Source organism: Pseudopodoces humilis, chromosome 7 (assembly GCF_049639895.1).
Source record: "Pseudopodoces humilis isolate 2021_Gansu_Grassland_sample_001 chromosome 7, ASM4963989v1, whole genome shotgun sequence".
Classification (NCBI taxonomy): domain Eukaryota; kingdom Metazoa; phylum Chordata; class Aves; order Passeriformes; family Paridae; genus Pseudopodoces; species Pseudopodoces humilis.
The window spans coordinates 54,699,423-54,808,131 of record NC_142206.1 but is presented as its reverse complement, the minus strand read 5'-3'; the positions used below and the strand labels follow the sequence as shown (position 1 = coordinate 54,808,131).

Genomic DNA, 108,709 nt, shown 5'->3' with positions numbered 1-108,709 from the left:
ATGATCTAACAGGCAAGAAACTGAATCATCTGGAGTAAAACTGGCTATAGTTACAGGCAGCCTCAGTTTACAAACAAACAAACAAGAAAAAAAAGAAAAAAATTACCCCCAAAAACTTCCCCTGAAAATGTGGGACTTGGGGAAAAAGACCATGCTTTCCCCTCCAGTGGTTCATCCTCAGCTGCCTCTTGGGAACACCAGCAATTGCACACAATTTGGCTCAGAGGGTATCGCCAACTTCGTAAAAATAAAATAAAATATAATTTCATGTTGCTGGTTTCAGCATGGCAGCAAACTTTTCAGGCAAGAGAGCAGGGCATCTCCAAATGCACAAGGCTTGAGTTACCTTGAACTACAAAACCCCAGGGAATTTGTATCAGGAGGGGTATTTGGCCACTTTACAGCTGCTGTCCCCTCCAAGGGGAATGGGATCAGCCTCTGGATGGTGATATGGGAAGGAAAATATTCACATATTATACAATTTTTTTGTATAGCCTAGCGTGCATCCTTCAACATTTTGGGAGTGAATATGCTGCAGACAGAAAGTATTTTTCCATCCACATTGTATGCTCAAAAGCAGCTTTTCAGCAGGTCAGCCCAGTGAGGAGGATGGGTGAGAAGGGAAAAATTTAAGTCAAGTCCCAAGGCAAAAACTTCTCATTTAGATTTTAGGACCAACTGCAGAACAGTATTAATGGAATAAAGAGAATAAAAAATGACCAGCACCAAAGATGCAGCCAGTAATCCTCAACCCCTTTAAAATTTGGGCCAATTCATTGTCTCATCTAGGTCTATAAAACCAAAGTAAGTCTGCCTGCTCTGCAACGTGTGAACAGGTTTCTCTACACCAAAATGTATTTAAATCATAGTTCATCTCTTCAGATATTTCTCTGCAACACACAGAGCGCATTTGGGGAGTTTAATGGAAGCCAAATTTTTCTCCAGAATTTAAAAAAGGTAAAAAAAAGAAAAAAAAAAAAAAAAAGAAAAACCAAACCAACAAAACCCTGACCACAAAGCAAGTACTTCCAGTGTGAAAACTGATGCTAAATCATTGCAGAATTACTTAAGATCATTTCACATTAATAATGTAACATGGGTGCACAAGAGAAGACCTAAAGGACTGTGCTAGGAAGGGAGAGTGGCAGGGGAAGGGGGGAAATGGAGAGGTGGAAGGATTGCTTTAAAAGGCCTCTGGAGTGTATACCACCGCATCTTTTAAAGATCATATACCTGAAGTGAATATCACCAGAACAAAATAAAGGAAAGGGAGGAGAAAAACAAAATAAAAATTCAGATGCTGCCTTTTTTTTCCTGTTTTGTTTTAAAAGGGTTGGGGGGGGGGGGTTGTAGATATAAAAAAAAAAAACAAAAACAACAACAAAAAACCAAAACAAAAGTCACACATCTCAAACAACCAAGGACTTTACAAGGCCACAATGAAATTTGCGGATATGTCTGTACAAATCCCCGGACTGCGTGAAGCGTCTCTCGCACCACTTGCACCCGTGGGGTTTCTCCCTGGTGTGCACGACCGCGTGGCGGCTGAGGTTGTGGGAATACTGGAAGCTCTTCCCACACTGGCCGCAGGTGTAGGGCTTCTCCCCCGAGTGAGTCCTCTCGTGCCTCTTTAGCGTGTACATGCAGGAAAAAGTCTTTCCGCAGAGGGTGCAAGTGGGGACCGACCCGTCGGGGGACAGGCGGGTCCGGGAGCCGTCCTTGTCACGGAAGTGAGAGCTCAGGTGCAGCTGAAGGATGTGCGGGCTCGGGAACACCTTGCTACAGAGGGGACAAATGCAGATATGCCCAGGAGGCACGAGGACGCCCGACGAGATGTCCGACGAATCCATGTCGTCCTCGCTCTCGTCTCGCTCTTGATCTATATCCTCCTCTCGGGCATGAGAGCTGCCATTCCCCGCGAACATGTGTCCTAACCCTGTCACTAGGCTTTTGGCTGAATTCCCAAAATGCTGACTCTCTGGACTCCTGGCTTCGCTGTCCTCCTGATCTGACAGCAAGTCTTGTTCATCTTTAACAAGTGGCTCGGTACCCTGCTGCTGGCTGTCGGAAGCCAGCTGTCCAAAGACATAGGAGGGGTGTAAGGAATCTCTCCCCGGCACGGGCTTGAAAGACAAATCCAGCGCACAGTCCACATCACTCGAAGCCAGGGGATGGTTAACAGACCTTTGGGACAAAGGTCCTGTGGAACTATTGACATTAGCCTTTGTTTTTCCAGCTGCTGCGGCGCACGGTTCTGCCTCTGTCGGCACAGAGCTGACACTTATATGATCAGAGGACCAGGCGGGGTGACTGCTGACCTTTTCTTTGCCTGCTGCTCTCTCGTATTCTGCAACGCTGAATTTTTGTTTGTTTCCTGGGTCAAACTCGTGGACCAGGGGCACTCCGGCATCTAGAAAATGCTCCGCTTTCTCCAAACTAGCCGCCTCATCATTAATCTTCTCTTCCGAACATAATTCTTTATCTTTCAACTTGCCCTTGCAGACTTTCACAATGTCATACATGTGAAGGTAGCTCGCCGCAGCCAGCACATCTTCCACTGGGAGACTGTTGAATTCCAGCTTTCCCTCGTACATGAATTCGAGCAGCAGGCTGAAGGCAGGGGCTGTGACAATGTCACTGTTCAGATGCACAATATCCCTTTTGTCTAACTGGTCCCTGTAGAAAAGATGGAAGTACATACTGCAAGAGGCAAGAACGGCTCTGTGAGCTCTGAATTGAGCTTCTCCAACTAAAACAGTACAGTCACACAGGAAGCCCTGGTGACGCTGCTGACTCAGACACTGCAGCAACTGGCGGCTATGGTCTGGAAACTCCATTCTTCCTTCATAACCTGTTCAAAACAGGAAAAACTTGAATGCTACTGTAAACTAAAGCCTCCTAGCAGCTGTAACAAACAGATCGGCTTTTTGGTAACCCAAGCCAAAGAAACAGCCTTGGAGATAACATTTACTGTTAATTGTCTGTAATAGTTTTATTGGGGGGGGGAAGAAAAAAAAAAACACAACATCAACACAACATGCTTCTCATCCTTTCGCACCTGCTCCGAACAGGAAAAACTTGATTGTAAGTAAACAAAAGCTAGTAAAGCAGCAGCCCCTCCAACCTTTGTTTCTCCCACTAAGCACTTTAATAAAATTAAGCAGAGGAAAGCGCACACACACCCCCGAAAAGGAAAAAAAGCATCAACTCCCAGGCTGTCTTCCCAGCAACACTAACTTGGGGCATCTTTTAATAAAGCATATTCCCCGCGTCACGCACGCACACACACACATTTAAACTTTATCCTCAGTCGTTATGCACCGAATGACAACAAAACAGCGGCGGCTGGCGCTGGGGGAGCGGCGGCTCTGCGGGGGGGGGGGGACGGGGCAAGGAGGGGGGGGAGGCCCCGGCGCCCGCACACGAAAAGGGCGGGGGGGATAAAAAAGGGGAGGAAAGAAAAAGTTTCGCTCGAAGTTATTAAAAGGCAAGGAGGAAAATAAGCGGCGGAAGGCCGGCGGGACGGAGGCTGCAGCCGGCTGCGTGCCGCGGCCGGGCGCTTACCTTCCGCGGGGCGCGGCGGGGCCGGCCGCGGGCGCGGAGCCGGGCGGGCAGGAGGGAGCGCGGTGCGAGTGCGACCGAGGCGCGGCGGGAGGGAGGGAGGGGGAGAGAGAGAGAGAGAGAGAGAGGCAGGCGGGAGGGAGGAGGAGGGAGGGAAGGAGGAGTGCTCGGTTTGCTAATTACACCGCAAGCTGGAGAGTCAGCTGCTCTGACTTCACTGCGATGGAAATGCTACCTCCAGCTGTGCGCCTTTTAATGCCATATGTTACTCCAAATCTCGCTACCAGCCAACCACAGCTTGCTGCCTTTTAAAGTTCCAGCAGCCCCATTTATAGCCCGCGATTAAATCCCACAAACTTGCCCCGAGCCCGCCCCCCCTCCCCCGATACTCTCGCCACCACCAGCCCCCAGCCCGGACCCCACCTCCCGCCGCAAAGTTGCTCCCCGCAGCCCGCCGCGGTGACCTTCGCCGGTGCCCGGCTCCGCGCAGCGCTGGGAGGGCCGGCGGGGGGAAGCACCGCGGAGCCGCTTTTGGGATCTCCCCCCTCCACAGCCGCGCTCCCCAACTTTGCGGGGAGGACTTTCCCCCGCCGGGGTGTGGCGTGGCGGCGCGTTCCCGCCGCCTTTCCCCGCTCCGCGGCTCTCCCCGCGTTACTCACCGGCGGGCGGCGGCGGCGCTCGGCGTCCGCATGTGCGCGGCGGCGGCGCGGGCGCTCCGCGGGCGCGGCGCGGGGCTGTGGCGGAGCAGGTTGTTGGCCGGCCGCTCTCGCGATACTTTCGCTGCTGCGAGCCGCGGGTGCGGGCGAGGGTGCGGTAGCGAGCGGCCGTGTCCCCGCCTGGAGCACACAATGGCCCCGCCGCCCCGGCCAGCCCCGCCGCCGCCGGCCGGTGCGCGCTGCCGGCTGCGCCCTCCCCCTCGCCGCCTCCTCCTCCTCCTCCTCCTCCTCCTCCTCCCGCTGCTGCTGCTGCTGCTGCTGCCGCCCTCCCCTCCCGGCCGCTGCATTGGCAGCGCCGCCGTCCCGCTCCCAACTCCGCTGCGCCGCCGCGGACAGGGCGCGCCCGCCCGGCCGCTGCAGCCCGACGTGCCGCGGGGCCGGGGCAGCGCGGCCGCGGGAGCTCCGCGGTGCCGGCCCCGCCGCGGGGATGAGGCGAGGGGCGCGGCGCTTCCCCCCCAACACACAGACACACACATACACACACACACACACACAGACCCGGCTTTATGTGTAGTTGCGCGCCAGCTGATAAATACCAAATGCCGACGGATTTTTCAAGATGACCTTTTCGATAGTTGATTTGAATTTTAAATTTTAATTAGCTGCAATCGCATCAAAAGTGAGCGCCCTGCGAGGAGGGGGGCGCGGGGTTCCCGGCCCGGTGGGACCCGGCAGGCGCCGCTGGAACCCGCTGGGAAGCTGCGGCTGCCGGAGCCCCGCTGCCGCTCCGGCCCCGCTGGAAGCGGCCCGGGATGTCGCTGCTCCGGCTTGTCCCAGAGCCTCGGGGCAGCAGAGCGCCGGGAGGGGAGGCAGGGGGCTGTGGCGGGCCGAGGTGGATGTTGAGGTTTTTGAGGGATGGATATGAGAGTGCTGGTGGGTCAGGGAGAGTGGAGGGGTAGTGGAGCACTGGGGGCACTTCAGAGCTCCCCTGCGAACGCCCTGCGTGGTGCCAGCTGGAGCCTCCAGACTGTGCTCTAGCCTCCAACAAGTACAGCAGGGAAACTCCTTTCCCTTTCCTTCCTCTAGGCTGCCTTGCCTAGATTGTAATAGCTGCAAAATAACAACTTTTTTTTTAATTAATCCATTTTTTCCCACATTCCTGCAATGGTAGCATTAGCACCTTAAAACATCAGGTTTAATTTGGATTTAGTCTAATTTAATTTGGATCTCTGATATATGAAGGCTCTTTGTCACAGGAGGTGGGGTCTGCATCACCAACACCACTTATCTACCACGAACCTCAACTGTTTAACTCCATTGGCAGCGAATGCCAGGATATTTGGGTGGGTTTAAGCACTAATGATTACGTTGTCACAAAGCCCTTCTCAGAGTAACACTATTTGGTAATACTGTCAGCTGTAAGGTTCAAACTGGAAAACTCCAGCCCAGAATGTGGAGGTGCCCAGCTCCAGCAAAAGAGTTAAAGGTCCTGGGGTTAAATCTGCCACCATTCAGTAAAGCTGAGAGCTTTATCTATTTGTCCACCATGGCAGACAGGACTGGGGAGCTCTGTCCTTTTAAAGACGGTGTCATTCTGCAGTCACAGCCTGCACAGGCTCTACCAAAAGTGGAGCAAGTGCAATCTCTATGAAGTTACTCTCTGGATTTGCTAACTTGTGGAGTTTTGTTGTCTTTGTACATTGGAAATGTGAGGCAGAATCTTGTACTCATATGAATTAGGCTGCTTGGCAGAAATCCCTTGTTTTGTGTAAGTAATAATTCATATTACCATCTCCCCTTTAGTATATAAATTGAGAAAAAGCAAGATTAAAAAAAAACCAAGGTTTAAATTCCTATTTGGGTGCTGTAAGCTAGGTATAATTGTCTACAATCTAGCAGTGTCTTATTTTTAGAAAGCCAATTACAATTTCACAGTAAGTCTGTGGTCATTATCGAGTTTGAAGTGACAGAAAATACAACAGCATTCCCATTTCCTCTAAGGATCCTTTTGGCATGTTGCTGGCTTGCTTTTTCAGGTCTCAGAAATACTATACTCACCTTCACACTAAGGCAACGCTGGGTACAATACAGGTGTTGTACTGATTTAGCTATGGTTGTATAAAATACTGGTAGTACAACTTGCTAATGTAAACAAGCACAAAGTCATTACTGGAAGCAAAGCAACAGGAAGAACTGCCCCAGAAACTTTATTCTGAGAGCTCCTGTGTTCCTGACAGCCCTCATGAGAGCACGACAGGGTGAGCAAGCTATCTGCTTTCCTCTCCCTGGCCCCTGAGCCCTTCTCAGGCTGAGGGCTCCCCTCCCACCAAGCCCAGAGAAGGCTCTGTTTTCAGTCCTTCCCCAGTGGAGCAGAGCCAGGCAGAGCTGCTTGGCCAAGACAGAGCTTTGTGACTGGTGCCTGTGCTCGGAGGAGATCACAACCACCGTGCCACCAAACATCAGGATGGCTGAATGTGGATGGGGACTGAGGGAAGCTGTTGGGAGTGACTGTGTTTGGCATCCTTGTGCAGCTGTGTGCATTCCTGGGTCTGGCTAAAACCCTCCTGGGCTCCAACAAGCCTTTTGCTGCCTGTGGAGCTTTCCAGAGTTGAGCAGAAAGCCCAGCTTTAGGGCAGAGAGAGTAAAATTCGGTGGTGCTGGCAGGGCTTCCACTTGCCAGGCAAGGCTAGCCCTGCTCCTGGTTGTTTTTGCTGCCTGGACACCAGCCAAAGCCCACAGAAATTAGTAGAAAAACCAACTGGATCAGGTCCATAAAGCCTGAGGACTCGCTTCCATTCTTACCCCTTTGATCCAACAAGAGTAGGTATTTACTGAGTGGGGCCTCTCTAGCCCTCTTTGTTGGCCAGATGCAGAAGCGGTAGCAACAGGTTTTTCATGCAATTTAATAGTTTTCTCTCTCACCGCATTGGGCAGAAGCCTCTTTGTGTTTGTTTCTACATTATTTCAGTGCTTTTATGTTCTTTTTTTTTTATAGGACATCTTTGTGATAGTCCAGTTGCATTTCAGAGGGAGAATCAGGGCCTGAGACTGTCTAATACTTGCAGGATTGAAGCTATTTTAAGTGCATTGGTCATAGTGAGGTTTATTTGCAGAAGTTCTTCCAAACTTTTTCAAAGGCTGTTTTATCCCTTGCAGACAGCAGTGAGCATTAGAAAGGCCAAATGCTTCATTCCCTCCTGTGAAACAGGGAAGAATTTAACCCCAAAAGATGCAGAGCTGGTGGTGGTAAGACAAGGAGCTGCCCTTGGCATCCACAGGACTCCCCCAATTAGCAATCTCCTCCAGCACTTACCCTGCAGTCAAATCCAAGGTCAGCGTTTGGGGGTTGCTCACTTTGCAGTCAAGTCATAAAAGTGGGCACGACTTTCCCAAAGATGTTTTCAAGCATATCATCCAAGACTCCAGAAAGCATTAACTTGCACTGCTGCCATTCCAGACATTAATCAGAGCATATATTGCAGACAGTCTCCTCAGCAGTGTGCTTATGTGAGTCGTATTTGTTTTATGGCTGTCCTGCTGATTTCTCCCCGATAACGAGACCCTGTGTGTGCTGCAGTATTTGTGAGTATATATTGGAGCAGCCAGGGCCATTGTCAAATCATCTTACCAAATGGAGAGGCCGGTGGCAGTAAGCTGCATGTATAAATTACATATTGTTCTATTTGCCATAACGTGGCTGTCAATAAGGCTGCATCAATCTAGGAACACGTATTAAAATCAAAAAGGACTCTGCAGAGGTACCACTGGCACAGGTCACATTTGACTCTGCAGTGAGAGCTTGCAACATCCCTGTCCAAGCCAGCCAGGCATTTAACATCACACCTGTACCTTGTCTCCCCTGTCAGCATCTGAGAGGCAGCTTTCACTCAGTTATTCGTCTTCCATAGTTTCACTCAGCTTGTCTAACCCTTAACTTCTGGTTGGGTTGGTTTTAAGTCTGCTGTGTTCTGTTTTTCTAGAAATGGTAAATGAAGGTTCCTTTTCCGCCTTTATAAAGCCATTGCTTTTTCAGTAAAGAGAGCATGCTTCTTGCTTTGCAGTGGTGAAGGAAATTTGCATGGCATTGACAAAGCACACTCTTCTTTCAGAGTTGTTGTTTTTTTTTTCTCTCTTTCACTCTTGTTCATCACCCTGGCAGCTGTATTTTACCATTGCTTTGGGATTTCTTTGCCAATTAATTTAAAAATTCAGATACAATTAAGCATGTTCCTTCCTTTTTAATTTTTGTTTTATTTATTTTTCAATGCCCAGGAAGGAACCTGAGAACCCACATTATAAAATAACAGGTGTATAGAAGTTCATAGCAGGATGTATAGAGTAGGACAGTGAAAGGCTATAAGTACCAGTGGACAGCAAGAGACAAAATTGGTGTCTGCTTTGGGACCAGACAAAGCAATATAATAATAAATAATAATATAATAATAACAATAAAATTTATCAGACCAGACAAAAATCTTTACATCAAAAGCTGCTGTATCCTCAATAAGGGTCCAATGTAGAGTTACTAATTTCTTATTAAAGGAGAGAATTTAATTGGCATTGCTCTATTTGTAAGCAAATAATGCATCATATTAACAATGTACTTTATTTTGGTAACTCCCAGGAGAGAACTTAATACTGCAGAAGTATTTTGCTAGATTAGGACGGGGAAATCTGTGGATGAAAATACTTGCTGAGCAAAAAATATAACCTAGAATAAAGGGCTTCATTCTAAAGATGTTCTCATACAAATTTTGCAGCAGTTCCTCAGAAAATATTTCATCCCAGGACAAATCAGTATTACTTCCAGCTACTGCTCTGAGCTTTCTAAGGCAGAGATCTGGCATTTTTATCCCACTACCTGAAAAAGGACTCTTAAGCAGGATCCATTTCTCTCCTGGGACTCGTGGGGTTGGCTGAACGTGTTCTCAGAACAAGTGTTGGGCTCCTCATTAGATATATCAGCAATCTCAGGGCATAAAAGACTGTCTTTTCTCACATGTGAGGTATATAATATCAGTCTTGTCTGTTGCTTTTCCACGAGGCTTCCAAATCAACCTAGCCTGAGTACAAACACAAATATCCCAGATGTTAAAACAAGAAAATCCTAAACATCTCACTTTTCTCCACTGCCCATACTAAACCCTCCCTGTGTTACACAGTTCAGACTCATTGTTACCACATCTGTTGGTGTCCTCGGTGATACCCACTCCTGCCCTCCCATACACATCCCCACAGCTGCAGCAATCACCTCTGCTACTCCTTTATGCTTTTGTCAGGTACCGAATCAAAACCAAGCTGCCTGTTCCCACCTCCAAGACCCTCTGGAACTTGGAGTGCTCACACTGGCATCATCTTCTAACCCTATTCCTTACCCTCCTAGGATGTTTTCCTCTTCCCTCACCCTCGTATCCTTTTTTGTGCTGGCCCCTTCAGCAAAGGTGAGTCTTGCTCTTTGCCATGCCTCAACCTTGCCTTGATGTTGCTCACAATGTAGTCGGAGGAGCTGGGATGAATATTTTGGTGACATTGGATAGGAAGGATTTTGGGGTGACTCAGGGAGCTCCCTGTAGGGAGAAGCTGGGCTCAGTGGGCTGTCTCTGCTTGACTCCTTTGGGAGCCTGAATTCCAAACCCATGCCTCTTAGAGCAGCCCAGCCCCAGGTATGGAGACAGAAATGGGAGGCTGGGGATGAGGAGACCATTTTTCTAGTCAAAATGAGCTGCCTTTGTCTCAGGGCTGTACAGTAGCCATCACACTGGTTACTCCACTTCCCTCTGATGTATTCCAGGTGGAGGGGAAGTCCAGAGAATGTCATGTAAGAAATGCAAATAAAAATGTCTTTCTAGACTTCCTTCTCTTACGTACTGTCTGCCAGAACCTTCACTCCCCTCTTTTACTGTTTTGCCTATGGATGCATTTTATGCTTTTATGTTGCTCTTCTGGTAAAAGAAGAATTACTTGCTGTGAGTTTACATAACTTGCCTTTTACTGCTCTGGAAATGAATGTGGGACTTCAGTCTTAATTAGACTTTCAGTGTAAGTCCTGCTTTAATGAATCACTGAAAGATGGGAATAACATTAAGCTTCAGAATGTGGCTGCAGAGTTGGATTCCTGAAGCTGGTCACCCAACAGGGTCTGTGGGAGTACGAGCACTTAGTTCTGAGGTGAAGGTGCAGTGAGGGGGAGCAGACTCCCTGAAACCTGAGTAAGTTTGAATTTAGCTGCAGGTAAATCCAGAGACCCCTGTCTCTGGAAGAGTTTTGATTTCAGAGCCCATACTCATGTACTCAACACTTTGCTACTGCATCATGGCTTCACAACAAAGCAACAGACTTCACTGCATCAGGAAGTTCAGGCTGCAGTCTGAGATCCAGGCTATCACCTTACTGAGTTCCTCTTGGAACACAGTGACCAGCCTGGGCTCCACCTGCCCCCAGGGAGGTGAAGGATTTCAGTAGTTTGCTCTTGGAAATAAAGTGGGATGGTAGAGATGTCAAAAAAATGTACAAAGTCTTGGGAAAAAAATTAAGATGTACTCATTAAGATGTACTCCCAATGCTTTTGTAAAGTGTCAGTCTCATCTGGTGAACCTGGTGACACTTGCTAAAGAGCAAAAGACACCCAGCAGCAGGCTTAACCTGGAGGCTAGCCCGTAACAGTTAATAAGTGAAAGGAACAACCTGGAATGGTGATCACCTGCCAGGGACCTGTGGGTGTCGCTGGAAGGATGTCACCTGGCCACAGCAGAGTGGGATGAATGGAGCACTGTCATGGAGATAGTGCTGCTGACCATTTGTAGACAAAGGGGTTTTGTAGAAGCTGGCACAACAGCTCCTTTGCAGAAGACAAAGAAGGGAACAAACTAAAAGTAAAACTATAAATGGACTGGGAGAGTTGCAGAAGAAGTGGCAGTGGGCCAAAACCCCTGTGGTTTTTATATCTCCCCTTTTTGTATGATCTTCGTGACCCAGATTTGATGATGTACCTAGGGGGTGTGTTGGGCTGGGGTGACTGGAGGATCCAAGGTTTTTGTAGCCAGCAGTGTACATGGTGTGTTGTGCTGCTGCTCATGCCTGCCTTTAATTCCATAGTCCAAAAGGCTAAGTACTTCTTTTCAGCCGAGTGAAGCAGAGATAGCCTCCAGCTCTAGTCCAGAGCAACGTTCAAACTACACCTTAGTAATCAGGATACTCTCAGGCTCTCTGCTGCATCATAGTGATGAATATGGGAGAGGATTTGTGACTACATGCATTTAGACCAGACTCCTAAGATGATAGGGACAGAAAAGGAAAGCAGAGGTCCTTTTAAGATCAGCTCTAACAAAAATTTAGTTAAAGAGGAGGGTTTTTTTATTTGGTTATTGAGAGATACCTGAATTCCCACAGCTCTTCCAGCACTGCATTTGACATGGAGTCAATACTGAGAAGATCAACTCTGATGCAGAAGCTGAAATCCAAACAATTTCTCTCTCTTAATTTGGAGTTCAGATTGCCCATTTGATTCATGTATACAGGTAAGGTGGGAAAAAGTAGCAAAATTTATATACAGCAGAGATGGGAGAGAAAGGAATTGCAAGGTAAATGATGTTTGGAATCATAGGGAACTCTGGGGAAATAAGCAAACACCAAGGAACAGTGAAAGGATAAAAATGGCAAAAAAGTACATTTTATTTATTGGAAAAATAAGATGGGTAAAGGCTAAATCCCACAATCCTTTACTCATGCAAGGATTCCTGTTGACTTAAATACTTGTGTAAAAGTATTTCTCTGGGTAAAGGATTTGTTGGACTGTGTCCAAAGCTGGGTTAAGGTTGATGTTTCCACAGAGGCGGCACTCTTTCGTATGCCACCCTGGGTAGTAAATGACAATCATGGGACACATCTTACAGGACACACCAAACAAATGAACAAACAAAAAAAGCAACCTCTGCCGAAGTGCCTGGGAGGTTCAGGGTGGCGGGGGGCTGGCAGGAAGGTGACTCAGTGACCTGGGAGGAAGGGTCGGTGGTGTCGGCTCCGTGCAGTGGCTGAGCGCGGACCCTCGGCCGGAGGACACGGCTGCCAGCACAAACTCACACAAGTTGTTCTGGCACCTGGCCTAGAACAACACGGGGCTGTTTTTTCCCTTTTGTGCTCAATTCTGTTGCACTGGGACAATGTGAGATTTTTAATTTTATATGCAGAAGGAAGAAAGAATTCGACCTTTTCCTTTTTTTTTTTTTTAACTTTTCTGTTTCTCCACTGTACTTATCTTTATGTGTGGCGGTGTTACATGGCCAGGTCAGCAAATACTTTATTCCAGCGACAAGTTTTTGTGCAAAGGTCACAAGGGGTGGCCATGAGTGATCAGGGCACTTGTTAACAGTCACAGACAGATGTGCTACTCCCACCTTTAATTTTCTGCTTCTTCTCTGGGCTGCCAGGTCCAGCTGATGAAGAAAGAGGGAGAGAACAATGAGCAGAGCAGTAGAAGGGAGGAGTGTGGTGCTTAAAGCCTGACAGACAAATGAGATAAAAAGTCCTGTGTCCCCTGTGCCGTGCTCTTGGCACCGGTGACTCAGGGAGCCGTGTTGCAAACCTCACACTTGTGCAGAGGTGCCTCGATGGAGATGCAGAACTCTGGGCAGCCACAGCTCTTCCCACATCTTCAGCAGAGCCATCAGAGTGAGCCTGCTTGTACCTGCCCAGCAGCACCAGGAAGGGCTCTACTCTGCCAATGTGAGCCCAGTCTGAGGAAGAACATCTCATCACCCTTATTCTCCTCCAGGACTTTGTATTAGGTGCCATGAACAGCCCCGGTGTCACTGAGGCTTAACTCTAGGCAGGTGTTCCCTGGATCAGGACCTAAATGGTTAAATTTCAAGTGGCTTCTTAGAGCAGATGTTCCCATGTGCATCCCCTCCTTCCTTCTTCTGACACATTTCCTACACAAACAGCAGATTGCATTGCTGCTGTCCTTTTGATCTGCTGGAGGGGGAGGAAAATCCCACACAAATGATATTAATTCTCTTTTCAGGCAGGCTGGTGATGGTGGGTATGGGCATGTGCCTCCCTCCCACCTCTCCCTGCCCAGATGCTTTTTCTGGAACTTTCTTCTTTATCCCCTGCCCACTTCTGGAGCTGCTTTTAAGGTTGCTTACCTTAAAGTCTGGAAAGAAAGAGGAGGTAAGGTTGGGCAAGTTGTGGAAAAATTGTGGTTGCAAAACATTGCTGTCTGTCTAAACATATCCAGAGGCTAGGGCACTCTCTGCTCCATCTACTGCCATGCTGCTGGCTCTCATGCTTGACACTTGGGTACCTGCACTCCTTGTGGGCGCTGATGAATTAAGCCACACTGCCTGGGTAAGGCTTAAGTTCTTACCAATCAGGAAATTCGCTCTGAGCTTATGTCTAGATCATTCCCAATCCCAAACTTACTGTCCAGCACAATGGACATGCCCATGTAGTCTCAGGCTGGTTGCAGTCTTAGTGAGAGGTGACTCAGGGTGGGGTGACAGGACACTGCAGGATCATATCATTTTGGGGAGATCAGGGAGATCCTCTTTCTTCCAGGATAACAACCAGGAACAGCAGACAAACTGGGCAAGCTTGTGGGTTCAGGATGAATTAAAGGAGGTAATTCTCTATGGGATTGTAGTTAAGGTGTGCACCTCCTTGATGCAGCATCTCCAGAGTGTCAAGACTTGCAGAGGTTTGGAGCACCATGAGAAAATTTCATGCTTAATGAATTCATCAAAAGGTGTTAAACGCAATGCACAGATTTGGGCTTATAATGCCACACAGTGCTGACAGCATGAAGAATATTCAATGATTGCTTACCCTGCTCTTACATTCATCTGACCACATCTCTGCTGTTCTTTTTTGGAGAGAAGACGCTAGACTTGATTTACCTCTAGTCTGTCACAGGATGACCTTTCTACATTATTATCCTGAGACAGAGAAGAAAGCTTTCTGTCATTCTGCTATGGGTGGCAGCTGCAAAAGCCCTCTAGATGTGTGATGGATATGATGGAGGTAAAGTGTGATGGAATTGTTGGAGTCAAGGTGTGGTGGCCACTAATTTTTCTAGCATCACCCCCCTGTGACTTGATTGGGGTGAAAAAGACAAACAGTTCTGCCTGAGCTCCTTCCAAGAAAGACCAGACATTGTTGTTCAGGAAGAGTCTTTGGGATGTCTGGGAGGCTTAACACAGCCAGTGTCCCTGGCCTTGCCACAGCAGCAATGTGGGTGCACTGACATAGGGCAGGATGCACATGTGCAGTACCCTAGCACTGAGCTGGCTGCTGCTGAGACATCTAAAATTAGCCAGTGGTGTTTCGGAAATCAGATACTTTTCTTTATTCGTCTTTTTTCCCTTCTTTAGCATTATCCTAATTTCTAACCCTCAGCAGTGGGCTTATAGCATCAGTGCTCTCTCCTGTTGTCTTTGGAGGCTCCCATAACAAACACCTGATTATTATGAGGATGATGTTTCTTGAGGCAGAGGATGGGAAGGCTCAAACGTGACACTGTGACCAGCCAAAGCAGCAAGGCAGGGAGTGACTGATTGAAATGCTCTAAATAACAAATTCTTTTAAACCAAAACCAATTCCAAAGAGACTCAGCATATTTGCAGATGTTATTCATATAGAAGGAGAATCAAATATCATCAAATAACCCACTAAGCCTGACTTGCTCACTGGCTTAGATAGGCTACGCCAAGCTTTGCATGTTACTTCACTTGATTTCTTGAGCTTGTAACCAGAACCAGGCAGTTTGCAGCAGTCAGCCTGCATGTTCAATTCAGCTCCTTCTTCTGCAGCTAAATTTATTAAAATTGCCCAAGAGTGTGCACTGAAGCCATCTCCATGTGGCACCTCACCAGCATTTCTGCAGAGACGTCAGGCACGCGAGGATCCTGGGAGGGTTGTGTGTGTTGGGGGGAGGCTGTGTGCAGCGAGGTGGGCTGGCCCGGGCACTGCCAGCACCTCTGCTTTCCTGGAACATCTGGGAACACACCAGAGCATCTGCCCCTGGCACAGGCCACTGGCATCAAGCTGTGCTGCTCCTGCAACTGCTCTCACAGCAACAGGCAGCAGTGGGGAAAGGGAAGAACAGGCTCACTACACTCCAGCAAGGAAAAGTGCAGGTTGCTTTTCAGTCATGGTGTTTCCCATGCAGAGACTTCTACAGTTGAGTTTGGGATGTTTCCTAGATGGTGATTTATGGATCTCTTTGGATTTCACAAAGGTCTGAATTTTATTGTTTCACCTTGTCTGCGGGGGAAAAAAATAACCTGCCCAGTTCTTTGTTTTACTCATTTACATTTTTTCATTATTCTTCCATTGCAACCCTTGAGCTCTCATTTTAAAAAGTATGGGGGTAGAAAAGCTACAGTTTGCTGTATTTTCATTTCCCTGAAACTTTTTTGGAAGTTCATTAAATGATGAGAAGTTAGAGACTGCAAAGAAAAAGCAGCCAGAAAAGTGGGGACAAGTGAATCTCTCCCACTCGTCACCCTGGCATCACCCCAACATCTTTCATTTCATCTTGTTCAGCAATAACAATAATAGGAAGCAGACTTTTTTATCAAGTTATCAAGTGTCCTTTGTAAATACTCAAAAAGGTAATTGTTTTTTTAGTTTATTACCATAAGAATTTGGCTTCGTTGCTCAACACTTGGAAATGGAAAAATTAAAAAGAAAAGCAGTAGGAGGCACAGTCCCAGTCACCAGGAGCTCAGACTGAGAATGGGAGACAAGGATTCCCCCACAAGCATCGGAACCCTGAGGTCTCCATGGACCATAAGGATACCACTGCTCCTAGATTTTTTGTCCATCAAACCATATTGGCTCTGCAATATCAGTAAAAGTTGAAAGGAATTTCTTTGTGCCTTTTCCAAAGTTGCCAGCATCCCTCAGTCCCACCCAGCATCTGTCCCGTGGTAAAGCTCTCCTTCCCTGATGCTTTCACAGGTCATCCCAAGAGTGTTACCAGAGCTCAGGGCTTAGGTGGTTGCCCTTTACATCAGGAGACTGTATGATGCATTTCAGCACTTAAAAATATAAATTTACCAGTTTCATTGCGTTGTGTGCAATATATATTTATGACAAATGTGTCCATACAATTTCTACCACCAAATTTTCAACCCTGTGGCAGCCCTTAGTAGCCTTAGATGCAGCAAGAATCAAATTCTTTCCCTTTAACATCAAATTGTTCATTATTGTGTGATTTATTCAAAGGCTGCAGCGTGGAAAGTAAGAAATGCCCTTTGTTGCCAATAATATAATCACATGTGGGGCTTAATCCTGTAAACATGCACAAGAAAAGTTACTTACATATCTAAGTCTTTGGTGCAAGCAGCCATTTGAATAAACTCCTCAGCCTGAACATGCATCTGTACAGTATTTAGCATGTAGGGTTTGAGCCAGCCTGGGGTCTTTGTGCTAAATATATAATAATTATTATAATGAGGGTATTAATGATTTGTTTGTGTGCTGTTCTTACATCTAGTGCCAAATATTATACAGAATGTGAATCTGGGAAGAATTTAGCCCTTCACATTTTGTATCTGTAATAATCCATGACTGAATTTCTGGATTCCATCTCATTTGTATATGCCATATTTTTTTCCAGAACATCTGTTTAAACCCACACTGGATAGCTGCCAGATTAGTGGAAAGGATATGGTATAAAGAAGACTTTTGTTTCCTCCAAGCAAGGAGAAAAAATAAGTTACAAGTTGGTGCATATTTGCCGAGAAGAAGCAACTTTTTCTCTCCAGAAGCAGATGTCCTGTAGTGTTTGAAAATGAAATGTTTTTGTGTCTTGCAGGCAAAGGTTCTGTGCTTCAACAATATTGATTGTCAGTTAGTGCAGGCTGTCAGCCTGCCGTAGTTAACCTACCAGTTGTTGGAGAGACAATCACGAGCAATTAAGAATCACATTTCGCAGTTTCAAATGCATCCATATTGCCACTTTATTCAAAATCCTTTTTTTTTCGTGTTGGAAAGTACATTGGTGAGAGAGAGAGAAAGAGTTTTCTTCTTTCCTCCTGCCAACTGTATTTTCATTGCTGGCCAAATTAAGAGAGATATATAATGCTCATAAAGTTGCTTCAGTTTCTTGATTAAAATCTTACATCCAGCACTTCTTTCAACATCAATCTATATTAATAATGAGGGAGCACGTTGCATTGCATGTCTCTGTGTTGTGCCTTAGACACAAAGCACTAGGGAAGCATCAGGGAAAGACTCAGCTGCAGAACAAGCAGTAGCACAAAGAGGAAAGGACTGTTCTTCGTGAGGATGTACCTTTGTGATTTGAAACAGGAAAATGGATAGGAAGATTAAAAAAAGAAGAGCCAAGGGCCTAGCAGCTGAAATTACAGCAGTGCTGGCTATGCAGCAGTTATGGGAATGGCTGGTAGAGTCAAGGTAGCAAAGTGCTGAAAGCCTGATACACCAAGAAAAACAGCCCATGTGAGATGAAAAATGGAGTACTGCACTCTCCCAAAATCAGCAGTGCCTGGAAAGCCTGTGGCTCTGGCCACCCCTCTGCCAAGCATCCTTCAAAGCTTTGGTAGCTGGTGGCCCTTTAAAGAGAAATATCAGAGACAGGGTCTGGGCACTCTCTTATCATAACTCAGTTTGTCACAAAGCCTGTGCCAGGCTCTATGCACATTATGTTGTGACAAACTGTGCATACTGTCACCTTAGTTGGTGGTTTCAATCCAAACACCTGGGAACCATCTCAACATCATAAACCAGCATGACTAAGAAGGACTTTAGGCAAAGACAAATCCTTCCTCCTTTTCAAGAACTTCTCCATACAAAATCATTTCCTAAAAATCAGCAAAAAGTCCGTCAGCTCTTCCAAGACAGCACACCACTCTCAGCCTCAAAAGACGTTTCTGTCCATAAGATGATTCTCACCTTGGGGTTTCTCCACACCCCAAACCTCAGAAGATCTTCCTATGCCTCTGTAACACACCTCTCATGAAATCCATGTGTTGTCTGGGTCTATAATGCTCAGGGGAATGGGACTGGAAGCAGCACTTGGAGGTTTTGATGGTTAGAATATGACCCTTGCAGACACATGGGGGTCTACCTTATACAAGGGGTGGGGGGAAGGAAATGTCAAGCCCTAAGCAAAACTGTAGACATTGTTCAGAGATTGTCAAGAGCAGCCAGTAGAAAATGTCAGCACATGCTTCACAGCTCAGAGGATTAGAAAAACAAGTTGCCTTTGACCCTCTCCTTGGGAAAAGTTTTTTTCCCACCTTGCACTCCCTTCCATCAGCATTACAAGCCCCACCAAAGACAGAGCAGCATCAAAACAGACTAAACCAGCAATGGACTTGAGCTGAGTCCCAAAGAGTAGCTGTGGCATTGCAGCACTGATGGATTAATCAAGTGAAATCTTCATGATTTAGGATCTCAGCAGAAATATTTCAGAAATGATTGGCAATTTGGGTCAGCAGTTCTGCAAATGAAAGATGTTCAAACTGAGGAATCCAAAGAAAAAAGGGAAATTATGTAGCTGAATAATATTGAGAAATCATCTCCTACATGCAAATGTACACAGGTTCTGATACCAAGGCTGATATGAGTATAAAAGTGAAGAGTTTCATCTTTAGTAGGACTTTGTCAATTCAGAACTTAGATTAAAGGGATTTCTGTGCAGTAGCTCTCTGACCATCTTCACCTCTTCTCTGTACAAAACACAAGGTTGTGGTTTTACAATCACATTTTCCTATTTTTAAAACATGTTTTCTCTGCTGTCTTGCTCTGTGAGAAAGACATTGAAACTGCAAGAGAAACCTTCTCAACAGAGGAAACTGAAATGGTTTCTTGCATGACATGTGAACAAGGGAACAAAGTAAACACTGACAAAAATAGAAAGCAATGCTTTATTTTCTCACTGATCATTCATTTTTAGGGGATATTTGTGATTACAGAGTACTTCCAACATTTCAGGCAAATGGGAAATTTTTTAACAACTGATGTAATAGAGAGTTTAGGTGTTAGCATGCGATGAAACAATATCTTATTCTTACTGACAGCAGGATACAAAGACTGTTTGTATTTAGGACTCTTCCTGAACCAAGCAAGAGCAATGGATAAATAGCTTTAAATGGACCGCAGATCTTCACAGCACACTCTATAACTCTGATAGCTCTGATTCTTCTGATATCTTTGATTCTTCTAGAGTTAAGCATTCAAGAAAACCAAACATGATTTTTTCCCCCTTCTCCTGTATCTGTCTTTGAGCTGAGGAAGAGTTTTCTATCAAGCAATTCAAGCTGTGGAAAAGTACCCTGAACACCTCACTGTTGTTTATGATCCCCAAAACCTTGCCCCTGGTACCAGAGATGAGAAACTTGGATGCACATTGAGAAAATCACTTGGTCTTATGCTAATTGTGATCAAACTGTTGACACTGACATTGAGCAAACATACTGGGGTGTAATTACATTTCACACTGATCTATGAAATATTCATGTGATAATAATGAATACATACATGCAATCATACAATATCATCATCATAAACTGTGGTCAAATACCTATGATATTTGCAATGCTTATACCTTGTTCATATAAATAAATATTCATTAGAACTGAAACTAATTACTGCATGGTTGATGACAGCTGAGAATATTAAGCACCACTGAAATATGCCTTCAAAGGCAATGAAATGACATTCATTTTTAAGTTGGGTCAGTTTATTTGTCCAGCTACGATAATATTTTTTTCCAATGGAAAGAATAATGTTTATACTAATTGTCATGAGAATGTCTAAGCATTTTCTGTGACTAGTAATCAAATTAAAGAGCTGCAAGTGTCTGTAACTACAATGTTAGTCTATTTTCATATTTAAAATTGGCCTTTCCCACAGCTCATTCAAGTTTATGTTCTAGCCACATGTCCCACAGATAAATAAACAGATGCTCTATATAAAGAGTTAGATCATATTCTGAATGAGTGAGGAACATATGTCATCATTAAGGGAAGCTTCAGTGCCAATGCTGGCATTAAGGTAGAGGAAAGAAAACAAGGAAGAACTTGAAATAGAGCAACATAATCCCAAGGAAGTTGTCAAAACCAGAAGAGAGGTTATTTGTGCTAGAGTTGGCAAGAAAATATTGTTCGGCAGTTTTTACTGAAAAACAAAAGAATAGCTAGAGGAAATTTTGATTTTTAATTAAAAAACATCCTCTGTTGTTGGTAGTTCTGGCCTGAAATGAAAGAGTAGGTTTTTTTACCTTAACATGCCAAATCCCTATGTTTTGTTTGCACTGAACTTTTTGTGTGGTGTTTGAGGTGCCCAGTTTTCCAATGAAAACAAGAAAACAAGTAACACTGAAATTTCCCAAGAATATTTATCTTTGTTGGAAATCTAATTTTTTTTCTCAAGTGAGAAATTTTCATGTAAGTTTTTTTTACATGCTGCTGATGAAAGGAGGATATCCAGATATAGCTGATGATAGATCTTTGCTGTCTGAATGCAACCAGATGACACTGCTTTTATTGTTACTGTAGTGTTGTGTGCTTCATAAATAGAGACTGGAAAGACAGTTCATGCCCAAGAGATCATTGTAATCTAAATATAAATCTAGAGGCTTTATTTATAAAATGTACAGAATCAGGGTTTTTTAATTGCATGCAGAAATATTGTTCAGAGAAAAGTACCATGCACACATATTAAGAATTTTAGTTCTGAAGTTTTGAGAAAATTGTAAGTGAAAACTCATGCTGTAAGTGGCAACAACAACAACGAAAAAGAGAAAAAGTTGTCTGCAAGTGCCTTAAGGATTTATCTGCAATTCAATCATAGCAAATGAACAGAGGACTGACATAGAAAACCTGGAAAAGACCAAAGATCTCCCTGAAGAACCAAAAGAGGGAGGTGAAGTCTGTGATGGGCAGAGATCACTGATGCAATCAGAGGGTTTATGCAGGATATTGATCCAGGTGATGGTTGATTTCCCTAAATAACAATCTTTCTAGGGTACATCCAAAGGTGTGGTGAATAATAATGCACAAAGCATTGGAAGGACAGAGCTGCTGCTACTCCAATTTTTATCGCTAAATTCCTTTAAAAAGGGTTAATTTTTTGTAAGGAATTCACAAGAGTTGGGGTATCCAAGGGTGGCAAGGGAGAGACTGTCTAGAGGAAAAGGAAAGACCCAGTTCACCGCTATTAGCATGGGGGGATGAGGATGAGGAAACTGGGGCCAGGCTGAGGAGCCTCTGGCTGATGGTACATGGAGAGGAGGGACGTTCTGCATCTGCACATCGTGCACCACCTCCGGAGGAGGCTGCTGCATTTAGCAGCCACTTTTGGCTGCCAGTTGCATCGGTCAGCGGCAGCGTGTAAAGGTTTGGCAGTACACAGCCGGATCTGTGTGAGACTTGGCTGCCTGCAGAATCTTTTTATGCACTTAATTTGAGAAATGAGTTCACGACAGAAATTTCTCATGGCCTGACAAGACAGAAAACATCCAGTGCTTTGTAAGCTGAAAACCTCCCATAAAGCCCCAGATCCAGGAAACACCCACCTGGCACTCTGGATTCGGAAAAGAAACTTTACAGGAGAGTTGTTGAAAGGCTGCTTGGAGCAGGATCATTCATACCAACAAGCTTTATGCTATTTCTTGATCATGGTTGTGCAACTGCCCTTCTATCCAGGTCTCCAGCATTGCCACTAAATGAGTCTAAACCAATCTACCCCTGCCAACCAGTCCTGAACTCCTGAAAAGAGAGTGGGGGAAAGGGCAGGGTGGCCACTGTAATTGTCTGCTCACAATTGTTGTGGCCATCACCACCTGCTCTGGGTCCCTTGGCTGGGCCAGTCTTCTGAGGCTGACTGGAAGAAGAGCAGAGCCATATGTTGCCAAACACAGTCGGCAGGCACTGGCAGGCAGGTGGCAATCAGGTGTGTTCCTACCTTGTTCCAGCTTTTTCATTTATGTGACCGTTTGGGGGAAACATCTGGCAAAACATCTGACTGACACATATCCAGCTACAGAAAGCTGATAAAAACCAAAGCAGCCATCAGGGATAACAAAATGCATGTCTGTGCATCTTAAGCCTCCTTCTCTCAGCCACCAAATGTGAGGCAGGAGTAACTCAGCTGAGATCAGTGAAGGACAGGCTAAGGATGATACAAGTTTTAAATGTTTAAAATGTTAAATGTTAAAATGTTCCTGCCTGATGAGACATTCTTTTAACCAAGCCATCCAAATTTTCCCACTTGCACCATCATTGATTTTGTGTAGGACCTGGGATAGTAATTTTTCTTTCCCTCACCTCAGCTTCTCTCTCTAAATGAAGGAATCAAAAGGCTGCTTTGGTCACACAGGTTGCTATCTGCCTGTGCATTCTAGAAGAGTTAAACATAATTACAGCCTTTCTGGCTCCATTGATGATTGTACATAACTTCTGGTGAACATCGAACAACCAAAGATATAACATGATTAGGAGCTGGAAAGTGAAACACTTTCAGTTCAGCCTGACTGTGTAAAGCATGTTTTCAGGACAAATGATGAGCCACAGCAACAGCTTCCCAGCAACCATGGTGGATTCTCCATGCAGAGTATTTGCAGGCTGCCTTGCTTTTTTTTCCTGACATTAAAGTTAGAGGATCTAGAGGACTAGAAATGTGTTTTAACATTTAGCTTTCCTGTATCCAAGAGCTGTTGTCCTCACTATTTTAAATTAAAGGCAATACTATGATGTGAGGGAAGCCCAGGTCTCTGTGGGGCTCAGATGCACAATGCAGCCACCACGAGCGAACAAGCCACCTCATGTCAGCTGAGATGTGGTAACTCTGTGGGTGCTTGCTCCTACAAACAATAACAATAGCTCCCTAGAACACCTGTAGTGTTTTTCCCCACAAGCAAGTGCCATTCCACTGCCTTTATGGGAGGGAAAGTGGGCCCATGGTTACAACAATCACCCCACCTGGCTGAGCTGACAAACAAGCTTGTGAGATGGCAGGATTGAGACCTTTCCAGAGATGTGGTCATTATTCAGACATCTTAAAAGTGGATTGTGGCTGTGCAGTGGAAAAGTTCAACCAGGAAGCCCACAATCTTCTCCCCATGTCTACGTGAAGTTCTACAGATTCGCAAGGAATTACTGCTGCTGCCATCCAAAGTAAATGCTTAAAATACTTTCTGCTGTTGGAATACACCAGAACAGCCCTCCTCCCACATCCAGCCCCCATATGGAACGATCTAAATGCAAAAGAAATGACTAAAAGGGTGTTTTTGGAAATAATTAGGTCAATTAGAATGTAACAAGGAGAGTGGTCTAGACATAGAGAGTATTTAAATTAGCAACAAACTGCTCCATTTGGGTTCTTCAGTTCAATCAGCTATTTAATCATCAATTCATCTATGTGAATTCTTAGCAAATTAGGGAATTTGCTAATTTAATGTACCCTCAAGGTGGTGACTAAATTATGTATCAATGTCACTGATGCCTGCTCTGTCTAAAGCATGAGAAACACAGTCAAGCTCTTTAGAGCAGGGCTTTGGTGTCACATACTCTCCAGGGATCACACAAACTGATGTGTTTTAGAAAGGTCTGTAAGGTCAAAAAAGAGACTTTGGTTCTGCATTAGCCATTCTGAATTTTGTTTAATGTTTCCTTGCTCAAACCTGAAGCCCAAGCACAAAGCTGCTAATAAATGAGAGGGAACTGAAATAAATTTGTTCCTCAGCATGTCCTGTACTCTAAAGTGGCAGGTGGCCATTTTTGAAGCCAAAGGTAATAAACAATAATCACTTTTATAACTGATACAGTATAAGCAGATCTAAAAGTGGAAGATGATATAGGAAACCATAGCATCCTCTTACATGATATGTTAAGAAACTAGTCCTGTGGCATGTACAGCATGTCTCCCAGGCAATATGAAGTGCCATCAGTCTCTCCTAGTGGAGCTAACCCTTACCTGGGTGAACCTGGCCCCTGTAGAAAGCCACACAAGAGTTATCCATCACTCAGGTCACTCCTCTAATTGTAACTGACACATTAAAAAAAATCTGTTCTGACTCTATAATTGATGCCCTGCCAGAAGCCAAAGTGTCCCTCCTCTGGGGCTCAGATGTGATCATCTCACATCCTTCTTCAGGACTGACACAGACTTTGGTGAGACTGAAATCAAGCTCTGAAGAAAACAAGTTCGTGGTGTGTCTCTGAAAGGGACCTTTGCAGAAAACATGGGTGGGGAGGAAATGAAAGATGAGAAAGTAGGGTGGAAAGGAAAACAAAACTGGAATTTTTGAAAAAATTAATTTTGTGCTGCACAAGCTGCATGTTTTACCCTCTTTGCCATCCCCTTTCATTTAGACTCAGCAATTTGAGGAAGCCCCCACTGTGTAGTCAATAACAGACTGTGGATTCAATCCTGGGTCCTGCCTAGAGCAAAATGGATGTTATTATTTGTCACACAGCAGCTCTGCTTAAACACCCCGTAGAAAAGGGCATGCTCCTGTCTGGTGAGAGCAAGCTGACAGCCTCAGAGATCCTTTCTGGATGGAGTGGTACCTCTACAGGTAAGAGGCAGCATCATTCCAGCACGAGGTGCTCTTTGTCAGACACTGTCATCTGCAGGGGTTCCTGAGAGGTTACATGGTGACGGGAAAACAGGCTGAATGTCACAGGGTTCAGATGTTTCTTGAGTGGTATTCAAATGCCTGGAGATAGAAGGATGGGTGCAGCCTTGGCAAGATCTTAAAAGCAAGATAAGGAGAAAGGAATAATTAGGCATCTGACTGGAGATGAAATTCACATCTCTCCTCAGGATTGGTGAACAGCTTTGGCTAAAATAAGATGCAATTTGAATCTCTGCCAGTTGCCTGTATTAAACTGAACCCTTCTTTTATTTTTTTTTTTTTTTCTCCTTAAGATCAGAGATTGCTTTGTTCAATGTTGGAGCATGTCAGAAATTCTTCTGTGATCCTTGGAAGTCTAAGTGGGGGGAGTGGAGAAGAAGGAGTTGCCATATTGCTGCATCTGGCACCTGGTGCAACCAAGTGAATGCTGCCTCCAGGTCTGGGTCTGGAATTCAGCAAGGATTTTGAGAAATTACAGAAGCTGCATAGATATAGTTACCCACTTTGCTACCTCTCTTTGCCTGTTTTTAGAACATTTGTCTTGGCTAAATATAAACTCTAAAGAGAGGGACCCTCTGTTCATGCTGGGGCTGGCTGTTTTCAGAGAAGTTTGCCCTTCAGCCCAGGAGCTTGCACAGAGATCAGCTTCCTTCCATAGCTATTTGCTGGCTTTAAAAGGACTTGCACCCTTCCCAGATGGGCCTGAGATGGCATCCCCAGGTCCTTGGGATTCTGAAAGCTTGCAGGCACCATCACTGAAGCCCAGAGCAGAGCCAGGAGAGGCATTTCAAGAAAAACACCCTTTGACTTCAGCAGAAAGTGAGATTATTTGGGCAATAAATGATTACAGCAAGTATAGACTAATGTGGCTAGATCTGAAATGAAAATAAAGACAAATATAGCATTCCTTTACAGTGCCTGATTGAAGAATTTGGTCACATGGCAGGAAAGAAGGTCACTGAAGAGAGCTCTTTTAACAGAAGCTCATTCGTATTTTAAACTGGTCACATGCCTTTTCATTTGTGTCTACTCTGATGTGAGTCCCCTCTTCCTTCATCTTTATTTACACCAATCTGTTTCCATCGTTTGCTTTGAATTGCAAGCAGACTTTTCTCTATCAGCCAGTTTCAAGGAGCAGCAGAGGCATCCACTCAACGCCCGCTTGCCCTGTGTCCGGAGAGGAATCACTTCTCCTAACGAAAGAGCATCATGGCAATTGCTTTGACACGATGCATTTCATGCTGACTGGTCAAGATCAATTTTAGAAACAAACTGTAGCATGCAAGTGTTTCTACTCTTCCATTTCTCTCTGCAGTCAGGCTCACATCAAACACATTCCATGTCACATCGCGGACCAGAAGGAAAGGTTTGAGGCTAAAACAATGAGGCACACAGCTAACACTATCAGAAGTGTTCCATAGCAATGGCACTATGGCAAAACACAGATTTCTATCAGAGAAACATATATCATGCTCAGAAGGACAGCAGTGTTTGTAAAAGCATGCAGTACATGATGAGGAGAATTTCACCACGCACAGCATGGAGATGTGTCGGCGGCTACAAAGCAATAGATTTAATTCATACCTGCAAATAATTTGATCGTCAATTTTCCTCCACATTACTTTCTACACCCAAACAGCTTGTACAAGCTATCAACGGGCAGAAATTGTCAAGGAGTTATGGCTTTTTAAGATCTGACTTTCTCAGCTGTTGCAAACACAAGAGCAGAATGCTGATTAGCCCTAAGATGACATGCATAAAAAAAAGGACCCCAGGAATATAATAATTCAAGGCTACTTAAAATGGAATGTGTTTTTGTAAACACTACACAAATAGTGATTTGGAGAATCTGAGCCCCGAGCTGAAAACCAGGCTGAATGCATTTCCTGGGAATATGCAGTTTGTACCTCGGCTCGGTAAGATTACAACGAGCATTTTTGACTATTGCCAACTATACATTTGAGCTGTGTGGGTCAGCATGGTGACTCAGCAATCAAAGTTACTTCATCCTGCTGCAGAGGACTGCAGTTTGGTTTCCAGCACCACATTTAGGATTTCCAGGGGGAGCAGGAGATGAGTCAGGGAATTAGAGCAACCTTGCATTACTTAACTAGTGCTTGTGGCTTGATCAATGGCACTGGGAAGGCTCTGCTGTAGGGAACCCCTGCAACAGTGTCGCAGTGTGCTCACTGCTACAGAGCGCTGTGGAGGCTGCCAGTGCACTCAGAAATGGGGGGGAATAGAGAAGACAAAAAATATACATACGGTCAGCAAATAATGTGAAAAATTACTGTAGCATCACATGGCAGGTATTATCTACCTTACTGTGCGTGAACCGATGCATACCGTATCCCATCTGCGATTGCAGGCAGACACAAAACCTAATATTGAACGGCTAAAAAATACTGCTATTTTCTAGGTATAGCCAACCCCTGGTAACTGGAATGTACACCAACGGCACAACATTCCTTAGAGCAGGAGTGTATCCTCACTGGTCAGCTGCAACATTGGACAGGTAATTAACAAATGCCTGGATAAAATGAGCAAGGTCTTGTTTATCAATCAACATTCTATTAATTAGCTCACGTGTCAATTTTAATTGAAGTGATTTGTATTAATAATGGTCGTCTGTGCAAGTTGTGTGGCATACCAGCAGGGAGCTATGCTTGTTCCTGAGCTTAAATTTTGGCAAATATTTCAGCCTAGGAAATACCTTCACAATTTCAGAACACTAATTTTTGAGAGCTAAATAGCTGTGTAACTGATGGCTATTTATTAATAGAACCTTTACATGGGAAACCATCACCTGATAACTACATCTGAAGTGAAAACAGAAAAACAGTGTTATGTAAGAAACTCTCTAGCTGAATCCATATCATAAAAAAGCTCCAATGACACACAAAAGGGGGTAACATTATTTACAAATTATAATAATGGCTTTCCACATCTGTTCTTATGAAGAGGGAAAGCTGTGTGGCTGCTGGTATTTTATTTAAGGTTTGAATCCCTCCATATTGCTTTACATTTTGCAAAAAAAACCACAAAACTATTACTCTTCTTCATTTTACCTTTTCTTATTTTGTTAAAGGCAGTGCAGTAGCTCAGGTTACTCGGAGGTTGTCATCCCAGGATCAGGTCAAGCCTCTTCTGGAACTGAATTATCCCAGGTGTGCTTTCAATTTAAAAATGACTCTATGAGGACAAATATTAGGACAATCACAGCTGCTTCTGTGCTTCTGCACATGATTGTTATTTTATCATTTATAGGCTTGCCAGAGCTCCCTGGTGCTGTCTGCTGTCCTCACACTTCACAAGAGGCAATGTCTGCCCCAAGAAACTTATAATCAAAAACCGCAGAATGGGCTGAGAGAAGGGAATTAATCAGTGATTGACTTTCTCTGCATTAAATACAGGAGTGTCTGAGGTATGGAGATTCAATGACTTGGCTAGGTTATGCAGAGAGTCTATAAAAGAATTGGGAATTGAAAGTAGCCCTCTTCCATCTAAATCCAGACATGTTGAGTCATCAGTCAATAACAAGACTGATTTCCATGGCACTAGTGTTTGGAGGCTTTAATCAGGTTTCATGTCCTATTATGCTGGCTACTGTGTAAATATAGAATAACAGATACTCTCTGCAGGCATGTCCTTAAACAGATCCCTGCTGATTTCAGTGGAACTCTACACGTCCAGAAGGATATCCTGGGGTAGATCTGATTTTCTAAATAGGGATGAGGCACAGTAGGTGAGAGTAAAACCTGCAGGATTTATGGGGAACATACCATTATAGGTAATGGGTAGCAACTTCTTTGATCCTTGTTTTATTTTGGAAGAGGGTAAATGAACGAGGGAAAATCATAAACTTTTTCAGTGACAGTCTGATACCTATATGCTTTGAAGTATCTCAGTAGTGGTGTTTTACTGAAATGAAAAGTTTTTCAGCCCAAGAATAAATAAAAAACACTTAAAACAATGTTGGCAAAGCTCTTCTCCAGTTTTTAACACAGTCTTTAGCTAGCTTTAAAGGTGGGACTGTGAAAGGTAGATAGAAAATAAAGATGCTATAATGGGAGAGCTGTGAACACGTTTGGAGGACATCTGCTAAGATGTTATCGGTGGCAAAGAAGCCCTGCCCATTCGGTGACATCATTCCCTACAACTGCCAGCCTGTCCTGGCAGGCTCCGGGGCCGCTGCGGGAACGCTGTGTGAGCGCCAGGCTGGATGCGGCAGAGGAACACAGTGGGCTTCATTCCCTCCGGGCTGGCAGGGAATAAATGGCTGAGGAGCAGTCGCTCCTCCAGCTGAATGCAGATGACAAGGCCGAGGGCACTGAAGACCACAATGCCAGTAAACAGATTGATTTTTTTCACGTTTGCCTTTATTATTTTAAAAATCAGAATGTTAGGGGAGCACCAAGAAGCTCCTGCAGTGATGGTGCTCAGCACTGGACATGGACGTGTGGAGGGGTGGGTTCTGTCCCACACAGCCCTGAGGGATAGTCCTGTCCTGACTTACACAGGCTTCTCTTGGATCCAGCTAATGCATGAGCCCTTCTGTTCAAGGCTGGGATGGGAAGCTCAGCAGACAGGCAATGTCTGATGACTCGAGGTCCAAGAAAACTGATGCAATGTGCCAAGTATATGGGTGGGGTGGGCAACCAAATAGGTAATTGTTACATCAGCACGTGTGCAGGGGTTTTGAGCTTGAATTTTGCAGTGCATGTGTCTCATTCTTACTCCTAATATCTTCTTAAACTTCTCCCTAATATCTACTTAAGTTCTGGTTTCAATGTCTTACTCTCTACTAGCATGCTTGAGTCAGGACTGTGTTGTTGAGGTAGATCACATTGATTTATTGCAGTTAGGTTTATATCACAGACCAGTCTGGGGGTGCATGAACTGAGCGCCCTTCCAGTGAACCTAAAGCAGTGTGATCCTCCAGAGCAGTTGACATGAACCCTGGCCATCACTGGGTAATCCATGGGATCCCATTAAAGCTAGCCTGAAGCACCCCCACTTCTCTGAAACACCTTTGGTTTGGAGATGGGGTCCTCAAGATCCACAGAATCACTCCAGAAAATCACACCTCCAGGGCCACTACTGCTCCCGCAGACCAAGTGCTTTGCAGCTTGTTGCTCTCAGGGAACTTCAAACTGGGGGCAGAGGAAGAGGGTTTGGGCTTGGAGAGGAGCCCAGCCCCCTCAGAGCAGCATGGACCTCATGGAACTCACTCTGGCCACAGAGCGCAGCAGCCAGGAGCCTATCTGCAGGCACAGCTAACAATACCAGTATAGAACTAGCCAAAGACTAGAAAATGCACTCAAAAGTTTTGTCACAATAAGACATCTGGCAGAAAAGGTTCTCTTAGTGATTTCACTGAAGGCAAGTAATAGCATAAGCTTAGACATCAAAGAAACACAGGAGAGAGATGCTCAAAAAACAAGAACAAAAAATAATATATAAATTATTACTGCACCTCTCCTTTCACATGACTGCTTCTTGTTTTACAAATAAAGCAGAATCTGAATATAGATGAAGATATCAGTAAGCACAATTTTATGGCTGCAGTAGCCAGAGTGTCAGACCAGAATGATGCTGAAACGATCACTTCTGCCCTTAATTTTCCAAACTATATAATTTTGAGCAGGTGATTCAAAGCATAGCAGATTGTTGTGTGCATGCAGATGCCATTAAAAACACACTGAAGAAATTACAAGCAATCCCCTCTCTTCTAGCATTATTATGCAAATAATAAAAACACTTGCCAGTCCACTGGGTAAATGTCATATGTATAAACACTTTAAAGGATATGGGAAGTCCCCATCACCATAATGCTTAAAACCTTAAAAACTTGATTGCAGCTCTTGCTCTTTAGGAAACTACAAATGTCGTGAAGAAGACTGAGCTGTTCTGTGCTGTCTGTCACCTGGAGACCTATGTGGCCAGAATCTGTACTCTAAGAACCCACTGCTGTGCCTGTGTCCTCATCCAGCAGTGTGGCTGCTGCTCCTTTCACAGAGATCTGCATGTGGGGATCTGCAGGGGTAATCAACCACTGAAACAGCCCCCAAGTTTATATGCCCATACCATGCTTAGTTCTGTAATTTTAAGTGAAGAATATAATCAGCACGGGGTGTGTGAGGGTTGGGAATGCAACAGGAACCTGAAAGATTTAACTTTTCCTTTAGTATGTGTCTATAATGTCAGTATTTCAGTCTCAGAGGATTTGCCTGTCTGACTATAGTTAAAATCGTGATGTTCTCTCACACAGATCATCAGAGTTTAGCTTTTTCAGGTTTCTCTCCTGATCTAAGAATTCATGACGTGTCACTTTACAAGGAAGGGGGAAAAGCAGAGGTTTGAAGCAGACTTCAGTCCCTTCAGATCAAAGCCCATGTCTTCTGACGTGCATCTACAGCGCCTAACGGTGCCTAGTCCAGACTGAGACTTGTGGTTATTATTGTAACAACAAAAGCAACTGTGGTGGGGTATGGCACAGAACTGATATGTTTGCTATTTTTGTATGTTTTATTTAGTGCATTTTCTATGAAAACCAATTTGGTTCCTGTTTATGTATCAAACTCCCCACAGAATGTTTGCCCCTTGTCATGGCTATCATTATTCCTGGTGCAGAGGACTGTAGTGCTCTCCCTTTGGAATTAATAGCACTGGCAGCCTGCCGTTCCAGGGCTGTCTAGTTTTAGCATCCCAGGAACAAAAGCAGGAGACCAAAGCTAGGTCTCCTGTCCAGGAGTCCTTCTAGCAAGCCATGAGGAAGAGCAGCAAGGCCTCATTCAGTGCTGCTCTTCAGCAACATTACCAGTTCAGCTGACATCAGTTTTGTAAGAAATTCACCAGAGAAGTACAAACGAACCATACATCTAGTCTCAAGATGAATTTCTAAAAAGCAAATGCACAATGTTTCAGCATGATTATATTTATTACTTTTTCCAGAGAGCCTGCTATTGTTTTGTTATGGAGAAATACATGTTCAAACATTGGATTAGTTCAGTTTTAGAAGCACCACTATATTTATTATATTTGGTGCTGTGAAAAGCACTTCTAACTTCTATTTTTACTGAGTTAGATTTTTCTCTGAGAACAAAACTGAGTTGTTTGTTTAAAAGCTATTAATGCCTAGACTGAGACACCAGCTTTGTAATTCTAATAAGATGCCATATAATTTTTTCCTCTGAGTATGTCTGAGCACAGCCCACCTTTCACAAAGGCAGGAACAAATTCACTGTTGGCCCACAGAGGTGCTGTCATTACTTTAAATCATGGAACTGAGCTTGTTCTACTGGGGGTTAACTGAGTAATTCCACTTCATCTTACCATGCTAGTCTTTCTTCTTGTACCTGACTGGATAATTTTATCCAAAGTTTCATAATTCAAACATTTAGAAATAACTTTTTTAAGTGACACTGAATTAATTGTTACCTATACATGTGTTAAAAATGGATTGGAACAGGACTGCCTGCTCTTCTGGCGTGGTATCAATACACTGTCTGGAAATCATCCATTCTTTGCCACTAACTCCCACATTCAATATTTTCGGGTAATGTAATACTAAGGCTCAGTTGATGCACCTTATCCTGAAGCACTTAATAAACTAGAGTTAACAGATGTGAAATCTGAGGAAGCGCTCAGGGAAATCTAGGGACTTCCCTGAAAATTAGGGTTTATAGACTATAATCCCACTGATGATAGCTGAGTGATAAAACCCACATTGTTTGTATTTATAACAATTCTTGAGTGATTTCATTGTTCCCAAAGAAAAAAAAAAAGCTGCTTTTGTGCATTGTTGATACAAAGTCACTCTTGTTGTTGCAGACCAGGCACTTCCTACTTTACCTGGGTATTTTTATCCACAGTACTTCGCTGTGTTTGAGAGATAAGCCCTTACTCCAGACTCTGAATCACACTTCCCCTTCAGATTTGGGGAATGTCAGATCCAGATCGGGATCCAAACTTTCTAGTTTGGGCCTGTCTTTCATCATGGTAAATCAACAGTCGGCAAATCTAAACAATATGTTCATGTTGAAATCTGGAGGGGTTTTTTTAATTGTACTTCCTTTCTAGCAAACAACGGACGTTTATTTTCTTCTCTTCAGGACAGAAAATTGTTTACTCTATGATCTTATTTTTTTAAACTGCTGCTTCATTTGCAGGGGGAAGTCCAAATGACCTTGCACACCATGCGGCCTGGGAGCTTATCAATCAGGAGAGGGCTTGTCAGGAAGGTGAGAAAGCTCTCCTGAAACCAGATCTATTACCAGAGATCCCCCTGCCAGGACAGAAGTGTCTCACAGCCAGTGAACTCCTATACTTACATGCACTCTTTACTTCTAGATGTAACTACAGTCTGAAGGCTCAAAATTAGTTAATAAATTATTTTTTTCCTTGTTCTTGTTAAATAAAATACATGTTGTCTGAGCTGCCTGCAAGTTTTGCACACTGATGATGAATTTGATTTTAAATATATCTTTCAGGACTACCTACATTTTAATACCACTAAGTATTTTGAAGGTAATGCATGGTAGGTCAAAATGTGGTCACAAACCCAGATTTTTCCTTCCCTTATCTTTATATCTTAGTTCTCACGGCCATTCCATTCTGCCCTGGGTAACTGGGCCAGTACCATGGGGCCTGCTTACTCTGCTAAAGTGCCTGAATAGTACATTTTTAAAGCTGTGCTGAAATACACTCCAGTAAACCTAACGGTGACACACAGAAAACCCCACACTGGTGTAGCTGCTTTGCCAGCAGGAATTTCTCTGTACATTGGTGGGAAAGAAGGCATTACTCTCTCTTTCATCACCCTCCATGAAGAAGAGTGAAGCATTTTCTCCTCTGCCTCATCATTGGCTCTTCTAGCACACTGGTGTACCCAAAATCCAGGAATCCATTTGACACTCAGGAGCCCTGATGACAGATATGATCAGTCAGACCTAGCTGATCAAAGCAGAAGAAAATGAATTTCAGTAAACATTTGCAATCATCAAAATGATGTGGTAAAAAAGCCTTTTATTATATCCAATAGGTTTGTAAAGGCAGAGCTGTATTCCCCAGCTTTACTGCTGTAAATGTGTTTTATGCACTTTTATGTTGCCAACAGCGCAGAGCTGTGGGAAGATGTACTGTTTCCTAAATTCCAGCCAGCTTCCAATTGCAGAAATGTGATCATCAGTGATCGTATGTTTCTGAAGAAATCAAATCAGTTCTTACAACCCAGTTAACGTTTATGGCACTGTCAATTTGAGAATAAGCAAAATCCCTTAATGACTGAAGAAGACAAATTTTGATAGTAGAAGGGTGGAGGAACAGTAATCTGTCATAGGTGTTTCCACAACTTTGTTTTGTAGAGCAGAATGGCTCTCAAAAACCTTACCAAAAATCCTGCCATGCTGTAAGCAATAGTTGAAGCAATTTGTGATGTTTTGAGCCATTCCTGCTGTGAGAGCAGGATGGCCTCAAGTGCAACATCTAGAATCACTACCCTGGGCCCTCCACCAGCAGTTCCTTGATGCAGCCTGTCCAATGTGGAAAAGGATATTGGAGCATCCTCCAAGGTACAGTGGTATCTTATTATTTAATCATCTGGTATTTTCATGTGGAGTGTAAGGGAAAGAAAGCTCTGAGGGCAGAGAAGCAGGACTGGCACTCCATGCTTTTGGGAGAGCCTGCTAGAAGTACCCCAAGAGGTTTAAAGGAGCTTGGCACTTCCTAGAGTCTGAAATGCTGGGGCTGCCTGGGCCTCTCACCTACATAGGATTGTCTCCCTCTTTTTTGGGGTTGCCCTTTGTCTGAGGAAGGGCAACTAATCTGGTGAAGGGTCTGGAGAACAAGTCTTACAAGGAACAGCTGAAGGAGCTGAGGGTATTTAGCCTGGAAAGAAGGAGGCTCAAGGGGGACCTTATCGTTCTTTAGAACTCCCTGAAAGGAGGGTGTAGCCAGGTGGAGCTCAGTCTCTCTTCCCAGGAAATCAGTAACAGGACCAGGGAACACAATCTTATGCTGCACCAGGAAAGGTTTAGGTTGGACATCAGCAAGAAATTCTTCACAGGAAGGGTGTTTTGACATTGGAGTGGGCTGCCCATTTCAGTGGCAGGTGGTGGAGTCACTGTGCCTGGAGCTGTTTAAGGAAAAACTGGATATGGCACTTAGTGCCGCGGTCTAGTTGATATGGTGGTGTTCGGTCATAGGCTGCTCTCGATGACCTGTCGTTTCCAACCTAATTGATTCTGTGATTCTGTGAAATTGTCCATGCTCCAGGCAGCCGGTTCATAGGCCGAGTCAAGAGGCCACATCCCTCCCGGGGCACAGCGTCCCCAGCGCTCGGGTCCAGGGCCGGGACGCTGTGCCAGGGGCAGGGGGAACACTGGGACGCCCGGGGCCAGGAAACGCCGCCCCCGGGGCCTGGGGCCGGGCCGGCGGGTGGGCGGAGGGGGCCGGGCCGGCGGGCGCTGCTCCGCCGCGCTGTGGGAGCTCGGAGGGTGGCGAGGCCACGAACCCCGTCCGGGGAGCGGCGCGGAGCGGGGCGGCCCCTCGGCACGGGCGGGAAGCGGCGGCGGGACCCAGCGGCTGCTCCGCGGAGGGTGTGAGCGAGCGCCGCGGAGACGCGTGCGGGACGAGCCCGGCCCGGGCGGCGGGAGCGCGGCCCGAGGGTGCGGGGGGAGGCGGCGGCGCAGGGAGGCGAGGGGCGGCCTCGCAGGGCGGAGCGGCGGGGAAGGCGAGCCGGCAGCCGGAGCGGGCGTGCGAACCCCACGGGCCGAGCGCCTGTGAGAGGGGGAGGAGGAGCCGCCCCGCCGCCCGGGGATGGTGAGGAGGAGGCGGCGGCTGCCGGGGGCCCAGTGAGGCCTTCACTCGGCGCCCGCCGCAGAGCCCGCCCGCCTCGCCGGCCGCCCCCCTCCCCCGCTCGCTCGCTGGCTCGCTCCCCCCTTCCCTCCCCTTCCCCTGATTCCTTCCCCGGCTCCCTTCCCCTGCCGCCGCCGCCGCCTCCTCCTCCCCGGGCTCCAGCCATGTAAGTGACCCGCTCCCCGGCTGGGAAGGGCTGGGGGAAGGAAGCGCCGGGGCCGGGGCCTGCTCGGCGCGGCCGCATTGTGCGGGGCCGGGAGGGAAAGGAAGGGACGGGAAAGGGGGCGGCCGCTCTTCTTTCGCCTTCCTCGGGCGTGGGCTTCGCCGCCGGCCTCCGGGCACGGCCGGGCGGGGTGGGGGGCGAAGAGGCCCGGGCTGCAGGCGGCCCCGGCCGGGCGGTCCGTCCTGCCGGCGGGCCCGGAGCGGACAGGAAGCTGTTGGCTCCCCGGGGATGCGGTGGGTGAGAGGGCGGCGGGGCGCGGGTCTCCCCTCGGGCCTGCCCCCGCCCCGGCCCCTGCGCGAGCATCCCCCGGGGAAACGGCGGTGTGGGCGGCTGGGGGGTGGTTTGTGATATTTCTGAAACAGCGGCAAGCAGAGTAGCCGAGGGCCCCCCATTTTCCCACCTCCCCCGCCCCCATTTTCTGCTCTTGTCTTCGGCGGCCGCGTTGTTCAGCCCAGCTCCGCTTTGCGGACCACTGAGTGTTTGCCGACGGGGGTGTGATTCTCTCCGTGGGCATTTGGCTTGTGTAGGTGGCTGTGCAGCGTTTATGGACTTGATTTTTTTTTTTTTTTTCTTAGCCGTGTTTTGCAGAGGTGTAGGGAGCTGCCTGCAGATGCACTCCCCCCACTCCCCCAGGTGAAATTCTGCAGTTGCCGAAATGTTCTTAGAGACTTGTAGGACTTGTGTCTGTTTCTTTGTAAAACGCATAATCAAGCATATAAACGTTCTGGTACTTTTAGTATATTTTACTGACAGGACGCTACTGATGCAGATACAGCTTGCATGTTATCGGTGGTGTGTGTTCCCCCCGCCCAGGCCACCCCTGTGGGAAATATTTAGCTGTTTTGCTTTGTTTTCCTACCACCTCTATCATGTAAGAAGCAAATCCATGATTTGCGCTTGTTTGTTTTATTTATACCACAGGAGGGATGTACGTTTCAAAATACAGTTATAAAAGGGAGTTACTAACACTTAATGCTGAAGAATATTTGTTTGCAGGTAAATAAATTTGACATACTGCGTGACTAGTAATTACTTTCATGTGGTAGTTAGTTTCATGGTGACAGCCACAACATTTGTCTAAGCAGATTTAAAGACTGTGGAGCTACCTTTGTTTTTTTTTTTAAATAGTAGGGTTTGTGTTGTGTGGGGTGTTTATAGAACTGTTTTTGGTGTGCAGCAGTGGTAAATCAAATTTAAAAATTGATCGGGTGTCCACAAGTCACTTACAACTCCAGAATTCACTTACAGTCTTATAAAAATGTCCTGTAAGTGATTACATTAACAATTAAATAGTTTCACAATTGTCTTGATTTCTCTGGGGACAGAGCAAAACTTCTGTTACAAATACTTTAAAATGGAATTTGATTAAATATATCTCGGGTTGGTACCGAAGTTCCAAGCAGCAGAGTTCCTATATTATATGAGCATAAGCTGTAAAAGGACTCATTCTTGTTTGGAAACATAAAGAAGATTTTGTCTGGGCTGCAGAGTGGGTTATGAAGAAGTCACTTTGCTGCCATCGCTCAGTTTTGAAATCGGTAGCTTAGTTTGTCCTATCAAACTGTTGTTGTGTTTGCAGCATGGACAGTTGGATGTCGTAACTGTGGCCCCTCACCTGAACAGCACTAACCTCCTGTCTAGGTTAATAACCTAACCTTCTGCAAAGGCAGGAGAGCGCAAATATTTCAAATTACAGTTTTGTAAACCTAGATTAGGCCAACAGATTAAAAAAAATTAAATATAGATGTGACTGTAGAGATTTTTGTTTTCCAGTTACTATCTTCCCCATAACTTAGTATCTGAGAATCCTTTGTGAACCTTGTGATAGCTGCACTTGGTGCCCTGAAATTCCAGCTTAGATGTGGTGTCATTGGACACACAGCACATAGTAGCAAATACTGGTGACCACACCTAAGTCATGGCCCACAATGCCTTCTTGTAAGGAAAGCTAAAATGGTGGAACAACCTGGTCCTTCTAAGCTTCCTTGAAAGCTGTCTGCCCAGATTTGGTAACTGGGTCATGGTGTGAAGCTGCTGCAGGCTCAGAGGGCCTTGAGCACATTGGAATCGCTGCTGCTCCCACGAAACACCCAGGGCAGGGTTTGTGTAATGCAGGAGATGTACTCCACTGGTCAAAGCCTGGTGGGAACATCTATCTGTACGCTCCACTTGAAACGTTGGCTGGAGCCCAACTTTGTTGTGTCTGTGCTGTTAGGTGCAGTTGGCTGTCAGCTGGGAGCTTGCACTGGGAAGAGATTGTAGGTTGCTCCTGGCATCCCATGTAACGGGCCCAAACACACCGCCCTGGCTCAGTCTAGTTCCTGTGTACCTCATCTGCTCTCATGACAGTGTCATGTGGCCACAGTAGGCAAACCTGGGCAGCTGGATCCTGTTTTGCCTGGTCCTGCTGCTGTGCATTATGAGAACATGTAAGGATGTGCAGCATGTTTGGGCTTAGGGTGTCCTGGGAGAATCAGCAATGTGCCACACCAGGGCAGTGGGCATCGGTAACTGCTGGTGTAACAGGGCAAAGTGTTAGCCCAGGGGAATGCTTTTTTGTAATCTGCTTTCTTATCTGGGCTAATGAGTGCAGCCCAGACACATTCTCACATGCTAGGACTGAGGCTGGTGGGCCAGAGCCTCTCTTTAGTCCCTTGCTTCCTCTCCCTCATGAAGATGAGGTGATTACCATAGGTGCTCCTGCATCCCATAAGCTTAAGCTTAAGCTTCAGCATTAAGGAAGACTTTCTTTTCTTCTGGATGTGCTGTAGGATATGAGTGGAAACAGATATAAAACTTGGCATTGGAAAGGGGACAGGAAATACAGATTAATATTTCTACTTTCTTAGAGAAAGAAAGGTGAGGATAATATATAGAAGAGAACGAGAGGAGGAGGTCTAATGTGACTCCCAAAAACAAAAGATGGTTCTGCTCCACCTTCTCTTGGTTGGTTGGTTTGACTGACTCCTTAAAGCAGTTTTCACTGCTGCAATGCCTAGGGAAGTGAGTTATCCCATTATTTATAAAGAAGTTAATAACCTTTAAGGAATTAATATGTACTCAAAACTGTTGTCACCATGATACAATGCTGATGTCATACCGTTCATGATTTACAGCACTTCAGCTGCATGAGGACTATTTCAGTGTTAAAAAAAGTATTACAGAAATGAGTATTGAAAAACAAGCAAAGAGAAGACTAAGAGAAAGACCAAGTTGTTTAGCTTTTGACAATATTCAGTCCTGTGCAGACACAGACTGGAGCAGCCAGGTCATACTTACCTCAGATGCCCTCTCTTCACTGGGAACCATTCCTAGATGGCCATAAATGAGGACTGTAATCGTTACTTTTTTTTTTTTTTTTCCCTCTAAGGATTTTATGGAAAAGGAACTTTTTCTGTTTTACACATCTTCAGTAGTACATTGACCTACAGTTAACTTGCTCTTCTATTCCGAGAAATTACTCTTGCTTGCTGCCACTGTCTTCAATAATGTCTCTTACTAAAATAGATGTATTAGGCACAGCTTGAATGTTTTAAAATACACTAGATAGAACAGGTTTGCTGCTGTTGGAGCTATGTCTATGGGCATCTTATTAGACAGTGAGAAGGGATCCTCAGCTCTTCAAATTGCAAATTAAAAATAGCTTAAGTTTCTCCATGTGAAGTAAGTGCTCTGACATGGCTGACTGAAAGACTGAGGTGGGACCTGTGCTGCAGGTTGGTGTCAGGAAGTGTTTAATGTTTTTCCACTTTGTTGTGCCATGGCTTCTTTACAAAACCCTCCACCCCCTTCACCACCCCTCTCCCCTGAAAGGAGGTGGGCAGGTAAAGACACGTCCCTGAGAACACAGCTGCAATAGCAAGTGGGAAATGTTTCTTGGGTAGAAATGGTGGAGAAAAGGCAGTCCAAGCTGTTTGGACACCACAGAGAATAGAAAAAGTAGTCCCTCTGAACTTTCTATTTCTTTGTTGATCTGCTTTTTTTGGCTCTCTTGTCATTCAAATTTGGATTATTAAATGACAGTTTAGCTGATGACCAGCAGGAAGCTGCCAAGTGGTAATCCTGGCAAGTGTTAACACAGGAAAACCTGGAGTAAGTTAGCATCAGATTGGAGAATTCTAGTCCTTCATGGTTTTTTATGGTTTACTTTTAGTAATAGTATTGTCCTTTCTGCAGCCTAGTTTGTCTGGTAGCTTCCTTTTTTATGTATGGTTGTTGGAAAGGATATTGATTGCTCAGTGCCTCTAAATGGTTGAATTGAAGATGCAGGGGTAGGATTGCACAGTCCCTGCACCCTCTATGACACAAAGTTAGAAGCGTTAACTTTCACACCTGGGTGTTGCATTTCCATACTCAAGCTGTGATAATCTTGGGGGTTTTGTTCAACACTTTGCAAATTTCTCAAGCCTCTAAGTGAGGTCTGGTCTCCTCTTGACATCAGCAAGCAAGTCTAGCTTGCATGGCTATTGTGCATGGCCATTTTGAAATGAAGCGTGCTATGTTTGTCAGGTTCTATCCTAATTGCTCTGAAGCTCAAAGAGTTTGTTCCAAGGTATCTCTGGCAGCTGTGGATTACTGGTCTCTATTCTGCAGCATATGGTGTTCTCATATTTATTTATGAAATTAGGAATTCTTACATGTCACTTGTTCCAATGTAGTTTTTTGTGTGTCTTCCCTCCCTCAGGCAAACATCTGTTTCGTGGAGTTGATAATTCTAAGTAGTGAGATCGGCAGATTTGTAATTTGGAAAAAAAACCCAAACTCACCTTGTTTCTGAAGAGAACTTCAACGTAAACTGTTAACTGGAAAAGCTGAGGAACAGTAGCAAGCAGTGTAGGTTCGTAGGCAGAGTGTCAGGGGAGTGACCTCCTTTCTCTGTCCATTTCTGCTGGCAGTGATGGAACTTGTTCAAATTTGAGCTTTGTGCTTTGAACCCCTGTTTCAAGTCACTCTGATGTGGTACAAAGCCCTCTGCCCCTGCTGCAGTTTCAGTTCTAGGTTGGATTAATTTTGACCACCTGTTTCCTTCCATCCAGTGTTGTGTCTTAGTGAGTTATGGGGAAATAGTTGCTTTTTAATCTAATTTCTGATGGATGGCTATCACCTGCATGCTCAGAGATAATTGATGCACATGTTCCAAATGCATGCAGAGATGGTATATATTTGTCAGGTGGGAATGGGATGTCTCTGTGGTGAGAGACTTCAGTAAAAGCCAGGTCTTTAGTGGCAGTTTACAAATGCTGCTGGGTTTTGTTTTATTAAACTTGTTGGTTACTGCTGGGAATTTTTCACCAATTAGATTTTTTGATCATTCAAGTAATACCAAATTGAATGGCAGCATGGACACTTCAGAGAGCACAGAAAAATTAAAGAAAAACAGGGAATATTTGTACCCCAAGCAGAAAAATAATCAGATTCAATTTAGAAAAATAATAAAAGCTAATGCATTTGGGAAGAGATTACATTCAGTGAGGGAGAGAAATGCACAGAATGTTTCTGTGGTAGTCAGCCATGAGCAAGGCACATTTTCAATAAGAAATTGTAATCGTGAGCTATTTAGAGATGGACTTTGTCTCATAAAGCAGAGGGGTAAAAATCCCAAGTTGTGCTTGAGTATATTTCATTGTGAGAATGACAGCAGCAAACTGCAGTGCGGTTAAGGAAGAGCAATAAAATTGATCATGGTGCTATATGGGCTGATTTGGGATAAAAGTGAGGTACATGAGCTTATCTATGGTTGTTTGTATACCTCTAGGAAAAGTGAAAGCTAGAAATACCAAAGGTAGGAAGATGCTTTTTGGGAAGTCAAGGAGATCTGAGTGGGATTAAGGGGATGACGCTGAAGGTCGGAAAATCTGAAGCAGGATAAGAATATTTACTGTCAGAGGTTTATCTCTAAGACGTGTTCTTTGCTGGTTAACAGACTATTATCAGGATGTAAAGAAACCTTCCAGGAGATGTTCTAGAGTTCTTCTATACAAGAAACTGATCTTTGTGATATTTTAGAATTTTTTTATTGTTGCAAAGAATGAGGTGATGTTGCAGAGATGGCGGTCTGCTAGGTAAGGTCTTGAATCCACTTTTAATTCAGATAGCACCTGGTAGAGTTGTGAGTCTGCCCAAGACCACCAGCCTACTCAGTGAAGAAGCAGGACTTTAGCAAGCCTATATTTTGGCACCTCCACCTGCCAAGATAAATTCTTGTGGAAAGCTAAGCCCTTGTTTAAGATTTATAAGAATAATAATAATAGAACAGAAAAATCCCAAACCAATAAAGCAGCAATGAAAATGGCTCTGTGTTGTATCCCTTGCTGTACATCTGCGACGTGCCTTGAGATGATGGTGTACTCTTCTTTTGATCCTTTTAGAAATAGCTGGGAAGGAGGAAAACGGAGGAAAATCCCTTGTCCCTTTTGTGGAGCTTTCTGCTGGAGTTCAAGAATTTCAGCAGAGTCATCTTCTGCCATAAACTGGTTTTTCAAGAGACATTCCTGCCATTATGAATGAAGTAGCGATAGTGAAGGAAGGCTGGCTTCACAAACGAGGTAAGTGACTCTTCCCTTCTGAACAGAAAATTGACTTCATCTCTCTCTAATCTGGTGTTTAGCAGCATGTCCTCAAATAATCCATCCTAGTGGGAAACAGCACATAGGGAGTGTGCCTGACTTTTTGCAGGCTTTAGAATATGCATATATAAGGGGTTTTCTTGTGTGTGTGTACATGTGTTCACTAAAAATTGGTTTCAGCTGCTTTGAGAATGATGATAAAGGTAGCAAGTGAAGAGATGCTACTTAGAATGTTAGAGGTTAAACTGTAGTAAATAATTTTGGTTTGTATGTAGGTCTGTAGCCTTCCTTTTTGTGCTAGAAGGGAGAATTAAGATGAATAGTTTTGAACAGTGAAAAACATGCCTGTATTTTTTGAGCAATGCTATGCTCTTGCAGAGACTTGCTAGAAAATGTGCTATTCTGTTTGTGTCTGAACTGCTCTGGGTACAGTGTCCTGGACAGGAGGAATAGCCTTGAGTTTGTGCATTTTGGTTGTACCATCAATGACATTTGATTTTTATAAAAAGTCTTTATTCTTGACAGAGTGGCAAAACTGAAAAGACAGTCATATGTATCGTTAGGCTTTTGCCTCCTTACATGTTTTCTTCCCAAAACAGTGGTTAATTTCTGGGGAGGTGTTTATTTTCAAGTACCACAGCATTGATCCTAAAAGGTATTTGACTTACCTGTTTCTTTGTGTTCTACTGTTGTTTCTTGGAAAGGAGCGAACAGTGTTAGGTACTTTCCATGATAATTGTCATTTTTTTGGACCAGAAACAGAATCTGTGTTCCAGCAGCAGGGAAGCTTACATGGTTCTGCAGACTCAGGATTTTTCTAGAGGGTTTGCAGCAACTTGCCTGAAGGTGCAAAGGTGTAGCATAATTATTTATGGAAGAAATTTCAAATGTGTTATCATAACCTTGGTAAAGGCTGGTGGTTCTTTCGCAACAATAAGAAATTTCTAGGAATTCAGAAAACATGTTGATAACGTGTATTTTAAAAGGGTGAAAGCGTATATTTCTAACAATTGGATATGCAATGTAGTTTAGCAGATTGATGCTTGATGTACTAATGTTTTGTTCAAGTTTTTTAGGGGGGTGTGTGGGGGTTTTTTTTGTTCTGGTTTGTTTCAGTTGAAAATACCTTTGCACTCATTAGCTTAAATAGCTCATTCAGTAATTCTGGTGTACCCAGGCTGCTTTGTTCTGACAAAGTATTTGAGAACTACTCTGTGTTTGTATTAAATAGAAGAAAGAAACACGGAATTATACTTCCCATTCCCATTTATGAATCTAGAAACTCTTCAAATCAGAGATTTTTTTTTAGTTTTAAGCAGTGTCCTCAGATTGAGGGTTTTTAATCATCTGTTGTTGCAATTCTTCCTGCACTTACCTGTAATTTAAAAAAACTGTTATTTTGAGGAGCACTGCACAAAAATCGGAGGGAAAAACATTTATTTTAAACAGTATAGAAAAGACATTGTCAGGATGATTCAGAGGCACATGTCTGAAACTTCTAAACAATCGTGTTTTATTTCAGGTTTGTGTGTATTTACTTTTGGGAACTGAATTTTTGTTGTTTCTAGGATTAAAATAAAGCTACTTTCAAGTAAGGAGACCTCTGGAGGAGGTCTTAGTAAAAGATGCCCAGATCGCCTCATCTGATTTTTTTTGTTGTTGTTTTAAAGTTGCCTTAGAGAAACAGATGAATATCTCTGATGGTTTGCTGATAATATTATGATGAGATTATATGCTGAACACATTCCCATTTTCAAAATGTTACTCTGCATGTTCCGCAAATTTGTGCCCAAACTCCTAAACTGTTAAACATAACTTGGCATTTCTTGAATGCCAGGTTTCCTAATCTTTTTAACCTGTTCCCCAATGCCTTTTTGCCCTCTTGGTATGTGGGGTGACACCTATTTCGTTCCACTCCATTGACTTTGCAACTGTTAAGTCGGTGTTGTCCTTGTGAGGAGATTTTTAGAAAGAAATACTCTATCTTCTCTTCAGCCTGCTGGTGTTAGCCCTGGAAATCTCTTGGTTTTTGTAGCTGTTCAGGGACAGGTTGACAAATTCAGTTCATTTGGCTCTGTCTTTGTTGGGGAGTAGCTTATCCACTCCGTGCGTGTGTGTTTTGTTAAGATTTTTTTTTTATTATTATTTTTTAATAATCTACATTTATTGCCAGACACTATCAGTTTGCTAGCTCTGCTAGATCAAGTGCTTCAACCACAGGATGTTTCCAAAACTGATGTCTGATACGGTGAGCTTCTGAAGTCAAGGCATAAACAATAATTAGTGCAGGGAGGGACTGCTAAAGGGGGGATTTCAGATATAAGAAACATACATAGTTTGTCTTTTAGATCACTTAGAAAACCAAAGGTTGCACTGCATCTATTCTTTAAAGTTCCTAAGGCTTTCCTCATGCAAATATTTTAGGTAGTGACTGGCCAAAATCCAGATTGGGCAGTGATGCTCTCTCAGCCTAACGTTCCCCATAGCTTTGGTTGGATTTGGTATGTCTTACAGTTCCTGTCCTGAGCAGTTGAACAGCATGGCTGCATGCAGTTAAACAGTTGCTACATCTCACCCCAGCAGTGGCTTAATTTTGGTGGTTTTAATGATTTGTGTATGTATAAATCAGGCTGCAAAGTGCTCTGGAGCCCTTCTGGATGGCAGGTGTAAGTAAGCATAAAGCCATCATTAGCAGGAGCAGGTGTTTCAGCCTGGCAGGGATGTAGCAGGGCTTTCTAGAACCGTGGAGTTGTTTTCTTCTGTCAGCATGCTTTACATTTACGTTTTTGTTTCCAAGATTAAAAATACAAATGGAGAAATGAAATTAAACATTGCTGCCTGACCGAGAGCTCTTGGCAGTTCTCTAAGTCAGTCACTAAAGGAAACTCTACTTCCAGTAGTGCAGATGTTTGTTTGTGCAGGGGCCAGTCATGTCCGTGACATGTCTAACCTCAACCAGGCAGAAATAGAAGAATTCCTGAATGAACTTTCCCCTCCCCATCCCTTTCCCCATTGTCAGTCCTCAGTGCTCTTACTCAAATCCCAGTAAAGATAGATTTATGTGACCGCTCTCTGTGTGACTGCGTGGCTGGACTGTTCCAACACAGGTGGAATAGGAGGTGTGAAGGAGCTCAGTCTTGGTGCACTGTGTGTGTGCATCCAGGGTGTGCAGGCCCTGGTTGTATAACACTGAAGGTTCTGTTTAGTGGAAAAGGATGGGGGAAATGGTTCGACGCAGAGGTGCTATAATTGTGATTGAATATGAGGGGAGAAGGAGAAAATTATCTGCCCAAATTGCTGCTTGTTGAGCTCCGAGATTATAGGTTTTCTGAATGTATGTCATGAGGATCCTTAATTTTGGCTGTGTGTGGGGAACTTTTTAGAGAACAGAGGTGTGCTCAAGTGTATTTTACTTGCTTTACTGATACATTTTAAAGATCTCATTGGATTTCTTGCATCTTTCTGCTCTGGTCCCTGTTTATAAAGGTCCTTCTATTGTTTCCAGTCTTCATCCTGTTTTTTTCTTTTTTTTTTTAAGTCTTTCTGCATGGCTAACAAAGAGGGGATTGTGCATTTTGATACTCTGTCATCTCTGTCCTCCCTAGTATGTCCGGTTTTCTTATTAGGGCATAAACTTGTATGAAAAAGAGGAGTCTTTCGGAGGCAGGGAAAGAGGGGGAGGGAAAAATATTCACTGACATTTGAAAAAGGAAATAGAAAAATCTCCATTTCTCAGTCTGAGAAATCTGAAGCAATTGTAAGGAGCTGGAGAGACCTGTGTATTCATCCATTAATATTTGGCAGGAAATGCAGAGCTATTTTTTTTAAATTAGTATGCTAACGTCACATAGTAATTTTAACCATGAAAACCTTAACGTGTCCTCCAAATGCCAATTTTTATGGACTTCAGGCAGGTAAAACTATTTGACTGATGGAGTCTCTGGTTTACAAGCTGATCAAAACTAACAGAGGCCCTTAAATGAGAAATAGTACATAAGATACCTACTCCACTTCTGTATATAATATTTTTTTTATTATTTTGGTTAAAGAATTATTTCTGTAATGAATGGAGCAATACAGATGACCTGATAAATAACAAGTGGCCCGTTGTGGTTCATCTTGCTATAGCTTCATTGCATAAAATGGATGCAAGATCCACGTGTAAAATACAAACCAGGAGTAAAACGCTGATTGTTGCTCTTTTAACTTTCTCTAGCGGAATAGCACAGATGGTGAACTTTAGCTTTGTTATTTTGAGCAGAGGTTCATACTTTCAGTATTCTGATAGTGTGAATCAAAAGAGGATTTTAGAAGGTATGACCAGATCCATTTTTAAGCCAGGGAGTCTCTGGTGTTGCTGTTTTTCTTCACCTCTTCTTTCTTCTCTTTTTTTATGTTCTCACCATGTTCCCTACCTCTTTTTATGTATATGTGTGCGTGTGTATTTTATTTTGGGGTGTTTTTTTGTTCTTACCTTGGCTTCTGTCTGTCCCTGGAATTTAGTGATGCACTGTCTCAGTGACCTGTGTAGTCAGAACCTTTGAGGTTCAGATTAGTTCAAGGATTGTCTGGCTTTCATGGTTTGTCAAAGAATGGCTGTGGCACTTGATGCAAAGGATCCTAGGAGCCATCTGAACTCTGAAGATGCCAGCTATAGAGGGTACAGCTGCTTCAGAGGAAAAGCTGGGGAGAATGGAAAGGTAAGAAACAAGATAGGGACTGAACAAAAAATTGAGTGGGGCTGAACAAAGAACAGAGTTGGGGAAGTTGTGACAAAGGGAAAGAAGCTGATGCTGTTTCTAGATCTGAAGGGTTGGGTTTATAGGGAAATCTGTTGCTCCTCTTGTTGGAAACAAAAGATAAGCTGTGTCAGTTTGTGGTTTTCCTTGTGCGTCTCTTTTTCAACACAAGGGGCAATAGTTTTGCAATTCTAGCTTTGGTTGCTTTCATTTTGCTTGTCCTGTTCTGGGAAAAGGGGACTGGGGAGGAACCAGGAAATTGTCGACCAATAAATCTGACCTTGGTGGTAGGCAAGATGCTAGAAGCATTAAGAAAGGATGAGATCACAAAACATCTGGAGAAATACGAGCTGATAATGGCTAGTCAGCTAGACTTTCGGAGGGTAATCTCATCTGATGGAATTATTTGTGGAGAGGTCATAGGAAACAGGCTGGATCCAGTGTACTGTAAAGTTTGCTCTGGATGACAGGGGAAGTCAGAAACTGAGAATCAACTGGTGCAGTGTAACTCTACTGTACTTCATCTTTGAAAGAGCTGGTATAGCCTAGCAATGGCTCATCTTTCACAGAGCAAACTACTTGTCTTTGAGTGTTTGTTACTTTCCAGCATCCTTTCAGAAAACTTTTTTCCAGAACACTTCTGCATGAAACCCATTCTTTAATCTACGGCTTCACATTTTTGACGTGTGACATCCAAATGTTTCTTTCTTCAGTAAAAATTACTTCCAAAAAGTCTTTATTCCAACATTTTCACAAAATACTTTCAGTTCTTTTGAGAAGTGATGCTGGGTTAGATGTTTCTCATTGATTGTAAACTGACTGGAATTTACATGCAAGTGACACGGAACACTCTCACTTTGAATGGCTAAGGAGAAGACCTGGGATGTTGATGCCCACGTTATTTATGTCAGTCCTGGAAATTTACTTTCTTATTCTGTTTTATTGCACATCAGAAGTGAAACAAACTAGGTCTCAATTTTATCTCTAAAAGTGGGGTAGCGTCATAAATTAATGTTACTTGTTATTAAAAGGGATTTGAGAATGAGGGATCTAGGACGTTGCAAGCCCTGTAAAAGCAAGCCTGGGAATGCTCGATTCAGTGGATCATGCAGAAAGTGCCTGTATTGGCTTTGATTTTCCTTGATGGCTCTTTCCTTTTCAAAAAGGGAAAGGTAGGCCTCTGAAAAAAAAAAAAGCTGTCCATGTTTTCTATTTTTTTTTCTCTCAGTAGGCATATTGAGAAGTCATCAGGTTTGGATGTAGGAAGAAAGAAGTACTGAGTGAGTATGCTATTTTGAGGTAAAGAGAGCAAGAGAATAAAGCTTGCTTCTTGTTCCTGCAGGGGTGGTTTTAGGCAAGGTGCTGTGCCATGCATTTAGAATTTGGTGTCTTGTCCTCCCTTGGAAATGTCTTCCCCTGCAGCCCCTGTGTGGATGCTAGAAGTTTCCTTCCCTTCCAGCTGGTTCTGCTGCCTCTGTGTAAGCACCATCAGTTGCACTCCTTGTCCGTGCCTGTGGCTTCCCCTGCCCAAACTTGCTCCTGGTTATCTCTCGTAGCCTGAGACTTTGGTGTCTGAAACAGCTGGTGAGGACTTCAGTGCTCTTAGAGCAGTACATGGTGACATGTGGTGTCTCTCCTTTCATAAATTTTTGATGTTTCTAATAATTCTCTTAAAAATTGGGGTAGTGCTTCGTGTCAGATTCATTTGGGAAACAGACCTTGATATCTGTTGGGGAAAAAATGGATTTGCTTAATATCTCAACATATAATTTTAATGTATTTTAAAAGAGAGAGCATTGTAAAACCCAAATACCTGTCAGCTGTGTGGGTTTTTCCCCCTTTTACATAAAAGAGTAGCTGATTTACTAAGAGAAAAATTAGTAAAGTCTTATTTAAAAGTCATCTCTCATGGGGGAAGACATAGGAGGGATTATTATTTTCAGATGCATTATGTTGTAGGTACAATGTGCTTCTTAAAGGGGGAACAAAAACCAGGAAACTATGTGAGGAAAGAGGAAGAAAAAGAATGGAGAAAGAAAAACACCATATTAGGTGTGAAGTAGTGTGTTTTTGTGAGAAATATTTACTGCAACTGAAAGGGGGAAATAATGAAGACTGACTTTGAATGCAGTTGGTAAGCATGCTACAGACCTCTGGGATTATTCTCCCACCTCTTCAAGTTGAGCCAAAAATGTGAAAAAGATAGCTGGTCAAACAACATTGTGAAATTTGTCAGTTTATTCAAAAGTGCACGGTCACTATTTGCAGACAGCCCAGGTAAACAATCATCACAGACTGTGGGCAAGTCTGTTACTGTTTTCCCCAGTCTCTTGGGTAAGTTGGGAGAGCATGTTTTGAAGTGCTGTCCAAAACCTAGGTCTTTGGTGAACTACATGTAGAAATACACTCTGGAGTCAGTGGTTCCGAGCATAGCTGCAATGGTATTCCATGCTCATATAGAGACTGAGAGCAGCATCTGAGTCATTTATGGGGCTGTCAAGTCAGTCTCCTCTGTCTGTGCTTTACTAATGGACTCCTAATGAGAGCCACAGGGTGAGCATGCCAGAGAAGTGGGCTTTGTGTTGGTGGTGAACCATGGCCTTCACAGGAGATAGCTGTTTTGGGGGCGAGCTCCAGCCTTTGAATGGTTGGGGTTGGAAGCGACCTAGTCCAACCCCTGTGTCATAGGCAGGCACACCTTGCACTAACTAGACCATGTTGCTCAAAGCCCCATCCAACCTAGCCTTGGACCAGTTCTAGGGATGTGACATCCACAACTTCACTGGGCTGCCTGTGCCTCACCACCTTCAGAGCGAAGAACTTCTTCCTTAAATATTCTGTAGTCTAAATCTACTCTCCTATATTTGAAAACCATGACCTGACACAATAGACCCTGATAAAAAGCCCCTCTCAGGCTTTCTTAAAAGCCCTCATTATGTATAAAAAAGTGAGCAGTAAGGTCTCTCCAGAGTCCCAGAGTCCAGAGCTCTTTTCAGGCTGAACAACCCCAAACTCTCTCATCCTGTCTCCGTGGGAGAGGTCTTCATGACAAGCGTTATTTGCTGATGGAGACTCAAGATGTTGATACTGGTGTGCCTTGAAGTGGACTTCAGGTGGTGATGGAGGTCAGGCTACTAAAGCAATTGCTACTAATTCTCAAATTTTAAGTGCCCTTATGTTTGTGTTGGCTTTATAAATCAGTTCCCACCTGTAGAAGTCACAAGAATTTGAAAGTTTTGACTGTTTTTCTTCCTGAAGCAGAGAAGCTTGCTAATTGTCATGATGTTGAGAAAAATAAGAAGATAGTCTAAACCATGAAGCAGGCACTCAGGTTAAGCAGAACAGAAAGAGCTGTTTAATTACTTGTCAGAAAAAAAGCTCAAAAAATAGAGGATTTGAAATAATTTGTAGTGTGTGTTTTTGTTTTTCTGGCTTCCTAGCCTTAGCAGTATTAGTACCCTGCTATTTCTGCAATTTTGTCAGAGAGTCTGGGGATGACAGAACACATCCTAATGGCACTTCAGAAAGCAGGCAATATTAAAAAATAAATTTCTGATTATCTGCAAGATGCTTGACAGATCTAATTGTTAATAGAAACATAGAAATAAAACTGTATTTGAACTATTTTTTTATTTATCAAACTCCCTTAAAATAAATCTTAAGATTTAAGAGAAAAAAGACTTAGTTAAATTTTTTGCCATGTCTTCCCATACAAGCCTTTGTATGTGCCATATTACAAATGATAACATATTGCCGCTTTGTGCAGGATGTTGTAGGTTAAACTGGTGTGGGAAATATTTGCACTTAGTAGGGTTTATCCCCAGAATTACAAGGCTACACACAGTTATGTATATTTTTGGCTTTCTGCTTCTCAGTTGGAGTATTAGTAAATAGTTACACCCTTGAACAACCTGTTACGCAGCTCCAAATCCATCGCCAGGCCTCTGCAGAATGGGAATACAGCCTTTTATTTGCTGGTTGCTTTTCAGGGGCTTGCAGGCATGGATTGTCTGCACTGGTGTTTACACATCATACATATCCCTGCACCTGTCTGTGGTCAATAAACCATCTATAAATACTAATCATTTAACTAACTGAAAGTGTTTTCTTTGTAATGTAAATTTTTTTCTTTGTCTTGTTTTATTTAATTTTTAACTTTTGATCATGTAGTCTCCTTGCCTTCCTATGCTTATTATGTAGAATGAAAACTTGGGAACACCAAGGAATAATTCAAGATTCAAATGTGTAAATGCATAGATTTAGCTATATTAAATGTTTATTCTTCTACTGGAAGCTTATGCATGGAGCAGTCTGGAATGCAGTTGTGAATATCCGTGGTGACAGTGCTGGTTGTAGGATTTGGAAGTAGTTTTATAGGTGGACTTTGATTTTTGGGCAGAGGATATGCCAGTATAGATTCACTCATCAAGTCATTCTGTGGGAAGTACTCTTCATGCTGCTGGGGCAACGTATTGAGAAGACCACTCTTTAGATCATCATGGTGTTTTTTCCATGATATTTTTTTAAAAAGAAATGCTGCCTTTTTACATGGCTGTTACAAAAAAAAATGATTTATCTGCTTTAATCATAGAATGGATTGGGTTGGAATCAACCTTAGAGATCATCTAATTCAACCCCCTGCCATGGACAGGGACACCTTCCACTAGATCAGGTTGCTTGAAGCCACATCCAAATTGGTCTTGAACACTTTTGGGGATGGGATATTCATGGTTTCTCTGGGTAGCTTGTTCTAGCACCTTACCACCCTAAACCTAAAGAATTTCTAACCTAATCTAAATCTTTTCTCTTAGTTTGAAACCATTCTTCTGTTATCCTATCACTGTCTGTGTAAGAAGTCACTCTCTCTTTAATCCCTCTTAAGGAATGAAATTGGTGACTTTAATACTGTCTTTGGTGTTATTTTTCAGACAGCGAAAGAGTAAGATATTTGACTCTTTCAATTTGAAATTTTCTTTGCATCAGGGATAGTTGTAAATCTGGTCTTCTTTTCTGAGTAGGTATGTTTTTACTATAGCAGGAACATTTGAAAGGTATATAACTTAGTTATCTCTTGATGTAGAAGTCAAAGTTGCCTTATCACTTGCATAGTAAGAAAAGCATTTATTCTAAATAAGAATTAGGGGGAAATTGCATTTTCATTTGTGGAAAACCACTGCAAACTTGCTGGCAACAACCTCCAGCTGACTTGCAGTATCGCTATAATGCCTATTGAATGCTTTTGTGACAGCTTGTTTCTGTTGTTTCTGCTGAAGTTTAGCCTGTAAAGTCAAGATATCTTGATCTGAGAGATGGGGAGATGGTTAAATTACATCATCATGGAAGAATAGCAGCATACTTAGCTTTAAAGCCATTCACGACTACATTGGCACCCCTTTGTTATACAGTGTAGCTGCAAACGAACTGCAGCAATAATGAACCAATCCATCTAAATCACAGCAGCTGAACAACTGACTGTTCCATCTCAAAATGCAAATGCTTTGTGCAGAATGGATTTAATTGTAAATGTTTGCTTAGTAGGGAATATGAGCCTTTTAGTTTGTGACAATAATTGTGAATACAAAGACCCACAGAATTTTAGGGTTTACATAGCTTGTCCCTGTTCTCATAACAATATTTCAAAGTCACTTTTTTAAAATGTACCATTTGGCTTTTTTCTAGCCAGTGAATAGAACTCTAAATGCCCAATCTCCAAGTGGTGTTTTGGAAACTGAAGGATAAATTTAGCTCTATGTACTTAGATCAGGCAGAATTTTGTGTTATATTTCCTTCAAATCTATGTTAGGGCTTTTATGTAGCTTCAGATAAGAAGAGGAAAAAAATGCTGACTTTCAGAGCTTGAATTTGTTTTGCTGTGCAGAAATGTCGAGTGTAACTTAGAGTATTAAGCATTTTCTTTGAGGTTCTAGTAAGGTGCCTCTCAAACAATTAGAAGGTTACTGTGAAGAATTTCTTTTCTAGTCAAACTAACAAGCAAAACCCCTCTGTATTAAAATCTTCATTCTTTGTTAAATTCCTGAAGCCTGACTGCTTGAGTGCAGCTCAAGAGGGTGAATCTCTCTCACTGATTTGAATGAATTAAAATAAAGGAGCATTGTCATTTTGGGAAAAGAAAAAGCTCACTGAGCTTCATCAAAAAAAGCGAGAAAGCAGGAATGCCTGCCTCCAGGCTGTTCTTAGGTATCTGTGTAAGGAAAAACAGATACAACTTGGAAAACAGACACACATGAAATGTGTGTGTTTATGCTGCTTTTGGCATTTTCCGTGTTCTTTAATAGCCTTCACATGTGGATTAGTCCTTCTGAAAAAAAAAGGCAACCAAGCCCCCTAAAGAATAGGCCTTTGTGACACTAGAGGAGTTTACTGTGCCAAAGTTATGGTAAGAATTTGTAAATTTTGGCTGCTGAACTACTTCCTTCCCCTGCTATGTTTTTATGTTGGAAGCTTGTAAATGTGGAATAGAGGGTGTTTTTTGGTTTTGGTTGTTTTTTTGGTTTTTTTTGGGGGGGGGGGTGTTGGTGGGGGGGGTTTGTTGTTGGGTTTTTTTTAATGACAATGCAAACATTCCTTTCACAAACTAAACCTCCTGTTCACATGACACTGCTGCTGTATATAAACACCCTGTTGATCTTGTTCTGCAGAAGTGTTTGTTGGGTTTCCTGAGTCATACGGAAATGCTCCACTGCTCTTCTTGGGGCTGTGCTGTGGACTTGAGCTGTATCTGCTCAGATTTAGTTTCCAAATGAATGGCCCTAAAAGACAAGTTTTTATTTTGAACAGGGCCCTCACAGTTGGGATGTTTTTCTGTGCCTCTGTGTTTAAAATTTTTCATTCTGCCATCTTAGCAGTAGGTTTTGTCTTGATTAAAGCTGAACCTGTTGGGAAGGTGTTTGGTGCTTCATAGTCGCAAACCTCTCTTCCTCTTACATATGATGTTGTTTGCAAGTTCATACAGATCTTAGTTTGTGGCAGGCAATAGCTCAGGCTGAAAGAGCTGTGCAGGGCACACAGGCCCAAGAGGACACTGGTGGCTGCACTGCCAGGTGAGCTTTCCCGGCAGCCTGGGATGCAGTGACGAGCTGTGCAACACAGGGGTTTTCTGGAGTAACCAAGGGCAGAATTAGAGTCCAAGGCTAGACTGTCATGGTGACAAAATATTTAGAAAACATTTTCTTGCTTGAAACAAAAGCTTGGATTGTGCAACGCGAAGTACTGTCCCAGTGTAATAAACGATGCTGTGTATTTTTAAAGGGTTCTGTGTGTTCCCCGTCAGCTCTTTACAGATGCAGCATGTTCAGGTAAAATGAGGATTTTTTCCTCCAGACTGTTGCTTTTACAAGCTGGGTTAATTCTCAGCCTTTATGCAGTGGGGTTGCAAAGATGTGGCAGCCAAATGTGACCTCACATTTTGAGCACAGTGGGACAGCCCTGTTAAAGACAGATGCAGTGGAGCATCTTCTCTTCAGCCATGGTGGCTCAGCTGTGTTAGGAGCAGTTGCTTAAACTTACACCTTGTAATTGGCATAGACTGATCTGATTTCTAGTGTGCTCTGTGACTAGACTTGGTGATTGCTTTTATTGGGTTAGAATGTGCTGTTCTTGCTGCAGTAGGAACTTCTTGTTCTGTAGGTGTTTCATCCTTCGTAATAACTCATGTAACTTTCTTTTTGTTAATGCCTGAGCTTTTGTGATGCCCCAGTCTTACCAATATCTACCATCTGACTTGAATGGAAGCCACGGGTCTCAAATGTATGTAGAAGATTGTTCATTGGGAATAATATAAAATGATTTTAAGATGTGCAAACCTATGAGAACAGAACAAAGACTGTTAGCCAACCATGTACCGTTCAGTTCAGCACATTGCACCATTTGGAATTAATGCATATTTTTCCCAGTCTAGTGTGTGTTTCCTGGGTAATATCAGTTGTAATTTCAGAGAAAGCATGATTTTACATGTATCCCACCTTCTCTACTTAGAGCAGCAGGTGGCCAGATTTCTTTCTGAAAAATAGTGACTCCTCTCAGCTCTACAGCAGCTCTAAGCAGATCAGCTGCAGAGGCTTTTTTAATCTTCGAAGTTGATTTTTTCAAAGTTCTTGTAGTTGTTGGACTATACTGTTATTCTTGAAAATGGAAAACAAAAGTAAAACATGGAGGGGGTTAATATACTTTGTTGAGGTTTGCATCATCTTGCATCTTTGTATGCTTGGCATGTAACCGGGCCCATTCAGAGTGCGGCTCTGAACAGGGCAGAGCTCGTTCTTTAGGCTGCTGCTTTGTGCCTGCCACTAGTTTCTCTGTTGCATTGAGCTACAAAACCAGCTGCTTTTGCTTTTCATACCTATTTTTACCATCTCTAATTTGCTATTAAGATGTTAACTTCTGCCTCCCGTTAGCATAGCATGTGTCTATACTGTGACTTCCACGTAGAGGCAAGCAGGCACTTACATGCTTTCTCTTGTGCTACCCTTTCACACTTGGGAAATGGTCCCTGTAAACAGCTGCAGTGCTGCTTTATTATCCTCTTCAAAAGCTCTGGCTCCTTGTTTTGCTTATAAAAGGCCCCAATGAACTTGTAATGTGTGTGTACTGAGACTGCTGCTCCCAGCAATGCCCAGTATCCGTCCCCCTCTTTGTGTGTGTCTGTGTCTGGCTTTCCATTGTCCCTGTCCTGTGACAGTGAACTCTGCAGAACAGGGGCTGTCTCATTGTTCCATGTGTACAGCAGGTGGCTCAGATCCAGATGTGTATCTGAAGTTGCTGTGTACTGCAGTAATACAAATCATTATGTTACAGAAAAGCTGCATCTAAAATAGGGGAAAAATTCAGATAGTAAGTTTTAAAACTGTAATAAGTTTTATGTCCTTTTAAGGGTTGGGGTTTGGGTTTGTTTTTTACTAATCCTCTGACATGTTAATGGTAGGATTATGCAAAAAAATGAATATATATGAAGTTCTCTTCACATTTTAAGAAATCTTTCCTATGGCCAGAGGAAGGCTTTCTTCTTGGGAGCTGCTCCAGGCTACAAGGAATGGGCTGCTTCACAGCAGCTCTTATTGGTTTCTTGGAGAGTTTTGTTTATTCTGGTGAATAGAGTGGGTGTGCTTATGGCAAAACCTCATGTTTCTGGAGACTTTCCTCTTTTCAGGCATTATTTTAGAAATGGAATGACACACAACAGGATGTGTGGTTGTAGATATATGTTCATGCTTCAGGGGCCATGCATACCTTTGTGACCATGTACAGTCCTGTGCTTTTTCTCTCATCATTCATGTGGTACAATAAACCATGGAGGAACAGTGGATTAATTTCTCCTTTTTTATGCTCAGAACACACAGAATGTATTGATACTCATCTTTCTGTTGACCCATAAAATTCTCAGTCCAGTTATTGGAGGTAAGGAGATAAAAATGAGGGCATATGGCCAAGCAAGCTTGAGATTTTATTCCCCAAATTTTATTTGAAAATTGCAGTTTGATAAAATTGCATTTGTTCTATTCTGAGTGGGGCCACTCAGAATGCTATAAGAGAATTCCTAACACTAATAGTGCATGTAGATAATTCAGAATTAGAAAACATACCAGGAATGGGAAACCTTGAGCAGTGCGCAGCCTCTGGAATTTGTTTTATCTGAGACAATATTGTTGTGTGAAGTCTAGAGCCAAGGTCTCCATATGAAACTACATTAGACCTGTGTTTGGATCTGTGTATGAAATGAGATAGCTGTAGTACCAAAGGGACTTCTTTTATTTCTTATTGTTATTTAACCTAAACTCTCTAGAACAGGGAGATTCTTGAAGGATGTATGTCTAATACCAGCTTCCTGTTAAACTTTCACTAATTATTTTAAAATTATACCTAGAATCTGCCATGGATGTTTTTAATTTTCTGCTTTGAAAACTTGATACGTCTTCCTTCCTTTTCCCACAATACCAGGATAGTGGTGGTTATTTTAGAAATTGTTTTCCTTGTCCAGGTTTGGACTTCTGAATGCAAACAGCCCTAATGTCTGATACCCTCTTCCATTTTTTTTGGGTTGGAAATGCTGTTGCTAAAAGGCATATCCATTACCCATTCATTGTGGCCTTGGGGAGCTTGGTAGGTCAGTCAAATTGAAGGCAGAGCATCTAGAAGCTGAAGAGGTGTCTGATGCATGAAGGTACCGTCCTGAAACTGAGAATCAAAGCCAGTCTTCCCCTGCTCTGCCACAAACTTCCTCCTTATACAATCACCTCTGACAGGGTTATTTTTCTCTCTCTGTGCCCCAGTTCCCTGTCTGTGAAGTGGTGATAACAGCACTTCCTTACCTCGTGGGGATGTTGTGAGGACAAATGCAGCTCAAGCTGTGGGGCTCTTGGATACTGTGGTAACTGGGAGCACAGATGGAAGAAGGGAGATGTTTGACATTAAAACTTTTTGTTCTTTGAGCCCAGTGGTAGATTATGGCACTGTTGTGAGTGTGGCTTCCACTGAAGTCATGGCTTGACTGGTGCTATGTCTTCCCCCCAGAGGCTTCCTTGCTCACTTCTGTGTGCCGACAGGGAAAGCCCTTAATGTCCTTATGTCCTTCTGAATGTGATTGTTTGGGTCCTTGGCTGCAGGCTCTGTGAGCCCAAGAACCTGAGTGAGTCTTGCTGTCTGTTTTCCAGCCTGGCCTGCTCACAGTTACTGAATGAAGTGTGGGCTTCTGGCACCAGCCACCCAGGGCATTTCACAGATTAACTTGCACCCTGGAAGGAGTTAAAAATACGTATGAATGGATTTTCACTTTCGAAATCCAGACTACTGTAGCAATTACTCTGAGCAAGCCCTGGACTGCAGCGTGACCAGAAGAAAGCAATTGTCCCTGACATAACTGGTTAAATTTCATAGAAACCACATCCTTTGTGTTGCCACTGACAACATAACATTCCTTAATGTTTAATTTCAAGCAAGGCTTTATTACCCAGCTGTACATGCAAGCATACTTTCTTCTAAAGAATTTCTGACCAGAGCCACCACAGTGAAGCTCTTTCCATTTTAATGTGGACTTTATAGTCTTGTTTATAAATAGTACACACAGGTAAGAGACAGAAAACCTATCTGCTTTTAATATGTACATTGTGACATCTCTGAAGGGAAGGAGGCAGTGAGTTGAGTATTTGTTCAATTGAATCTTGTTCATTCAAATGAGTTTGGTTTTGGTAGCTTTTTGGGCCAGAAGGTAGAAGTATACTTCATTTATTGCTTGTTCCTTGGAACATGGGGCTCATGTCATCTTTCTTGTTCACCTGCCTTGATAAATTCTATATTTAGTTGTCTCTGCCCATCCACTTGAACAGGCCAAAAATAACTTCAGTGTAATCCATCCTCTCTGTCCTTTCCTCTCCACCCCTTCCCCTCCCCTTTCCTTTCCTGCTGCTAGGTTTAGGGCATTCAGTTGTTTGGGAAGTGGTGTTTGTTTAGCCTTGTTTCCTTACAAGCAGGGTTGGAGGGCAGGAGAAAACATTTATATTCCGGCATAAAATTGTTGTGAAGAGTATGCAAACTGTCAGAAACACTTCCTCCTCCTTACAACATTTGCTGAGGGGTCAGAGTGTGTGCTGAATCCGTGGAGGGAGGTGGAGCAGAGAGGTTGGGAAATGACTTGCATGTGGCATACATCTGTCTGACAAAAAGCCAACCGTGCCAAGGGATAAATGGACAAACAAATAGTGTTTCTGTTCTGAACTCAGAGGTTCAGAACTTAAAGTTTGCGCAGGAGCAATTCTTCAGATAAGTTTCCAATTGGACCTTGACTTGTGTTGTGCAAACACGTAGCAGCTAGCACAGAGGAGTCTATCACCTAAAACCCTGCCTGGGAGAGGATCTGGACACAGGCTGTGCTTTGCATGGCTTCTCCTGTGTCCCACAGTGGGCATATATATATATATATATATATTTGTGTGTGTGTGTGTGCAGTCTTAACACAGATCAACACTGGCTAAAACCCCCAGAAGTATTTAAGCCTAAACGCCTTGCCTTTAGCATGAATTAAGGCGAAGCAGCATTTCTGTTAATCTGGCTGTGGACATTGGCTGGTTTTGGATAAAGAATGTCCACTGAATTAACCAAAAGGCTTGTTGTCTATGTTATCTTAAATATTATTGTCTTCCACTATTAAGCTGATAGGGATTTAAGGGAAACGGTATTGTTTTGGTGAAACTGCTTTGAAATACGCCTGCCAAGTTCTTGTATCTTGAGCTGAGTGTTGGGGATGTTGTTCCTGACAGACATGTTGTCTGGAGGTGTAGGGGGACTGATTGTTCCAACAAAAAAAATGTTACTTTGGGTAACTCAAGCATTTTTTTATTAAAGATTAGTTAAAGAGGGTGATGTGGAGCAGAAAGATTGAGGCAAAACCATTTAATTGATGCTTAATAAAATTCAAGTTGTTTTTTCATTAAATTTTTCATTTCAGTTTCTGCTTTTCAAAAGAAAGTGAGACATTTTCTTTTTTTTTTCTTATTTTTGCATTCATAGAATTGTTGCAGGACAGAAGGAAGAAAGAGTCAGTTTTGAAAATCAGTCACAATTCTAAAGATTAAAATTCTTTGTTCTTCCTCCTCTTTTGCCTGTGTGTCAATAAAAGCCTGAGCTGTGTGGCAGTGCAGCCCCATTTTGACTTGCACCCTGGACAGCTGATTGGAGGACGCTGATCATGTAGAGTTTTCTGTGGTGTGAACTGTGTTGGGCCGTACAGTGGAACCACTCACCAGACCTGGTTTGCACTCAGGAGCCAAAATCCTGGTTTGAACCTCCACGCTGTGCGTTTGTAACAGGGCTCACTCCCAGAGCCTCCCCTCTGTGCAGTGGTGTCCGATTGCCTTGGCCCCCGTGCTCAGTCCTGCTTTTAAGGCAAAGGGCATTTGAGTTTCTAGGAATGTTAATTCCTTACTTTGCAAGCACAAATATGCACTCTGGGTGTTTGGAAAGGAGTGGGCCCCGAATTTAGAGCTTACACTCCCAGGCACGGTGTAATCCTGTTAGGAGTCTGGGTTGCTGTGATGGTCCTGGGCAGGCCATGCTGCCTCGCAGGCATCTGCTTCTCTGCCAATTGAGTCAAGTCAATATCCTCAAAACTGTAATTTACACTGTAATGATGGATTACACTTGTATGGTTTACAGAATTCTGTGCTGTGTGTTTAATAAAAGAAAACACTTTCTAATGCTTATTGTTTCTGAAGTCCAACATGTCTGAACTAAAGCTCAGTGTATGCAAGGCAAACTATACTTTAATTTTACAATTGTCTGATGGGACTTTGCGATTTATTTGTTGTTACTTCCTTAATGATGTTGCAGTCAGAGGCACTGTTTTGCTAAATGTTGTGTAAAAAGTAAATTGTAGCACAGCAGATGTTGGTATTTGGATGGATGTCGGTGCAATGGGGGGACAGCAACAGTCATCTCTGTCAGCTGTCTTCAGGCTCGGCAGGCCTGCTGCGTGGTTACTTTGGTGTGTAAAAACAGCTCGTTTTGCAACTGGGAAGTTTGGCATTACATTTGGCACTGAGCCATGTAGCTGGGTTAACACAAGTGTTCATCCAGTGATTTTCTCAAAATTGGTAACTTGGAGAAAATGTTATGAAACTCAGTACGAAGAAGGGGGGAATATGGATGAACCTCTGGCTAAAAGGCATTGATGTTTATAATCCTAAATTCCATTAAAAAGAAATTCCTTTTATTTCCCTCACTCCTGTCTTTTTTGCTTTATCATCATCATCCTTTTTCTAGCTTACTGTTTACAGTTTCCTTTTTGAAGATTAAGACATGGAAGCATACCTGATGAAATGCCAGAACCCCCATTCTCTCCATCCTGCATGCTGTTATGAATTAGGTGCAAAGAATAGAAGACTGCAAACAAAGCTGTTCAATTGCTACCACCCAAAATTTGGTAGAAATTCCAACTGCAGCATGAAACGAGAACCTGCTTGTATGCATATCTGCGGAGCAGTTGATTTCTGTATGATAAATTACTGTAAATTTTACCTTTGGGTTAAGTACAACAATCTTTGCAGGCCATCAAGAATTTTTCATAGAACTTGTGTTAATATTGGATATATTTCTTTATGGAAGTAGAAATTTAGACTGCATTTGCAGTAGGGACAGGCATGTGGTAGTTTTGCAGAGCAGCAGTTTGTCAGATTTTATACGTGAAATTTGGGACCTGTTGATTTAATGTTTGTTGGGAAGCTTTATCATAAAGGATTAATTTTTTGAAACCATTTTAATATTGTACTTTATTGTAATTAAATAACTAGATGTCTCCATTGCTTAAAAAGGATTTTATTTTTTAGAAATGGGAAAATGATTAAGTTAGGAAATTTGGATTCTCTTATGAGGGGAAGAAAAGCGTATAGAAAAACATTCTCTCAAACCAGTGATAGTGATACAGTAGTGAACTTGCGCTGAATTAATCTTGTAGTTGAGCTACAATTTTACCACCAAATATAATACTAGGACAATAATTTTCATTTGGATCCTTTGTTCTCTCTCTTTTTTTCTTTTTTCATTTTTTTAGAGAAGAGGGTGTTACCTGTACTGGCCAATTTCTATAGCCAAATGTGTCTTCATTTAGAAAACCATAATTTGCAGTAAGTCTGCCCACAACCAAGGTTTAGTTAGTGTGTGGTGAATAAATGAAAATTGCAAGTGTTCAGTGACTGCTTTTTGGAAACATTTTTGTCTCTTAATCTGATACTCAGGCTGTAATCCTGAAGTTAAAAAGGTTTTCTCACAGGGGATGGGGAAATAAATGTGCAAAAGCCTTAATAGGGGAATAATATAAACCTTATAGCTTCCCCAGTCCAGAGGGTGGTACATTGAACCAGAGGGTGTGACATTGGAAGATTTTCCTGTGAATGCTGGCTGTGCCTGTGAAAGGAGCAGGGTCAGTGCAGCGATACTGTGCTCACAGCCACGTTAGCTCTGCAGGACATACCTATGTGTCTGTGTGTATCTAAAGGATATAGCTTTGATATTTCAACTTGCTGGATTTGGCTGCCTGTCAAGAACAAGGTACTAAGTGGGAAGCATACTCTTCCCACAGACTGGGCACAGCCTGTGCTTCCAGCTGCCTGTGTTGGTGCTGGGTCAGGAGCAGGAGAGGACTGGTGATGGCCACAGGCACGAGTGGTATGGCCTGGGATGGGGGTCAGGCTGCAGCCTCTCCCTGCTCTGCCTGTGCTCTCAGTCCAGTCAGCACCTTCCCTTCTGTCTGTCAGACACCCAGCTTGTCCCTTTGTCAGCACTGTTCTCTAACGCAGCTATTTGAGCCAGAGTTGTAGCCACATCTTAACTCATGTCTAGCACAGTTTTCTGCTTCCCAAAGGTGCCTCTATGCCTCGTCTTTTCTTCTCCTGGCAGCAGCAAGGTTTGCAGGGTGGCCTTGCTTGGCTTGACCCCTGGAGCAGCAGAGGAGCCCCCAGCAGCTGCCACCTGAGCTGGAAACATCAGCTCAAGGACCAGTGGCAGGAAATGCTGTAAAAAAAAAAAAAAAAAGCAGAGCATGTGCTAGGCATCCAGCAGTGCTTGCATGGAGGCTTTTCTGTACATGTGTCTGTACCTTCCTTGCTAAGAGTCCCTGAGGCATGAGCGTAGCCCCAGATGGCCTTCAGGAATGTTATCCCACGTGACCTGTAGAGCTTCCTCTCCCGGTTTTTTTTTTTTTAAATATATATATATATATATATATAAACAAGAAAAAGCAAAAAGCTGTCATATGATTTTAAAGCCTTATTTAAGCTTTATTTATGGTTTTCTGGTGTTTCCTGGAAAGCTGTTGTTGCAAGTTTTACCCCTGATGGGTAGCTGTAATGCGGTTAGGCAAGGGATGTGTTTTGGAGTTTGTTTTGCTTCTGTTCTTTGGGGACATCCTACTGGGAGTGGGAAAATGGACCTACAGAGAGTGCATTGTGCTCATTTATGGGATAGGGCTTTCAGGATTCAGGTGGATGAAGGAATGTGTGTGGTGAGGAGCAGTTGTGCGGTGTGCTGTGCTTGGAAAACCAGGTGTGGAGGAAAGGTGGGGCTGATGCAGCAGTCCCTGACCTCAGAAGATTCAGTGAGGCAAGTGCCAGATTTGATGCCCACAGAAACAGGTGTGAGTTTAGGGCAGGCTGGGGATGATGTTTGTTTTTCCACTGCTCGTAGGAGCAGTTTGAATAGAAAAGATTGGAATTTTTGCGATGTCTTTCCAAAACAAAATTAAGAGGCACCACAGACTGTAAACTAATTCAAGCTCCCATCTTCTGTGTCTGTCTGCTTTCCACTTCTGTGTGGGATATACTGTTCATTTTTTATAATGTTTTTATAATGAAAAGTGAATTTAGTGTAGCAAGATGCTGTTGGCAACAAGGAAATTAATTTATGGTACCAGTGTCAAGGTAGGTGGGTCTTTATTATGTCTTCTTTCAGGTTGGTCTTTATTTCATTTGTCCTTGTGTAAGAAACAGATCTTCATGTGACTGGAATGCACCTGTCCTGGAGCTCAGAGCTGTTACAGAGAAGTATAATGAGCTTAATATAATAGATAACTTTTGGGTTAAGAAATAGCTGTGATTATATGTGTGTGTTTTAGTTGTATTTTAGACATGTTTCTATGTCACAGGGCTAAATTGTTGTACCACTGAAACCCAGCAGGAATTTTGCTGTTTGGTTATATTAAGTCTCAACATTTTTACTGTCTATTGTAAAAATAAATGAGTTGGATAGTGTGTCTGACTGAGCTTGTGACCCTGTTAAGGCAGCAGTGTGGATTGTGCTCTGTTTTACAGTGATGACACACCTTAGTCCAAGGCACAGAAATCCTTGGCAGAGTTTCTTACGCCTGTGTTACTCGGCTAAGTTCACCAGAGCTGTGGTAGCTGTTCTGCTCTTACACTACTCAGTGGTGAAGTTGCTTTAATAAATTCTCAGCATGCAATTAAGTTACTTTGCAAAATTCCTCTGAAGTGAGGCAGCACTCCTGTTATCTGGAGGAGATTTTCATTGCTGAGTTTGGGGTAGTGACTCAGTAAAACTTATCTGTGGAATACTAAATTTGGAGGCGTAACCAGGAGGTTGCCATGATAACAAATATTAGGACTTGCTTTCTGGGAAGAGCTCCTAATTTTTCCATTGATGGCCATTAAATGCCTCAAGATAAATTAAACTTTTTATTAGAACTAACATGGTCTTCTTGTGCTCCTCCAGGATTTTGTAGACTTACTGGTGACAAAATGAAGAAGGAAAATCCAAATTAGCCCCAGCCCTATAAAGACACCCCCTCTTTTTTAATGTTGCTTATTTTTTCCATTGAAATGTTTTCTTAACTTAGCTTTCATTCATCTTTCTACAAAATATTTATCAGTTTGTATAAACATGTTTAAAATTCTACATTGATTTTATTTTCTTGGCACTCTTAAGAAATTTCCTGATGTACAGCATGATCACACAATTACTGGTAGAGCTTTTATTGTAAGTGACCGAAAACAACTCTGTGCATTTATGTTGAAAATTAGGACTCAAACCCAGAAGCTAAAGGATAACAATACAATGTGTTAATTTCTTACTCTCCATAAATTGCTTATTTATTAAAATCCATGTTCTACAGCTTAGTTTTTAGAAAGAGAGCTTTTTTTTCCCCCTCTTCAAACTGCCTCTGAAGTTTGTTCATATCTATTTTAGAAAGGATGCTGTTTCCATAAATCTCCCCTAATGTCCTTTAGCCTTTTTTTTCTCCATTTCTTTACAATCCCCTGAGGTTTTGATTCACTTTGTGAATGACACAATGATGTGGTAATGGGAGCCTAGAAGAGCAAGCCGGGGACTCAAGGAGTGGTGGATGAAAACATCCTCAATGTGGACGTTTTCTGTTTTCTTCATGGCTGTGTCCGGCTTTTTCCCTCTCCTGCTCTTGCTTTCTCATGGGCTCCCACCCCCCAGGCTACCAGGTCATCTCTCAGCCTCACCAACTTTGGGATTTTAATGAGCAACCTCTGCTGGGTACTTTCCATGTTTAATGTTCATAAAGCAAATAAATGTATCATAAAAATCATTCTTGCCCAAGTCTTTAACTCACCTAATCTTTTTTTAATGGGGCAGAATGAGGGAAGGGACCTAAAGTAATTTTTAATCAATTAATGATGCTTTTCTGAACATCCCCGATGTTTAGGTCGCTTGAGGAATACAAGTTAAAAAACTGTGATTTCAGTCTTAGTTTGTTCTGGAAGAGCTTTGGTTTGTGTTTTTTTTTTTGTCTCCTCTGACACTCTGCCAGTCTCTAGATAGGATTTACTGAAGAACAAAATTGGGTTTGCGATACTCAAATTGGGCATGTGTTCAGATAAGCACAAGAGTCATGCCTAAGGATTCTTAGGCAAAAGGTAAAATAATTGAATCAGTGTTCAGATGCTGTCTAGAAAAGCCCATCCTTGTTCAAATACACCAGGGTGTGGTGTGTTTGGTGTTTCTGGTTTAGTTTTTATTTTTCTTTGTATTTGTAGTAGACATAAAATCTCTGGAAGACTAAGTCACACTGTTTTTATAAGTACATGGGGTGTATTTAAGAGCTTGATTTGCAGAAATATTGATTGTATTCAGATGGAGCTTGTAGCTACCTCCTTCCTCTAAGGGATGATATTTAAAAACTTGCAGAAGCTTAATAGCTTAAGTGCCTTGTTAGCTGCTTGTGCTATTTTCCATCATAGTGTCAAGATAAAAATTACTTGGGGAGAAATAATTGTTGTAAGTATGCCTAATTCAGTTCAGTGGATCTGACACCTCCTCTGTCATTTTTATTTATTTATAAAAATGGGAGAGTGTTGGGCACCTCTCAAAAACAGAAATACATGATGGCACTTTCTTTTACAGAAGTGTTTTATTTTGTTAAAATTCTATAGCTGCTTGCAAGTTTATGCAGCAAAGATTTCTCTAATCGTGTTGGAGACCTCACGGTAGTTTTAAGTTCTTTTGTTCACACCATGAGGTAGTGAAGATGCAATTCCCTCTGAGATTGTTTTCAATATAGCTTAAGAAATCACTTTATATTTTCCTGTAATTTATGTAGCTATCCTTAAAACTGCTGTTTTTAATGAAATTTCATTTACATCTTCTCCCACTGGACACAGCTGTAGGTTAGGACTAGCCTGACTAAGCTGTGCCAAAGGTAGGAGTAAGGAGTTTTTTACATGCTGATTAATTCTCTTTTGCTCCTTTGGGAATATCTGGTATTGCTTAAATTGATTGCTGTAAGCAATATGGCAACATTTTTGACCTTCTAAACTGAAATTCAGCAAAAAAAAAAAAAGTATAAACCTCGATGTTTCAGTTTTACATAACTATACAGTTGAAGTATAGTAGTAAAAATACAGAGGTGTCATCTCCTGCAGTGGTGGTGTTGGCTGGAGATCTCAAACCCTTTGGTGGAGATAGAATCTGAGAACGTGGTAGTTGTCCATCCCCTGCACAGAGAAAGTATTGGGTGAGAATCTGTTTTTCTTTCTCTGTAATCTGGCTTCTCATCTCTCCCATGGCCAGTTCTGTGAATCAGAGCACCCGTTGCCTTCCTTAGGTGTTTCCCACCTGTGCTGTTGTGTAACTAAAGATGGGCAGCTTCCAGTACGTTTACTTTTCTACACAACTTTGTGGGAAGCCCTAAGCCAATGCTCTGTCCTGCTTTCTGAAGTTAATTTACAGATGTGGGGTGCCAGGTGACCAGAAGTTGTCCTCCCACAACTCCCTTTGTCGCTCAAAGGCCAGACAGCTCATCCTTCGCCCCACCTCCGGTGCCCACCTCCCTCCTCCTTCCCTCCCTCCCTATTCCCCCAAGATATGATAATGAAGCAGGTGCCCTGTATTGCAACTCTCCCAGAGCTTGAGAAACGGCAAGAGGTTTAGAAAAGCTGAAACCAAGGAGGAGGAGGCAGCACTTCTCCTGAACCTGCTGACAGTCACGTCAGTCACGGCCATGCACCCCACAGCCGTCCCACTGCCCGTGGGGGAAGAAAGTGGGGAGCCGATTTGTCGTGGCCCGAATCAGCCCATTGGGGCTGTGGGACCCCACGTTAGAGCTGTGCCAGCCACGGAGGAGCTGAGCTGTGCAGTGTTGGCCTGGCGTGGTGGCCGAGCTGTGCAGTGTTGGCCATGCACAGAGGAGCCGAGCTGTGCAGTGTTGGCCATGCACAGAGGAGCCGAGCTGTGCAGTGTTGGCCATGCACAGAGGAGCCGAGCTGTGCAGTGTTGGCCATGCACAGAGGAGCCGAGCTGTGCAGTGTTGGCCATGCACAGAGGAGCCGAGCTGTTCCAGCAGCTCTGGCCTGGCGCAGCGGCCGTGGGCTGCGGGTGACCTCCCCACCGGGGAGCAGCCCCGCCAGCAGGCCCAGCCACCTCATTGAGATTCCAGGCACAGGGAGAGCCTCTGCAGCTGTACGCTGGAGGCGGTGGCCGAGGAGGCATCCAGAGAGGGGCCCCAAAAAAATCATCAAAGAACCGGCCCCTTCGCTGCGCCTCTGAATAGGCAGACAAACTAGAGGTCCTCCTTTCTCTGCCACCGTGTTGGGAAAGACATTAACATAACCTCTTTTTTTTTCTCTTTCTTTTTGATTTTCCCAAGCTACTGAAAATTTACTGTGCTTAAATATCTTGTTCTGACAGTTTGCTAAGGGGAGCGAAGGGTGGTGCACCAGCCGGGTGGGTGTCTGTGCGACTATTTTTATAAAAAACAAAACGTTTCAGCTGAGAGTTTTCATTCGGGTCACCCTAGACTTAATTGTTTGGTGTCAGGTCGTTAAGATCCAGAATTAGCTCCCTGCACTTGGAAAGGGTTTGCTTCTGAGTGCTTTAGAAATGCAAAGGGAAGTTTTCAAACCCTGCTCTCTTTTTCCAAATCTGTTTTGATTTCAGCTGGCTTTGAAGCGAGTGGACGCTTACTCAGTTTACTCAGGCAGTAAGAACTATAACTGTAAATCCTCATCCCACTCCTCAGCAGGAGCGAGATGGCAGCTCCTGAAAGCTTCAAGTCTTTAAGGAAATTGGCATCTGTTTTCCGAGCCCTTATTAGGCCGACAGGATGTAGACCACTTCTCATGGCCATTGAGGCTCAGAAATGAGTCACTCCGCCTTTGATGGGTGGCACATTAGCGCTGCGATTGGCATAACTTTCATGTTCCCTCGGACAGGAACTGGGGCTGTACAAGCAGGGAGTGCCGTACATCATCAGAGCGTGTGGGAATGTAGAGAGGGCTTGCATAACTCAAAAGCTCTCATTTTTTGAGTGTTATGCTTAAATGCAATTAAAGGTTCTACTTTTGATGCTCAGAGCAGAGTTTAATGCATTGTTTATTGGTAGATTTGTGGTAGCCACTTGACTGCATTTCCTATAACTGAGACTCTGTTTTCAGTCAGTGCTCCTGGGCTTGTTACTTTGGGCCATAAGAAAGTTAACAGTCGGTGGGGTGCTTTTCTAAATATGAAGGGTAGCATTGGATACTGACTTGGTTAACCTAATGATTTTTTTTTTCAAACCATTGGTATGTATGAGTTGATTTAAAAAAAAAAAAAAAGCAGAGGCTTCTTAAATATAATCTGTTCTGAATTAAAGGGTGTGGTGTTGGCTTTGAATGAGCTTGATGCAGCAACAAGCATGCAGCAGTTGGTAAATAAAGATGGATTTTCTTTTGTTCTGCTGGTGCTTGCTGCTCATTATTCTCCACTTACCCCGTGAGCTTCCCAGGGAGTGGCAGCTGTTTCTGATGTTAGACACTCTATCAGTGGTAGACAGCTCCAGATTTGGTGAGATACTGTTGTGGGGAGGAGAGGAAAATAATCTAACCCTGCATTATTGTAAATCCTCAGTAGAATTAACTTTTCATGAACCAAAGGAGTTTTGTGTTTAACTTTTTCTGAAATATTCAGGCATAAGTGTGCTTTGCAGTATGTGTTACAGCGAAAAAGCTTTTCTGGCATGAGATGGATTTACTTTCTGAGTGTGTGTTAAGTATTTTAATGTGCAGTGTGTGGGGGCAGACACAAGGCAATAAAGGGAAATCAGTCTATAACAATCTTTGTGTATGTTTCCAGATATATACAGCTTGGGAATCTTTGCAATTTGGAAATTGCTTGGAGTAAACAGAATGGTACATAAAGATTTTAAATAATAAAGCTAGCAAGCTACAGAGGAGTCTGTTTGGTTCCAGGATTTTATATGTAGGATTTATAACCCATGCTTTTGCTTTCCTGTCTCTGCAGTGTTAGCATTCTGTTACTGAAAACAAAGAAGGCTCTGCCAGGGCATTACACAAGCAATGAATCACAGAGGAAAAAATGTTTTGCTTTGTAAATTGTTCACTTTTCCATGGTGGATCATTATTTTTTTTTTTAGTGTTGTCTGATAGAATTTGCCACACATGCTTGCATTTACTGTACTCGGTACGATTCTTTCTAGTGTGACTACATAACTGCTAATATTAGTGACTTCAACTAACTTCTTCTTGTGATTCTTAAAAACAAAACCGCAACAGGAACAAAGAACAGAGGGCAAAAATTGAAACAGCTCAGTTCACTCTTGAGGCATGACAGCTTGCTGAGTATATCGGAGGAAGGAAAAGGTGTTGATGTTTTTCAGACAGCTTTGTCCCAGCAGTTCCACATAATTATTTTGTCTGTATTGACAAACTCCCTTTTCTGCCTCCAGTACTCAGATTTTCTGTCACCTTTTGATGTGGTCCTTTTGGGCTGTAGACCGTTTGTAGTCTTTTAGCTAATCCTAAAAATATGAACTTGTTTCTTAAGAATATGCACTTTGTACATCTTTTTAATGACTGTTGGTGAATCTGTGTGTCCAGGCTTCTGCAGAGGAATGATAGCTTGAATGTAAAATTATGCTTGGAGATCATTTCTTTGGCAAGTCGCACACCAGGCGATGTCTTACCACTTTTTTGCAGGATGCAGAAGTACAACCTCACTGTGTTATATAATAAAATTTTGTACCACAGATGCTGCACTGTGCCTCGTACTCTCCTTGGCAAGTATAATCAATATGTTGAATTGTTATATTACAGTATTTGTTAAGAATGAATTTTCAGACATGTGGAAAAAAAATTTAAATAAAATCATATTACTTATTTGCAAATTAAAAAGGTGGATCAGGAACCATAACCAGCTAAAGCAATGCTTAAAGGAAGATCCAAGTAGAATGATCCGTGCAGAAAGACTGGTGGTAATGAAATCCTTGATTTTTCACACAAAAGCAGTGAGTGTGGAGGAGGATGCTATATATGTATGGAATGCACCATTTTAAAGACTGTGTGATTAATCCTGTTACAGGATGTGTTTCTAAAAGAGAAGCAGATCGGTGGGATAAAGCTGTAAGAAAGTATGAGAGCCAAACATAAGCATCTAATCTCAGAGAAAGTCTCCTGTGACAGTACAGTGTAATTCTGTTTAAAATTATGTATACTTCACTGCAAATAACCAGATAATAATTTTAGAATCTGCAAGAAATTAATGCCCCGTCTGTAAATGCCAGTGGAGAAGATGTGTAGCATAAATTAGGGAGTAAGGAAAGTAGAAACTCAGTAATGTCCCTGTCCAGGTATTTTTTGTCCCATCCAATCCAGATTTAGTCCTAAGTGCAGATATGATAAAGGGTAGGTGGGGGGTCATTAGGTCTTCTGGGTGTGCTTTATGCAAGAGGAGAAAATACCAACGAGTCAGGTATGTAACAGCATGTTCCAAAATCCTGATAGTCTGGGCAGCCACCTCCCCAACCTGCTTACCTGGCAATACTCTAGTCAGGAGCTGGGTTGAGTGTGCCACATATCTTCTCATCCCTGTAGTCACATCTGTGGTATAATAGTAATGAGATTGGACTAATCTCACTGATCTGGGCTGAGTTGGACTGGCAATTTAAATGTGAAAGGCTTCATAATCTCCTGCTGATCACAGAAAATTTTCAGCATTTAATTAAGGTCAGAACTAAAGAGATGATGACAACAAAACCTTCTACCTTTACCTCCTTGCCTATAAATGTTAAACCATGACAGGTGAGTTCTTCTGAAATTCCTGGAGCGATGATGACACTTTCGTAAATGCTTTATAGGTTGGTGGAACACTTAGAGCGGTAACAGCCATCTCTAAAATAAACAATGAGAAGGTTTGTGCTCCTTTTCCTCTCCTCTTTCTTGCCCTATACCTGTTTCATCAGTTCAAATGGATGTTTTCTGCAGAGCCACTGCAAAGGTGGCTCAGTGTGACTCTCTTACAGTTCAATAGTTCTTGGTTTTTTGCTTTAAATTAGGAAATTGAAAGCCCACTGAGGATTACAGAGGTGAAAGCAGCTGGTGGGGGGGGGACTGTGCACACCCGTGTCTGTGTTGTGTGGGTGTCGGGGTCGCTTCTGCTTCTTTGTGCAGGAGGGAGAAGGATGAGTGTGAACAGAGAAGTGACACAGCTGCTGCCCGAAGCAGGTTGAAACTGCACCACAGACGGAGAGGAGGTCTGTGGGGAGAGGAAGGAGACAAAGCAGCTGCAAGGGAGTTCCTGTGGCAAGGTGCACTTCACTGGGAGAGAAATCACTAGTAGAGGAAAGCTGAGCAATGGGAAAGTATGAGAGGAGCCTGGGAGAACAGGAGAGCAGCAGAAGGTTGCCAGAGCCCATATATCTGGTGAGCCTTCTCTCACTGTTCTTGGTTGTCTGAAAAGCTTGCCAGCAGGTGAACCTGTAGGCACTGAGCAGCAGCCGCTGCAGGGCAGCATTACAGGGTGCGCAGGTGTGGTCCTGCTGCGGCAGGCTGGAAGACAGTTCAGCTCCTAGTGTGCTCCCTCATCTTCTCCCCAGTGTTAAACAAATTAGTGAGAACCAATACAGAATGGAGGAGGGTATGGTTGATGCGTGGCTGTGGGTGTTTTGTAGTTGACCATTTGCTTTTAAAATTTCTAAATCAGTTGTTGGGGTGAGCAGAATTTGAAAAGTATGGTCAGTACTGTGTTTAGAATAATACCTTGAATGAGATTTTTGTGACTCAGTTGAGTAGAAACATTACTGCAAGACCTTGTAGGACCTAGAGGGGCAGCTTGGCACCATGAAAAGCTATTTGAGGTTCTTGAGAGGCTGCCTCAGAAAACAATGATCTGCTCAATAAGCAAAAATTTGAGGCATACTGACAGTCATCCAGAAGAGCCATTGGTGGGACTTCTGTCTTCCTTCCCTGAAGACCAGCTTAATAAATCCAGTAAATAACTGAGGTTTTGATTAACTCTTTTCTTCTTATTCTGCTGCTGAACATTTTGAATGTGGCTGAAACACAGTCACACAGGTGTCACCTGTGCAGGTTACTCAGGTGAGCAGTAGTGTGGTGTGAGCAGTGGGTGTTTCCTCAGACAAAGAAAGGTTGCATATCTTTCAGAGTAGATGTTTGTTTTCAACTTTGTGGTGGCTATACATCATCCAGTGTTTTCCCCTTCATATTGTGATACATCATCTTGTATTTCATGCTTGAGATGTTGTGAGAGAAGTGAGTGATGTTATGTAACATAAGCAGAGAATTATCTTCTTATGGTCTGAAAGTGACTGTTGGTTTGATAAAGCAGTTGACTAATTAGTAAATTACCCATTGTTGTTTAAAATACTTGCGCTGCAAAATGTAAATGAAAAAAATTTCTCCACTTGTCAGTATGAAAAATGACAATAGCAAAAATAATACATAGGACATCTGCTCTGATTTTTTTAAAATTTAAAATGCATTTAAGGCAGATGTTGCAGAATTTGAATGGAAATTGAAGTAGATGGAAGAACAAAACATAGCTGTTTACCTTTTATGAAGTCTCATTTTTACAGCTAACATTGCTATCAGTATGTGACTCAGTGCCTGTGTTTTTCCGCTGTTTGTATCAGAGTGAACTGAATGTTCTTAAAACTGCTGCTGTCAGGATGACATATAGTTCCAATATTAACAGAAATTAGTGGTGTGTCAGTATTTCGGGGTGTTTTCTGATCTTGTTTCCCTTTGTCCATCCTCTCTTTCCAGGAGAATACATCAAAACATGGAGGCCGCGGTATTTTCTGTTGAAGAATGATGGCACCTTCATTGGCTACAAGGAACGGCCACAGGATGTTGACCAGCGGGAATCACCTTTAAATAACTTCTCAGTAGCTCGTAAGTGTTTTTAGCTGCTCTCTTGTCCAGTTTGGGGGTTGATGTCTTCTTGTAACGTAGCTGATAAGCTGCATCAGAAACATTCAGATCTGCCCAGAGCGATGTATCTAAACACCAAGTGTGTTTATTTGAACTGATAAATTCCACTGTGTTTCTCAGAAGTGATTGTAATGTGAAGGTTTGATGCTCTGCTTAATTTTTTTTTTAAGTTTTCTAGTAAATTGCCGTTTCTGGTTATTGAATGAAATGGGTTTATTTGTTAATATTTTGTATGTATGTTAGTTAGCAAATTGCTTTAAAGTGAAAATTCACCCAGGTGCATGTATCTGGCAGGTAGGTACAGCAGAAGCATTTTTGCCGTCAGATCTGGATTCCAGTGGCATTGACATAGATCAGAGTTATTTAATTGTTAGCATAAAAGAATGCGGAGTGGGCATGTGTTTTAATGAAGCACACTTGGATTTTCTTAATTTTGAACATAAACCCATAGTTCTTCTGTCAAAGCCAACAAAAGGGTTTGGAAATAGTAACATCTCCTAACCTCTGCACTCTCTACTATGCAAATATTTCCGACTTTGCTCAGGTGCTGCAGTACAGGATGTGATAGAAGACTCTGAAGATAATTTCCTTTTCTTGCTCATGTTTTTAACCTTTCGCTGTATACTTCCAGCTTTTATTTTCTCCTGTTCTTAATCTTTCCTGTCTCATGATCTGCCTGTCTCGTTCCACCACTTAAAAATAGATCATTGTGGCACCTGTTATTAACAATGATCTGTTCCATGTTCCTGGTGACTATTAGAAGCAAAGCTCTGCAGAGAGAAGGATAGGGGCTTTTCCTCTTCATTACAAGGTAGCTCAAAATACAGGGGATTCATCTTTGTAGCTGATCATTAAGCAGGTATTTATTTTGAATAAACGCCCTGCTCCTGGAAGAGGGCTGGGCAGCAGTAGGAATTAATGGAAATGTTCATTATTTTTCCTCCAGTAGTAGCATATACCTGTTCTGAGTGATGATGGGAATAAATAATGGACATGCTGTTGCCTGGTGCCTCTGTGCAGGATTCCAAGAGTGCTTTGGGGCTTTTTGTCTCGTCTGAGAGGCAAAATTGTCGTAGTGTTTTCATTTTGGTAATGACATGGTACTTTACTCTTTAGACTGGTATCTTCTTACAGATCAAGAAGGTAAAGTGAAGCAGCAGAAAGCCATTAATTCATAAATTAATTCAGTACTTGGTCTATAGCCAGAGGCTTTTAACAAATGCACTTTCTGGAGGACACTTCCATCCTCTTGCTGCTAACTGCATTACTTGGGCAGCTCAGTGCTAAGGAGTAAAAATGTGTCCATCGCCTTTTCTTTGTCCAAGTTGCCTTTAAAATGGATTAACTTAAATCAGTTTTCACAACAGGAATATGGTGCTTTTTTGGCAAATTGAGCCCATCAGTCTCAGCATTTATAGATAAACAGGTTTGTTACCATGGCATCGGAGCATTGTTGGAGAAGACACAGCGCATGCCTATAGATGAATTACTGTAGTCCCTGTAAGAGGCATGGTGGGCTGGGTGGGAGGATGTTCTAGCAGTGGCTCTTGCCTGGTGAACAGGCAGGCTTTTGCCTGGTGGCAGGTCAGGAAGGCCTTGAAGATTGGACTTCTTGCTAGAAGTGGATTGGGCCCACAGAAACAGCTGTTTCCCCACCAGGATTTAATTTCTCATGTAGGCAGTAGCAGGCAGTGCTGCCAGCACTTCAGTCACTTCTGGGTGCCCTCCACACTTTCACAGACTGACAGAATAGTCTGAGCTGGACAGGACCCACAAAGATCATCGACTCCTGCTCTTCAAGTAAATGGCCCATATGGGGATTGAACCCACAAATTTGGTATCATTAACACCAGGCTCTAACCAGCTGAGCTTATCTCAGGGAACATTTTTGGATGCATTTTGCACCACAGGCTTTCCCTTCAAACCTGATTGCCTGATCCTTTATTTAAGTTAACATGTCAAGTTAGTGTGAATGAATTTGAGCTGCCTGTGAAGGAAGGCTCAGGCCAGTGAACAGGCCTGTAGAAGCCTCCTGCCAGTGAAAGGTGGGGGGAAGTTAGATTAAATATTTTGTAAAAATTAATCCTTCTGTTTTCTTTTCCTCCAAGAGACCATGATAGCCCTGACTTTTTTTGTTAATTAGTGAACCAGATTTTTTTTAATGAGATGGCAGGCTGTCTCTGTCAGTCTGTTCTTTGGAAGTGGTCCCATGTTTCTGATTAAAATCTTTACCCTCTTCTGCTGTTCAAAGCAGAACACTTTTACTTATTTATCTTTGCAAGTAAAAGGAGGGTTTTTTTAAAAGGAGAATTTTATTACTTATAGTGTAAAATTTGTATTGGATGATTTTGTCAGTGCATGAGAAGTGGGAAATAATTAATGAGAAAGCTGTGACAGAAGATAACAACTAATGGTTACCTGTCTTTTCCTTTAACAGGTGTGAAGAAAGTATTAGCAATAGTGTGTGATTTCTATGTGCTTGGCAGTCTCTTCTTTCTCCTGCACTAGACTTTTGCTTTTGGTCTGTGAGGGTTTTGATCATACATTTTTGAAAACTTGTTTCTAAGACCCTCTAGCTAAAGAGAGGCATACTATTTATTTAAAACAATTCTTTCTCCACCTAATTTTCTTTTTAAAATAGCCATATACCAATGCTTGCTCTGTTTAAGGAATTTATTTTCTCTGGAATTAACCTATTGATTTGTTTTAAAAAAAACAACCAAAAAAAAAAACTAATACAAAAGAACCCAAAGTAACACTCATGAAATATGATCCCTGAATGTTTAACTGAAATTTTTGAATGCTGTTTGTGTTTCTTTACTGCTAATAAGGTAGAAGAAATAAAAAAGTCTCTACCTAAAAGTTCTGCTCCAGAGCCTTCAGATGTATAACCAATAGAACCTGAGTTGTAAATCTGTGAGATAAGTAGCCTTCATACCAATTGTAATCTCGGATTATCATGTATGTCTCCCTATTAGATTATAAGCCTTTAAAACCATATAGCTGAGAAAAGCAGTATATTGTGAAAAACCTCATGGAGCTGGAGAAAGAGGCTGTTCCTGTTAGAAAGGGATTATTTCTCCCAGCTGTCAAAAGGAAGATGGACTGTGGTGGTTTTATTGTACTGCTGAAAACGTAATTGCTCAACAATACGAGAGCTCCTTTTGGGACAGGACTGTGTGTCTGCAGTTAAGCATTTTTCAGAGGGCACAGGATGGCCAGATTAGTGGTTGGATTTTTTGTCTGCTGTTACTAAGAGCCACCTTTGTGCAGGTCTGTAACTTGGTGCTCCTGGCCCCTCACTTTTGCCATGCTGAACAGTTCAGAGTTGAATCTAACCAGTGGTGCTAGCAGAAAACAAACACTTAATATTCCTGTTTGTCTTCCAAAAGTTTTATTTCTTCATCATTCTATTTTCCTTATTTACCTTTTTACTTTTTTTTTTCCAGTTTTCTTTTCTCTGTTTCTCTGTACCCTTCCTTAAAGAAACCAAAGCAGGAATAGGAAGGATTCTTCCTTGACATTATTGTTTTAAGTGTGATGTCATTATATAGGGAGCAGAGTGTGACACTTTCATCGAAAGTAATCTGCCTCTTAGCTTAAGTGCTGGGAAAGCAAATATTGTGACATTTTAGAAAGTCACTGGGATAATACTAAGTGTCTTTCAAATACAAAATGGTAATTTACATTTGAATGCCTTGGTGTCTATTCCTGTTAGGAACAATTTCTCTGTCCTACTTACTTTAAAAGACCAAACACCAGGAAAGAATCAAGAGGTATTTTAGAGCAATTTAAATAATTTTTAACAGGCTGCTGTTTATAGTACTTACTCTGTTGCAAATGGGGAATACTTATGTCAGCCTGTTTCACAGGAAAAACTTCCTTCGAAGTGGGTAAACGACCCTCGGCCCCTATTTGAGATTGAATGTTTTTATAGCAAAACCCTCAAACATGCCATAAATCACACCTAATTCTACACAGCGTCTCTATCTGTGCTCTGCTGGAGTGGTCCATATTGCAGTACATGATTAGAGAGGGTGGATTTGGTGCTTCTCTAACTTTTCAGCTTCTGTGAAGAGCACACAGTTGGGTTTGAAAGTAAGAAAAAAAATACTGTTTATTTGCTTTATTGATAAAATTCGTGTGATTGTCATATATGGTGAGAAATAAGTGGTAGTTTCAAACTTCTAGAACTGGTGTGGTACATCACTTTGTTAGAGCAATTTAAAAGTAAAGCCTTCTGTATTTCTTGATATGTGCTGTTATGATTGAGCAGGGTAATTAGACAGCATACTGTTCACTAAACAAAACAATTTTGTTGACATTCTTGAATTATAGTGGTTATTAACTGACAAATCTCTATTATTCATCTTGCTGTATGCCTTAAAGATTGCTGGATCAGCAAACTTAACAAATATCAATGGACAGTGCTGATTTAGGGGAAGAGTGACATTTAATTGCTCCCTGTCTATGGCAGGAAAAGCCTTGTGTGGTTCATCATGCTGAAATTAAATGGTTAAATGTGGAGTTCATGCCTAGTTTAAATATCTATGCAGCTACGTCAGAATGCGACTCTAAAGTGTTTTTAAAATCTAAGCAAAATCTCTCTATTTATTTTTTATCATGCTGTGCTTCAGGATAAGTATGGGAGAGCAGCTCTGGATTAGCACAAGGTTAGGAAATAGCCTGATGTTCTTAGAGTCTTCAGCCAGATTCAGTGTCTTAGGGCTGCATTGTGCAGGCTCCTAGAGGACAACCCTAGCCTTAATCTAATCATGTTAAGCAGATAAAAATGGGAGGCAGAACAAACAAACAACAAAAAGAGAAAGGCAGCTAAATGGAGGTGGGAGGTCTGGGAGCAGGAACGAGATCTTTGGAGCAGAATTTATCAGCACCAGGCCCACGGGGCTGTGCCAGCCCAGGCAGTTGTGTTTGGCTTTCCTTGCCGTTGTGTGAGAGGAGAGAGGTGGCTGGAAGGCCAGATCCAGCACGGCTGCATCGCTGCGCGGAAGTTGTTTAATCTGAATGAAGGAGTGTCATTTATTGCGTTAAAGCCTTTGCATGACTCACTAATAAACTTTCTCTTATCTAATTGGAGTGCTTTAGTAGGACGCAGCGTAACCTCAGCATGCTATTAAAGAAAAATTATATTTTCTTCTCAAGAAAAATGCAGTTACTAATTGAAAAGCTTATAATTCCAGCAGCAAATGAGGCATGAAATATATTGCCAAAAATACAGCGCCCAAAAACACTGGCAGTAAATATTTTATCTTGGTGCTAATTAAGAGCTTGAACTTAAAACTGAGCATTCTAAATTTACACAATAATGAAATTAACCTAATGGCACCAGTGTAGCCTTAGTAACGTGTACTGTTATTCTGGTGGATTCTCCACTTGCATGTTGCTGATGGTGGAGGAAGTTCATAGCTCTAGCAGTGAACAGAATTTTCTTCTTGTCTTCATTCTGCCTTTTTATTTATTTAGAAGTCAATTTAGAAACTGAAGACCAAATAACAGCAAGCTTGTGGTTTCATTAACTGCAAGGAAAAGAGTTTAATGCAAGAAAAAAACTTGTGCAATTATTTATTTTTCCCCTGCTCACTTGGTTTCTTAATTTTACTTTTCTCTAGCAGGATCTGTTTAATTAATTAGCTTTTCTATTAATGTTTATCTAAAAAATGTGGTGGTTTGGCTCCTGTAGTTATTTCATTGGTTTTCATTGGTTTTTCAGATCTCTGTTAGTAGCGCTAAAGTGTACCCTTTATCAGGAGCATTTGCTGGCCCAAATTTGAAGGATAAACATTTGTAACATCCTGAGAATCTTAAAGTAGTAGATGTGATTTAAAAATAAACAGAAATTACACTCATCTCTCAACAGAACGTTTTGACGAAGGAAGTGGTGGCTTAGCATGTAGCTGTACTTCTGTAGCCTTTTTAGGCTGTGCTTGAGCCCTGGCAGTGATGGAAGCCGCTCACTGCGTGTCCGTGCAGCATCTGACTGCGGCGGCTCTCCCAAAGGCTTTTGGAACGGGGTCTTCTCAGGGGGTGCCTTTGCAGTTTAATGTTCCCTCTAGTGTTTGAGGACTGGAAATGCTGAGTCTGATCTTCATCAGGTTGCTGCCAAATGATCAGACGTTCTCTTGCAGCTCCCTGGAACCCATGGACGGGGTTTCATGCGGGAAAGTCAATAGGAGGGAGTGTGGGGGCTTGACTTCACTTTTGGTATATGTAATTGCTGCATTTTCAAATGACTTTGGCCATGTGCTGTGTTCTGGATGACCTCTAGAGTATGGGATCTGAGTCTGAATGGCTTCTCTGTTATCACATCACATTTCTGCTTACCTCTCTGGACAGACCAAATGTGGAGCCTTTCAAAGCAGAATTTGATTTCAGAGCTGCTTAGATGGCTATCTCCCAAGCTATTTATTGGTTTCATCAACACAGTAAATTGTCTCAAGTCTCCTAAAGAAGTACTTACAGAGATTTCTGTGGCTGATTAATTGCAACAGTTTGCTAGATAAGAATAAAGACAAATGATTATTTAAACCTGCTTATGTACCATGACTCTTTCTTCCTTGATTGTGGTAGAGTGCCAGCTGATGAAGACAGAGCGACCTAAACCAAACACATTTATCATTAGATGCCTCCAGTGGACCACAGTAATTGAAAGAACATTTCATGTGGAGACTCCAGAGGAGCGGTATGTTTCATTCATATTTAATGCATAAACTCCTTGCAAAAGCAGATGCAAGTGTTCAGCATTAATAGTAAGTCCTCTGCTGAAGCTCTTATTTATCAGATGATGTACATCTGGACTGAAAAGTGACAAATAATTTTTGAGTGCCTCAGTTTTAGTGTGTTTCCTAGTATAAAAGCGATCCTAAAGGGGGATTTCAGAGAATGGATTTTGAGCAGTGTTTGTAAATGAATTGTTGCTAGGTTGGGTATCCAAAACGGACAGGTGCAGGTGTGTACCAGCATACAGGTAGTTATTTCTGGAAATGTAAGGTTCATTTCTCACTGGAAATGTTGTGGTATGTAAAATGAAGGGTTTCTGACCTGGGAGTTTCTGGAAAGATGAGCACAAGTGAAATATTCAGGCAGAGTAGAGTTGTATCAAAATAGTGACCTTTTAAAATCTATTTAGACACCCTATTTCTAAAGGAAAAGTTAGTTGTATCATTGCTGATTGCTAATGTTTTATGCAAATTAGATAATAAAGGTGATAGTTATCTGCTGCAGGTGCAGATTTCTGTTTCATCTTTCAGGAAACAGAGCTAAGAGCTACATCCTGTGCTCTCATCATTGGAGAATTGATCTCTTACCTCCAGAGAGAACAGTTTTACAGCTCAGCTATAATACAACTACTGAGTATTTAAATATTTACTTGCTCTTCAGAAACTGAACTTAAATTATTCCGGTATCATTGCCCTAGGGGAGTGGGTATCTTAAAACCCTGGTCCTCCCTAGATATGATACTAGCATATGTTTATTTTGAAGACCATTAAATTCTACTCAGTATTACTCACTTATTTCTTTCATAGCCTTTGCATGCACTTTGCATGCTCTTTATTAGTGCTTTTGATTCTGTTACAATGATCAGAAAAAGGTTAAGTCAAATTAAGAAAAAGAAAAAGAAACTGGTCCTTGTTTCTTTTAGGAACTTCGTGGTCAGTGACCCTAAAGGGAGTGAATAGCAGTTTCCACTTGGGGGAAGATTGTATTTCAGTCTTGTTTTGTTCCCTCCTAGCCAATTAAGTCAGCTTTGTGACACTTCAGGGCTCAGAGTGTTAGTCACCTCTGTTGTGTACTCTTGAGACATAAAAGCTGAGGGTGAAATTCTGTTCTGTCAGAAATCAAAGGTACTCACTTCAGGAGGGCTGAGATCTCAACCAAGTCAGTAACAAAAGAGATACGAAGGTCAATATGCATTTAGCTTTCTATATGCCTTTAGAACCAATGTTTGTTTTTTTGAAAGAAATAGAGAAAAGTGCAGAAGAAGAAGTTTTTTGTAGTAATCTTGAATATAAAAATATGACTAGTAAATAAGGGGATGTGTTAGTGATGGTGAATAGAACAGTGTATGCTGTGAGTATAGGCAGAATATTCTGAATATTTGGCATTACCTTGCTGCCCCAGACAGGACAGGATGAATCATGCACAATTCAAGCAAAATCCAAAACAAAAAATGCACAAGGCAGGAAGGACCTTATGTGGTGCAGTTTTTATTAAAATTTTATGTTGGATACTTTTTCCCATGGACTTTGCTTCCTTTGGGGAATGATCTGCCTCTTGTATCCATTATAAATGGAAATTCACATGTTCAGATACGATTTTTTAAAAAAAAAAACAACTTCATAGGACCAGTGAAAAATCAGACATTGATAAGGATGGCACGGCTGTACTGCAGATTGTGCACAGAGTTGTTCAGGGTTGGCTGTTGCTGATCCTGCTGCAGCAGCAAAATATTTTACCTGGGATGTCCTTAGGAGAAGAATTTAACCAGTCCCTAGAAAATACCAAGTAAACCTATTCCCTGCATACACAAAAGACAGTAAACATGTTAAGTTTAGGTAGTCTACTGGATGTGTCTTCAGCCCCTGAGTGTGTCTTTAAAGCCTGTCCTGAGACCCTGGAAGCCCTTATGAGTTGTATTCTTTATGTTCAGTAAATTTGCAGTGAAATTGAGTGAAGGCCAAGGACTTTCACTTCAGTAGCTTCCAAAGGTGTGAAATCTCCCAAAGGACACTGGAGTGGAAGTGGTCTCCATGGGAGTTTAAGGGGTCACTTTTAGGTTGCTGAAACAGCTGTGGAAACTGTTGTAATCAAGACCTGTGCCTAAGATGAAATGTCACTGCTTTTGCTGATATTCTTCTGAAGTTTACACAGCAATTGCTGTACTAATGTCATCATCTTTACAACAGAAGAATAACCTAAGTGTTCTGAGCTTTAATACCTTCTCCAAGAACATCCCTTGCCACTACAGCCACTAAAATTCAGGATACGTGTGTGAAGAGGTATCATAGTGCACCTAGGAGTTGTATGTGTGTTTCAATGCACCACAGAAATGTAGAAGCTGACTTCAATTGCTTTTGTGCTTCATGTAAGCCTTTTGCTTTTTGTTTTTGGCAAGTCTGTTTTGGTTATGTAAATCTCTGTATCACCAGGTTATATCCTGAGCTGTTAACTGAATGCCCATTAGAAATTCTGTTATCCAAAAAGCCTTGTATGATGTCCAGACTGGGAGGACTTCATTTGTCTCTTGTTTCTAGTATGAGTAATAAAGATTTTAAAAATGCATTTTTACAGTGCTTGGAAATGCACATAATTCATCATATCTTCCATTGATTCATCAGAGAGTATTAGTGGCTCCGTATTCCTTGGTGATCCTTGCCATGGCAGGTGGTAATGTAAAGCGACAAGTAATTAATGTTTTTGCCTATATTTTACCAGGGAAGAATGGACAAAAGCCATCCAGACAGTTGCAGACAGCCTCAAGAAACAAGAGGAAGAGATGATGGATTTTAGATCTGGCTCTCCTAGTGATAATTCAGGTGCCGAAGAAATGGAGGTTTCTATGACAAAGCCAAAACACAAAGTGGTAAGTGGGCATAGCAGGGATGACTGGTTTTTAGGTCTTCTCAAACCTAGACAAGAAATAGCCATCAAGCCATGTCTGTTGCCCTGTCAATGACATGATTTGCTGTAGATGCAGCTTCTGGAAGAAACAATTGCCTCAGCAGAGCAGAACCTGAGTCTGCCAGAATTCTGAGTTCATGTGTCCTTAATGGGTGGCTTTCAAGGCCAGCCCAGGTCTGGGTTTCGTTTGCCTGTTTTCCTGTGATACAGAGCCTGAAGCCAAAGCTCCGACTGGACCTTGTGACTCTAAACCCCTTGTAGGTTGGTGCAAATGTATTCTGGTGGATTTGCAGGATTTAGGGTGGGTCTGTGGATTTAATTGCTGTGGATTAAGGGTTTAGGCTAACTCCAGCCAGCCACTGCAGTGTCTGTCCATAGTGCTCCTACAACTTGGGGTTTTGCATTAGGCACTGCGTAGTCTGAATGCAGAGGGCCAGCTAAGGAATGGCCTTCCATGACATGAGTATGTGCCAGAGGAGATCTTTGCCCTGTTGAGGCTTTTTAAGCATCTGTCTTCAACTTCCCTTTATTTCTTTCTACCCCAGTGTGCTCTTCTCTTCATACTTCTGTTTTCCAAAGTGTCTCCACCTGTTCCTGCAAATGGGAATTGATAGAACATTTCCCCATGTGAATGCATTGTCTGTGGAATTTAGGTCGGCACTTCTTGTGTCTTAACTCAGCATTGTCATCTTCACCCATTTTCATAAGCTTGTTTCAGTTTTGTGAAAACTGATGAAGTTTTTCTGTAAAAAGATAACCATCCACCATTCACTAGCCATTCACTAAGAGAATGTCAGTGCTTTCAGAGTCATGTGGGTGGCTATTTTCATGTCACTCTGAGTCAGAGTTTGCCACTAGGCTTCTGGGTCTTTGGCTGAACAGATCCTGCTCTTACTGAGCAGTCCTTCCTAGAAATGCAAGAACCACCCCATTCCTCAAATGGATACAGTCTTCTGAAACAGCGACTGTCTCTTCCTGGACATGTTAGTGGGGTTAACAAAAATGAATATTGAGGTCCTGGCATCAACTGCATTGAACAGTTTAGCAGAAAATCTCCTCAGCCAGCTCTAGGGAAGAATATGGAAAAGTTTGCTGTTGGGGACATCTTAAATTTTTCCCAGACTGAGGCTGCAGCAGCCTTTGGTTGTCTAAGTCCTATTGTTGCCATGTTGGCAGTGGTCGTTGATCTGATGGTACAGTCTCTGCTCAGCCTCTGATTCCTCCAGTGTTTTTCCTCATGGTGAAACAAATAAGAGCAAATGGCTGCTGCGAGGCAGTGTCAGAGACTGGAAAGATGTCTCAAGACATTTTGGGTGCATGTGTGTGGGGTAAGGGGACAGTTGGGCCTTGCCCTGGTGAGAGTGAGCTGCCCCACACCCCCTAGAGCTGTATCCCAGCCCAGCAGAGCTGCCAGTCAGTGGCACACCAGAGGCAGTGCTCCATTCTCCCCATACCCAGCTCCTGGGTGACCAAATGAGCACATGTCCCACCTGGAGGAATGGCCCATGAAGGCCAAAGGGTTATTTAGGGCTGAACACAAGGCCATCACCTTGTCTAGACGCTACCTCTTCTTGGAGTTTCTATCTGAACAGGGCTGGAATTCAGAAATTGGTAGCTGTATGTGTGCTTTTCTATATATTTTCTGTCTTTTTCTCCTCATTCCCTCTCATTGGAATATTTTGAGTAACTTCCCATTGAATGGATTTAAAGTTTGTTAAGTTGAATGGTCCAGGTTAATGCTGTGAGAAGTGTTTTATGTTGATTGGATGTTGTAGTAAAGCTTTAGCCAAAGTTGCCTGATGGTTCTAAAGTTTGCCAGTCATCTTGTGTGTTGTTTCTACCTCATGAGAATATCTGATTGGTATTTCTCCCATGTGTCCAACTCAGAGTGCATGGACTACTGGAAGGCCCTTTCAAAAGTCCCATTGAGCGAGCAGATAGAGACTTTACAGGGGGGAGTCATTTTGTCTCTGGTTTTTGGTGCTGTTCAATAAGCACAAGAAAAGTGGCCTCCTAGAGAAGTGGAGAACATCAGAAAAAAGGTGTGGGTTTAATCCCTGGAATCAGAGCAGCGTGTGCCTTTTAATGAATGTCTGCACTGGCCAAGAGGTCAGAATGTCTATGGATTAATATGTTCAGTGTTACTTGTACAGTTGAGTGTTGAGTCATGCAAAAGAGCGTTCAGTTAATTGAAAGCTTATGGTTTTCTGTAAATAGTTTGATTGATTGTCTTTGGGAGTGCACTGACATTCATTTTTGTGGAAGAATCATTTCTGCTCCTGAATTCTACTAAACAAAAGGATTAAAAAACCCGCATATGTGACATATGCAATGCATTCTCACGTGAATGAGAAATTCTGGTCTGAGAATAATACACTTCTTGTTAGATCATGTAATTCAGTTCTTCTTTATCTGTATCGTTAACAGACCATGAATGAGTTTGAATACCTTAAGCTACTGGGAAAAGGCACTTTTGGAAAGGTCATTTTAGTTAAAGAAAAAGCAACTGGACGGTATTACGCTATGAAAATCCTGAAGAAGGAAGTTATTGTAGCAAAGGTGAGTAGATGGGAAACTTCATCCTTGATACAGCTTTTGTCAAAGTCATGGGAAGGATTCTTGGAGTAGTTGTAAATAATTGTTTTATTAGTGTTTGAAATGGACCCCTGGTCTGGGGAATCACTCTGCTGATTTCCTTCTGCTTGTGTTTCAGGATGAAGTAGCACACACGCTGACAGAAAACCGGGTTTTACAGAACTCTCGGCACCCGTTCCTAACAGTAAGCATTTCTGCCTCTTCAGAGTGTAACTTGACATCAGCACCACCACCAATGCTTTCCTTACTTTTTGTTACTTATATAATGCATCTGAGATGTGTGTTTTCAGAGTGGCTGTGTAGTTTTATATCCTTCCATTTTTGTGATGCCCAAATGAAAATACTTCTTCAAGTTTCCTGATTCTTGCAGAGCAGGTCCTCAGCACCTCTTGAAGACATGGTTTCAGGGAGTGGTTTTACATTAGGGCTCACCCATTTAATGACTTGATACCTCTGACAGGAGTATCTTCTTTCCTTGCCCTTCAAATGTGTGGTCTCCTCTTTGTAGCAGAGATCAGGGTGACCCTGATCATGTGACAGACTAATTCAGGAAGATAGACTGGGGAGAAAAATTTGATTTTATCTTTGGTGTTTTTTTAAACTCCCAGAAGCAGCTCATTGTGGAATCAGAGCGCTGGTAATGCCAGACAAGGGATAGTGGTAGGAGCATGTGGAATGGGGAGAGGAAAAGCAGGACTGTGCTTTTTCTGCTGCTTTCCTTTTGGATTCTAAAGTCAGTCCATACTTTTATTTTACAGCTTTAAGTGCCAGCAGTCTCTCTGGGCTGAGTTCAGATATCCAAGTTCCATCTCAAGATTTTGTTTCTGATATTTATTATAAGTTGCCTCTGAATTGTTTACACCTGCTTAAAGCCTTTAAGAGACTGTGTCGTATCCTGGTTGTTTCCTTTGGCCAGGTATAAGGGCTTAGCTGGAATTCAGACCTTTTAAGCATGACCTCTGGAAGTAAAAATTGCCTCTGTTGAGTAAAATCAATAATGTTGACATGTCTAAAACCTGGTCCTTCATTTTTCTCAGAAAAAATATGACTGGTTGAAAAGCATCATCCCTTGTAATGACGATAACAATATCATGTGCAGTATTTTCTTTTTAATGCTTTTATAAACACAAGTATCCAGAACAAGGCCTGTCTTGATATTAGCTACAAGACTGGGTTTAGCTTGGGTACTAGGAAAAGGTTCTTACCCAGAGAGTAGTTGGGCCCTGAACTCAGGGACTCCTCAGGGAAATTATCACAGCAGCAGCCTGGCAGAGTTCAAGGAGAATTTGGACAACACTCTAGGCCCATGGTGGGATTCTTGGGGTGGTCCTGTGCAGGGCCAGGAGCTGGACTTGATCCTTGTGGGTCTCTTCCAGTTCAGCATATTCTGTGATGAAAAATCTTAATACTGTGGCAAACAAGTTGATGTTACTCTTGCCATGGGAATCCATGTGACTGGGCTATACACAGGCACCTTGTGACTCTCCATCACAGCCTCCATCCGGTCTGTTTTTGTGAATTGCTCACAAATTGGTATTGCCAGTGTTGGGCAATCCCCTGGAGGGCCATCAGCAGGGAGCAGTTGCAGGCAGCAGGGCAAGGGAGCTGGTGTGTGAAAATACTTGTGTGTTTCATATAAGAGTGTGGTGAAACCTTGTGCTCCAGGGTTTGCTTGTGGCCTTCTATGTGTCAGTTGAACCTGTGCCCAGAGGAGGAAACTTCACAGTCACTGTCGGTACACTTTGAGTTCCTATTAATGGGCCAGGACTTTGTTTCACAGCATTTTAGGTGATGATAGCTTCTGCAAGGAATTGGTTTAATGTTTTATTAAATTTATTTAATGAAATAAGTTGGCAGTGAATCAGTCCTCAGCTGCAACAGGAAAATACAAGTATTATGTAAGATTTAAGAACAAAAAGTTCACTAAAATAGAAAAGTTCATGTCTGCTTCTGAAACTCTATTAAAAATGCTTTCCTAAGTGTTACTATGATTTGTCTTCTAAGTTTTGGTTTAAATCTGTTCCAGGCTTTAAAGTATTCCTTTCAGACACATGATCGCTTGTGTTTTGTTATGGAGTATGCGAATGGAGGGGAGGTAAGGGAAATACGATAATGTTTAATACTTTAGGATTTTCCTGTTCTACTGCTAATTTTGCTTGACATTATTTAGCTAAGGTCCATTTTTGCAATTCTGATTAGTCCAAGCTATCCAAGTTAAACAGAGCTGTTCACTGGTTTAACTAGCATGAAGAAGTAAAACTCAATTTTTTCAACTCCATTTTTAGAACACAGAGGTCTTGGGCATAGGTACATACTTTACATGACAGCAGTATATTGTAATCTGACACTTAGAAGTTCAAGAAGTCAAGGTTGCTTTCTAGTTGCTCTAGTTGCCAGACAAGTTTTAACACTTAAATTAATATTGTGAGTGTACAATATTATACAGGAGGGAGAACTAGAAACAGCTTACTACTATTACAGTCAGGAACGAAAAGTTGGAATATTAAAATTTCTCTAAATTGTGCATTAGGCTGTAGTTTTAATATGTAATTGTAGTTCAGTCAAAAACAGTTTTATGATTTTCTGAACCTGTAAGACTGTAGTACATGAACTGGCTATCAGCTTTCATCTGTGAATATATGACATAATTATCTAATAATTTAATTTATGATGCTTTTAAACACATTTGGGGACACAGTTGGGTGAGGATGGGAAGGGGTTTTCTCTTAGGTAATAGCACCTTCCAAGCAGGAACTGGGAGACATAATTCAGAAAATATTTAAAGTTAACAAATTATTGTTCTTGCAGTTGTTTTTCCATCTGTCAAGAGAGCGTGTCTTCTCTGAAGACAGAGCTCGGTTTTATGGGGCTGAGATTGTTTCAGCGCTGGATTACCTGCATTCAGAGAAGAATGTAGTTTATAGAGATTTGAAGGTATGTAGAAAAATCATTTTCAGGCTTTTGGGGCTTGGCTTTTTGTTTGTTGTTAAAAAAAGCAAATGATCCTGAACTATTAAGAAATCCTTTCCTGACTGAACTTTATCCAAACTGTTGTTGCAGCTGTTGGGCTGGACTTTACAGGATGTCTAAACCCTTTGATAGTCCAAGAGGCTGCATAAGGCATATATTGTAACTCTGGCAGCGTTTCAGAGAACATGAAGGGTTACTGGGCTACAGGGGTTTCATTTTCACTTGCCTGCTTATGTTCTGAGAGAAGCTTTGCTGATGCTTCTGCATGGTGGAACATAATCCTAGTCTTAGCAAAGAGATGGAAATTCAAACTGCATGGATGTTGTGCTTCCTTGCACTCTGCTCACATCGTCTTCATAGCAGCTGCTTGCAGTCAGAAAACTGCCTAAGCTTCAAGCTTAGGGAGCACAGCAGGGGAAAAGAAACCCAACCAAACAAGGTATCTTAGGGCAAAGAAATGTGAGAAATTCTTGAGGAAAATGCAACAATAGCATTTTTTTTCTTCCTGAGAAGAGTTTTCAGGGTAGGATGAAGTTCCTGGTAGATCCTGAAGATCCTGGTAGTTTATTTAGGGGCAGTCTGAAATGAAGTATGCTCTGTAATGTTTTCAGACTAGGTCAGATTAATTTTGGGATCTCTGTTGGGATTTTATCTGCCATATCACCATGATTCTCCTGTAATGCACTTTACTGATACACTGATGAAACTGGCCTAATACCTGAGTGACTTTCTGAAAAATTAGAGGCTCAGGGTGGGATGAATACCATATGCTGAGTAAATGTATATAATGATTCTCATTTAAAGGGTCTCTTTGGAAGTGGTTCCTTAATGTTGCATATTATTTCTGTTTTATTTATTTTATGCTATTTCTTACTGGTACAGATTATTTCATAAAATCAGAGTAAAAGCAGGGATGAAGTTGTGTGAGAGGGAATACTTAATATACTTTCTAAAGAACTGTTGTTCGGTTGATGATGATGTAGAAGCATGAATAAAATGTTCATTTTCTGTGTTCTTTATCTGTGGTTGGTTACCCCAGGACTGCAAATTAATTACTTAATGTTGCCTAAAAACTGAGGAAAACGTTACAAATGTATATTTACATTTTACATGCTTTGGCAGCTGCTGTGACTCTGACCCCAGTGAGGATGAGGTTCAAAACTGATCTGAAAAATTCATGTCTTTGATTATCCTGCTTAGGACCAGTGTATGTTACTCATGTCTTTTAATTTGGCTTTCTTTCCCAGTTGGAAAATCTTATGCTGGATAAAGATGGACACATAAAAATAACAGACTTTGGACTATGTAAAGAAGGTATCAAGGATGGAGCAACAATGAAGACTTTCTGTGGCACTCCAGAGTATCTTGCGCCAGAGGTATGTTTATGTTGGGTGTTGTGTTAAATTGCCTTCTTACGTGCCTTCCATGGTAGCAGTAGGAGTACAGCATAAATTCCTGTGCCATGATGTACTCATGCACTAACTGCTGTTATATAATTACACATCCTGAGACTCCTTTATTCATCATGATCTGGAACACATCTTTAGCATAATGATACATGATAATTTTTTGGCAGGCTAGTTTCTTCCACTTGATGGAATATGTACATTTTACTGGAACAGGGCTTGTTTCTTGTATCAGATACATAATTTAAAAAAAAAAACAGCCTTTCTAATCACTTCAAATATTTCATGAGAGATTACCTTTTTTGCAGCTTTCTATGTGTTGTCCTATTTCAAAGGCATCAATAGGACTTCACTTAAGAAGTAAAAGTATTGTCCAATTATTTTACTATTCGAGGACAGTAAAGGGTGACATGCTTTCAGAAACAGGACAGACCAAGCTTTTTCTGCATTATTTAGCATGGCATACATTAAAAGTGCTGACTATTTTATGACTAGAAAAGCACACAAGATATTTCTCAGTGTTGATTTGAGCACTCCAGTTTCAGAGGAAATAAATCCAGGCAGGGGATCTCAGTTCCCAAACAGGATGTTTTGGGGAATTTATTTTGGTGGCAATCTTTTTATTTTCCTTGTCAAGTGCAAAACACAAATGTGTGTTTGCAGGTTTGTTCCTGGAAGCACTCAGAGTTGTGCAACAGAGGTGGTGTTACAGCTGGGAGTGAGTTAGGGATGGATGAGAAGTGAAGTCAGGTTGTAGGGGATGCGCGCATGCTTGGTGCTCTGTGGGCAGGCTCTGGTTCCTCTGCCCACGCTCTGAGCTGTGTGGAAACAAACTCCTGGACTTGAGAGGCACAGAGCCTGAGCCAAAGTGGTGTGCCTTGCACGAGGGCTGCTTCCCTTGCAATGGGGCTTTGCTTCCCATCGTGTTGACATTTCCGTCCTGCTCGGAGCACACGCAGAAGTGAACCGTGGGCTGACGGCAGGTTATAGATTGTTGGAACAGCTTTCCTCTGAGTTGGGAAACTTGAGCATTGCGAACTGCCTAGAATTGAACTGTGTAAAAGTAACAAAGGATGGGAAACCAGTGTGGAGGAGGAGTATTTCTGCTGAGAGCTGATGTCTTTGCTGATCAGCACTTTTGTGCTCCCTGCTTTCATAGTGGTGGCAGCATGCTCTTGGGTTTTGTTTGGTTTCTGTGTTTGTTTTTTTTTTAACTCCCAGCTGCTTTCAAGGGCCTCCAGTCCTTTGTAGTAATGAAGAACACAGGCACCTGTCGAAGTAGCTTGCAGCAAAGAGGTGGAGCCAGTCTCATGATGACTGCCAGCTTTTCTCCATGGATCACCAGAAGTCTTCAGTGAATCTAAATGGGGGTCCATGCACCACAATTTGAGATTTACTGATGCAGAGTGTAATTAGCAGCATGACAGAGTGTTTATTATCATAAATATGGCTTTTATTTTAGCTTCCCTCTTAAAATCAATTGCTGAACTTCAGTTTCTCATCAAGGATTTTATGAGGACGCTAAAAATATTTATTGTTTTGGGTTTTCCTAACTTGGAGTATGGGGATTCCCTGTGCAGGCAATTGGGCTGTTCTTTCTGTTCAATTAGTTGCTATTATTTTTTCTTTTTAATATTTATGATGAGTTACCCCATCCAAAAACCCTGAAGGACAAATCCTTTTGATTAACTCAGTTCTCTCCCTCACTTGCAAATCCCATCTGTGAGTTGGAGTGTTAAATTCTGGTTGTCATCTGGTTGATAGCATGCAAAAAATCTGAAAATCGTGTTCAAGCGATCTTCTGTGTGTTTAAGGTCATACAGCCTTAAAAGCAGGGGTGTCGATGCTCCTGTCTGCATTTGTAACTTGAGTCCAGCACAGCAATGTGTCTGTACAGTTGTTGCATCGTTGTTTTTAGGTTCATACTGGAATCTCATGCATGGATGACAGTGACTGAACCATGTCAACTTTGATGTGTCAGATGCATCAATGGCTGTGATGTTTACAGCTGTTCCGCCTTCCCTTTCAAATTCCGTCTCACAACAGTGTAGAGCTGCTTGTTAGGAAATAATGATCCCTTCATTTAAGTGAAATGACCTTGTTACTTTACTGCTCCCCAGCTATCCAGTGTGTTACAATAAATGACGGATGAATGCAGTGTCTTTTTTTATGGTATATTTTTGATACAATATTGCTCTCTTCTGTGCAATCACTAATACGAGGATATGCTCATTGTGCTAAAGAACTTTGAAGAAATAAGCATTTTATACTCTGTTTAAAATTAATGTAGATGAAGGAAATCATTGTAGTTAGTAATCTAGCTTATAATACAGAGTATTAATACACTTTTTCAAGTAACATCTGAAGTGTTTACTGCATTTCGAAAGCACCTGTAACATTAACTACGCACAACAAAGGTCTCTGTGGTTTTCTTTCAGTCTCTCCTATTGCATCTTGCATATTTCTGCATATTGCAGCAGCTTAAAAAATAAAAATACTAACAGGAGGCCGTGTGAGTGTTTTATTTTAGGGAAGCCAAGTGTAGGGGAGTGCGAACAGGAAGCGCTGGTTGAGCGGGGTGACTCAGAGCGGGAACTGCATTGTCACACAATCTCCGTGAGCCTCGGGAAGGACGGGGCCGGCTCCTGGAATCCCGGCCGGCAGCTGTGCCGGCCGTGTACATGGAGGGGGCAGCTGCACAGCCAGCTGTCGTTTGGTGTGAATCATACGGCCGGGATGCTGTAAATAGACCGACGTGGGGTAATCTAATACCTGGCAGCCTTTTGATTTTTACTGCAGGCCCTCTCCCTCGTTCAGATAATTAAGGGGAATAATTAGTGAATAAAGAGAGGCAGAGTGCACAGAGCTGTTACATGAAGTGCCTTGATTCTTCTTTTTTATATGCAAAACCTTTATATCAAGATTTTTTACAGGTTAAGATCTTGCTTTTGTTAAACTTGCACTGACTTGGACTCTTTTTTAATTTTAAGTGTTAAGCATTCTGAATCACAGGAATGTAAAGCTCACAAAGACACTGTGCAGCAAGAAAACAGGATGGTGGTGCAGTTGTGGTTTGTGCTCTTAGCAAGAGTAAGCAGCTCAGTGCAGGCCCCTGCAGGGAGTAAAGATGATAACTAAAAGCTGAGGACAGGGTCTGGAATATGAGATGTTGGTGTCAGCTACAGACAACTGCATAGGAGACACAAAGTCTAGAGAAGTCCTTGTAACATCCACTGCACCAGCCACAAAACTCTGCCTGCTCCCTTCAGCAACCCACTGTGCAGAAGATCAGAAATGCACCGTGGCAAAGCTTCTCTGGAGCAAGCAGGAGAGGTGGAGAGCACTGCTGGGGTCCCTGCACCAGCCACTGCTTTGCTAGGTAGAAGTGCCCAGGGGAAGGGAAGCATGAACTGTGCTGGGCTCCTTTAGCTGTGAGACCTGGCAGAAATCCACCCCACTGACTGTTCCTGTGTTTGCAGCCCTCTGTGCAGAGGCAGGAGTGCCTTTGGAGCAGGGCAAGGGGTTGGAGGGGAAACATTTCCAGACGATTTGGCTGCCATTTTACAACCTTAAAGCCGGTCAGATGTTAGGAGTGGTGTTCTGGCACTTAGTGTTTAATGTAGATTAGTCATTGAGTATTTGTGGGTGGTCTTTTAGGATGTGTAGAGCCACCCCTTTGGGATGCAGGTTGATTAGAAGATGATGGATATGTTTGGCTTTTTGCTTGGTGAAGGAACAGGTTGATGGCCTTTTCTCCCTGTACTGGCTCCTTGGTAGGTTGGGGTTTTTCTAAAATCTTGGATCCCATTTGGAACAGTTTGTGATGAATAAGTGAGAGTTTAACAGCTGGCTCTGTAATGTGAGAACAGTTCTTGACCTTTGGACTTTCAAAGGTTGTGCTTATCGTGACCATAGTGTGAGGGAGGGTGGGAGAAGGAGGACAAGGAGGCTGCTGTAACATACCTGCTGCCTCCTTTTCCCTCCCTCTGCTCACTCAGGATGGTGAGCATGGATACCAGTTCTTTTCACATGGTTCTTCTGCAAATACTCTACTTGTAGATTTGGCTATGTCATGAAAGATGGACTTGCTGGGCTAAATTTTGCTTCTTGAGTTCTGTGTTCATGCCTGGCTTGGGAGTGTCTTCTAAAGCTTTTTCCTTACATTCTGCAGGTTCTGGAGGATAATGACTACGGCCGTGCAGTAGACTGGTGGGGTTTAGGAGTTGTGATGTATGAAATGATGTGTGGCCGGCTCCCTTTCTACAATCAGGACCATGAAAAGCTTTTTGAACTCATCCTTATGGAGGAGATCAGATTTCCACGCACATTGTCACCTGAAGCAAAATCCCTCTTGTCAGGTTTGCTGAAGAAGGATCCTAAGCAAAGGTGAGGCTGTTGCTTAATAGTTGTGCTTTTTTTAAGGTATTTGAGACAAAATTGTAATTTAATTTTTAATCCGTTCAAAGTGATTATCCAACAAGATGCAGCGAGTGGATTTACTCATTTATTTTTAACTTTTTATATGAGCTGACAGTGTAAACAGTGACATGAAGCAGCTTCAGAGCTGAACTTCAGAGTATGGTGGCTGCCATTAATGCGGAACTATAGCCTGGGAAAAAGCAAGTTAACCCTGCCTTTGGCTGTAATAAGTCCAGTGGCTGCTGTGACTTATAAGATGCTCTACACCAAATGCTTTTACCTTCTGTTGCAGTTGAGACTGCTGTCCTTTTCCTGAATTTTTGTCTAGATCTGTGCCAGTGATTTAGCGTCCTGCTTTGGACAGTAGGTGGTGATGTTTGTACCATGTTTGTGTTGGAGTTTATACCATGCTCAATTGACTTTTCTTATTTCCTCCTTTTGGTTTTTTTGTTTTGTTTTGTTTTGTTTTTCTTTTATTGCTGTATTTTTTTTTAAGAATAACCCTTGATTTAAAAACAAAACAAACAAAAAAAACCAAAAAAAGCCTCTAATGGCTAACAAACAGAAAATAGAACAAGATCCAAAAAGGATGTTGACCTTCACACAATGATAAACATCAGTTAAAAACCTGCCATCTTGTCAACCCAGACATTTTTAAAACAAATAATATTGTGACTCTGCCCCTGATCTCCTGTCCTGAACCTTCTACTGTTAATGGGCCCCAAATAGGAAACCTTTCATGTGAGGTGCAAGCAGAGAATTCCGGTTTGCTTTCTGGTGTTTGTTTAGTCTGTGCATGTGTGTGCACATAGCAGGAAGATGGGGTTTGCCACTACCTGGATACTTGTAGCAAGGATTTCTGTCATCACTGTAGGCTATTTCCATGGCTGTTTTGTGATGGAAAATCCTGTTGGGAGGTCTCGTAATGCAAATCCACAGTTTGTAATACTGTGGAGGATTCATCTTGGAGGTGCTGTGGGGAGCGGGGCACGGCTGCAGCCCGGAGCATGGCCAGCCCTGTACAAGTGGCAGCAGCTGCACCCCCTCCTGCCGGTGCCTGTGAGGGGACCTCCAGGAGAAGGTTGTGTAATTGATGAGCAGCCCCCAGGCTCTGTGCTCTGTGAGCCTGGCTGCAGCCTCTGCCAACAGCATTCCTATCCAGTAAAGCGCTGGGTTAAATGCAATTGTGACCCTTTCATAGCTTATTCAGGTGGGGCTTTTCAATCACCGGGAACACAAACAGCATCTGCTGCAGTTTGTTCTTAAAGGAGCATCTCTGATGAACCAAAATGCAATTTGTTTATAAACAAAGAACACCCACTCGTTTCTAATTACGAGATTTTCCCAATGCCAATAATTACTCCACAATATGCTCGCTTTATACAAATAGCCACTTCTTCACATGGATCTTCTGCAGGCTTGGAAGCAGTGCTGCTCTGATCTGGTGGACAGATGATTTTCATGCTGCTGATAGAAGTAATTGTTGACTAGACAAGCCTGTACACGTGCCTAATTGTAATTATGCTTAGTTACACTGGTGTTTCCTAAGCTTTTCTGGATCATGGACTGTTCTTAAATACTGGTTTCTCTCCCATAACTGTTCCCATAACTTTTGAACTGAAGTTGTGGTTCGGCAAATCATCTTCACTTTATGACATTTCAGGCAGCATGGAGAGCTGATCTGGAAGCACTAGAGGTAGAAGTCGTGCATCCTGCCCTTGTAGTGTTATGCTCTGTTTTCTGGGTGGTCTGGGTGCTGGAGTGGGTGCCTGGCATACTTGGTAGTTGACTCACAGTGAGCTCATGGAGCCATATGGACAAAAAACAGCCAGAGAGCTACTGAAATGCATTCACTGAAAAGTTATATGGTGTATGATAGTCTGATGCTTTGGGGAGCCACTGTGTAATTCAACAGAAATCCCCTCTTCCACGAAGCCCAGTGGCGGACAGAAGTTGTATCACTGTATTGCTTGTGGCAGAAAGCTTCAGAATTGGCAGCATAACTTTGGATGTACTTCAGAGTGAGATGGAGGAGGCAGCCAAAACCATGAGAAAAAGGAAACTGGGGGTTGTTGTCACTTCCCCTGAAATAAAAAAAATCAACCAACCCAGCAATACAGGTTGATATAATGAAGCTCAGTGCCAAGGATAGTTTAAGTTAAATATCAAGGAGCTGGGGAATTGTGATCTGTGTCAGTGAATTAAATTTGAAAAACGACCCGTTGTACCTGAGCTGGATTTACAGGAGCAGTGTTAGCACTCTGTGTTCAGTAATACCACTTCAGTCTCAAGCTCCCAGGCATATGGAGAAAATGTGAAGAACAATAAATTGCATTCTGCTTTTAATCATGGCTGTTTTCTAAATTTGGTCATATGAAATCCATTTTGTAAGAGAAAAGGAATTTTGAAGTTTCTTTTGGGATTGATAGAAGTTTATTAATCTTGTAATGTGTTCCTTAATTTTCCTAAGAAGGAAAAAATCTATTCTGTAAATATTTCCTGTTAATGTGACCTGAAATTCCCCTTCACTGCTTTGTGACATGGATCAAATGAAAGAAAGTAATCAGGGCAGTTTTCCATACATGAAACAACAAAGTTTTTACCTTTTATTGTTCTTATTCTGGCTGTGGATACTGCAGCCTATAAAGGTGTACATGGATCAGAGCACCCCATGTAAATGGGCTAAGTTTAGATGGATGGGCGGGTTTGTAATTAGTGTCTTGCAAGCTCCAAATCCTGTCAGGTTTTTAACTTCAGAGAACTTTAGGATGGTTTAATCTGAATTTTGATGGTTGGATTTCCACTACATATCTTAGTCCCTGTCATAGGCCAGGATTGTTCAGCCTCTCTCGGATGGGGTTTGTCACAGGCTGCTTCACTGCCTCTGTGGTGCTGTTGGACCTTGCCATTCAGCAAGAATGAGAGGAAGATGATGCAGCATTTCAAAAATACCTGTTCAAAGATCTGATGACTTCACAGATTTGCAGTTGTGGCTTTGGAGAGCTGAAGGTGCTCCCTGGGACCTGGTGGTCAGTTCTTGCAATGACACAGAGATCTGGTACTTAATTCTTCCCTAGCCATGATGGTTCTTTCCATATCCACACAAAACTTTGGCCACAGATGTTCAGGAATGTCAGAGTCAATCAAGCCCTTACTTGTATGAAAAGCAAACTCCTTGTTTTTTTCCCCAGTGAAAGGAATTTGTAGTTAAGCTGTGTGTCTGTGTCCTCTGTGCTGCTCTGCTGCAGGAAGGTTAGATGGCTCTTGAGCACCCTTGCTCTCAGGGAGGTCTGCAGCCCTCACAGCCACTGCTGGCATTGGAAGAGTTAGAGATGACACTTGTGGGGACTTCAGGGGCCTGGAGGTGGTCCCAAGCAAGCTGGAGAAAGGTAACCTTGAAGAGCTGGTCCTCATGGACAGCACACTTGGGTGCCTTGTGGACATGCCGAGTTTTGGAGCCACACTTGACAGGTGACTTGTGTTTGCTCCAAAACTTGGGTGCCTTGAGTAGGAGAGTGCTTCTGTCTCCAGACAGCTCCAGTGTCCTGTGTATCAGCTGAAGTGCAAAATGCTCAGATCTTCATGTTTCTCCAGGTGCTTTGAGACAAGCTGAGATCTAGTTGTGTATGATAATTTTAGTCGAAATCAGTTCTGTCCACAGCGATTTAGAAAAACTCAAACAGTTCACCCACAGAGATCTAAATTGAAGCTGAGAAAAACATAAAAGGCAAGTTTAAAGAATTTTTCTCCCAGCTTTCCAGAAACCACTACTTCAGAGGCTTCCCAAGCTTCATCAACCTCAAACATGACTCCCCTCGATTACTTTATGTTGTGAAGTGGGAGTTTTTTCAGTGCTTTTTGGATCTACCATATTTGTGTCACATGCATGTGGTTAATGAAGAAGTGGGGGAAGTAAAGCTAGCTGCATTAGGCTTTCCAAAAGTTTTAATCTCTGAGCAGGAAAGCACTCAAAGACTCCATGTACAGGGCTTTGGGAAGAATGTGGCCTTTTCCTTCCAAATCTGGAGTCTTCAAATCATGCTGTTCTCAAAGCCAGAGAGAACTTCTCTGTGCTGATAGTGCTAGTCACAGGAAACTGATGTGGTTACAGCTCCCAAATCCTTCCTGTGGCTATTGGAAGCCTCTGAATGTAAGGGCCATAGTAGAATATGTTACTGGTGTCCATCTTGACTGTGTCAGAGCAGGAGAAATGGGAGTCTGTGTGACTTGGAGCTGGTGACCACCAACAGCATTGGCTGGGCTGTTCTTGAGCCTGGTGGGGATGTTTGTGCTGTTGTAGAACCAGGTTTGGGGGCAGGGGTGACTCAGAGAAATCATGTGAAGACGGGACTGGAAAGCTAGAACTGTGCAGGTTTCTTTCTAAAGAGCTGGGAATGGACCTGGGAGCCGAGCACTCTGTAGTTCTACATGGGCAAATAGAGATATATTATTTTTCATGTGATCCACTAATTGCAATCTTCCTATGTGTTTATAGACTATATTTGTATACACATGTTAAAAATAAAGTACAGCAAAATATAAAAATTATTTGTACATTATAAATCTGTGGAATGATGGCTGATTGCCCTCAGTTTATGGAGCACAGACATTTGTCATTAAATGGTTAAAGGGACTTAAAAGCAATATGCAGTTTCATAAAAACATAAAGTAATTTCATTTTAATATTGATGTTGCACTTTATTAATAATTTTCACTTTTAAATTTAACTAAAGAAAGTCTCTCAAGTGTAGATAGAAGTTGAATGAATAACCAGAATTGTTTGGCTGTTAGGTTTTGAGGGATGCTTTCTCTTGTTTTTCTTCAAATTGCTTTTTGGCCACTATGCTTTTTATTATATTTCTTTGCATACTGTAAATTTCTGTAGCTTTTGCTTTTCAAGTCCTATATATACTATTTTTGGTTCTGTCTGAGGACTTAAATGTGCAGAATTTATTATCCAGGAGTCTCTTCAGAGCTCTTATTTCTGCTGTATTTTTCTTTCTTTATTGCATGTCTCTATGAAAGACAAACCTGCTGCTCTTTATGTTCTCACTGGTGCTTAACAATGTTTTTTGTGTTAGTTGCCAATTTAATTTTGTTCTCCTTGTGAGGGACCTTTCATAATAATGCTGGAAAACAAAACTGTATTTTGGAATAAATCCACATCCAAAATACGAGGTTCCTGTTGTTTCACCATTCACTTTGACTGTAATTTTTAAAAGGTAAGTAAAGCATCTGGAGTCTTTCTTGGCATTTCCCTGAATATGTGTTTGCCCTTCATGGAACACAGGCTCATATTAGATAAGATATTCTGCAAAGCACTTGTACATGGCTGCAGGCAGCCAGCCTTCCAGCCTGCTTCTCTGCAGAACACCGTTCAGGTGCTTCTTAGCTCAGAGTCACTGCTGACCTCCTGTGCAGTCTGGTGACATCCGTGCGTAAGGAGGATTGACTCCACCCTCTTCACTGGCCATCATCACTGTGCTGTGGAAGCAGCAAGGAGTCTGGTAGAGACTTGGCAAAGCCACTAGACCTGGGGGGAACCAGCCGAGAAATGATTACTCGCGGAGTTTGTTTCTGTTCCCAGGCTGCCCTGGAGTTTGTCCCTGTTCCAGGCTGCTCTGCAGCTGTAGAAGGTGCTGCCAGGCAGATGGGAGAGCCCTCGTCCAGCTTGGTTTGGCCCCTGGGGCTCTAGGGTGGACCTGGGTTGGTCTTAGAGCTCACCTGGGGAGGAGAGAGTCACCCAGGTACTGGAAGGCTGGGGAGCTGTTCCACTGCCCATTTCCTAAAGGATGATAAGGAGCAAACCCCTTGGGTTCCTGTGGCACTGGAATGGAAGAGGGCAAGGAAGCAGCGCAGCCCCTGGACTGTCAGGCACCTCTGCTGCTGGGTGTCTCTGGTACAGCCATGGCCTCTGCCAGTTGCCTTCCCTGCAGATGGTGCTCAGGCATGGCTGAGGGGTTGAATGCATCAGGATCCATTCCCAGTCAGCGCAGAGAACAAAGTGTCACAGTATTTGACTTTTCCACGCTGAACTGTCATCCAGTGCTGTCCCAACAGCATTGTGCCTTCACTGCATTCCAGAGCGTGTAGTCTCAAGCTGTAAAAATACCACTTCAGTGGGTTTTAGCACAGCCTTCATATTTTCTCTGATATTTTGAACCAAACCCCTCCCCTCTGTCCCCAGATAATCATGAATTGGGGCATGGGGTTACCACACGTGGCCCAGAGGACTTTCAGGGCCAGATGTTGTGCAGCAGTGGATGAGGTCTGGCCAGGTCTTGGCTTCAGGCCCAGAGAACAGGCCTTGTCCCTGATGTCTGTAACAGTATAACTCTAGCCTGGTTCTTGTAGAGTCATTGCTTCCAGCTCTTGAAATGGGGTCAGTATCTCAGTTTGCCAGTGGCACCAGGCATGGGAGAACAGGCAGGTCCTAGAGATCAGCCTGGCTGAGCATGTAACACCTGAGCGTTGTTTTAACCTTGTTACCTGAGTCTCCTGCTGATTACCCGGTATCGGTGTTGTTTTCTCCATGCCTGTCTTTGCTTGCAGATGTGGTTCAGTCTTTTAGAGAACATTTTAACCTCCACAGCAAAATTTAAGCATCAGTTAGCTCAACACTGCAGCTAAACTGATTGCATCTATAAGCTGTGTGGACAGTTTTATTTTGGAATAAAAGTGCTTTATCTTGATATACCTCAAGTCAATAAAACACCCTTTGTGCTTTCCTGAAGCCAAAGAGGAGGAAAGATTTGCATATGCTGTGATATTATCACTGCAGTTGTCAACTGTTTTCTTTAATGGAAATTTAAATCAGGTTGCATAAATCAGTTTGCCTTAAAAAGCCTTGTCTTTCTTTCACTTCAGTTTTACTGCTGGCATCACTGTGCTCTAGAAAACTGTAAAGGGATAGTTGCATGTTAATGTAGAGAGAAGGATCTGTGGCTCAGACCTTTCACTTTACAGGATCTGCTGTGGGGTCCCCAGGACAGCATCTTTCCTGAAGGGCAGCTTTTTAAATTGTGGTTATTTTTTTTTTTCTTGGTCTAAGAGAAACATTTTTTCTAATTCTGTTTGTAAGCCTGTTCTTAAATCTTTTAGTGGAACTCTGTTGAAGCCTAAAATAGGCCTTGCACAAAAAACCAAACACATAGCAAATGCTAGAAGTGCTCCCAAATGCATTATATAAACTCAGAATTTCTTCAGTACACTGCAGTAAAAATTGTATTAGGAAAAATAACTGTACTCAAACATTTAATTACTTATTTTGCCTCCTACAGGTTAGGTGGCGGTCCTGATGATGCCAAGGAGATTATGCAGCACAAATTCTTTGCTGGCATTGTTTGGCAAGATGTATATGAGAAAAAGGTATTTATACAACTGTTCTGCCAAGGTGAATTGTAGCTGTGGATATATCAAATGTTTCAAATTTTGTTGCTCTCTAAAGGTACACAGAAAACCTCCACAGAAAAGGTTTGTAGTTGTTTTAGCAACAACTCATAATACTGTAATCAGATTACTCTGGATTTTTATTTTGTAATGATAAGAGTATTTCTTAATGAGGTACATGGTTTTATGGCTGAATAAATAGGATGTAATCAAAATAGCTTCCAAATTTAGAGAGTATATAAGCTTTTAAAATGGCTTTTCCTTTAACTTTTGCTGCCATTTCTTGTTGTTGACTGATGCATCCCTTGCAAGCCCAGAGTTGCTGCTGGTTCCTGAGCATCTAAAGCCAGACTTTCTAGAACAGTAGTAGAAGATGGGCTCTTCTTTCCCATTGCCTTTTTCCTGCCTTTTCAATCTAATGTCAGCATTCAAGACAAGTCCAGTAGGCTCTTACATCAGCCCAAGCCTAATACTATTTTCTGTGTGTGGCAAAGGACTGATAAGAAGTGTCTGCACTTCATGGTATTTCTCGTGAGTTTTCCTTGAGATCCACTGTGTTTGTTGGCTTTTCAGTGAGTTCCACTGAAGTCAAAGAGCCCAGCCTTTCCTGTAAGAACATGTTTCATCAATTGTCTGTGCCTCACTGCCCCTTCCTTCTCAGATAACTACTTCACTCCTCCAAGATGCCCTGCTTTGTGCTCTAAGGGTGGTGTGCTGTTGTCATCTCATGTTCAATTCTCAACAGCCACATTTTCATAACACTTGTGAAACATAGCCAACTAAAACATGGGTCTGCCGATTCAGAGCTCCTATCTACTGATGCCACATGATCTCACTTAATCCCAGCCTTTCCTGATGTCCCTTCTTCCCTCAGCAGTCCCTTGTGGTATCAGATCTCGTTTGATCTCTAAATACAGTTTGGTTGTCCCTCTAGTTGGTGGGAGCAGGTAAGAAACGTGGCAGAAAGCGAGTTCTCATACTGTCGTGGGAGCATTGTCCAGTGCCTGTATACAGCTATGGAAAGGGCTCTGTTTCCTTCTCTTTCACTTCCTCCAGATCTGTATGGCTAAAGGAACTGAAAAATCATAAAGTGAGTTTTTGTGCCTTGAAAGTGTGGATAAGATGTTCGACCTCACCCCTTTCAAAGCATCCCTTGACAGAGAGCTGCATGCAGTCATGAAGGCAGGAGAGAGTTCCACGGAGTTTATTCAGTATAATATGAAAAGTTGATCTGAATTCCTATTCTAAGCATTAAATTGTCCCCATTTTCACCCAGCTGACAAGCTGAATGCTTGAGGGTTTGCTGGTTTTATGAAGTTTAAGGTAAAAAGCTGACAATGGTGCTCAAATGTTTTGAGTAAAGTTATTTGTCATTTGGTAGTAGTCCCAGTTCCCTGAACAGAAAAGAAATCACAGAAGCTGGAGGCAATGTTTTATTTATCCATAGGACTGAGAAAGCCTTCCTGAATTGTCCCAGAGTGGTACTGATTCAGATTATTCTGAAAACTGTCAGGAAATTCCAAATACTTGCATCTTTTAGAGAAAACTGTGTGCTGAATGAGACTATTCCTGCCCTTGGCCTATCCAGGGAGACTAGATCCACTCTTCGTTTGTGTCCCATTAGTGTTTGCATCTGAGGTAGGCAGGCTGTGCAAATGGAGCACCTGTGGGTGATTGCTGCCTACATTCTGGGTGGCCCAAAGAGGGTTTTGCAGCATTTACCTGAAGTGCAGTCCCATGGATTAAAGCTGGATTTTGTCAGCTGCCGAGAGGTATTTATGTGTTAAGCTCGGTTGTTCCCTACCATCTCCAGTAATGCTGAATATGTGTATGAATATGGGCTTGGGTAATCCAGAGCATCTGCTTTGTAATTAGGCCTTTTGGAAACATAGCTTTGCTTTAAATTATAAGGAGCTTTGAATACCTGGGGTTGTCCCCAAAATTTAAAATGTTTATTAGGCTCACTTGCAAGAGTGCTGTCTGTCTCTGGTGCAGAGAAAGGTACAGTTTAATTTTCAGTATTTTGACCACCCACAAGCAAAACATACTTAGAGATTTTAATCACATGGGGGGATTTTTCTGGTCCTTTTTGTCTCTTAAACCAGCATGAGCCTGCGGGTACCAATGCTGGTCTGCAGCCGTGGGAGGCTACAGGTGGCACCTCCCTGCCAGTTGAACTGCAGAGCTATTGCAGTGACAGCTTTTCAGTAAAGTGACATATTTGCTTGTTAAAGCCAGCGTTGGAGCTTTCTGCGGCTTCCCCTCTGTTTCCAGCTTAGCGCTCAGAATTTGACAGCTAGGGGGAAAAGATGTCTTGTGGGTACATCATAATCTGTCTCAAATTGCTTTTAACAGATACTAAAATAAAAAGGAAAATGATACAGGCAGCGCTAGCCCATTGCACATGTGTGCTGGCTTGGGATTGCTGCTCAGAGTCGCTCCAGTGTGCTCAGTTCAGGTGTCTGCTGCAGTGCCCAAGTCCTAAATCACTCTGTGCTGTGCACAGCAACTGGGGGCACTGTGAGTGCCAAAATCACCATTAGCTTAAAAGGACAGATAGAGCTTCACACACATGCACAGCCTGTCAAAAACAAACCCAGCGTTGCCTTGGGAAGCAGGCAGAAACTGCTACAAGGAGAGAGAGAATAGAGTTACATGAGGAAGAATCTTCATGCTCCACAGGGCTTTTATATGTAATATGTTGGTGTGATTTGATTGAGAAGTGTTATTAACATTATAATGCAAAGCGTTCCGTCTTCAATAGCTTCAGGGAGCTGCAAGGCTCAGAGTGACTGCTGACTTTGGGATATCCTATTTCCTTTTCCTTTTTAAATTCAGGACATAAAGACCATTTCTAAGGACCTAATATTTTTTTTTTTTTGTAAGGGTAATGTCACCCAGCTCCTTTAAGCCATTCTTGGGCACAGAGAATTGTGAGTAATGGTGAAAAAAAGATGATGAATATATACTATAATTGTGCTTTCTCATAATAAACAGAGCTTTTATGCCCCTAAATTTTTAAAGATTGATTTTAAACAGTAAATGCTTCTTTGTATGGGGGAACGCTGCCATATGTTTACATTACATTTCTTACAGTCTACTTTGAAAATGAATGCATTTGATTGGATTGCTGTTCATAAGACAGGAACTGTTAGGTGCTCTCAAAACAGATCATCCTGGTGATAGGGAGCTTGAAACATTGGTTTTTCTTATTTGCCAACTTGACAAACAAATGATCCTTCACATCCAAGCAGGAGGCAAAGTCTCGGGGGTGGGGAAGAGGTGTTTGGTGTATTCAAGATTTGCTGATGTTTTCCAGGTAGTGGTTTCTGTTGGTGTCATTCTTGTTTGTACAAGTGCAGAAGTGCAAGTCTTGGGGTCACTGCATAATTCCAGTTGGAGTAGGACCTTGCTAAACCTCTCCCTGCAGTTTTGGATTGGAAGCTCAACACTTCCTCAGTCACACTCCTAAATTGCTGCCCAGCATGGCTGTGTGCTGTTGACAGACGGCCGTGTGTAACCGCGGTGGTGGGCGAGCGGGATCCCGGCGCTGTTCCCTGTGCTCGGCAGGGCTCTGTGCCGTGTTTGCATCCTGGCTCTGCCGCCCCGTGCAGGGGAAGGTGAGCAAGGTCTGAGTCCTGGCTCTGCTGCCCTCCAGAGCTGTCCATGTTCCAAGTGTGCGCATCTGTATGCAGCCAGCTCCCCGTCCCAGGCACGCTCCTCCTCCAGCCCCAGTCAGGCAGCTCCGCTCCATCTGGAGCTGCTCTTGCCAGAGCTTGCCTAGGTACACATGGGTGATTTCCAGCCTGTCTGCCCAAGCGAGTCTCAGGAGGAAACCCCAACAAGTGCAGCTCCTGGTGTAGCAAGAGGAGGATGTTCACTGCTGACTGGGGTCAGCTTTTTGTAAGCACTCTAGCTTTTCAAAGTTTCGAGTTGACACTAAACTGCTTTTGGGGACCAGGAGTATTAAAGCTCAGTGTTGCTTCTGCCTCAGCCTAGAATTCTGCAGGGTTGGTCAGCCCTCCAGAATGAGCTGCATGGGAACAGTAATGCTGTAGCTGAAACTTTTTGGTGACTGTTACAACCCTTGTGGTGATACACAGGGTTAGTTGGTAAGTTTCATATCACTAAGCATCTTTCTTACCCATTTTCATCCTCCTTAAGCATAAATATGACTAGATGAGGTTGACAATTTCCATATCATTATGTGGGGAACTAGTATGTGTTATTTTTAAACATTGGGTCAGTGTGTTATTACTTGAAGAAATTTTAGGACTCTAAGTTGTCTTTGTGCAGTTAAATCCTAGGAAAAAAAAGCCCCATAAATAGGAAGTGCACACCTAAGTAAGTATTTTTCTCTATATATGCTTCCTTCTTTGTGAACTGGTGTTTTGTAGATGTTTTAGGAATGTAGAAAAAGGTGCTGTAGCTTATAAGTATGTCAAATTCTACCTGTTTCAAACAGCACTGCAAGAACCTGTAAATGGACACATTTTGTTTCCTTTTCATAGCTTGTACCTCCATTCAAGCCACAGGTTACATCTGAAACAGATACAAGATACTTTGATGAAGAATTTACAGCGCAGATGATAACAATCACTCCTCCTGACCAAGGTAAAGTTTTTCCAAATGTTTCCCACTGTGTTCTCCATACCACCAGAAATAATTTTCCGTGATGGGTCTCTTCAGCCCATATGAAAAAGCATCACTTTAAACTTTGAAGGTTTTCCATTTGTATTTGACCAAGACATTGGTAAATTGATATGAAACTTTCCACATCTTTCCAGTTTTGGAAATGAAAAACCTGTTTAATAAGAGTGAAATTATTTGTACTGTTGCCTTTTCCAAATCTGCACATTCCCACTGGAAATCAGTGATAATAATGAGTTTTGCTCACGTCCATATCCACATGCACTGTGTATATGCAAGCAGTCAGTTGAGCACGGACTAGTGTCCATATTCAACCGAAATATTGTATTTTTGTGATACACATATTTGATGCTCTCAGATAGCAATTGCCAGAAGTTCAGAACAGTAAATGTGGATTTAAGCAATGCAGCTCCTAGCAATTTTAAATGGACATCTGAGCATCTATTTTCTGAAATAACTTTGCTGTGCATTATCTTGTTGATTTGCTGAAAATAAAAAAAAAAAGTAGCAAATGTTACCTAATGTGTTTTTTTCCTCTTCCAGATGACAGCATGGATTGTGTAGATAACGAGAGAAGACCTCATTTTCCTCAGTTCTCCTACTCAGCCAGTGGAACCGCTTAATGTTTTGCCATTCAGAAACAAAACAGACTGCATTTTGGGGACCTTACTTCAATGGACACTAGAGAACTTTCTATATTATCAAGTTACAAACTGTGTTTGTATTACAACTTAGGTGAATTTGTAGGAAGCCTCACAGATTCTGTATTTAAAACAATTCTTTGATGCATTTTTGAGAAGGAGAACAAATCCATTCTTTAAGTATTATGTCAAGGCTTTTATGCTGAATGACCATAGGTTTTTAAGAATAAACACCAAAACTGTTTACTTTAGAAATAATTAAGGTATTCAACATATCAGCAACTCTGACCAGAAAATCCCCTTATTTTATTTATTTCATACAGTTCATTATCTAAATACAGAATCTGCACTCTGAACAATTAGATTTATATAGGAAGATATAAGACTTTAGTAGCTAGTGCAATAATATAAGCAACAAAGTGAACAAACTCTGGAGGGTTACAGTTCAAACTCATTTTGGACAGCAGTGAAGTGTCATCCAACTCCAGAAAACCAACTATAGGAACAGCATTAATGGCCTCAGTGAGGTAAATCAAAAAGCAAAAGTTATTTTTGTTATAACATCTGCTACAAGACATTACATATCAAACTGAATCCGGTGGGATTGCCACGCCGTACAGATGAGTATTTCATTCTAGACAGTGCATTTAATTATTCCATTTGCATAGAATTTAGGAATACTTCATAGGATTGGCTTCTCAGAACCTAGAAAACACTTGATTTACCAATCTAATATGAAAGGCAACAACACAAAATCACCCACTTCCACCACTGTACAGAAATATCACACAGGTCTAAGTGAGAAATCATCCTCGTGAACGAGTCAGCCAGACACGAGTACATTTGGCACTGAAGTAATGACTTGTTGCCGCTTTTTGTTTTTTTTTTTACGAAAAGATATATGAATATATATAAACACTTAATGATTTTTTGCATCATGCCGGATCATTTCTTCTTTCTTGAGTGTGCATTAAAGGTATCAACCAACAAACAGTTCATGGTGCCTTCTCACTCTTGAAGATTCAGTTTAACAGTGTTTCCCATGTATAAAAAAAACTAGGTTAAAACTTCATATGTGTTTGAATAATAATGGTGTTCAAAAAGTGAACTTTTTTTTTGTTTTTCATTTTTAATCTTAGTGGGAAATTCCCCACACCCTATTTTTGTTGTATCATGTTTCTTTGTAATTTTCATAAAAGCAGTCTTATTCTGTCTCTGCTGCAAATAAAGTTATTCCATTGTAGGTTGCGTTCTTTAAATTGTGCTCTTTTTTTTGTTTTTTTTCATTCTCTTGACTGTATAAAAAATGATGACATGTATTCCAGTTAATTAGCTCTTAATATTTTTATTTGAAAGGAAGTATAATATGAAAACCCTCTCTTCCCCTTTCCATCAGACACTGCTGTGCTTGCACAGACAGCCCATCATCTTGATTTTTTAACATTTAACTATAGGATTTTTACTCATGATAAGAAAGTTTCCCTCCAAATACTTCAATAAAATTACTTTAACAAGTTAGGTTCTTATTTCGTGTGCTAGGAGCCTTCTGAATTTGTAGAGATGCAACAACTGCTCCAGTT

The 108,709-nt window shown here is 42.5% G+C and overlaps 2 protein-coding genes across 4 annotated transcripts in view; one reads left to right on the top strand and one right to left on the bottom strand.

Moving 5' to 3' along the window:
* The window catches only part of ZBTB42 (zinc finger and BTB domain containing 42), a 6,202-nt gene extending 1,924 nt beyond the window's left edge, over nucleotides 1-4,278 (bottom strand). Inside the window, exons 1-2 of one of the 3 annotated variants that reach the window (XM_014249740.2) lie at nucleotides 4,221-4,278; nucleotides 1-2,851 (exon numbers count right to left, since the gene is read on the bottom strand). The exon at nucleotides 1-2,851 is cut by the window's left edge and continues 1,924 nt beyond it. In XM_014249740.2, coding sequence (XP_014105215.1) covers nucleotides 1,410-2,837 — 1,428 coding nt within the window. In that variant the 5' untranslated portion in view covers nucleotides 2,838-2,851; nucleotides 4,221-4,278 and the 3' untranslated portion in view covers nucleotides 1-1,409. Of the gene's footprint in view, nucleotides 2,852-3,564; nucleotides 3,657-3,984; nucleotides 4,045-4,220 lie in introns of those variants that run through there. The other 2 variants (XM_005520077.3, XM_088058305.1) reach the window with 2 other exon arrangements.
* A 31,420-nt stretch (nucleotides 4,279-35,698) lies between these two features.
* On the top strand, nucleotides 35,699-108,388 carry AKT1 (AKT serine/threonine kinase 1). Its single transcript, XM_005520078.3, has 14 exons — nucleotides 35,699-35,848; nucleotides 42,274-42,450; nucleotides 73,253-73,381; nucleotides 80,009-80,120; nucleotides 82,874-83,021; nucleotides 85,487-85,618; nucleotides 85,773-85,838; nucleotides 87,681-87,749; nucleotides 88,463-88,588; nucleotides 89,872-90,000; nucleotides 94,202-94,416; nucleotides 101,730-101,817; nucleotides 106,350-106,452; nucleotides 107,032-108,388. Exons 2-14 carry the CDS (start codon nucleotides 42,405-42,407, stop codon nucleotides 107,109-107,111), a joined length of 1,443 nt encoding a protein of 480 aa, XP_005520135.1. The 5' UTR covers nucleotides 35,699-35,848; nucleotides 42,274-42,404; the 3' UTR covers nucleotides 107,112-108,388.
* Nucleotides 108,389-108,709: the final 321 nt, after the last annotated feature.

Excerpts from the sequence above, each read along its gene's own strand:
- AKT1 (XM_005520078.3), top strand. The coding sequence starts at position 42,405 with ATGAATGAAGTAGCGATAGTGAAGGAAGGCTGGCTTCACAAACGAG. Across the intron at positions 73,382-80,008 it reads AAATAACTTCTCAGTAGCTC|AGTGCCAGCTGATGAAGACA; the intron begins GTAAGTGTTTTT and ends TGATTGTGGTAG. Across the intron at positions 85,619-85,772 it reads AGGAAGTTATTGTAGCAAAG|GATGAAGTAGCACACACGCT; the intron begins GTGAGTAGATGG and ends CTTGTGTTTCAG.